The sequence below is a fragment of the Calliopsis andreniformis genome, chromosome 3 (genome assembly GCF_051401765.1).
Source record: "Calliopsis andreniformis isolate RMS-2024a chromosome 3, iyCalAndr_principal, whole genome shotgun sequence".
NCBI classification, from domain to species: domain Eukaryota; kingdom Metazoa; phylum Arthropoda; class Insecta; order Hymenoptera; family Andrenidae; genus Calliopsis; species Calliopsis andreniformis.
The window spans coordinates 4,412,889-4,528,707 of NC_135064.1; the positions used below are offsets into that span (position 1 = coordinate 4,412,889).

Below are 115,819 nucleotides of genomic sequence, written 5' to 3' on the forward strand. Positions count from 1 at the left end.
ACACTGCTGGATATTAATCAATTTCTTTTATATGTACTTTAAACAAGATAATTAACAATTTCTCTTACCAATATCAACCACTGCTTCTCTCAGTACAGTCATTATATTAGTTTACAAGCAGTCAGTGGGATTCATCACAATTCACTTGCGATATATTATAGTCCTCGCAATTGCCGTCGAAAGATGAAATTTAGTAACTGGCTTCGTGTCCAGCAAGTATGTACAAGTCTGCTCCTTCAGATTCAGTCAATGTACCCGATTGAACCAAATGACTCTCCAGCATCACAACTCTGTTAAAAATTATATATAAGTGCTATTCGAATTGTGTTGTTCCATGAATTGTATAATTTTACTCGACAATCAACGTGTTAAAAGTATAACAATCGAGAAATACATACTTGTCTGATCCAAGTAATCTATAAGTCCTGCTCGGATCGCTAATTTCTTGTGTAACTTCTCCATTTTTAAAACTTCTACCTTGCATACCGTGTTTATGGAATGCAAGTACACTATCTGGTAAACAGACTGAAAATAAACAGAAATGTGTATTATTAATCAATAATTACATTTCACATTTATTGATAAATGAAACTTACTGATGGATTCAATTTGAAAGTTAAAGTGTAATTCTGACATATGCTTTCTACTCGATCTAGGTTTTCCTTGTAGAGTCACTACTTTTACTACATCTGTAAAAGAGAAGTATATTTAAAACATATATTTAAACAATATCTCTTATTAATTCCGTAACAATACTCACTATCATAACATACTAATATTGCATTCTTTTCTAATTGCGTGACATTAATTACGTTAAGGTTTTCTCTTCGCGGTATCACAGTAGCTGTAAAAATTATTTCATATTTTTAATTTTCAATTCTTGGATATATTGTACATAATTTTGAAGTTTTTAAAATACCTGAACCATCCATATCTTCCAATTCGTCACTGTGAAACCAACTTGCTCCCGAATTCATATTAATTAGATCCAATTTCAATTTATTTTGCTGATATGGTTGTTTTACTGATACACACACCATTGGATATTCCATTTCAGGTGTAATAATAATTTCAAATACGTTTAATGGTGATGGCAGAGTACAATCAAAATGCTTTAAAAGCATGAATTTATTAAGAGGATCGTACCACTGCATTAAAAATATTCCCGTTGGCATTGCACCACAGAGATATTTATACCTATACCGAGTATCGTTATCAATGTTATAGAAATTTATTTTACATTTCGTGAGAGTAATTTCACACAAGTTTTAGTCACTCACCCGTTATATGGATTTCTTCCAACACAACATTTGGTGCAACCTTTAGTATCTGGTACTTTAGTGGTAAGAGCAAATTTCCTAGGTACTAATCTTTCAGGTATTTTATTCATGTGCAATGAAAACCTATGACTTTGTTTGCTTTGCATTGCTAGCAAATCGTGTCTGTATAACTGAGGAGTTTTTCCTGAAATGTGGTTGGTGTTTATATATACAACAAAAAGGAAATATATATAATATACTTATATATTTATATATTTATATATTATATACAGGGTGACCCGCAAAGTGTAGTACTATCAAAGAGAGGGTAATTCTACGTAAAAAAATATGTTGTAAATAAAGAATAAAATTTTTTTAAATAATGCTTCGTTTTCGAGAAAATTGATTCTGAAGATGAGTCAAGCGTGCTTGCATTTAACTCTTAGATAATGATTTGGTGAGCTTTAGTGCACTCAAGCAAATCATAATATCGATTTCAAACCAGTAGAATGATAGCTAGTAAATTATGGCATTAACCATGTTTGTAACTACAAGCACGAACAGAAGGAGGGATAAACGATAACACCCACGAAAGAATTATCTTGGAGTTATGTGTACACATATTAGTCATAACTTTAAAATATATACAAAATACAAATTTTGAATAAAACATCAAAACACAAAAACGCCAAAGCATACATCATCCAATACTGGTTAAGTTTGTCTAATGAAAAGTTTTTCTATCTCTTACCGTTTAAGAGCTATAGCCTAGCCTAGTTGCGTGAAACACCCTGTATATATATTTCATAATTGTTAATTAATTAATAATGTTTTACCAGACAGAGACATGAGAACATCCTTAATGACGTACATCCAAATTGTACGTCTTGGATATAACTGATCTATTGCTGTTTCATGAAGTTCATTTAGATTTAAGTTATAAATTCCTTCTTCTGCTGCAATCAGTAAATGTTGATCCCTTGTATCAGGATGAATCCAACTTGCAGTGCAATGTATTCTCAGTGGACAACCATTAAATACTTTTGAGAAACATGCCCCCATATGAACTTTGGGAGTGGGTGGTAATCCATTGCTAATAGGTCTAGGAGGGGTGTGACGTTTTCTGTCCCTTCTTCTTGGAGGTACAGGTGGAGTATCAGATAATAAATCTGGACTCATACTTTCTCTATCTCCATCAGCTGATACTTCACTTTGACCTAAAATAGTATATTCTTGGTAACGGAAGAATAACTTTTCTTTGTCATTGACAACAAAATATTCATCATAATCGATATTAAACTACACATATCACAAGATGTTGCAATACATTATCCATACACGATCAATCTGTACAAGAAGTTCACAACTAGAAGTCAAGGAGAACAAAGAATACTTGTAACGATTAATGCATAATTCATGTTCTACTTCATAATAAATGATACTTGCATCAACCTTTGCATGTTAAGTATGCATCAAATGAGGGGAGTAGCTAACATACTTTAACAGAATAGAATTTTATAAGCATGCCTCAAATTAGTGTAACAGGATCATTGACTTACAATTATGTTTAAAAGAGAAAAATTGTGCAGTATAAGTTTAACTTAAAAATCAGTGTGCTCCTACCATTAGATTGTGGGGATTCATCTCTGGGACCACTATCTGAGAGAGATCGTTGACGTTGTCCATTGACAGCAGCTAAGGACTGGGTACCGCTCACCAGACCATACAACTCGTCCACAGAGCTGTGATGTCTGGGACTTGCTTGAGATCCTAAGCAGCGAACCTACTTTTTATACTACAATTTCGATATTTGTTCAAATCATTCAGAACCTCCACATCATCCAGATTACTAAATTATTTTAACTTCTACTTCAAAACATTAATTTAACTTTTAAATACAAATACTTAATATTAAGGTTACAAATTATATACAGTTTAATCAGTTTGTTATTGTCTACTAGTTTGATATGGAAGTCTTGAAGAAAATGTGTTATTCATACATGTTCTAATTTAATAAATATAAATATTATTATAAAAATTTATATTTTCTTACCTGACATATTGTAGTATGAACAATGTACTTCACAGTCATTTGATGTTTCTCCAAGGGGAAGCGTAGCTCTGAAAAAAACGTACACATCATCAGTAATATATCATTAGAGAAATAATTATTCTTCCAAAACATAGGTACTACTAAGGGGGTTAGTAAATTATAAATGAGTAATATGTACATAAATAAATAATTTAATAAGTTGAAAGCTTAAATATAATATCACTGTGTACGAAACCCTTAAATATAGAGTATTCACAATAAAGTGTTACAAGCTGTTTTCTCTGAAACCACTGTAGATATTGACTTGAAATTTTTAAATGTTAGATAATTCATAAAGGCTAATACTTCAAAATATAAGAAATGTTGAAACTCATTCTCCTGACAATGGAAACAATTTCACTTCCATTGATGACCAGACTTTTCACCAGTGTCCTTTCTACCTTTAGGAAATTCACCTCCAAAATTTCTTAAATTCTAAAATGTCAGTTTCTCTGAGCCATACATAAACATTTCAAGTATTGACTTGAAGCACTGACTAGTATTGACTAGCAGTGGTTTCACAAAACAGTTTGTAACTCTCTATTGCAAACACTATGTATTTCATTGAAATTAAAATAGCAGAATGAAATGAAATAACATATTAGAGTATATAAAATTGTAATCTTCAATCAAGTGAATGTGTAAACACCATCACGAATCAGATTTATGAAGTCTAATTGTAATGTATTATCTATTAAGCATAAGAAAAAGCATTAGAAATTAGTATACAGTGTTTTGAAAGGGGTGCTGCATTGAAAATATAAAATTTTTAAGCAAACTGACAAAATAAGAAAAACTATTGTTTAAATGTACAGGATATTTACTACTAAGCATTTTTCATGAGTATACTATAATATAAATATATTTTCACTATGTTAATTTAGATATATTATATATGGCACTACAAATTTGTTATCAATATATATTGCTTACATCATTGACAGTTACTTGAAGCCAAATGTACATTATTAAAACATTGCTTAATATAAAAGCCCACTATTACTTTAAAATGAAAGTAATAAAATTAACTGAATTCAATCTACAACCAAAAGTAAAAGATTCTACTATTACATTTTATCATTTACTTACTGCAGGGAATATAGCTGGTCGCAATGCCCACCAACCATCGACATTGCATTCCCCCTGCACACATGAAACTATAATCATATACTATAAAACAACTGATGTATCTCTTTATTATTAATCCTGTGGAACTTCTTGCTAATTTGTTTTACATGTAAATTCCTGTACACTTTTATGTACAACAAAGTCATTTCACTTACACTTTTTACATTTGATTTTCTGTTATCACTAATTGGATTATGAAAATCACGATTATAATTCAGACAAGATATTCAAAATTGTAATTTTTATTATTGAAAGACAAATTTCCACCACCAATATGGTTAGCAAATTGAAACAATACCTCTAACGAAAACTATCATGCAACAATGTTAAGGATATCTACTAACAAAAAAGCAGACTCTGAAAACGTAAACTTTTATGGAATGCTATTTACATGCAAAGTTCAAATTATTACGGAAATTTTAAGAAATAAATAGTAAACTGAATATAGTAATGATTTAGCAAATGTACACAGTTCAGTTTTAGAAGATAAGTAATCTGACAAGACTGTCTGTCTTATTCAATTGAGTGATGAAAGTATCTCACGAACATATACCATGTCATTACTATAATAGAAAGAAAGAAAGAAATTCATAATGCAAACTAGTCAAATTAGTTTGTATGCTCTTGATATAATACACAACAAAAGTTATTAAGGGATGGTGGGACATCAATCGAAAAATGACTGTAAAAGCAACAATTAAAGAAGTAAATGATTAAATGCATTGTATTAGGAAACAAGTGCAAGGTGCAAGGTGCAAGGTGCAAGGTGCAAGGTGCAAGGTGCAAGGTGCTAGGGAAAAGGGTTACCTGCCAATACCTTAGCAACAACTCCTCATCAATGTACTGCAATAGACTCCTGTTGGGAGAAATTATTAAAATTACAAACTGATCAGAGAAATTAAAGCTACAAAGAAGTAAAGAAGAAATCAGTTGTAAAATTATATTTAGGTAAAAGAGTTAGAAATATGATTACAAGGAATGAGTAACTATTTTAAAATGCTGTATTATTTTAAGATTATAAAGAAGTACCTGTAAAGAGTATTTGAACTTTTATGTAATGCATTTCCAATTCAAATAGAAAATGTTTTATGATATGTGGCACATCCGGTAGATACAATATTCTTCAATTGAAAATAGTACTTATTGGTTTTAAATTTCATTAGTTTATCTCAAATAATTATTATTTACCGGATATGTAACATCTTGATAAATGTAATTTGCAAGATACAGTGAAAATTAATACCTTAGTAAAAAATGAATATAAATTTACTTAAGCAAAATGATCTTTACGTGAAAATATGAACATACCAAATAGACTAACTATGGTAACATAATACTTACAGAGTGGAAGTAGCAAAAACATCAAGACCTTTTTGAACTTTTACTTTAAGCATGCATATTCACAGTAACTTATTCTAATCATTAACATGCAGAATTTCCTTTAGTATTTTTACAAGTACCCATTAACACTTTAACAAAAGAAGTATTGACTTTCACACCAAAGCAATAAAAAAAAATTAAAACGTCTACATGTAATTTGCAAATAACAGTATTTGGGTAGAGTATAATTTCGTATTATCAATTGTTAAAGTATTTACAAACATTAACTTCATCATGGTACATAGTTCATGCACATCTAAATTACCAGAATAAAGCAAAATTTGCCTAATCATTCTTCGACATAACATAATTTGTATTAATAGTACTATTTTATATTTAGTTATATTATAAAGTTAATAACTAAAATAACATGCAGTCATGTAAATATTTATTAAAGAAAACTAAAAAACATATTATGTGTAATAAATTACACATTCGAAGTTGAATAGAAAAAAATTATTTCATTTTGTTTGTGGTTATATAAGAACGTATATGAATTTTAAATAAAACCATATATTTTCACACCAGACTACCTGCATCATAGGCATTACCTTAAACTCATATGAAATATTTCTGTGCCTGTTTTGCTTCGACGTAACTCTCTATTATCTGTTGTAACGTTAGCGCCGACAGTACTGATACACAGAATAAACTATATCATGTCTGGGAAACAATTAGTATAGTAAAATGTAAAATATTTTCAATCAAGTGTCATAAACACGTAAGTTAATGTTATACACACAAATTACTTAGAGTGAACTATACGAATAATTATGAATTACTTATATAAAAAATTGAGCTGAGAAATTCTTATAATCTCGAAGATTTCTCAAACTTTAGGCACTATTAAAATTATTTCATTATTTCATGGAATCAGTATCAAATCTTTTTTGAAGAAAAAAAAAGGAGGGGGGGTACAATTTTCCTATTAATAACTGTTGCAATATATGCAAAGCAAAAGCGGACGTGCCATATGCAACTTAACAATAGTCAGCATTAAATTACTGTTTCACTTTATAGTAACAAATAACGTGAACTGTATTTATTGATGGAAAGTACTTTGAGTGAAACAGCAATTACCATATTAGTGGAAGGACTTTAAAGCACCAACCCTCCCCACATTTTAGAATAGTAGTACATAAAATTAAAATTAGGTAGAAATGAAATTCATTTAAAGTACTTACTTCTCTTGTACGTCCTCAAAGGCAGTGCCAATACCACAGTCTGGATGTACATCACAGTTATAAACAGCCTAAATACATAATTAGGTGTGAAGTCAATAAAATACACATTCAATTTCTATTTATAAAAGCACAAATTACCTTGACATTATTCATAATATCCATAATATCCCATGCGGGATTACCATCCACTGATGGTGATACTATATCTCTTTGTAATGTTCCATCAAGATTAATTTGATCTGTAATTATGTATACAATTTAAATTTTTACCAAGGAACGACGTAAACATTTGTAAATGTATTGCTGTTTACCATCACTATCTAATTGTGATATGGGGCTTTTTGGTCTAGGTCTTGCAGTATGACGAGAAGCAATCCTTTGTGGAACATTGGGTACAGCTCCATCTTCATCAGCTTCTAAATCAGTAAACATATGACAAGGATTCGATACCTTTTGCAATAATTCCAAAGCTAAACGTTTGCTCATTTCGCCTTGAAAAAATGCGTGCTGGAATAACAGTTCTCATGTAAATGTTTGTGCATATTATGAACAGCAACATATACACAGATAAAGAATTGAAAATTCACCTGTAATAACTTTTCGGCGGTTGGTCTTTTCTTAGGATTCTTAGTCAGAGCAACTTTAACAAAATTATGGAATGTTGGACTCCATTTGTCCCGATTTGATAATGTTGGTGGCTTAAAACCAGATTTAGACATAAGAAAAAGTGCTCTCATCGGATGCAAATCAAACATTGGTGGTTGCAATTCTGCTAATTCTATTGCAGTAATCCCACATGCCCAAATATCACAAAGTTGATTGTAGCCACCTTTCCTTTCTACAGCTGCAACCTAGTAAAAAAGAAATAATGTAAATTTTTTTTACTTTTTTATACAAAACCATTTAGAAAGCTTAAAATACCTCAGGTGCCATCCAATAAGGAGTGCCAATAAAGCTTTTCCTTTTATTAATAGTTGCAGTAATTTGTGCTGACACTCCAAAATCTGCTAACTTGACATCACCAGCTTCAGTCAATAATATATTGGCACCTTTAATATCACGATGCATTTTTCCCATGCTGTGTAAGTAAGCCAATCCCAGAAGCGTTTCTCGACACATATATGCTATCTGCATTTCTGTTAATGGTCCAGTTACTATAACATTAAAATGTTGCAGTTAATATAAAGCTGAATCCTGATTGCATACTTTATGCTTTAATAATGCATATTCATGTTTAGTTTGACAATAGTTAAGTTTCATAACAATGAGAACATACTATGATATATATCCTGCAGAGAACCACCTCCACAATATTCCATACAAATCCATAACTTATCTCTTCTCAAATAACTTCCGTAATATGCAATTATATTAGGATGTCTGCAATCTTTTATCATTAAAATTTCTTGCTGAATGATCGCAAAATCATCACCTAGAACAGCAAAATAAGAATAAAATAAAAATTCAATTAGGAAAAAACAAATCTATTACAGATTTAAATCCAAGTCCCCAGCTATTCACTGTACTTAGTGAATAATAAAGAATATATCAATCAACTTACTTTTAAAAATTTGTTTGCGAATAATGAGTGTTAAATATTTACGATAAAAGAAAGCAAATATTGAAAACTCTTACCTGGCTCTAATTTGATAACCTTAATAGCAGCGTGTTCGTTCGTAGAAAGTCTTTTGGCCTATGAAAATAAATCAAACAGCGCTTGTATAGAATATGTCACACTTGTAAATATAAAAATCTAGTATAGATTATGAACCTTGTAAACATCGCCGTACGTTCCGCTACCTATCCTTTGAATGAGCTCGTACTCATCCTGTGGATTTCTTCGACTTATGTCACTCGACAGCGCGTTAGCGTTCAAAGCCATCATAAAATGCGGACTCGTCTCTGCTAACGCCTAACAAGAGCAATTAACATCTACGAAAGAAGATCAACATTAAAGCGTAAAAACACATTTGCTCGTTAGAATGTCACTTTCGTCGAAACGTCGCCATTGTTCACAACAGCCCTGAGGTTAGTCACGATTCACGATTTTAGTAAAGCGGTTCTGCGATACATCGATCAACACAGAAATCGATTCTTGTGATTATCTCGAGACCCATCTCAGAAGGAAATCTAAAACTACGGATTCACTTTCTGTATTTCTTTTGAAAATTTTCTTTCTGTATCTCTGATAAAGTATGTATATTAATTCGTACTGACTGCGAAGTTACTTAAACTTTTCAAATCTTAGGATACCTTTAAATAATAAAGAATTTAAGCAAATGGAGGTGTAATTATTATCAGTGTTCCAAATGATAAAGATTAGATTAAAAACAATGTCTATACTTTGAACCTCTAGATAAAAAGGTCTTTATAATATATATATTTTATAGATTGTGACTGATTTTAATCTTTGATTATAATTTATAATATCATTGTAAGATAGAATACGTCTATTAAAGACGTAATAATTTGTGAATATATGGACGTCTTAATGACGTCTTTAGGACTTTATGGACTTCTTTGAAACGTCCTGAATGTCTTCGTCAGACGTCTTTAAAACGTTTTTGTACTACCTAGGAAGCAACTATTAAAATACAAAATAAGTTTTAATTTGAGAACAAAGTTATATCGGGCATATATTTGTCTAAACCTTTTGTCTCATTTTAGTGCGTAGAATTCATACCTGCAGTACTTCCCAAATGCAACCGGACACCCCGTATATTATAGACATACAAATTGAAGTACAATTAGAGAAAGACGATTCTACGTAAAAAGATAAGTAATACTTTTATATGAAATCTTTTCGTTCAAGACTTTATTAAAAAATAAAAACGATTTCAAAATTTCGTCAGATATGCATACACTGATAATGAGTGCATACTAGACCAATCATCTAATAATCTAATTTATTTTTCTGTTATACGTTCGAAGGATTCGCGATCACGAGTCTCTTTATCGACGTTATCGATTCAGTCTAAAATAAGATTATAACGCTAAAAGTGGTAGGAATTAAAATTGGATGCATGTATAAGAAACAATTGAAATTTGAAATGATCTGAATGTTGCGACTATTATTTTATTTACTAAATGTGAAATATTTAAATATTACAGTGCATTCTTTCAACAAGTATGAATAATGTACTTGCCTATGTTTCTGTGCCCATACCAATCTCTGTGTCTTCGAATTAAAATCACTTATAGAAAAAGAACTTTTATACATAAACTAATGAATCTTTTTTTATTTAAGTTTACTTATTAACACGTAAAATAAAAAAAGGTATTATACTTTTAAGAATATATAATAAATAATTTAAAAAAAAGTCATTTCAATCTGAAGGCACTGAAATAGGTATGTACGAGCATAGGAATATGGACAGGTACCCTGGGTACTAAAATTTACCACGAATTAAACATCGAGAAGAAAATAAATTGTTTCTTATTTAACAATGATAAATTTAATGTTAATAATGTATAAAAAACGATACGCAGAATTGTTGTTAACACAGTACCTATAGTAAAAATAATTTCAAGAATCATTATTTTATCGACAATATCAATTTTTCACAAATTACTTCGTTGGATTACATTTTTGTTATGACTTTCAAATAACCTCATGACTTATCGATTCCTCAGTCGCTTTTCAGCCTTTAATCGAATCGCATCATTCTGCCGATTTCTCGATCAGAGGGTGATTTGGACCTACCTCTAACCCAGCTGACTTCTAACCAGGCTTTCCATCATTGTACAGAAATATTTTTACAGATATTTTTGTCAGTGATTTAACGAGATACATCATTTCAATTGAAATATAATATTTCACCATTGGTTTCGGTTTCATAATAATTATTTCTCCATTCCGAATTTACTTAAATAATACTTGGTATTGAATTGTAATTATTAGACTGCGGATTTTTATGTGTACACAGAAAATTTAACTGTGTAAAAAAATACAAAATGCTTGTTATATACAAAAATATATAAAATATTAAAACCAAAGTAGGCATAGCAATATTTCAAAGAATCGCAAAGAATGAAATTAGTTTTTAATCAAATTCTATTTTTCAAAATGTGTTCATAAAAATTTGATTTTGCACAAAAATCCGCAGTCTAGTGATTACGTATTGCTTTTTCGTATCAATACGAGCAAACTTTTTTCCCTCTTTGAATGCAAGTGGTTTGTGGGTGCTTATTCATCAAGTAAATTATAGAACTTCAGTGGATTTTCGGATTCTATGTAAAGAGAAGGGGGTTGAGCGTCACGAAAATTTGAAATTAGACGTAATATGTATTAAATACGAGGCACCTAGAACCAAAGGGATGCAACTGACATTTTTCTGATATCGAGAAAGTCGAGTTTGAAATTCAAATGTGTTAAAACAATTCTACGTAAGGCTTTCTAAAAGTTAAGTAATATTTAATGCTCCATATACAGTAAGGAGCATATACACAAATTTCTAAGGAATTTCATTTTTGAGTTTGAGTTATTGTATATACTGAAAATAATATTATTGTGCCAACTTTGGTACTAAATAAATTTTTCGTTATCAGTTTTTTATGAGAAAAATGGAAAAACATAAAACATCATATGTATTGTAAAGACATGTTAGTATTGATAAATGTCTATACAACTATATTGAATTTATCTTTACACATCGAATTCACAGAAATTCTTCGTCATTGTCTACAATGGTTTTTGTAGTACGAGCTGTTTTGTAGGGGTAAATTGGTATTTGTACTGCAGCATATGAGATAATAAATCACTTGCATCTCTTTTCTGGTTTTTAAATGATAACTTTATGCAGTTGGGTTACATAAATCATTTACAACATCATATTTAACGATTCCACAAATCATTCCTATTCTTAACTCAAAAATTTTTAAAATGACTCGCATCCCTTTGGTTCTAAGTTCTAAGTGCCTCATAAATACATTCCATGGATTTAAATACGTTCCACACCTTAAGGCTTAGAAGGTTGAGAAGTACCTTTTTTATTGTCATGTTCTCCTGATCTTTAGATTTGACTCACAATTTCAGCCGAGCATTCGACCACTTTCCTGCCTAAACTCAAGTCACAACACTAGCTCTTTTACTATTATATTCTCCTAATTCTTATTACAGTACTCCCGGGATATAGGCTTGCTAGATTTTCTACAATGAACTCTCGTGGACATCTTCGTTACTATCACTACTAGGGGGGTAACTCTCGGAGTCAACATCACTCAACTCGCGCGATAAATCCATTGCGAAAAACTGACGACTAGATTTGAAAGCTTGGCCGTAAGTGAACAAGTGAATGTAACAGTGAAAGCTTATTCACACTAAACTGAATCGGTTAATTAATATCTTTAGGAGCTGAATAGGGAGTCGAAAATACAAAAATATGTGAATGCTACTTTCGGTTATTAAAACCGTATCGTCTAGACGCAGTAAGAAGACATTTAATAATTATAACTATATAAATAAAAAGTTAAACTTCTTATTTACTTACTTACTTATTGTCGGTTCTCATAAATCACAAAAAGAGTCTCCAGGACCTGTCGCATTAATTATTGCAGAATTTTTATACAAGTACAAAGGAAAACTTTAAAGTTTTTAGTCATGTATGGAAAACATTTTCAAACTCTTTTTCTGATTCAAGAAAATATTTGTAAAATGAATTTCATTTATTGAAAATTTTATTTCATAAATTTGTTTAATAAATACTATAGTTGTTTGAGATTGCTTTTCAGCTAACACCTATATGATAAAGTCATCCTGTAGGAAAGTTTAATTTTGTTAAATCCCTAACTACAGGATTACAAATTCTTAATACAATAGGTTTTGTGCGGAAGTTTTCTAACCGCATCACATGGTTGCATATCCTCTGCAGAGGATTGCATGATTGTTAATAAATTAATAGATTGCTTGGAATTATAACGGTTGTGGAACGAAAAATTGTAAAAAATTAGTTTACAAAAATATACATTAATAATTTAACTGCAAATTATTCTTAACATCCCCAATTAAAATTAGTAAACCATTTTGGACCCCTTAATTTGTAATAATGTAAAGAATAATTAACTTAAAATTAAATATTAATTTTGTACTTAATCTTGATTTCGATTTAAGAAGTATTGAAACCAATTTTGAATTTAAATCTGTTTATATGTAAATTTTTTAGGATTATAATTAGTATCAATATTGTATTTAATTCTAATTTGGAATCAAATTAGGTGTACTTAAATCATTTTTAAAATTAAAATATATTTATATGTAAATTTTTTACGTTTATAGTTTATAAAATCTAATTATTTAATAACATAATACAATTGTTCAAACGTTTGTATATCAATAAGTAATAAATAGTGCTTTTTTATATATTTGCATAATGAACTGTAATAGTTCTAGATTTTTAAACCATCAGATTGTAAGGAAATTGTACTAATATAAACAAATTAGATTTTTAGACGTGATATAAAGTTAAATGTGTATCCGTAGTTCAAATCAATTGTAGCTGTAAAAAGCAATGGGATTCCTATATTCTAATTTTAGAATATAGCTACTTTACAGAATCCATGTCTAGTGATGCATCTTCAAAGCGCAATTATAAGCACAAGCATATTTATTGATATTTACGAACCAAAGGGATAGTTTCTACGAAGTATGTTCGGAACAATTAAACGATTTGTTTGCTTGGATTCTAAAAAGACATATAAATAAAAAAATTGTTTAGAATAGTGCATGTTAGAAATTTATCATGTTTACAAGTATCGTGATTTCAGAAGCTAACTATGCCAATGAAAAAATGAGAACGTAAATCCATTAACGGCGCATTAGTACTCGTTAACTCTTAACGACACAACGACTCATCAAATAAGAGTGCTCTTATAAAGTCTTCAATCTATGAAGTAATTTGTAACTGACAATGAGTCACACACTAAGCTATTCTGTAATATAATAATTTTTTCCTTACTTTTATCAGTACTTATACATACCTGTAGAAGCTGAAATAACATGTAGAATGTGTTACGACTATTTCAATTAGTATCTACTCTATTTAATTGTATTTGTTTACATACAAATTTTCGGGAAAATATGAGATCAGAAAAATGAGATAAGAAAGTGTAAATATATTGAATATTATTTTAATTAAAACCTTTTCTAAGTAACACTTTTTGTCAGAGAATACAATAATATGCAGATAAATTCGAGAAAATTTTACAAGAAAGTTTCTCGAACCGAGAAATATTAATTGCAGTTAAACTTTACTTAATTCTACATAAGTATTTAAACATGCTCAAACATGAAAGAAATAATTTTTTTCAAATCTCCGCTATTGTCTATCCTTTCAGAGTGAATTTTTCCTGAAAAACTAAAATTATTTCTGCCTCAGTCCCTAATATTCTACATTCCCACAAAATTCCATTAAACCCTGACTTTTCAGCTACAAGAGTTTTCCGCGCTAGTCATATATGCAGATGGCCACAGTAAATTGTAAAGAGACATGTGTCGTCGTTCATGTCACCCCTTATCGAGCGCATCTGTCGGTCGAACGCCTTTAATACCGAATACGTTCCTCTAAATGGACTCCTTAGTAGCTTTCTCCTTAAACTCAGGACGATAAGGGAGGGGGTGGCTGGGTCTGTCGAGGGCGCGGCGACGTTCTCGCTGGCTAAACGCGAAATAAAGTGTATATAGAACAAATTGACGGCTAAGCTCGCCGTAGCATAGCATAATGATAACACGCTCGAATAATAAGGATAGCAGCAGAGGAGACAGGGTTGGATACGCACGCGTGGGCCCGCGTTCGGGGCCCGTCTTCCGCTTCCACTCCGGTGAACGTTCTGGCTTTAAACTCTCCCGGCTCAGTTCCACTATGTGCCTCCAGTATTGTGGTCTGACCGTCCTAGATACTTCGTTTACCTCGACTATTCGTTTTCTTTCCTTTCAGTCTTTTCCATACCCTTCCTTCATATTTTGTCCTCGGCTAATTGAGGTACTAATATACGCTGACGACCAAAAGTCTGCGGCTGTTAGGCAAAACGACCTATGTCAGATTTTCCAAAAATTTAAATTAAGGCTTTAATTGAGTCTTAGAATATAGAGTTGATATTTTGTAGAATTTCTTCATCTAAAAATAAGAGTTGTAGAAGGCACTAGTTCATAAGATAGTACTGTAACTGAAAGCTTTAAATGTCAGTATTTCGAAAACAAGAACATGGGAGATAGGTCATTTTGCCTTGCTCCTAGTGTTAAACTGGTGCAACACTCATTTTAAACGTGAATCTGTTGATAGTGAATATTTTAATATTCAATTTTTTTCGACACAAATCTATAGTTTCACTACTTGTAAAGCAAATTTTTATGTTTGAAATTGAGAAAGTCAAGTATTTTCTCGAAAATCAACATTTGGCGCCTTTAAATTTCAGATAAAATTTCATTACATTTTAGATTTAAGGGTCTGGATATTAAAGGGTTAATGGAATGTAATTTAAGTTTCAAATTGAAAAATTTGCAACCATCTTATTGTTTCTTATGTGTAATATACATAGTAAGGTATCATAAAACTAAACCTTACTATAATAATGAAAATGTAATAATGAAATTGTACTCAGAAATGCCAAACCTAGTGAAACTGTTTTATTATATAATAAAGATACATGTGAGTGCCTCCAAAAAACTTGGCATAAAATTAGCTGAGAAATAATTAAAAAATTCGTAGAAATGCCGAATAATCGCATATTTAGTGTTAATCTATTATTAGTAAGTTTTGGAATCAATAGTTTTTAATTTTTAACTTGCTTATATTATAAGAAGCTAGTTAACATTGGTTTCGATCACTATTTTACGGACTAATATTTATGTTGTTTTGCATTTATTAAATATCTCAATATTTTTGATCAGCTGTGTACGTTCATTAAGATGAATAACAGCATCTGAGTTTTGTAATGACCATTTTTGAAACCAAACGTTTATGACGCATCGAAACATGTTTGATCATTATAAATGGACAATTTTATTGAATGTACGCTTCTGGCTTGCTGATTTTTGACTAAGAACCGGAAGTGGAATTTGAAATTAGAGAAAACTTAGGGGAACAAGTGTTCCGTGAAGTGTTTGTATCACAACGACAATAATTAGTGTTAATGAAAATTTGACTGGGCTATTTGAAACTAACAATAAGTTACACATACTGAAAGTAAATTTTTCACTTAAAATAAGTTTTGTGATTCTTACATAATTATGTGGTTACACATGTATATTATATCTGATATCTTGTACTAGATATATCTATTATTATATTTAAAATATTTTGCAACCTTTGCGTCTTTTAGGGTATAAATTAAAGGATAAATGGTACATATTTTTGAAATTCTCATTAAGTCTGATCTATGGAAAGTTCAAAATTTATAAGGGATGTAAAAATGTTTCGACGAACCACCGCTAATGGCGCTGGAGACTCTATCCGCCTCGCGGAGCCTCCTTTGAATTTCACTACAGCTCACTTCGCCTTATGTTCTCTAAACGACAAGGTATCCTGTATTCCTTTGGCGCGATGTTGTTAACAAGTAGTCACAGTGTCTTAAACAATACACATTCAATAATGAAATGAAGTATATTTTTAATCATAAATTCAGTGTGGTTGTTTTTACGAAAGTGTCTTAAATATTTAACATTCGTTTAACTTACTGATAAATAACACTTAAGTCGGTGAAGTGAATGCACAGTGTTTATTGTGAGATTAATTTAAGAAATGAAACAGAATTGCGAAAGGATAACAGTAGGTGATTAGAAAAAAGATTAGAATTATACAATTGGTGACTAAGACTGAAAAAGTATTACAGTTGGACGAGATTTCATATATCTGGGATTTAAAAAGGGGGGCCCGTTACAAAGCTCATTTGGCGCTAACGTTGCGGTCACTATGAATCGATTTCACAACCGATCAGAACCTGACTTTTCTGTTATGCTAGATTACAAGTAGAGAACAAATGAAATGGAACGAATTTCTATCGAACAGGTGTCCATAATAAGATATCGCTTATTTCTCACGGAAATGTTTGAGGTCTCGGTTAGCTTGTAATATATAATATAATTTCGATTGAAAATCGTTAATAATCGTCAAGTGTCCAAGTTCGATCAACCATTATCAGGAAATGGATGAACTAAAACGTTAGAAGGACAAAACTGAAATTATACAATTGTCGAGAATATTTTCACAAAATTAACTGAGGGTTTATTAATAATGATTATTCAGTACCACCAAAAACAAAACCACGTCCAAGTGCTTAAAGTAAACAAATTTTATCATTATTGACTACTATCAATAGGACTACACGAACGGACGTTTCGATTTAAGTACAAATCGTGACTAATTACATAGAAAGAAAAAAGAAGCTACAGCTATAAAATTGTTAAGAGTATTTTCGCAAATTTAACTAACAATAAGGAACCATTAACAATGATAACTTGGTACCACTACTACGTCTAATAGTTTAAAATCAAAAGGTGGCTATTCAATCCAGGCGAAATATAAATCACTGTTAACAACATAGAAAGAAGAAAGAAAAAACAAAAAAGAAGACCCTGACACCATAGAATTGTCAAGAATATTCCCACAAAATTTAATTAATTTTAAGAAACATAGTGCTGTACAAGGAGCGCTAAAAATTCGGTATCACCGAACACAAAACTATATCTAACTACCTAAAATAGAAAAAACATTAGAATACAATTACTTAAAGAATAACAATGACGGCTGACAAATTGAAATCCATTTATCTTCGAGGCGTCATCTCGATTGTGCTGGTAATTATAAATTGCGTCAGGGCTGAGCAAAGGTTCGCGGAAACCCCCGCGTTGTATCAGGAAGTGTCCTCTGGGGACGACGCGCAACTGCGATGCAGGGTGCAGGACAAAAGGGGTCAGTGCATCTGGCAAAAAGACAGGAAGCCAGTGGGTATGCATCCGGATAAATACGAGTGGGCCAGTGGTCGTGGCACCGATTGCACCCTTCTTATCAGGCGAGCCTCCCTTGACTTCGACGACGGCTATTGGGAGTGCCAAGTCACCTCTGGTGATTTCACGAGACAGGACGCTCTTACTTCTCTGCCTTCGCGCCTGTTGGTTAGGGGTAAGAGGATTTTCTTTTCCTGATTTGATTGCTAAAGGAATATTTTTTAACCCTCTATGAGCAAACGATTTTCGTAGCTTTCGTGGGTACACTGGGTCCATTTTTTCCACGACTTTTCTGTTTTACTGTTCTATGCTTTTAAAAAATCTGGTATTTATAAGTTTGGAAAAAATTATAGTATATGTATTGAAGTCTCTAGTTTCGGAAGAAATTTGTATAAAAATCAAAATTCACTGCGGACAAAATGGACCCAATGGACTCCTTGCAGTCAATTAGCACGGTTGCAAAATGGGTTTATGCATGGGTTTATGCTATTAATCATATACTGACACTAATGTAATTTGAACTTCTAAGCATTATATTTTAAATATGTATAAAAGAAGCAATAAAAATGTATTACTGAACATTATAGAATCGTATACACTACATCTCACAACTATAAAAAACAGCTTGAACTACTTGAAGTAATTAAATCAATCGACTCATGAATTGATTAAATTTTATTAAGATATGAATTATTAAATATTTAGTACAATAATTGTTATATAATAGTTCACTTCTATTTTCATTTCATTTAATGTTAATTGTAAGACACAAGAGTTAAGAATTCTAAAGTGGTTTTATAGTTATGAAATGCAGTTTATAGATACCCAAAATTGTTTAACTTATTGATTTACAAATTGAAGATATGAAACTACAATAATGATATTTTGACAAAGACTTAAGATTTGACTGAATAACATTTTTATTTAATAGAATACAATTAAAATTTGTAAATTTGTAATACAATTTGTAAAGGATTTGAATATTTATATAATATTAGAATCTGCATTTCTGCGATATTTTTACTAATATTTAAATAATAGATTGTAACAAGTCAGCTCTAATTTGTCTGTTGAGTGTTTATGTACTTTACTTTACTTGCTTTACTTACTTTGTTCATTGAACAATTATTTAAAATATTTATTGCATAATTAATTCAAAAGTTTGGAAACAAAACTATATTGTTTCTGAATATTAATGAGAGTCATTGTATATTACATTTCTGGGAGAAAACTGTCGTATGTTAACGATTCTTTATTTTGAGCTTTGTTTTTTCTGTTATTTGTCTTTTAAGCCTGGTACATTTCTTGGGTCTTTTTTACCCAATCGTGATTTTCATTGTTTTTCTTTAATATGAAATATGAAATAGTTATTGTTACTAACTATACTTTTGATTTTATACTGTTATATTAAAACATCATTATTTATATTCGTAAAACGTGCTGGTAATAAATATTGACTTTCAAGCAATGTTGATAATTAGTATTTTTTTATATATGTATTGTAATTTTAAATTTTAAACAATTATTAAATTTCGACTAAATTTTAGTTAACGCTTGTTTAATAATGCTGTAATTATATAATTTTGTAAATAGAGATTTTCTTTTCGCTCTTCATAGGAAATCCATGTTGTGATAGGTTTTTTCCGGATGTGTGACATACTCCATTAATATTTTCTCACGTCCTGTGGTCACTTCTACAATTCCTTAAATAAATAATAATGTTTATTTTCATTGTTCAATAGTTCACCTTTTATTAATAAGTATTGGGCACCTTATAAATAATATCATTTCTTATTTAACTTTTTGGGTTAAAACGGATCGTAACAATATCTGAAGAATAAACAATTATCGTAGAAGATAATGATAAAAAATTTCAGTGACCAAAATATCAGTGATTAAGTATGTATAACTGTAAACATTAATTTTCATGAAAATGAAATAAGCTTTAGTAATATTATTCATAGGATGATCTAATAATAATTCAAAGAGTTCATCTGCGTTGAACATGATGCATATTGCTGAATAAAAATTAAATAAAAAATCTCTTGCTAAAGAATGTAATTTTTTCAACATGTAGGTATTAGATGTAGCTGGGAGTCTGCAACAAGCCCCTCCATACTAGTTCCCCCATGAGTGTAGAAAAGACATTTCCCAGATATACCTGATACCATCAACCAAAAAAAACTACGAGCCCACTCCTCATGCGTGTTATATTTACTGAAAAAAGGAATTTCTGTTCTAACTTTGAATGCTTGTATTTCTCTACGCGATGCAGCTGACTAGGTTTCTGGGGCTTATACCAGAACAGGCACTTTTTTAGCCACTTGAGAACGATTCTTTGGTGCTCTCTGCATCTGCGTATGATCTTATCGGCTCGAGGCGATTCATAGAAAGAAAAAAAATTAGGTTACTGGATCTTTTCCATGAAAATCTGTAGAACGTCTGTATTTCAACTACTACGCATCTGTAGATGAGAGACGGATATTTGTAGTCTATTTTATTTAATTGGCTCTTCGGTAAAAATTATTCGTGGGATTCACAAATTAGCAATTAATATGATGCTTTCGTAACAGTCTCTATAACGTTTCGCGAGACGTTAAAGCGTTTAGCGTTAATGGTGTGCTTAGTTTCAACGGAACGTTGAGTTTTTACATCAGTGGAGCGAAGATTCACTTTCCGCGTAGAGGTATCCTTGCCGAATCGTTGAGCATAATCAGATCCTAAAGCTTCCTCAATGGAACAATGCAGATTTTCAAAAGGGTGTAACTTGAAATTCACTAAACGCCCGATGTGATGCAACGATCACAAGAACTGTCTGTTCTGTCCTACTTTTCCCCTTGCGGAAGAATTTTTGCAATAATGATACTTGGATGAAATTTTCTGCTGAATTAAGGTTTCTCATTTACTGAGAGATTTGAAGAAGAAATATAAATTTAAGAACCCTTTTTAAGGAGTAAGTGTGTCTGCAAGGAAATTTTCTGTATAAAGAAATGTATTGATTTTTATATGAAAATATGAAATAAAAACAGATATCGCATCCTACAAGGGAGGAGTGTTGTTTTACTTGATGGATACTCTGCTGTTTAAATAGTGTAGGTACATAAATACGTGTAACCAAGAAATTACACGGATTATAAACTTAAATTATGAAAGTAACTATTCTCGGCGATCTTAGGCTTTTACATTCTAACTTCGAAGCCTTGTTGTTATAAAATTACAAATAGTAATTTCTATAAATATATGTAAGTAGGATCACAATAAATTGACTTAGCACGAGATTCAATATTGGAACACCTTTTTAATGGCTAATGTTTTTATTTTCTGCTGACTACTATTCAATGTACTTCGAGCAAACCCTATTGCAATCTTATTATTAAGACAATGAATAATCAAAATAGGTAAATAGGTAAATATGACTCGATTAATTGTAGTCTTACTATATTGAAATAAGTGAGATTTTATAAGAAAATACAGATAATATTAAAAATCGAAAACGACTAAAGACTTCTATTTTTATGTTATACTTAGTATCTACTTAGTCTTTAGATAAAACATTAAAAACACATATCTCATATTAACAGCAATGTATTTCATAATTACAAAGAGTATTTAATAAAGTATTTCGCAAAATTTACTTAATAGATTTATTTTATATGGAAAAGAAATAAATTATTTTTCACTTATACCTTCCGCAAAGAACATTTTATAATTCATATTTTCTCGAGCTTCTAGGTAAACTCAATTTTTAAATTCTTAATATACATGGCTATTATTTCCAAAGAATTCGATTTGAACGATTTGATTGTACAGGAAACAATATAGGAAAGATAATTCACTTGAGAAATTTTACGAAGTAATAAAGTCACAAGCCAATAATGCGGTAATTGGTTTGAGTCAATCATTAGACATCCTTTTGCATTATGACTTTCAGTGAAACCCCGGATACCACGGTTGGAATATGGGGGAACGATTTTAAGCACCGCCCTAACTCTAAGGGAGGGCCAGGAAGTGACCATTTCCTGCGTATCGAGATATGGAAATCCACCAGCGCTCATAAAGTGGTACGTTCGACTAATTAACTTGGAAAAAGGGTAACTTACTTCACCCTAGTTAATCTTTTTTGTACTATTTTCACACATAAATCCAATGAGTTAGAAGGAAAACAAAGAAGCTTTTAAATAATTGAATTTATACATAATTCATAGGTTTATGGAAGGTAAGGGTGTTGAACAATGAAACCTGCTAAAACATACCAGATTGTGTTAACTCATTTGAAGATCTGCTTTGAATTGTAATAGTTTTGCATTTTCTAATGTTTCAAAGCAATTCAAATTGTATAAATACTAAGGAAAGTCATTTTTTCAAAAAGGGGGGTACAGTTCGAATGAAGTATAAAGGTGTACGTTCATCTTCTTAAGCTGTGCAGTATTTCTCATAGAACGGTACCAATCATATTCCGTTTCCATTGTTTTTTACATCAACTTTCGTTCGGAGGAATGTTAGCCACAACATGAAATCACATTAATGCTTTTCGCTGCTCATTGGACGTTGACAATCGCTTCGACACGAGTAGTTCACGCGTTCTCAGATTAAAGTAAGGTAAATGCCTCAGTAGTTAACTGTATTCCAGTATACCTGAACACTGATTTTAATTTTATTTATTTGAAAGCTTGATTTCAAATCACCTAATAAAACGACCAAAAATAGTATCATAAAATAGTATATTCAATTACTGGAACGTAATTTAAATGTTAAGACATACATTTTTAGGTTGTTTCCTTATAAGGTATATAAATGTTCCAATACCTAAATGTTTAAGATGTCAATTTGCGAGTAAGTGAACAATGTAAAAAGCATGTTTCAATACTTGAATTATGACATCCCAGTAACTGAATATACTATTTTATGATACTATTTTTTGTTTCTAGTGTAATTTAGTTTAAGCTTAAAATTAAACAAAATTAGTATTAATGTTTAGCTATTTTGACATGGTTGGCTACTGGAGCGTGTATCTTATCTGCTTAAAAATCAGTCAAGAAACATATTCACAAATCAATAAAAAACACTTTGTAGCCCCTTCATCTTCATATTTAGACGTAGTACCCTATGTATATTTTCTTTTCAATATAAAAATATAAAATTATTATACATTTAACAATTCGAATAAAATTGTTATAAAATATTTATTTTCAGTGAATATGCCTACCAGTAAAATAATCCATAACAAGAAGATACATAATTAATAATTGATATCTTAACAATATCGATTGTTTGAAGTTGATAATGATAATATGTATGAAAGAATTTAACAATATTCAATTAATAGTACATTAATTATTTTTAAGTAGTGAAAGAGCTACATGAGTAACTAACAGTAGACGTTTACGAATCTATAACTCAAGATTAATTATTGAGATTACTCCCACACTGTCCAAAAATGATATAAGCATCTTACAGTAAGATAAAGCTGAAAATATTTATGCATCTATCTTAACAATATATTGCAACCTATCAGAAATATTTCTCACGCAGTTCTACGCTTGAGAATTCTCTGGCTTCATGGAAATACGGTGCATAGCGTAAAAACGTAAAAACTATGATCTACAGATGCTAGTCGAAGCAAGAACCATAATGTAGTGTTTATGCAGCCGCGAAGATTCGCGAGCAACGTCTTTTTCGTTTCCATGGTCTAGTGACCAGTGGCTAGCCACGCCTCATCTAAATTCTTCTAACGTAAAATTCGCTGTATTCTGATCATAACTTGTGCACGAACGGTGTTACAATTTTCATGAACACCGTTGACCGCGAATACGCTCGTCACGGTGCACAAGCATGGCTTATTTAACTTCTAATCGGATTTTCAAATTTGAGATTACGGATACAGGTCATCGTTACCATTCTTTTCGACTATTCTATTCTGGAGATTGATTATAGATTTTTATTATCTACGAAAATTAGAAAATAATGTACTAAAAATTTAGAAAAATAGTTTGTTTTCGTCCTGCTCACAAATCAAGTTTTAGAAATTCAGAGTTCTCTAAATTTTCGAATAAAGTATCCTAAAGTAACAGAAACTTATTTTAAGAATAAGAAAATATTTTTTGGATTGTAACCGTTTTTAACATACATGTTAGTGAAAAATAGTATTTTTAGTGAAACTTCTGTCTAACAATAAGTAAATCTGTAGTTTTCCATTTCGTAGAAATTGTATAGACTTCAACTTCTAGCTTGGATAACAGTAACTCAAAATCTCCAGAGACACTCATTTCAAGCACTTATTTAAGTATATTCTATAAGTATTTAAGCACTAAATGGAATCTAATTATAACGTTCATATCTTTATTTTACTTAAAGTCTGTCTAATTATATTGCCATCAATAAATGTTATCAATGCCTAAGATTTAATAGAAATGTTTTTCTTAATAACTATACCTAATACAATTTCTAAAATGCATGTGCAGATAGCATATATTACTAATTGTACATTAGTACTAAAGTTGTCAATATTTTAGCCGTTTAATTACATAACATTTTAACCAAAAAACTTTGTAGGAAAAAATAGGAGTAACTAATAGGAGTTGCGCGTACTATACATAATATTCAAAATTTTACCAACAAATGAACGATTAGCAATGTATTATAAGTTATATATTGACTGCCACAGTTACTTTATTTCAATCTAATCAAGAAATTGTGAGATGAAATTGATAAAATACGAGAGAAGTGTTCAATTTCGAAAAAATAGCTGTAGACTAATTTATAACGCGTTTAAAAGGTCATTCAAGACTAAGATAATAAACATCAAGGGATTAAATGGAAAAAACCATTTTTATTCATTTCCTTCCATTAATGATAATTTTTGAAAAAGACTTTCGTTAAAATAAATACACGGACGTTCTAATCAGGTTCCATAAAGTCTCCAACTATTTACGGACAGTTATATTTGGGGCTATAAGGCAAAACGACGTATGCCATGTTTTCAAAACATTTGAGTTAAACCCTTAATTGAGATCCAGAATATAGAATTTATATTTTCAGGAATAAGAAAGAACTTTAGAACAATTTCTTCATTTAAAAATAAGGGTTGAAGAAGACACAAGTTCATAAGTTCATAGGTTCATAAGAAATAGAAAACTTTAAACGCCAATATCTCGAAAACAAAAACATGTGGTTAGCTGAGTTTTTTCTTATAACTGTAGGTTGGTATAGAGTATCAAAAAAAGTAATTTTGAAATGATAGACTATCTATTATTTGGACCTAAACGAAAACATACGTCTATAGGTACTATTCTATCTAAGTAGATAGTGTATGTATGATAACACCAAATTCCATTTCTCTAATTCAACGAAATATTACACTTCAAAAAAACCAAACAAACATGAAATATAAAAGAGAACAGCTCTTAATTTGACACCCCGCTTCGCACTCGAGGATATGGAGAAAATTATTCACCCTAACGGAGAAAAGTTCCTCTGACTCTTTTTATGGTCTTTAATGGTCATGCTGTTTAAATAGTTCGCCGTTCGTTCTTTTTTTTCTTCTTCCGTTGCTACGAAGATGCAATGCCAAGCATAATTATGTAGATTGCAGCCGTAGAAGCAGAGAAACTGGCGGGCATAGTCTCCCTGTGAATCACTCTAGAAAGGGTACAAACCTTGAATATATACATAAGTATATCGGTGTAGTATTTGTTGGGAAGTTGCTAAACCACCTTCCGGGAGCTTGGTAGTCTAACGGTTTGCCTAGCAAACGATCGATGTTAAAGACAATGGAGTATATTTTTTATACAACCAGAAGTTACATTTCTCGCCATTCATGAACATGAACATCTTACACTTCACGATAGAAACTCTCACTTAAAGTATTATGAAATAAAACTCGATTTGTTTCTTAAAAGTTCTTTTATGTTCTATGGCATTCCTTTACCAACTGAGTTAAGATAGCCTAAAGTGCATAATCGTGGGTATCTCCTTAAAATCTCGCTTGCGCAAGCATTGATGTCACTCTAACTTGGGAAAGAATAAAATTGCACTAGGGTGAATAATGAAACGTGAAAGTTTAGACGAAAAGGGTACTTTTATACCCTTGTTCAACATTTATAGTTACTGTTTCAGTAATTTAGATATTTAATAACAAAATTCACTTAAATATACGTATTAGATGTTTGTATTTTATCAAACTATTCCTATTGAGCAACCTATGTATATCACGTCATCCCACAAAGAATGCATATTATTTTATAAATTATCAATAATGGCACAAAGAATTCTATAATTTTGCAGATACATTAAAGATAGAAATAGAGCAAAAATGTCTTAATTCATTTTGTTGTATCTCTTACGGTTTAGCTTTTATAAAACTTTAAAAATCCGAGATGTTCGTAGGAAATGGGTCTCAAATTTTTTCGGATAAAATAAAATACAATATATTAAGACTTTATTGCTCTATTTAATTTCTATCCCTCAATGTACCCACAAAATTACAGAATTCTCTGATTATTAGTTTAGAATATATGTATGTTAACTTTGAGGCATTAGTATTGCAAAATGGAGGCAGATCGAACATTATGTCATAGAATATTTTGTGTTTCATTTGAACTTAACTACTACCATTTAAAATATTATGACGTATATTGTTTACACCCTGTGTATTGTGTCCATTGTATTTAAATTTTCTAACTACGGCTAAAATATTGACTATTCACAATCAAAGTTACATTTTATTTTTGAATATTGTTTAAAGAGAGCTCAATTTTATAACAGGTACATAGGAGGAGACGAAATAGAGCCTTTAAGGGAGCAAACAAATGCAACAGAAGTGGACAGCCCTAAAACCTGGGCAGCTCACAGTCTCCTACGGGTTCGTGGACAAAGAGAGAACCATGGTCTGCCGATTCGGTGCATCACGATGCATCCGTCCAGCATCGTTCCAGCTTCTGCGGAAACACGACTGGATGTGCATTGTATGTATATTTCACAAGTCCTTTTTATAATGCAACAGAAAAAGAATGAATTTGCAACCGATGATACCATTCACTCTTCTCTATTGATATCAGTAGTATTATATTCACATTATAGTGAAACTTTTGTCATGTAAATGGATTGAATATCAAATACTATAATAAGAGAGGTATTTAAGTCGGGAGAAATTTCAATAAATTTCCCCTGACCAGTAAAAATTCAAAATTGGCTATTGGCCAGATTCAACTCTTAAAGAACAAAAAAGTACTTTGCAGAGTATTTTGCAGAAAAGTACTCTCTAGGAAACAAAATTCAGCGAATTTGTGCTAATTTACTAAAGCCAAAATCTGTTATTCAGTATAATTTCCCCTATTCAGAATACTATATATTATAAATCGCAGGTCCTCTGACGCTTCGTCGAAAATGGGAAGTAGACATTTCATCAAAGGAACTTTGTCGAATGAACACTCTGCTAGACACTTCGTCAAATAGATATTTTGTAGAAAAGACATATCGTCGAATTCATATTTGATCATTTGGGTTTAGATTTAGGTTTGAGTTTAGATTCAGGTCTAGGTCTAGGTCTAGGTTTAGGTCTAGGTTTAGGTTTAGGTTTAGGTCTAGGTTTAGGTCTATATAGGTTTAGGTCTAGGCCTGGGTCTGGATCTGGATCTGGGCCTGGGTTTGGATCTGGGTTAGGTCTTTAAATGTCTCTTTGGTAAAATGTCCTTTCAACGAAGTGTCCATTCGACGACACGTTTTCGATCAAATGTGCTTCGACAAAGTATCTTTTGACCAAGTTTTCTAGAGCCTAAATCACAGTTTTATCACATTACGTGTAATACAGATATGTTACGGATATAAATAATAGCAAATTACTTTCAACTTAAAGCCAGCCACAATTAAAAACAGAATTCTATTTATTTCTACATGGCTGAACCTATGTTTCATAGTAACCTGATTTTTATCTCCTACAATTAGTATAGTCTACACGGTGATTTAAATTATCACAATAAATACTGCTGCTTTATTCTTGCAATCTCTTTATCGCGCAAATTTAGCGCACACAAATGTATTCCATAGAATAATAGAATGTAAAATAATAATATCATATCAAGCAATGCTTACTACCGTGAAAGAACTGTATAATGAGTAGTTTAATCAACAATAGTTAACTATGATTTTGAATTTCAGATGCCCCAGAAGTGAGGCTAGAAACGAAACCCCGTCTTTTGGTGGCAGCACTGGAAGATTCGGCGAGCTTTGTCAGCCTGCAATGCTTCGCGGACGGGAACCCCAGCGGAACGATCAAATGGTTCAAGGATTCGGTTCCCCTCGCTGTAACCAACAACGTGGTAACGTTGATGTTAAACAGAACGCAGCCAAACGGCACTGTGTCGGGCTCCGAGTTGAGATTCGAGCCGGTCAAGAGAAACGATGCAGGCCTTTATTCTTGCAAAGCGGTCAACGTTATCGGTGAAAGCGCCCCCGCTAACTACAGGCTGGACGTGCAATGTTCGTAGCGAATTGGTTCTTAACTTTTACCTACTTTTTAGAATGGAACTATCTCAGAGGAAGTAACGCTTGTGCTCATTGACAGAGACATCAATTTCTACTTAAACCAAATGTCCCCCTACGATTTCAATGTAACTTTCCACGTTTGTGGAGCAGCTGAAGATTAAGAATGTATATTCTTCTTTAGCTATTGTGATGCAGCCTCAATTTTACAGTGAAAATCATGAAATGGTTGTTTACCTTCTTGTACTTTCAATGATTTTTAAAATACTTACACTCTTTAAATATTGTCTCAAAAATAATAAATAAATTTTTGTTTTTGATCTGCTTTGTGAAGCTCTGCTTAATGTCATTAATATTGGCGGCATTCTAAATTTTTAATGAGAGGCTTATTAAGAAAGCCTATAAAAGAGGCTTATTAAATATTAGGCTGTACGATAAATTATGAAATCAGCCTAATTTAAAAATTATGTATTATGCATAATTTTTCTTTTGTACATAATTAATTTTCAACAAACTTAACATTTAAGTCTCTGCAAATAAGAATAGCTATTATTCTTTTAACCTTCGTGCTCCTGGTCCGAAGCCAGAATCATTTCTGACTCGCAAGAATGAGTCACCCAGTGACTCCGGCATCGTATTCCGAGGATTAATAGTCTTATGAATATTAAAATTACTTTTACCATCAATTAATAGTGAACACGAGTCTTTCAGAAAGTAGACTAATCAACTCCAGTTTCTGTCAAATTTGTAATTCTAAGCATTTGATTATTGTGATTAGTGATTAATCTTCTAAAAATTGAAAGAATTACGGTACAATTGTATTTATTACATGAAGTAATGATTATGTATGATTTCTAAATAATATTTAATATATTTCTAAAGCACTTTAACTTATTTCCGCACAATTTTCTTTCGTAATATTATCACATTCGCTACCGATTTGAAACGTGTGACTATTCCAAACTGCCAAGAACATAGCTCCCATTGAATAAACATGAATCCCTCACGCGATGGTGCGTGTTTGCTTACTTGCGGAAAATCCTCACCACAATTATTGCCTAATCGGCAGCGAAGATACTGTAAAAAATACATGAGTAAGACTCGTCAAAGTATTGAAAGGGGTTAACAAATTTTTAGTTCCTAGTCAAGAACTCAACATCTAAAAAACAAAGACTGATCATTTCTTAAACAGTTCACTGTAATATGTTATTTCATTTCTTTACAATAAGCTGAAGTTAAAAATTTATTATTTATTGTACTGTCAACTTTCACTGCTTTTTCTTCTGTGAAGTTGATCAGTTTGGTACCTGAGTGACTCATATAATAATATTGATAAATGATTATCTGTACTTTAATTGTACTACACTGCAATGGTGGCCAAATCTTGTCATAATAGGAGCCATATTTCGCTTATCAGAAATTCTCGAAACGTGTAGCCTTCATTGAGACGATTACTGGTACAGGTTGTCTAACAAATGTTAGAAATTTTAAAGAGTGATTCTACATGCTAAAATAGAACAAAACTCAAAAATGATGAAACTGCAATTGAGGCTTCGTTTCAAAGTTATTAATTGTTTCAAAAATATCTGCAATGTGTCTGATTTAGAACCTATTCTACTAACTTCGTTGTGTCTGATTTGTGACTTATTCTACTGATTTTGTTATGTTTGGCTCAGGATTTGTTCTACTAATTCCATTATGTCTGATCTGTGACTTATTCTACTGACTCGACATTTATTCAACTGATTTTACTGTGTTTGACATGAAACTTATTCTAGTAGCTTAACTGTAGAGCAGAAGAAATATCCTTTTTAGAGAATAGGTATATAATAATAAATTAATTTTTATAATGTAAACCCACGAGCTGAAGCCTGAAGCAAATGCTTAAGAGTGACGAATGTGACTCGCGAGCCGCGGTTTGGTTACTATTGCTATATTGATTTCTCTTGCATAATTTAATTTCATTTTATCCTTAATTAAGCTTTAAATTTTTATCTCTTCCTTTTAGATGGTCCAAGACTTAAACAACAAGAGCCTACCAATGACACAATACAGAAGTTTGAAGAAACTACGCTGCTTGGCTCATCTTTGGAACCCTTTGAGTGTGTTAACTTTGAAGCTAATCCACCAGCTCAGTACAGATGGGTGCACCTTCGTGGTGAAATAAGGGAACCTATAGAAAATCCTCTTCAAAATAAGGATGGTGGCAAACGTTTGCGTTTAGAGAATGTGATATGGTCAGATGAGGGGGAATATCAATGTCTGGCATTTAATGTGATCAATGGAGTAAGAAGAGAGATGTCAAGTGAAACTCGTTACATGCTTCATGTAACAGGGCCTCCTGAAATACAGGCGAGGCCTTCAGCTGGTGAGAAAGGCTTCTACGAATCTTTGGGATGGGCTGGAGAAGCTGAACACATTCTCAAATCTCGATTTTGCTCAAGACCACCACCAAAATTAGTTGCTTGGCAATGGGGAAGCTCTCATATTAGAGCTGGTATGAATTATTTATGATATTAAATTTTGTATAATACAATTTGAGGAAATTAATTTAAACCAACCAGAAGCATTATGTATTATTGGTTCACTTTTAACTTTGTTAAACTTATATCTTAAGTCTATTGTTATTCTTTGGATGAACAAGAAAGTTTCATCTAGGAATTTTCTAAAAGTTCTATTGTTATGAAAGCTTACTTTAAACTCTATAAATCTTTGCCTACCATTGATGTAAAAATGTTTCACCTTTTCCATATAATCATGTAAAATCACTGATAGTGCTAACTGTTTTCATAGGTGAAAGTATTCCTCCAAAATATGAAGCTTTACCCCTGGAACATGTCAAGGAGAACGAAATGCTAACAAACTGTTATTGGGCGAAGTTAGTAATTAAAGACCTCCAAAGAGAAGATGCTCGAATGTACACTCTTCTGGTAAAAAGTGAACAAGGTAGAGACTCGACGAACATTAAACTTCTTATCCGTGATCCAACAGAAATAAGAGTGATCGCAGCAGCGGCTGCTGTAGGGCTATTGTTTGTTTTACTTTTAATATCACTAACTGTGTACTCATTATTGAGACTGAAAAGTCGACGATATCGTCGAGGAGAAGAAGAGGGAAGTATCGCAGCAGATGCATTTTACAGTAACGCAACAACTGATAGACAAAAGAACGTAAACTCATCGTCTCAAGGTAAAGGCTTTGCCAGGAAGACGAGCTCTGAGGGTGGACTTGCTGTGACGTATGATTATGATCAAATCACCAAGCAGGTGCGCACCATGAGTCCAGAAGCTTTAAAGATCAGACGTGCGCCAGCTGTTCTTCAACCGCCGACGATCGTGTGACTTAACGTGCTCAGTGCCATGACGGCCGCGTCTGAGAACGACACTGAACTATCCATTTGCGTTGTGTATGTCACTGATGCTACCTTTTAACAACTGGCCTGGTTATTCTGGTGAAGGTCAGAACACTCCTTTTCCGTTTGGTATCTAGAAATACAGCTAAATGTTCACAATAGATCTACTTTAAAAGAAAATAGAAATGGATCTGTTTTACGTGAAGAGTTTTAATCTTCTAAACTCTTCACTCTGTCTTGTTTAGCAACATTTTTTATGTATTACCTTTTATATGTACTAAATTGAATTCAACTTTTTGCATAACTAAACAATTGTAATATATTGTTACTTTACCAATGAAAAGGTAAACATTGGTATTTACGAATTTTGTTTCACTTTTTTTTTGTGAAAGTTGAATTATTTGTTGTTTTTACTATTGTTTGATTTAAGTTTTATCGTTTAAGTGTTATGATAATTTATTAATAAGTAAAATAATTTAAAGTTTACTGATTTAGTTTAATAAATATAAATGATAAAATAACAGGCTGTAATAATACTTTTGGATATACATATACTCATATACTATATAAGAGTTATTTTGTAAAAATTGTATTGTACATAAAATGAAGAAACGAAACGATTGTTAGATATTTTGTAATACTTGTTTGGTGATCTCGTTGCGTAAATATGCTTCTAGTATGTCGGCGCAAATTCCGAGAGGGCTACAGCATAGAGGGTCTTGGGGAGCCACATTAGTAGAACTCCGTTCATGATTAGATTCCATAACAAACAGATAATTAACACAAGAAACAATTAAACACTTTACATAGCAAACAACTATATAATTATAATCAAATCTCAAAACTCAAAAGAATGAATATCTTTCTACATAATCTGTTTATGGAAGGGTATCACTACCTGCTTCCCTAATTAATGAACACTAGCATAACAATATACCTATATCGCTAATTTCAACTTCTTGTGCCGACATAATATTTTTTCCCTAGGATATGAATTTTCCTTGTAATAATACATAGTAGTCCACATAGTATTATAAAATACCAAAAATTCTAACTTGGTTACTATTAAAATTAATTATAAATAATTCTGAAAATTACTTGTAAATGTGAAATAATGCTTAAGTTACTTACTGTGTTCATGTACTAACACTATTTTTTACCAAACAAGAGTACTGAAAGTAAAGATAAAAGATCAATAAAGGTATCAAAACACGATTTCATATTTCTCTTTCATTTATTTAATATTTCTGTATAGCTCTCAGTTGTTGACTCCTTAACGCATAAAGAAGCTATTCTATGTAACTATATAATAGCACTGAAAGGTCTATATAATAATTATACATTATATAGTATTAAATACACTTTACACTTTATAATAATATTTCATCATAAAAAAAAAAAGAAACAATAATGATTGTTAAACATTAAGAATATATAATCTTCATTTTTTTGGAAAAAATATGATATGTGTACATCTCTAGTATTTTAATACATTTAGATCATTGGTCCCAAACAGGCATTTTGAAATATATAATATTTGCAACATATATTATGACATCTACAACTTAAACCTTACATTATACACGCACTTGCACGTCCTTCATACATTTCAACGTTCCTCTTACAGTCAGGTACATACTTTAAATAAATTCAGTAACGATCGTCGCGTGTAAGGTGTAATTCTTCTATCATATTAAGATACATCCGAAAAAATTGATGAAACAATTTAACAATCATAATAACACTAAATCAACAATTTTTTAATTTCATAATGATCATATAACTTTTGCTCTTATGAAATCCATATGTTGCAGAATAGGTTCTTTCTAACTGGAGAATTAAACATTACATAACAATGATTCCCTGAACATTATCTGTTAAACTTTTAAATAACATCATTTTTCAATTTGTATCAACTGTATTCTAGATAAATCTGTATCTATACTCATCCATTTGTAATTCTGCATTCAATTCAGTACTCGAATTGAATGTACATATTATAAAACTTCTTAGAAGTTATCATCGTATGGTGAAAGTATTTTTCAGTATTAACAATTTATCAAGAGAGATTAATTCAGATTTCGTAATACAGAACTAAATAAAAAAATATATTAAGTTACAAAAAGTTTTTAAACTCTTTCATCAATGATTCTTAAACTATCTGAATCAGATACTCCCTTAAAAGTTAAAGTTATATTGTTTGTAATCTTCTTCTATGTGATTAAGTCAACGTGTTTTCCGTCGCAAAACAAGGCAAACAATAAAGTACATTTGTAGTTCAAGTAAAACTTCTATAGTACATAAATATAATTTACAAGGGATGTTAATATATTCTGTAGCAAAAGATAACATATACACATGTCCTTATTAAGGCTTTTAAAGGAACTATTTATCAATTGCCACATTGTTTCATAAAAACATACATTTTTTATACTTCTATTTCGTGCAAGCAAGCGTAAATCTTGTTGTTCAGAAAATTATGATTGGGGTTTCTTACGTCTACCAAAGAGGTTACTTAGAACAGAACTCCTCTTATAATCACGATCCTTGCGATTATTACCCATACTATGTTCACTTTCTGATCCACTCTCGCTTGGTCTTCTGCCACTATCCACAACTGTAACGTTTTGAGTGTTCTGTGGAACAGCTGGAGGAGCTACATATGGAGGCAAGGAAACTGGCCTACCCGTGAAGGAATTATTTTGTTGTTGCATGCCCTATAACAAATATGTATTTTTTCGTTATTAGAATGTAAAGGTGAAAAGTTTAAATAATTAGCTTTAATTAAAATGAAGTTCTAAGTAGGATAAGCGTCTCTTCCAAAAAGACAATAATATATTTCTTCAAATCATTTTAAGAGCTAAATTGAACTTATGCATTTAATTTGTATTTCATGGTAAAAGTATAATTACCTGTCTAGTATTTACGGGGACATTTCCATATGCTGCAACAGAAAACATTCTTCATTTTTCTTTGTATTGCTTTCTCTCAAACTTTCATATATTAGTGTAAACCAGGAGGAAAATAAGACATTTTTTAATATCCATAATAATTACGAATGCGAGTCAGGATAAATAAATAAAACGCAACTAAAAACGCAAAGATGAATACGAACAAAGGTGATGTTGGAAGTTGGAGGGTTAATATAGCATGCAAGAATAATGTGTTTGATTACAAATTTCACAAACAGTTAACAATGACTAACCGGGATCATGAGGAGCACTCCACTGAGCCGTTCTGGTTGGTGGAGGAGCGCTCGATGGCAAAGGAGGTGCTAATTCTATAAAATAATGATGAACCTTTATACTCGAACTCAATGGAGAAGGGATTGTCTACACGTACGCACACGTAAGTTCAAAGCATTTAGCTAAATACATTCATAATACCTTGATGCTGCGAAGTGAGGTCTACGCTACTTTGTCTATGCCAAGTTGCATTTGATGGGTACTGACCAGATCCATTGTGGTTTAGTGTTGCACTACGTTGTTGATAAAAGTTAGACCTCCCTTGCATATGCTCTGCATCTGTAACAATATGCACAAGTCATTAAACATTACGTTTTAATTTTGACTTTGTATTGATAATAATTGCAGTACGCTAAAATATGGGAATGCCAGATAAAATTGATGTTTAGGATGGATTGGATGGGGTTTCTGTGACTCGAAAATCTTAGGATTCCTAAGAACCTCAAGATTCTCAAAAGTTTTGAGTTCAGAAAATGTAGAATTATTATATTAACAAGTTTATTTACCATCACGTCTGTACTGTATAGCATCTGAACTTGGTGATCGTATTGGAATCGGTGGTGGTGCTCCTCTTGGCGGTACAGGTGGTTTTTCACCAGAACTTGGTTGATACTGTTCTCTCTGATTCGCTAACTGTTCTTGTTGTATCAGTTGCTGCTGCTGCTGCGCTAACAGTTGCTGTTGTCTATGCATTTGTAAAAATTCTGTTTGTGTTTGAGGTGGTTCTGTTCTTTGGGATCCTATAAACTCAGCATTATTTTGTGGATCGCGTCTTTGTTGATTTTGCCTATGCATCTGAAGAAATTCGATTTGAACACTGCTCGGAGAGTGTTGATTTGATAAATCACGTCTGATCACAGAGTTTTTTCTTTCCAGTTCAGGAGTTGAAGCATGACTACTACCAGTTGACATATTGTCTTCTGCGTGTTCTGCACACACATTTTGTAATCTCTGTAAACCTTCCTTCTGAGACTCATCATAGCTTAGAAGTTGCAAGCTAGGAGGTAATTTTGCATGAAACGATATTTTATTCACCCAGTCTTCCATCTCTTGTTGACTTGGAGCAAGAAACAGGAATTCTGATCCATCTGTACATTTTAGTCGGAATACATTTTTCTTCTTTGTATAGTCATCTGCCTTCTCACATATAGCATTAAAGATAGTAATGGGAGCAGTAGCTGCTTTGCTCAACGAGAAGTCTTCCATATCCTTAAAGAAGCACAATAACTGTCCACACAGTACAGTATAGTATTGTTTCCATGAACGCACAGCTGCCTTCTTACCAGCACTTTGTAATTCATGCTTTCTTTCAAGTAAACCTTGAATTTCTACTGGAGGCAATGCATCCATATTTTCCATTCGTTGAAGTTTCCTAAAACTTTGAGTTCTTCGTCTGGTTGTAAAACTGGGTGTCCTTTTCGGTTTCTTTGTATCTACTTTCATACTTTCTGCTCTTTTAATGTCAGGAGTTCTTAGTTTTTCGCCAAACACGTGAGAGATGCCATGCGATTTTTGACTTGGTGTTGTATCCAAATTGTCAGGTACAGTTGATCCCTTCAAAGGTGATAATTTATTCATAGATTCATGTTCGTCTGCCGTACCATTAATCTCTTCATGTACAGTGCGATGAGGACTGTCTAACAATCGCCTTCGTTCTTCTTCACGTTTTCTTTCTTCAGTTATTCGCTGCACCTCTTTCCGTTTCCTTTCTTCAAGTCGAGCACGTTCGACCCTTTCTTTTTCTGCTTGTCTGGCAGCCATCTCTGCCTCCTGTTGTTTTTGGAATGCTTTTTCCAACATAGTAATACGATGCAAGGCGTTGAACCGTTCCTCTTGAGCTTCAATAGTTTTTTCAAAATCTTCGTGTTTTCGTATCAATTCTTCTACTTGTGAGATACTGTCACCAAGCTTACCATCGTGTAACATCGGTTCTCTGCTCACTATCCAATTTTCCAATGTTTCTGCTTCTCGCTTGAACAGCTGTGTGTCTAAGTTTTGTTCGTATATGTATCTTCTTTGCTCCCAAGTATCTTTAAGGAATTGTTGCCTGTGCTGTAATACAGATATCTTTTCTTCGACCTCTTTCGCTAAAAAGTGACCTTGTTCTATTAATTCTCGGCCATTTTTGTAAAACTTCTCGAAGGCTTCATTACGCGTATCGATCTCTGCTTTGTATTCATTATGCCTGAATATTAATGCTTCAGCACCTGGTACATCACGTGCTAAGTCTGGAGCAGTAACTTTAGCTACCATCTCATTTATCCAGGACATTAGATCCCTGTACTCGCCCAAATAGGCCTGCAGCTGCTCTGCTTGAGCTAGTTTACTTCGCCTCTGAGCAGCTTTCTCTAGAAGTTCATTCCAAGCTGCTTCAGCCTCTTGATGTTTTACATCTATATGTATACGAGCGTCTGGAAATAGTTCAATTAATCTAGACGCTTCCTCCATTAATAGCTCAACTTGTTCTTTCACAGCACCTAAATCGGTTTCGAAACCTTGATGTTTTCTGACCAAAGCCTGAATTGTCTCCAAATCATGACCATAACCATCAGAACTGAGGGCGGTCTCCTTTTCTTGAATCCATGAAATAGTTTCATCCGCATTTCTATCAAACATGTGTACTTGTTTGGCACCTGCTAATGCATCTTGGCGTGCGTGTGCTAGTTCTTTCAAATCCTCCCACTGTTGCTTTGTTTCCTCGATTTTCATTAGGATCTTGTTCTTTTCTGGATTATTCTCTTCTATTAGCTTTTGTCCTTGGTCTAACACAGTTGATACTCGACTTTCGCTGGTCGTTAAACCAGCTAAGAAGTTATCAAATATCTGAATGAGAAGTTCAACGTGTTCTACATCACGACCATAGTCCTCTGAAGCAGCAACTGTTGTTTGGTCCCCAATCCATTCGATAACCTCATCTGCTTGTCTGATGAATTTGAAGAATTTTTCGCTCTCTCGTAACCGTTGGAATCTGTAGTCTTTCAGCTTCTGCAATTCCTTGAATTTTTGTTCGATTTCCGTTTGCTTTTGAGTAATATTTTTACTGTCGAAATGATGTCTTTCTATCAGTCCCTGAGAAAGTTTTCTCAAGTTTGTAATAGTTTTCTCGAAACCGAGTAGATCTCGTTCAGTTTCCTCCAATTTCTTCATCAAAGACTGAACAGAATCTTCATCTTTCCCATGATCTGTAGAAGTTAACTGGGGGTGTTTTTCTTTTATCCACTGTTCAGCCTCTGCAGCCTCAGCATGGAACATTTGCGAGTCAACTGCATCAAGCAAACGCAATTTTCTCACACTAGCTAGGTCCCTGAGATGAGAAAGTTTTTCCTGCAATTCTTGGGACAATTTTTCGATTTTCTCTGACGCAAAGTGTCCGCTTCTTACCATTACTGTGGCTCTACTGACTAAAGAAGCTACCACAGGCTCTCTTGATATTAATTCTGCTTCCAAAGCATGATGTTTCTTTTGTAATCGTTGTACAGTAGTTAAGGAATTACCTAAATCATTGCTAGCAGCTAAAGGTTCTTTTTCTGACAACCAATGTAGTTCATCTTCAACATCTCTCGCAAATTGGTGTAGTAATTTTGCATCTTCTAAATTGTCTCTTCGTATTTGCATTGGTTCTTGTAGACTATGATATCTATTTATTGTAACCATCGCTCTGTCTTGTATCTCATCGCACATAAAGTGATTTGACTTCTGAAAACTAGTTGCTGTTTCTTTGATCGACTCACAAGCTTCGTTATGGCCTAGAACATCATTCTCTAAGTTGGTATGTCTTTTTAATAAATTGGCTACACTAGACAAATCTTTCCCATGGTCTTCTGACTGTAATTGAGTCTCTACTTCATCCATCCATGTCTCGAATTCGTCTAAAGTACGTCCAAAGAGTAAAGCTTGATAGGCATCATTCAATCTATTTTTCTTCAATTCACTGGTCTCTTGAAGTAAACGCCATTCTGCTTCCAGTTCATCTAAACGTTCCTGTATGTTGTCAGAAGCATAGTGATTTTCTTCAATTAGTGTTTCTCCTGATAAAAAACAATAAAGTATAAATTTAGTTTCTCATATTCAATTTGTGGAAAATAAAAAAAAGTTAATAAAAGAATTACCTTCCCCAATTACTGCTGCTACTCTTCCCTTATTTGCCATCAATTCACTTTCAAAGGCAACGTGTTTTTGAATTTTGCTTTGTAAATTTGACGAGTCCCTATAGTTCTCATCACTGGCTACCTGTTGTTTCTGGTGTAGCCAACCTTCAACTTCATATATGTTTCGAAGGAATTGATGTAAATGATGACTTTCTAAGAGCTTTTTCCTTCTTGCTCTTGCACTGTTTTGCAACTTATCCCTTCGAGAACAAACAGATGCTAACCTCTGCTTTATGATATTTGCATCTACATGATTTTCTGATAGAATTTCATTTGCAAACTTCTCCAGTTCTTCAATACGTCCCAATTGCGATATCAACATTTTTTCAAATTCTTCATGTTTACGTAACAGCGCCTCAACGCCAGATAAAGATTCACCAAGATCATCATTGTTGAGGAATGCTTCTTTAGTTGCTAACCAACTATCAGCTTGATCAGCCTAAAATATGCAAACAGAAGAGTAAAAATGAACTATACTATTCCATGTGTTTATGTTAAAAATTAAGATTTAAAGACTTACCTGTTCTTTGAATAGTTGCAATTGATGCGCCTGTGTCAATTTCTGCCTTCGACTTTCCCAAGCATTAACCAAACCCTGACGAAGTTCTTCCAAATGTTCAAGATTACTCTTTACATCCTCATTAATAGAAAGAAGTTTTTGTCCGTGCTCCTTCAAGGCTTTGAACGTGTCTTGCCTACCATCAATTTCTGCTTTTCGTTCTTGATGAAGTTCTAGTAGAGCTTCAGCTTCAGATATTGTCGTTGGCGGTTCAGACTCATCCATACGTTTGATTGTATCCGCTACCCAAAGTTCCAATTCATGCAAATCAGCTTGAAATTTATGTAGTGTATAGGCTTGATTCAAGGCTTCGCGACGATGCTGAGTAAGACGATGCAGGTCATCCCAATTGGACTGTAATTCTGATAATATTCCATTGATTTGAGGTGCCTTGTCTGGATATTTTAATGATAATTTTTTCGCTTCTGCTTTGTGTTCTTTCAACTTTCCTTCAATAGCAGTCATATCTCGTTCCATTGCCTCCTGCTTTCTCTGTAAGTGTTCGACAGCTGGCAGGTCTTTACCTATGTCAGTCGTATTCATAGCAACAGATTTTTCAACGACTCTTTGACTTGTATCATCAATATCTCTATTGAACAAGTGAATCTCCAATGCGCCTGCCAATGTTTCCCTATAAGCGCTTAATGCCCCTTGCAGACCTTTCCATTTGTTATTAAAGTTGTCACGACGTTGTTGAATAGCTTTAGACTCATTATCTCTACCCTGTTTGATAAGCTTATCCGCCAAAGCATTAATTGTCTTTATTCTGGAGTCATCTACCCTCATGTCACTGTCCACATCGTCAAGCTTTCTTTGTAAACTCAAACAGTGCTCGTAATCCTTTCCAGTATCACCAGCTTGTACCATCATTTCTTTATCTCGTATCCATGCTTCAATTTTTTCTACTTGATTATTAAATTCGAGAATATCCTGTGCTTCTTCAAGGCCTCTACCACGGTTTCCAGATTCTAATAGTAATTTTCTCCAAGAGGCGTGCAAGTGTTCCAATTGCTGTCGAATTTCTGTACTTGCTGGATGCTTTTGGGCAAGTAGAGTTTCTCCTTTGGCTTTGATTTCCTCAATTCTACTCTGATTTGCCGCCAACTCTGCTTGAAATGCTTGATGTTTTTGTAATTTTTTAATCTTGTCTTCTAAACTGGACACTTCACCCTTTGATGCTTCAGCTTCGAGTTTCTTTTGCTTTTCGCCAATCCAAGATTCTGCTTCTGCAACATCTCTGACGAACTGCGTATGCAATAAGCCTGCCTCCAATCGTTTTCGTCGTACATCACACAAATTTCGAATCCTCGCTCTTCTTTGAACAACTTCACTCAATCTCCTCGCAATTGTAGGTGAATCGAAGTGATTTTGTGAAAGGAGTTTGTCACCGTGTTCTTGCAACGCTGTTAGTTTTTCCTCTTGGGTTACAAGCAATTTTTCAAACTCGTTATGTTTTTTCACTTGTGCATCTACTTCTTCGACAGAATCTCCAAAATTATCACCACTCAAGGCAGCTTCTTGAGTTGTTGAAAGATTGTCTAGTTGCTTAGCATCTCGTAGGAAGAAATGTAAGTCAATCAACTGATCAAGATGAATTTTCTTCTGTTGCCAGGCAGTGTGTAACTTTTGTCGTTCGTCGAGTAACTGATTACACTTCTCCTCTACTTCCTATAGAAAATAGTGAAACTATTAGCAAGAATTTATCTATGTGATAATAAACTCTAAATTAAAGTATTTATTATACTTACTACGGCAGCGTAATGACCAGTTTGAACCATAGCTTCACCAAGGTCAAGGACTGAACTAAAACTACTTTCTCTAGCTTCAATTTCTCCTTTCAAAGCTTCGTGTTCAGCTTTTAGAATTTGTGCGCTTGCTGCATCTCTTACTTTATCTTCCGTTGACATTGTAGCACGGAGTCCAGCTGCCCAATTCATTAAATCTCTGACCTAAAGATACAATTATTAACAAAGTTACATTGTTAGAGCTATTTATTTTTCTAATTATTCGAAAAATTCTTTAATACCTGAGTTAAAAATCGTTGCAAATCGCAACTAGCTTGCAACTGATCTCTTCGATGAGCAGATCTCTCTTTTAACTCTTCCCAATGAGCAACAACAATTTGTTGCTGCTGATCAATATGTACAGCATTGTTTCCTGGATAATGAGCTTGCAATCTTGACGCATCCTCAACTAGGACTTGGAGCTGTGCTTCTAAAGCGACTAGATCATTTTCGAAACCTTCGTGACGCCTGATTAATGCTAGCACGGAATTTAGATCACGTCCCAAGTCTTCTGGAAGAGCTGCTTCTTTCTCTTGGATACGCGACAGAGCTTCAGCAACGTCACGATGAAATCTATGGATTTCTCCTGCTGCTTGCAATCTTTGCTCACGATTTCGAATAAGGCCAAGAAGATGTTGCCATGACTCCCTAATAAATAATGAATAATGTAATATGACTGTATTTTTATAAATTAATCTTTTCTCTTCAACAATTTAATAAATTATAAACATGAATATATAACACAACAATATAGTAGAAAGCAGAAATATACAGAAAAGTTAAGTGCACTTAAAATTCTCTAATGTGTACTCACTGCATCGCAGCATGCTGTTTCTGCACTTGTTTCACAGGATCATCATCGTCATGTCTGCGTTAAATATATGTACAAAAAGATAGTTAGTCACCCGACACCAGAATACATTATCATTATATGAATATCTTTCACCAATCTGTTTTTTCAAATACTTAATTTCATTGTTTAATTTTCATATACCTCTATTACCCATTTACCAATATCCATTGCATAAAATTATATTAAAAACTAAAATAGCAACTTACTACCAAATAGAAAGTGCAGATACCTAGGTTCCGAATTAAGTTCAGACAATTGAACATGCATTTAGAAATGTCTAAGTTTTAAAGTCCTAAGCCAAAATTTTGGGCCTATAATATGTACACGTTTAAGGTAGCTAGTAAACCATATTGAAATCTTACCCTAATTGTTCTTGTCGTTTCTCGATATCTTGAATATATGGACTTTCATTGGCTATTAGTTTTCTAGCTAATTCCTCGCACTGATTAAATCGTTCTGATCCAGCTTCTATTCTATGCTTAAAATCGTTAAACTTGGCTTGCAAGATTAACAGATGTTCATAATCCTGGCCATAGTCTTCAGAGGCAGCTGCTTGCTCCTGTTCCTTGATCCATTGTTCTAATTCTCTACTCTCTAAGAAGTATTCGTGGCGGTACATACTCTCCATCAAACGCTGTTGTCGTACTGTCGCCAATCTTTGCAATGCTCGCATTTGCTGCGCGATTGCTTGCTGCTTATTTGCTATTGCTTTACTATCAGGATGTTTTGCATTGATCATGGTACTGGCTGTGTTCCCCATTTCTGTTACTATACCATTGTAAGTATCCAATTCTAATTCGATTGCCTGAAATAATGAACAGTCTTACTTGCAATGCGAAATAAATTTTTTATTAATTAATACAACACTATAGTTTGCGACTAAGCTATTTTATACCTTATGCTTTGTCAACAGTTTTGTAGCTGCATCTCGATCTCTACCATAATCAGTGGAGCTAAGAACATCATTCTTTTCGTTTAACCAACTTTCCACTTCTCCTGCTTCAAAGAAGAACTCCTGTGCTTTTAATGATAGATCTAACGCTTTGCTTCGTTTGCCAGCTTTTTCTTGCAAATCTTTCCATGCATCATCTAGTGTATCGCATAGTTCTTGAATCTATACAGAAACAAATCTGTATGATTTCATTATCTTAAAGGTAGAAGAAATATTCAAAGTGCTTACAAAAATCTACAGTTAATAAAGTAAAAGTATATTAATATTTCTGAAATGTGTCCTGTAAGACAAGCACATGCATGCATTTTAAAACTTAAATTTTGTTTTACACTCATCGTCAGAATTAAAATATTCTTCGTCATTTGGAAGAATTTGCAACTTAACAATGCTTAAAGTACTTTAATATGCATTATTTTAATTAATTAAACATAAATTTGTATGAAACATCATGATATATAAACATCTCTTTTTTTAAAACGAAACAAAACTAATCATGCATCTGTGCTAACCGTACCTCTGTAGACCCAATAGTCTTGTAACAGTCTCAACTGTGCAAAGATATCAAGAAAAAAATATATATATATGTCACTGTTTTTCGGGAATTATATATTTCTAGTACGCGTACGAGATATATTATTACCTTCTTTTTTTCTGGATGGACCTGATCAATCAAAGTCTGTCCAGAAGCCAAAGTTTTATCTATCATAGGCTGGTGTCCAGCAATTTCTGCTTCAAGTTTCTTGTGCTTTTTATGTAATGTTTGGGCTTGGTGGAGATTTTGTCCAAGTGTTGTTGAAGATGCTTGAGGAAGATGATCTTTTATCCATTGTAATTCAGCATCCAGTTCAAAACCAAATTTGTGGAAACGCAAACTTTCTTCCAATGCCTCTCGCCTTCTTCTGGCTGGTTCTTTTAAGCTACGGAATCTATTAAACAATCAAATAATATGAACATTAGGAACTAGTACATACAATCGTGTTATATTTTGGTATTAACATTAATAAAGTATCACATACTTTCTTTGTGTTGCTTGGCTAGCTTTCAGTATGTTAGCAGCATCAAAATGTCCTTCATGAGCCATCTCTTCACCCATTGCTACAAGATCATCTACTTTTTGTTCCCACTGACACATATCACTTTCAAGCGTTTGATGCTTCTTCAATAACTCCTTGCAACTCCTGAGATCTACACCAACCTGCTTGCTTTGCAAACAGTTTTCTATTTCTTCCAATTTCAATCTAGCATCCTCCATCGTACGATTGTAGCCATGTTGACAAGCAGCCTGTCGCAATCTACGACCTTTTTCTAATGACAAAGCTACTAACCTATCCCACTGATCGTTTAACTCTTTTAGCGTTTCACCTACATCATCTGATCTATAATTTTCTTCAGATATTAAAGCTTTACCAGCTTTATTTACTGCTCTTAGTTGTCCTTCGTTCGCTCTTAACTCTCTTTCGAATGCTTCGTGTTTCTGAAGTTTCCGTTCAAGATTGTTTAGGTCGCGATAACTCTCATCAGAAGCAGTTTTCATTTTATCACCTAACCAATCCCTTAAGTCATCTACCTCAGCTGAGAATTGTTGATAATGTTCTGACGCTTTCAAAGCTGCTCGGCGCCGCTGTGCTGCGTCTTTAACTGCTCTTCGTCGCGCCAGCACTTGATTCCTTCTATCATTGATATAATCTTTTTCATAATGATTCTGGGCAATTAGTTTGTCTGCGGTATCACTAAACGCTTTTAGTCGATCATCCTGTGCGTGTAAAGTATTTTCAAATTTCTCATGTTGTTTCAATAAAGCTTCAACGTCGTCTAAAGATTCCCCTAAATCGGTAAACTCTAAGAATGCTTCGTGAGAGCTAGTGGTAGCTTCAATTTGATCAGCTTCGCGATTGAATTGTTGCAATTCTAGACATTGTTGAAGCCAAGCTTGTTTCGCCATCCAGTCTGACGTTACCGCCTGATATAAGCCACGTAGTTTGTCTAAACGTTCACTAACATCTAACAAAGCTGGATTTCTATGTAATAGTTGATTTCCAAGTTCCTCGACTTCTCGAAATCTGGGAAGACAAAAAAAAGTAGAAGTAGAAATATGGAAGTAGAAGTTTAGTCTTAGCTATATAAATAAAAATGATAAAAAGGCTTTAATACTTACTCGTCTTCCCTAGTCTTTATTTCTTCACCTAATTCCATATGCTGTTTTCTAAGCTGTTCAGCGGTAGCAATATCTCTAACTGGTTCCTCAACCTTCATCGTGTCTTGTATATCCGCGGCCCAATTGATTAAATTCTTTGAGCTGTTCATGAAAATCTGTTGACCCACCGCGTCCTCTAATCTAGACCTACGCTCCTTCGCCTTTGTTTGAACTTGATTCCATAATTCTTTAATCTCATTTTGTCTGGCATTCACATTATTGAGTTCATGAGGATAAGAATTCTTCACACTATTCGCTAATAAATTCACTTTCCTCACTTTCTCTTCTACCGGTGCCAATTCCCTTTCCAAATGCTGGTGACGTCTCTGCAAAGCTTGTACTGTTTTCAAATCAGGCCCCAATTCCGCAATGTCCAATTGAGTGATTTTCTCCAACATCCAGTCATGAGCCTCATCGCAAGTCCTGTTAAATAGCTCTACACTGGATGCTCCTTCAAGACTTTTCTCTTTTTGTGCCTTCAACCAATTCAAATGGTCCCACAGTTGATGAATATGCCTCTGCCTAGCTTTCACTTTATCCAGTTGACTGTGGCCCTGTCTAACGAATTCGTCTACAGCAGCATCTATAGCCTCAACGCGTTTCCCAGATGCCGAAAGATCAGTGAGGAATTTCTCATACTTCCTCTTTGCTGTTTCAACGTTGTCTCGAGAATCATCTGCTCGGAGCATTTTCTCCTTATCCTTGATCCATTTCTCAAAATCATCACATTCACGGTAGAAACCGTAAAGTCGTATAGCATCCTCTAACAATGCATGTCGTTTTACTGCCAACTCTTGAAGTTCATTGTACGTGTCATTGATCTTCTTTTGTCGCTTCTCAACACTATCACCATCACTGGTCGCCTTTCGTTTAATCGGTTTTACCGTAGACTTGATAGACTTCACTCTTCTCACCGGGATCAGTTGCTTCACCATCTTTGTCTTTTTCACCCTTTGCGTTATTCTAACCTTTTCTGGTCTTCTTACCTGAACTTGAATCACTTTTGGTTCAATTTCACGAACATAGTTAGCTGGGACGAAGCCATCAGTTCCATCTGCCTTCCTGACGCTCCACCAATCTGGGTTCGTCTTATTTAGAAGAAACATTACTTCTCCTTTTACCATATGCATACCCTGCCCACTGAATGGATACAGACTTTTCACCTGAGGCACCAGTCTATCCTCGAGAACAGTTCTAGGTTCAAGACGTTCTACAACTTCATCCACCCATTCATCCTGAGGAACCAACCTAATTTCTTTACTCCATTCCTCTTGTTCCAATTCCGCAACAGGTTCCGGGTCAGCTGACAACTCGAGGGTCGATATTCCTGATTTGATAAGCTTCTCAGCCTGCATGTTCAACGATTGTACATCACCCTTATAAGCATTTAATTCTCCTTCAAGATCTTTGTGTCTCTGTAGAAGAGCTTGAGCGCTAGGTTCATCGACACCATAGTCTTCAGAAGCCACAAGGGCCATTTTTTCGTTCATCCAAGAATCCGCTTCGTTTGCATCTGCGTAAAACTGAAAAGCTTCAGCCGCATCGTCTAACTGCTTCTTCCTCAAGGCTGCCAGCTCTTCTAAAACCTTCCAGTGTTCTTGTAAAGAATCGATACGATTCTGAATTTCTAAGGAGGATGGATGATTATCTGCGATCAGCTTCCTTCCAGCCTCACAGAGTTGATCAGATTTTGGTCTTCTTACCTTCATTTCATCTTGTAAAGCTTTATGTTTTTGTTGAAGGGAAATTACGGCACGCAAGTCTTTTGCTGATATTCCAGCCTTGCAGATCCTCTGCTTTTCTATGAGCCACGACTCCTCGTCCTCATGATCCTGAAGGAAATGAAAGAAATTCCTGGCATCTTCTAGGCGAGCTTTACGCTCTTTGCTGTATTCCACCAACTCATCATATGCGCGATTCAACATCTCCAGCTTTTGCTGCAAGAGAGGCACTTCTTTACTTTGAGGCTGCGCCAGATGCTGAGCTGCTTGCCTGCCAAGTCTCCTCTGGGTTTCTCCCAAAGCTGTGACTTGCAGTTCTTGCAAGCTATGCTTCTGTAGCAGGTCCTCAACTCCCAGTAAATGTGGCCCAACATCGGTACTCTGGAAGTTGAGTTGAAGTTCTTGAATGGAGGCTAAAGTCGTGTCGATCTCTCTCATTAGGCTCATAAGGGAACTCAAAGCAACCAAGTTGGATTTATGATGGTCTAGAAGAGCCAAAAGCTCCTTCCATCGTTGCAGTACTTCCTGTTCTCTGGTACGAACTCTCTCTAAACCATGATAATTTTCTCTTACGAGTTCTTCCGACATGTTCGTCAAATCGTGGAAACGTTCCTCGCGTGCTAAGATATCTGCACTAATGGCTTCATGTTTCTTCACCGTGGCGTCTACTTGAGCTAAATTGCTGCCGTATCTTGGATCCGTTAAAACTTGGATCATCTCCTTAAGGTATCCTTCCCTTAAGACACTTTTTCTTTCGAATTTGTAATTCAATTGCTCGAGTCTCTCCTGACGCAAGAGTTCAGTTCTAAGTGCTACTTCTCGACGATGTTCAGCTCGTTCTAATTCTACCCAGTTTCTTTCAATATCGTGTATCAACTGTCCTTCTTGAGGTGTAAATGCAGGCTGGTTCAAGGATTTCAATTGCGTGTTTATATGGAAATACAAAGCTTCTATCTCTGATCGTTCTTTATATTTTGGAGGCTTTTCCACTGTTCTGTATTGCTTGAAAGTCAATAACTCTCTTTGAATGCCCTCTAAAGAATTAGGGAAGTTTCGATTCTCCAAAACTTCTATCTTCATCTTGATCCATTCTAATAAGTCAGTAGTCAGTTTTTCATAGTGAATTTTCATCTTGTCAGCGTCCATCATTTGTCCAACGATATTCGCGATTCTTTTGCCACTTTTGATTTCGTTCTTCATCCTGGCGAATGTATGATAGTAGGAAGCAACGTAGGTAATGATCGACTTTTCGTCAGGACGTGCTGTGTCAACATCTTCCGCGTCCAATAATCTGGGAATTCCGAGTTCAGAGTTGGCCACATCGAAAGCATAATTGAGATTGTCGATGTGCTTGTTTTGTTGCAGTTCTGACCAATTAACCAAATCTGGTCTGTGAGCGTGGATAAGGGCATTAAAACCAAGTCCACTTCTCCAGGATCCCGTGAAGTCTTGAATGTTAACTCCAGGGTAACCGTTGGTCTTCCTCTGGCACCACAGCAGCAGGGCATCTTTGGCGGATTTCTTTTCACTACTGTCATTTTCTTCGTCTACATCTATTTCAATCTCTTGAATCTGGAACCTTAGGATGATCGTCCAGATCAAGCCTAATATCAGTCTCGGATTCCCATCAACGATGTCTTCTGCTCCAATACTTTCTAAGCGAACCTAAAACGAAAGAAAGAAAAATAGTTTTTAAAATGGACCAATATTACAACTTCGCAGTGAAATAGTGTTGTCAGATGACTAGTTCTCTGCTAATATTCTATTGGCTCTAGGTCTCTCCTTCGTGAGGGATTTATAAAAGCTTCGTTAAATATAACTTACACATTATTACGCTTTTCACTCTGAATTAAAAATACAAATTCTCATTAAATTCCACTGTAAATTACAAATACTAATTTAAATACCTATAGTAATCTAAAGACTCTATTGTCTCTTAACTAAATGGCTAATCTATTTAAGATGCGATATAACATTTTCAAGTGTAGTATTTTCCATTTACCATTTCTCATACTTCGATATCATTCGTGTAGAGTACTCAGTCCTATACTTCAGTTGTAAGTATTTACGAGGAATCATTCAAAAATTTTAACTACCGCCTTTTATGAAATTTTGCAGGTTGTAGAGAGACCCAAGATATTTGATATATATTTTTTCTATTGGCTGACATTCATGTGAAAGGAGTGAAAGCACTCCTAAAGCTGAAGGTGGGAAACATATTTGATTTAATATCTTAAAAATTGTGTTAAAATTGCATGAAAACTGTGGTAACAAGAAGTGAATTAATGTTTGAACCTTTTACTTTTCGATCCTTTGGGTTGATCTAAAATCCTCCCTTAAAAAGGGGGCTATCAAACTATAAAAATTTCTTCATATATCATACGAACTCCAGTCCAGAGGCAACAGTGTTCACAATTTTTTTTTTTTATTTATGTTCACAATTTTATTTTACATTATCGGAAAGTATGGTTATTTTTCTTTAACATAAGCGAAACCCTATTAAAAAGGCATTTTTGAATAATATAATTTTTACGGACGTAATCCCTTGATTTTTGATAAAGTTACTGCCATTCTTTCAAGGAAGAATTTTACCCCTTAGTCAGCGACTAAAATAAAATCAGCCAACGAGATCTAAACAAAATTACAGAATTAAAATTTTAATTCATTTCTTGATTTAATAGTTTTCGAGGAATTGTAACAAAGTTATGAGACTTTTAAGCTTGACAATTATTTTCCAGTAGCACTCAGGTAGTTCTAATTCAATGGTTAGGAACTTTAGAAACGTTATAAAGTATAACAAAATCAGTATGTTGGAGAACTGTACAATTTCAGAAACTATATTTTAAGATATGAATCGCAACGTATAGTTCTCTACATTTTATACGATTGGACTCCAAAGCTCAAGTGTATAAAATTCACTTTTTTCTGTGCGATTTAATGCACTTTGGCTCCAAAATCCAAATATAACTTTCAGTTTATTTGAAAATGACTAACAAGGATTATTTCGAAAATTAAAAAAGTTTGCAACTTTGCTCAAATGTAGCTCAAATGACTCTATTAACAAACATATTTGCTGCTTTGGCAAAAAATACGGTCTTAGGGGTGAAAACACGCTTGAAGAATTTAATTCAAAGTTTTATAGTGTTTTATGTTTTACAATATGACAACAAAAAATTTTCGAAAATAATTTTCAGAAAATATTTTCGTAAATAGTGTCACCTGGAGTATATTTGTATAAAATTTCACAGTGTTTTTAATTTTCAAGTTGCCGAACATTCCTTGTAAGTTTACACTTATACTGTATAGGGCTGATAAAGTTGGCAGACGGAAGAAATATGGATTTAATTGATTGTAGCGAAATAAGGTTGCTTATTCAAACACAATCATAGAGTCAGTTCAGATGAACTTTCATTATTTGGTAGAATCGGTCAAATTTATTAATCGGTACCTGTAGCGGCGATAAAGGTGGATTTAAATGTCGCCCCAACTTATTAACCATGTACAATGCTCTTTTTCAACTTCTGGATACAGTCGATCTACATTTTTCACACGAATTTCCAACAATGTGGCAAGTGAAAACTCTGCATCATGAGGAATGAGAGTAAACTGTAATTTTCAATGAACTATGCGTTGATTCATCTTACATTTCATTAAACTTTCTCATCCGCGCGGTGTAGGATCTCCCGGCAGTTGGATCAGGTGAATGTAACCGCATAATGCACTTGCAGAGTACATTATGAGAGGGGATCGGTGGTCTTCTGGTACAATGATATTCGCATTCCAACGTGTGCACGTGTGTGCACGCGGGTACAAGGGAATAAGTAAAAGCGTGGAATGCGCGGCTGAGTTATTGGGTATCGTTGCGTAAACAGTGGGTCTTAATAGGCATCTGTGTAGAGAGGTGGATGAATATCTTTGCTGTGATAAAATGGACGGGTACTGCCGTGTTGCGTCATTTGAAAAGTAAGAAGCGCGAGACGGCCTTGAGGGTAACACGTTATGATAATGTGGTTATTGGAAATGGGAAACCAGATGCGTTGTGTCAGGTCATGTAGTTATGTTTGTCACAATGGAAGGAAACAGAACATAATATTGGGATAGTGATAGTTTGATGAATTTTGTTAGAGCCTGCCTCATACTTCATTATTTCAAATGCAAATAAATGAATATGTAGGTATACTATTATTCGTTTTTTTATTAAGTACATCAGAATTTAAGCATAAAATTAAATAAAATTCGCGTTAGTATTCAGGTACGAAGATTAAGGCTACTGGAACATTTGCCTTACACGTGTTGGATGGCAAACTTATTAGTATTGATTCATAAAGGATCAACATGATAAGCGGCGTTTCGAAAATAAGTCCAAATAAGGATCCAAAATAAGTTGTTTGCGTTAAATATTCTTACTGTGTTGAATTCTTCTTTCTTTTTTACTGTTGTACCCATTAAAAATACATTACATAGTTACCAGTAAAATTGTAGTTCAATATTCACAAGTTTCTAACATATCGACTAAGTAAATCGTACTAGGTCATCAATCTAAAAGTGTTTGTTCAAAAAGGATAAATCTATTAATACAATGGTCCTTTTAATGTAATAGAATAATATCAATATTAGAACTAATGTCAGATTACTCAAAAATACTAATCACCCACCAGCATACAGGATGTCCTGAAACTGATGGTGCAAGCGGAAAGCCAGTGATTCTATATGAAAAAATAAGTCGAAAATATAAAATAAATTTCTTTGTTACTGTGTTTCGTTTTCAAAAAAATTGAGTTTGAATTATGATCGAGTACAAGTGTACAGAAGTACAGTTTTGAGTGCTTGACTGGTAAAGGGGGTAAGCGGAACACTGTCAGTCTGACCATTGGCTGTTTTTACAGTAAGCTCAAAGCATTCCCCTTTCATCGTTTACCCCTTAAATGCCTGAACCTGTACTTCGGTACACTTGTACTCGGTTAAAATTCAGTCCATTTTCTCGAAAATAAAATATGATATCAAAAAACCATTATTCTATATTTTCGTTTTATTTTTTATGTAGAATCAGCCCATCCCCACTTGTACCACCAGTTCTGGTATATCCTATATAATAGTAGTAGATATTACAATTATGAAAGAAAAGAAAGTAGAGAAAAGGACTGATTTGAGAGACATATATATTAATTTTTTTTGTGACAAATTTAGAATTATTTTGTATCTATACAGGGTAATTCGACGATAACTGTTAGACATTTTAAGGGTTGATTCTACAAAATTGCGTTTTAGGCTTTGTTTCCTAGTTAATTGCTGAGAAAATGCTTAAAAGAGGCGTGAAATGTATCTGATTGGGATTTATTCTACTGCCTTCGCTGTGTTTGACTTGACTAATGCACGTCAGCAGTACAATAAGTCTCATACCAAACACATTTCACGCGAATTTTAGACGGTTTTGAGACAATTAATAATAAGAACACATTCTAGTAGTCAGAAGTGAAACCTGATACCAAGATGAAATCTATACCATCAAAATCTTAATATATTTAATATGAATATTTTATTGAAAATGATTTTAATTTATAGAACAAGGATTAAAGATGTTCGAGTATTTGTTCTTTCTTCCTAGAAAAAAATAAAAATTGATAATTTGTTATCAATGCTTCAATTGTAACGTTTAAGCATTTATTTTTTATTAATTTTTACAGTAGTAGAAAATTTAAAGAAATGTTTGTGGGTCAACGAACATGTTCCTGGTCTTAACTACTTTACTATACTCAATCGTATTGCGTGCCTGAAGCGCGGCGTTCTCGCGACTTCTGGAATGCTGTCCGATCACTTGTGCCGATCAAGGCCGCCACGAAATGAAAATTATTGTTCCCTTGAGGACATCCGACATCTTGTGGAATGTAAAAGAAACATCATCAACGGTCGGTAAACGTGAACGCATTCAACAAAGGGAATTGACCTACAAACGGCGAAAGATCATATATGAAATAAAATTAATCAGAATTATTCAGTGACAGAAATATGATCCCAAAAGTATTGAATGTATAGGTTGTTACAAATTCAATTACGTCTGTAATTGAATATAACATTAATGTTGATAAATTAGAAATTTGTTTTTGGGTCGGTCGGTAATTTACCTACACCATGTAATTTTGTTTCCATGTTTAAATAACGGAAAATTCAAATTTTTATTAAGAGATGTCATAAAATTCTAATAAATAGAATATAATAATAGAATTCTATAAAATTCTAGTTAACGCGAAATAAAATATTTTATGAACAGAGACGTAAATATTCCAAAGTAGAAGATCAAATTGATGAAAGTCGAATTCCTTCACTGTTTGTGGATGCAAATTTCTTATGATAAATTTACACTTTATATACATCCTCGTTAAAGGAACATAAGCCTGGTTTAAAACTGAGTTTTTTCAAAGAATCAATGTGCACCATTTAATAGGTTCAATAACACCATGGATAATCGTTTCGCTTAAGGAGTCGTGGAAAACGATGTACATAAACCACGCATCGAAATCAATGTTCCCATCCGTAACCTGATGATTAGTTCACGATGAGTAAACAAACGTTCTTATCACGCATATTACGCGATGGCAAATATGTTCTTCCTGTTACGCATAATTTGTAGCCGTTGTACACGTTGTACGTGTAACAGCGGCAATCTACGGGAGCACATCGGAGGTGATCACTCGATAATAACAGATCTTCGATCTGCATAATGGGCTATGAACCAGGGCGTTAGCTGGACGATCGTCCCATTCATCATTTTTACTCCCTAATGTATCATTAAAACACGAAGAGCAACTGTCGTTAACATTTATCCTCGAGAGGATTAATGGAAGAATAACAGAGTGACGTGCTACGATTCTATCATGTAAACTGTCAATAACCTATCTTGATAAACACAAACAGGTACGACTCTATAAAATGAATTACTAACTTGTTCCTGATCGGCGATACTTTATATTTAAACGATCTGTAGTTATTCATTTCTCAAAAATCGCACTCATATACATAGTTAGTAAACTAACAACCCTTCCTAAAGTACAGTCAAGATTAAGGCTACTAAACTGAACTTATTCATACGTGATAACTCATTTAAAGACTGTTCTCATTTTGTTTTCTAGATTGTCTTCAGTGCTTATTCTATTTTAATGATTTCTAATTATTCATTCTTCAAAGAATCATGCTCATAATTTAGTAAAGTACCAGACCTAAATACCTAAAACTACATTTAAGACTAAATGTCTTAAACTGAATTTCCTTCAATAGAGCGATTCCACTTCAAGACTTTCCTACGCCTGTGTTCTAATTCTTCCTCAAACTTCTACTTAAGTGATCTTCAGTTGATTATTCTTCCAAAAGTCCAATTTATATGCATACTAACAGTAAGTAGGCTAACAGACGTACTTGAAACTAAATTTAAGACCAAGGGTCCTTAACTGAAGTCACTCCAATACGAGAACCTGTTTAGATATTTCTTCAAGTTTGCATTCTAGGTGCTTCAATCTTCTATTTAAATAATTTTTAGTTAATTATATCTCAAAAAATCTCTGTGTACTCATGTGCACACTAAACAGATTAACAAACTTAGCCACGTAGCATTACACTTAAGACTAAGGACTCTAAAGTGAACCTACTACTATACGAAAATCCACTTGAAGTCTTTTTCAGGTCTGTTAGAATAGTTTTCTAAACGCAAAAGCAACTCTTGGAAGCAATAATACTTCTATTATGAATCAGTATACTACAAACTATTAGAGTCATAAGCTTCATAAGTCCGCCAAAAAAGTCAACCAAAGGAAGTACTTAAGTTATTTAGGTAGAGTAGTCAGTCCATTATTTTTATGACCACAAGTCTCTACTGGACTAATTTTGAGCCAGTGTACACACGAAAACAATCCGTTAGCCTGTAAAGAGATCAACCTTCGAATTTTCATCCAGCCGAACTGCATACGTTCACGTTATAAGCCGGGTATCAGCGGCATATGAATAATGAATGAGCCACGGACTGCATAGTAAGACGAGAATACGGTACTGTTACATCGACTGAAAGGTGGGGTACAGTTAAAACTCGTGCAACCAGACGGCCAGCCAATAAGTGGCATAAAGGCAACGGCGTTAAATAACCGGTACTCGTTCCCCGCCAATTGCTTTTTGTTGTAGACCACGGCACATCAGCTCGAGTGGCTCTGAGTGAACATCGCGGAGTGTCCTTTTTTCTTCGTGATCAAATTAACGAGAACGACGTTTGATGGACGTTCTTGGTGACGAGGGATTCAATTATATTAAGGGTTCTCTAAGGAGATATTTGTAGTATCCTTGAATAAGTAGCCTGAGCATTCAGGGGTGGTCTCAAGTGAATGTTCTCAGGGCATGATGACATTGGATGACTGTAGTTATAAGACTGAACAGCATAAGTTATTTATTTTTTGGGAATTTAATTTTTTCTATAATCTACTTGCGTGTTATTGTTTTATCAGTCGATTACGTTGACTTTACAAAATTTTACTGAGATACTGTTTTTAAATTTATAGACATGTATATTATTTTATCTCATAGTAAGAGCTTAGTCACACAACCGTTAATATAACGAACATTCGGCGTCCATCGTATATCTTTGTCTACCTAGTTGAAAGTAACAAAGACACAACTACAATCATCCGTCAAATTCGATATCCGTCAACGTTCGTGTGACCTAGCTCTAATAGAACTTACGTTTCGTCAGATCAATTTATCCTAATGTTTAGTCATATCTAATAGAAAGGTGTTTACAAAAACGTCACCAAAATATACACAGAAAAAATGGTCATATAAATCTTGCAAAAATTTCTTAAAGAGATTTAAGCAAGGTAGACTTTTGTAAGATCTGTTGATTACAGTAAGGTAGCTTTGTTAAATCTACAAAGTCGACTCTTACTGATTCTATTAAACTTAGACCTGTTTGAATACTATTGTAAATTCTACAAGAAACTTCAATAACTTTAGCTTAACATTTTGTCTAAGTATTGTATAAAATTTAATTATACAGAAATTATGTTATATAGAATATTATACGTTTATAGACATTTCTCAATAATGTTTCTAACAATGATGTAGTCTTAGCAGGGTACTCTTAGCATACATGGGAGTAACCTTAGAAGAACATTCTTAGGGCATGAGAGAATAATGTTAAAGCAGCATTTTCAAGGCAATGAAGGAGTAGTTCCAACGGGACTGTTAGTGCCCGTACTACTTGTCATAATCTACACCCGCAAAATAAAATCTCGCATAATAAACTAAAAGCCAAACAAGTCAACCAAGTCAACCAATTAATACATCCAAGAATCTTCCAACAACTTCACGCGTCATTTTCTCGTTAAACAGGTTGTTCCATGTATCCTGACGTAAGTGAGCCGATGTCCTTAAAGATATCGTTCCGTAATATCTAGGCGGATCATCCATTCAGTCATTTCTCTTAATTGCGTGCACCGTTATCGTTGCATTGATGGCCGATCTAGTCACGGGAGGACTTGAACGCAGACCATCTGGGGCGCAACGCATCTTGTTTAACTACATGCATAAATATATATTTCCAAGGAACTGAACACTTAGTGCTTATAGGATACACCATGGACTACTGACTCGGGCTAATGGAAACGTTCACGGAAATTAATTCCATCGGGGTTGCAATGACGCCAGGGTCTGTGGTCCGCGAAGCCAATGGAATGGGAATAGCATTCTTAATGCATTTAGCGTGGAATGCGACTCCTACGTCCAACATTCACTGGATCGACCGACACTGCGAGCCACAGTCACCCGCCAGCGTTTATTTCTTCCAGCATTAACGGCTGCAAATACAATGTAGTTCTTCACATACGAAAACGAATGACTCAACTGAATACAATATTGCTTCATTATGAGCTCGCTGCTATATTCACTATATTTTGAAATTACTTAGACCACATGTCTCTACCTATAAATTCGTCAGTGAGTGAGCTGTGAATTTATAACAAGGAAACAATTTATATGATCGTTTACCTAATAGTTTGCAGCTGCATGGTTGTTCTTAGGAGCTGAACTGCTTAGAGGTAACTAGACAATACTATTGTGGTCCTAAACATTACTACTGAATGAGCATTCATAGCATTTCTATTGATTTTCTTATTGTCAACATATGGCTTTGTGTTGTTTTCAGACGTATTAGAATGGTTGGAAACTCGCAATATTGAATACAGAATTTTACTTTTACAGGTAATGTTAATTGAAATCGTTACAAAAATTACGGGACAACGAATAAATACAAGTGTTGTTAAGAATCTTTGCCTATATTTTTGCGGGCGCACATATGTATATGATAGGTTTTTGGTGGGGTGATGAAAACTTTAGCCCTTAGCTTAATTACAAGCTGAAAATACGAATTTGGACCCTAATTTGGAAAGTTTTCGCAAACAGCGACGTAATTCGTTTTAGATGGACAACACTTATCATATCATCTTTATAAATTAGAACTAATGGGCTAGTTACCCAACATAATAAATAGAAACTTGCACTAGTTCTATATAATAATGAATGTTTTACTTTAAACATGAATAACAATATAATGAGTCACTGTTTACTTTTTAGCAGAAATAAAGGCGAGATTCATGAATAAAATTCATACGCATACACTTCACTGTATATCTATGTAATATAGATTGAAGAAAGACAGCCAAGTGGTTCAAGGCAGTAAAAATATTTGTAAAGTATATTGCAAAGAACCTGTGAATGAAAGAACATGTCAGTCAAGGATATTTTACTTGAAGATTAACAGCAATCCAGACAGCCTTCGATTTCGAAGTTATATCGAGAGCGAGTCATTGGCTGTGATTCAGTCAAATGGGCATCACAAAGAAGAAATTGCAATAACAGTATACATTCATCGAACAGTCATTTTAAGAAAAAAGACTTCATGTAAAATTCAAAATCAGATGGCTTAATGTAATGCACAGAAAAGCTGTGTTATTCCATCATGACGACGCTAGGCCACATACGGCAATGATTACTCAGCAAGCAATTAGGGAGTTTGGGTGGGAGATGCTGTCATACTTCTCATATTCGCCTGACATCGTCTCAATAAATTTTCATTTATTTAGGTCGTTACAGAATTTTTTGAAGGGCCGAACGTTTATGAACGAGCAGCAGTTCAAATAAGGCATTGTTAACTTTATAAGCTCTAACGATCAAGAACTTTTCAGAAAAAATATTAATCAGTTAAGGAAACGATGACAAAATGTCGTAGGATTAAGTGGAGAATATATTATCACTGCACGTAAATACAAAGAAAAAAATTAAAAAACAGTCATTACATATTTATTCTATAACACAAACAGAATATGTTTGCACTCACTCAATAATTTAAACTTAAGCAACCTCAGTACTACTGCAGCTTAGACCTGTGTTCTTCTCGGGTTCAGAAATATCAAGACACTTCAAAATTTTTTCTTTTGATACTCTATACTCTATACCATCATCCATAAGTATTTAGACACTTTGTGGAATCTAATTAAAATGTTAATAACTCTATTTTAATATAGGTACCTAGATGTATATTATGTAGATCAAGTACTAGCCAAAAGTATTCGGACACTTGACAATGTGAAGTAACAATATTTAACTATAATTTAAGCTTGTAAATTTACTTTTGTTGGATCATCGTATACAATAACAGCACTTATAAATTCTATGTGTATTTAAATTATATTCTATCAAAAGTTAACAAATGTTTACATATTTTTGTCAAACAGAGTAAGTCTCTAAATAGATTTCTATCAATGAATGTTATTGATGGAAGAACAACAAGGAAAGAACAAACATGAGTTACATATTAAAAATCTTACCATCGAGTGAACAACTAACAATGAAACTAAAATGATGTAACAGCCATCAAGATATGAAATTTGAATCAGCTTCTAGCAATCGTTCCAATGCTAGTAGATACCAGTGCACGTGTAGAGAACTATAAAAGTCCCAAAATAAGAATGGCGAAAGGAGTCTGCCTCATGGAGCCTAACCGCGGATCTCCAGGGACATAGTCGTCCGGCCGAAGCGGCACACTTAACGGTAAAGTGGATAAGGCAAAACTCTCAGAAACTGGCGGCTCATACGATTCCTTAAGCGATGACGAAACACGGGGAATCTTGGCGGCGCGTTCTCCCGCCTGTGCACGGTGCACGGTCACGATCAGAAATGTCCTTTTGGAGTTGTCATTCGCGTGCCTGCGATCCACATTCCGCAGTTCTGCCAAGAATGCGCGTTCCTAGTTGTAAACGATGCTATAGGAAAACCGCTACACGGCCTGAGCCGAGGAGACAGCAAACGGAGAGAGGAGGAAGCCAAGGGGAGTCTGTGGATGAAAATTGCCTGCAGTTTGCTGATCGCGAATCTTTTGAGAGATCCTCATCGCTCGATCGTGGCCGTTTCCACCTCGATCGTGCTAATTTATGAGTAACGCTTTCGATCAGAAGATCGGACGAAAAACATGGCAACGGTACGTGAGCGAATTAATCACGAAGAAATACGGTAGTCTCGTTAATAAAGGCATCGCGATACTCTCGTGAAATACGTTATAACGAGATGAGAATGTTTCTTTTATCAATTTGAACAGCGTGACCGTCGTAAACGCGTGGATATAAACCGAGGCTACGCGTACGTGACTCCGTATCACGGCATCGAAATGTCAATAAAGAAATTTTATTGCGTGCGTCGCTTACGATACGAGAAATTCGAGTGTCACGAAAGTTAGCGAGCTACTAACTGTGAAATTTATCTTGAAGGGCATAATTAACTTGTGTCGACTTATTTCTTCATGTTTATGCTGTTGGAGGTATAAGTGGCATGTTCCGAGAACTTTGTGAGTTGTGAACCTGTATTATGTGACAGATTGTTTGCCTAATTTTATTAGTATTGAATTGCAGGCGATGTAATAATCAACAACCTCGGCGTTAATTAAATATATTTTTCAGTTCGACATTAATTTTATTAATGTAAATGGGATACCATTAAACTCTTGGGCGGGGGGCAACCGTTCGAAAGTTTCAGAAAAATAAATTTTTTTTCTCATATATTTATATGGATTGATATTTGAAGAATATTTAAGAAGAATTAGCGGGATTATAGAGTTCTGAAAACGCGTTTTCCAACTTCATCGATTAATCAACTTCAAGCTTTGCATTGTAGATCCATCATAAGATTTCGCATCTAGAGACAAAGTTTTCTTCTATGTGACTCCTCATTTTTTAGTTAGAAAGAGAAAAATTTTTCTTTTAAAATAATCGAAACTATTTTTCCTTTATCACGTTATTATCTCTTTTTTTTTAGAATTTTAAACATCCCTTTAGGTTCTAGACAGTTATTAATATGCTTTACCCTTGGACTTCCATGCGGGGTCAATATTGACCCGGAGGTTACGGGCCTCCGCGGAATCATTAGTAGTCTGATAATTAATATAGCACGATTTCATTTTTCCATTTCCAATATGATGTACAAAGGTTTTCAGGGCAACCATTTAGAAAACGGAATATTAGGAAAACCTGTATAACTTCTGAAAATATAATGTTTTAAGCCAAAACTTCTTCAAAGCAGTTTATATTTTTTCAAATAGTTAAAACGAAGTAATAAGGAAAAAAATATATCAAGCCATTGAGCTATAATAACATGAAGAACGTGCATGTATTGATCAAATCTCTCAGATTTTTATCCTCTGCTTCTAAAACACAATTAGAAGTAAATGTATAAATCTTTCCTGTTATTCGTAAAATATCAAATGTAGGTATTCTGTCAAGTGTAAGTCCTACAAGTCTTATAATCAATTTTAATACACTTTTAGCATATTTTCCTATGTATATTCCTAAAAAAAATTCCTATGTATGGAAATGCACCAACATATGTATGAATTTCCCATATACGTACAATTCGTAAATAAAGAAGATTGATGATAAGCGAATTTTCTCGAACAAGTCCATCTTTTCCCGTTTTCAAAAGTTTTGGTATATTCTTTAAGTTCTATATCTCAACATTTAATCATTTAGAAAATATAAATAATTACATATTCTGATGATTATCACATATTACACGTGAATACTGCTCAATGAAATGGCTGTGGAGTAGGGATTAAGCCAGTGGCCGATGTGCTGAAGGTCGAGGATTCGAACCCCGACGCCGCGCCGCGGCGTTCACTGGAATGTTTTTTCACTTAATTTCATTTATGGTGACGGAAATGACGCGCATACTACTGAATAGTAGCTATCGTACATGTATTGAAAGGACACGTAAACTCGACACAAAAACACACACTAAGGCTTGATTACGGCAATCATATTTTTTACGTTTAACTTCTTCCGTGAAAGTAATTCGATTTGCGCTGTAGGATAGTTCCCATACTGAAGTCAATTTTGTTGTATACGATGCTGTGCACCCTTCAATGGTATATATATCATGTTCGTTATGTGTTTGACACTGATTGAAGAAAAGAAATTTCCGGTGGGTGATGATCCGAACCAGCGAGGTCTGCAACAACACGTCAGTTGTTTGCTTGGTCTCCTACGCCATAATCGCTTCACTGAGAAAGTTTTACACTAACAATATACAAGATTCTCTTTTGATCAATTCGTCATTGAAGCCTTTATTTCTAGGAATTATTATTCTACTTCGTTTTTAACTCTTCCTTTTGATAAGGTAACAGTGCGTTGCTAATGCTTGAACTGATATATACGCAATATGTAGGGGCCATTTGTTTTTTGTAAAATTATTGTTAGGTAGTAAATTGCAAGCTTCGAGGCAGTAGCTATTAATCATATGTATAGAAACAATCCTTCATCAACAATCTGTTTTTATTAACACTATTAGCAATTTGAGTCGTTTATGTTCACCAAAGGTTCTTTTTATATTCTAGGCTTTTAAAAAATCTACAAATATTCTGGGTTACTTTTCGATATCTGTAGAATATTGTATAGTAGTTTTCATTCGTAAATGTCACTTTACTTTTCATAGAGAACTTCAAGGTCTGTGCGTTAAAATATCCAGATTGCGGAGGGTTAAGAAACTTAATTGTTTATATTTCTAAGATTACGAGGTGCCTGCAGCAGGTTACAGAAGTCTACACATACAGATATTATTACTATTCTGCAGAAATATTTAGAAACCAAAGGAACACAAATTGCATACTTCCCCCTCACTGTTCAACTTATTTAGATATCAGCAAATGAATCAGATGCTTAGTAAAATGGAAGAAAATATACATACGGAATTTGTTTTTATTAGATATTTATGGCTTATACTAGTTGATAAAAGTTGCTTTTAGAGTAAAACTTAAATTGTCACAGTTTGAACTTGGTCACTATATTTATTGCGGTATTGAAAATCACTCAAAAGTTTTTACTTTTAGTGATTTTATGAGTTTTTGTATATAGTCATTATATAGTCACATTATATAGTCTTTCTGCAAAGCACAGAATATAGTATATGAACATTTCATAAAGTAGATACTGTAGACGATGAAAAACATTAAAAAATACTATACTCAGGAATAGATAGTCAGAAATTGAATCATTTTCCTCGATGAATTCCGTTTATGAAAAAATCCTGTAAATCACGATGTAAAATCGTGTACCCATAGTGTAAAACATTAAAGAATGCAAAAATTTTTAAATATATTTTAAGTAGAGAACAGAAACATTAAAATCTGAAGACTCTTGCGGCGCCCAAAAAATTGTTCTCACAGAAACTAACTTTTCTACGCTTAATCTAAGAAACAAAAAACGACTCTTCGCTACTAGAAAATAACCACACGCTTTAATTTTCATCGTTCCACCCTAGAACCTAGAACAATTAACGATTCACGACTTCGTAAAAGACTGACTCTTTTAATAATCTTCAAGAATTTATGCCTTTTTCTTCCACACTCGTAGCGTTCCAGTTAAAACAACGTCCGAGAATTCTTAGGAATATAACAATGAAACGTTTCGATAAGGCATACCGTGTACGATTATAGAGTGTAAGGTTGATCGAGAAGTCTTCCACAACAACTGAAGTGTACATAACGATGGGATGAATAAATCAGCTATCATACTCGAACGAGCTGAAGAATGCTGTTCCAGTCTTTAACCAAGAATCTAACCGTGTTTTATTCCTCATCCGTAGCAACATTAGTCGTGATAATCATGGGACTGAGAAAGACGATCGTAAACTCGGAAATGATTTATCTTTGCAAACAGTTAAACTATTCTAAAGAATTTTGCACTTTATATGCTTCTAAATTTCCGCTTGAATCCGTTAAGAATGGACCATTACTGCCATCGGACATAAACTGCACTGAGGCAACGTAGAGCACGTGTTGCGAGTTGCAACATCTTGCAAGAAAGCTGTGTCTGCGGGAGTAACGGGTTTCCGTGTTACGGCATCGATCTAGCCGGCAAAAACGAGAATTTATTTATATTTTTCACCCATACGATGCCAAGACCCGGAGACTCGAAGGATTGAACAAAAAGTTTCGGTGAAAGTGCATGCTGGAACGTGTGACTTGCATTTCTTAGCAATTATCGTGAAAGGAGTCTGAGGGCGAGGAATTGGAGCAGCTATACTGTAAAATGAAGCTTTAGGTTATTGATAACCTTCGAGTCGTTATCATGGCAAGACGATTCGAAAATTCGTTCAGCAAAGCAATGAGGATCAGTATAAGCTCCTTATCAATCCACAAATTAATGTCGTGATGTGACTGTGAATGTACCAGATAAGATGATCGCGTAAACATCAGAGCAGAGTGTCTCAGTTCTTATTTTTCATTGATATTTTTAACAATGAACACACTCACATTTCTAAAAATGTGATTAAAGAAATGATTAATAATTCATTTTTTATAACTTATACTAATAATAATTGGGTTTCTTTCTCTGGTATCAAAACATATGCAACTAAACTAAATGCAGTTCAAGTAAAAACTTATTGTAAATATTTCATTAAAATTTGTTTTTCTTAAATAAATATGTATATTACTATAAACTGTTAGGAAATATCTGATGGTATGTAACTGATTACATAAGAAGTATAGAATTTATTAAATTATTAATTATTTCATAAGACTATGTTTTTAAGAAAGCAATGCAGAGTGCTAAAGTATTTAAAGAAAATCAATTGATTATGTCAATGTAAGTAGGGTCTCAGAACTGTCTCCCTCCTGCTTCGTGATTTTCCTTGTCCCTTACTTTTATATGAACAATCCATAGTAATATTGAAGAGGACCGATAAATATTCGCTTTTAAGTTAGCTTCAATTTTATATATGGTGACCTTATATGCATTTCCCAGATTTCTCTTTTTAGCACCGGTCAGAGAAAGCAGTACAGAGCGTTTAAAAAATGAAGGTATCAACTTATGTCTGAGAATTCTAGGCGCAAACTTGTTCATAATTGATGTTTAGGCTCTCTGGATACTGATTACTTAACAGCTGTAGAGAAATTAAAGGTAGAAATTAAAAATTTAAATTAAAATTTCAAAATTAAAGGAAGAAATTTATAGCATTACACAGTTTTTAGAAAAGATTTGTTCAACATTGTAGAGTTTTTCAAAGTTAATATTGCATAGAAGAAATTTGATATTCTTACTACAAATAAATAACAATGAAGTAATATTACCACGCAGGATATTTCTTGGTCAATTATAAAAGATATTTTAAAATTTTTGATTACTAAATTTAAACGTATATTCAACATGAATAAACCATATTGCAACAATAGTAAAGAATCACAGCCTGTTATGCTCCTCTTTTACTCATCAATGTAATTAATTACTTAGAAGACACAAAATTATTCGGCAAATTATATAGCTGATAACATAATAAAGACAATGGCCCCTCCAATTTTTAAACATCCTGTAGAAATGACACTTCTTCTCCCTGTTCTATCCTTTTCCTTCGAAGATCTCCTCGATTTTACGATTCCTTTAGCATCGCCAGAGGAGTTCTCTCGTTAGAAATCGCAAAACTGCTAGCCGCAAAGCATTCAACGAGCCATCAACAACGCGAAACGATTGTAAAACCAAAGGACGCGGCCCCAACCTCCTTCTAACGGAGACCGATATCCATTTCATCGTCAAGCTTCTTTTGCTTATCACCGTAGATGTTCTTCGACGTGCATTGTTTACCACCATGCTCTATTTTATTGCCGTTTGAGGAAATTTATGACTGGACATAAAAATTTCCTTAGCAGCTGCATTGCAAAAATGTATGTCACGCCTCGGAAATCATTTTCTGCTGTTCTTGGAGAGATAATCCTAGTCTGCCATCTTTGGGTTGCGTGGCAGGAAAACACTTTCCCGCTGTAAACTTTTTTCTTAGAATTACTGTTTCATTTTCTTCTACAATTAACCTTACTTCTGAGTAAGCAACGACTTGTCGTCAGAATATTAATTCAACTCAAGAGTGTAAATGTCCTAGTAGTCAACTATGTCCCGGTGCCTTAACACTAATGCTAATTTTATGTAATTTTTCGCTTGAATTCAAGTGTAACTAATAAAAAACAAAAAATAGTGCCATAAAATAGCTTATTTAGCTACTGGAATGCAATTCAAGTGTCGGGATATGCATTTTTAGGTTGCTCAGTTACTGGGACATTTGATACCTTAAGCGCCTGGGTATAGGAACATTTACCTTATTTATTACCGAAAGAAATTCTCGATTAACAGGATCATAATTATTAGCAGCCTCTTTTATTCTTTTATTATACAGCTATTCACTGTAATTGTAATAACGGTACATCATAATATTGGTTGAGATGCAAACTGTATTTTAGTAGTAGTTTACCGAAAATAATGAAATCGTTTATTAAAAAGGTACTTCAGATTTAAATCTCGTTTAAAGTCGATTAATTAAGATTTCTATTGTACCTTCTGTAATGTTTTTTTTTGTCAACAAGTCGTGCGATTATACAGTAGTGTTTATAGTGTACTTTGAAGAAAGTTAGGTTTTAAAATATTTAAAATACGTATAACAATTCGAAATATCTTACTTCTTTAAATATATAAAATTTCAATTTTTCAAGTCTTTCAGAAAAATAATAAGCAACTTCAATTGTTAATATTTAATTATTGGTGATGTTTTCAAAAGGAAATACTAATGTAGATACTCAGCTCAATAAATGTTTCAAAAACAAAGTTTTATTAAAAAGTGAGCATTGAAAAATAAAATAAAACGACACCCTTTTGGAAAAAAATGTAGGAAAATGTCATAGTGTCTAAGGAGTCAAAATGTTACAAATCATTTTCTTTAAGATGATTAATGACTTTAGCAAAATTTTATTTGTGTTGCTACTGTTACACTATTTTATATTAATGACAGCATAAGTATTAATACCTACTAAACACTCCAAAAGATAGAGGAGGTAGGTTATAAAAAAGAATCCTTCTATTTGTTTAAACTTTAATGTATGTTATTGGCAAACTAGTCACATCAATTGGTACAATCAGCTAATTAAATGGAAGTTTTTCTACAGTAATTTTGAATAGTAATTTGAAATATTTCAAGCAATATCTAAAGATGTAAAATGGCATCTGCTAATGAAATTTTTATATAAAAACGATTATTATTCATCACTTCTCGGGAGTCTTTTTAAACTCTTTAGATATTATTATATTTCCTTAACTAAGAAAATGAAGAAACTACTTCTAACAAATGTTGATAAAATTAAAGACAATCACCCGAAAATAAGAACACTTATACATCATTCCATTTGACAACACGGAGAAAAATATTTTTTTCTTTCCTTTCTCGTGGCCAACAGTAGTAGATATACACATTATCAGTAATATAATAACAAACAAAAGTGATAAAAAAAATTGTATTGCTACATTAGTGATAAGCCAAGAAAACGATAGCACCTTAGCTGAAGTACCGCACATGTAGAAGCTAGAGAAACCCATTATCCCAGTTACAAGATATAGTCACTACGGTTGATATGGATTGTATCACTAAGGATTACCATAAATATTATAGGTTATCCAACATAGCGTTACATCACTAAAAAAAATCGATACGTAACGCAACTCCAACTATATCTTTAGAGAATCCTCGAAAAACTCGAGAAACTTCAAAGAGAAGACAGTGCTGTCGTCAGCTTTCCTCTAGAGTTGGAGTCAAAGGCGTCAGGCGAAGGGGCGGACAGGACTCGAGGAGCGGTTCTTTAGACAGAATCGACCGAATAGCGGCGTCTAACGTGAAATGATCTGCACACGAGCAGCGTATGTGCCGTCTGGTTTCATTTCACATCTGCGGGATTCACGGTCTAGCAAGTTTCACTTCGGTCGCTGACCTTCCTCTCTCTCTCTCTCTCTTTCAGCCATCTTGCTTCCTCTACATTTCTTTAATCCGATACCTCCATTCTGTCGCTGTTGCAGAGATTTAAATTGTATTTTTTCATTACAAGCTCCTAACTCGACACCTGTGACGAGCTTATAGCGTACTCACGAGAGATCTTCTAGGAAATTCGGAATATAGTTTTTCTCCTGTAAGTGAGATAAAGATACCTTAAATGGGATAGCGAGGTCTCACAGTAGTTTGTAAATATCTTTGGCTGTGAGATAATGGACCTTGAGCACACTTGTTTGTACAAGTTAGATATGTAACACTGCAGATTCACTCCACGAGGTTAGTTTCAAGAACTAGTGGGAATAGCGACGATTTTGATAGTCAATTTCGGTAAAATCTCGGACAATTTCCAAGGCATCACAGTATTTTTTGAAAATGAGAATAAGAAAACATGACGTTCAAACTTATTTGTTTTGGCGGGAATAAGAGCGACCTAATAGCGAAAAAATAGTGCATCTAGTATATTTCTTTTTCTTGGATAGATCTTTCTACTTATTGACTCTGTTGTAGAATTTTCGTCTTTCCTCCACAGTGGAATCGTTCAGCTGGATCTTTTTAGAGATTCTTCCACAGAGCTTCTTCCATTTCCTTTTTCACCGCCTCTTCACCCTTTCTTCTTCCTACTTTTGTTGCACATTCCCCCGTCATTCTCGTTCTTTTCTTCTATTTGATTCTACGGCTTTCGCCTTCCCTCTCGTCATTTTTATTTCATTCCACGTCTTTGTTCTATCCTTTTCCCTTTCTTTCACCTTCGACGCTGCTCCCTCGTCCCACTTCCTTCGAATCCCTATCTCTTCGCTTACATTTCGCCGTCCCGTTTCCAATCGCAAACCAAATGGGTGACCAAACGGAGCATCTACTGTTTGCTCAAAATTCAAACGGTAAACGGTCCAAATAAATATGTGCTCACAATTGACTAAACAGTATCTTGCGGTGAAATACGACTGCAATGCAATTATGGTGATATAACCTATAGTCGATTTCATGCATTACTTTCAAGTCTGTTATTGGTCAAATTAGCGGTATGTTTGTGTTAGAACGTAAGATAAATGGATGGAAGTGGATGGAACTTTCGATAAGTCTACTACTTTTGTTGGAATATTCGAAAATAATAGTTTAAAATAGTATTCCTCTATAGGCTGCTTCAGAAATAAATGACTAAACTCTGGTATCATATTCTAAACGTAGGTATGGAAACTTTTCCTTTTCGAGAAAATAAAAACTTTTCCTTAAAAATTACTTAATGAAATTTTAAAAATAATTTCCTTTGGAGTCTTGCCACATGCAACAATAAAGCTCGACACAAACCAGTAGCTTTTCGCTACCGCGGTAATTCGTCGCCCGCGTCTGAGCATCAAGCACAATTTCAATATTTCACTGGGAAAACAAGGATAAAGCACTCGTATGCCTTTCCTTGTTTTCCCAATTGAAAATTGGAATTTGTTCTTGTTGCTCAAACGTGGCAGCCAATTACCGCAGCGGCAAAAAGCGGCTTGTCTGTACCACGCCTAATCCGGTTTTATGAATATTACCTGACTATCAATATTACTATTAAAGTTTTCAAATGTCCCCATAAATAAAAATCCAAAGGAGTTCAGAAAGGAAAATGTACAGACCATGCAGTTGGTCCTCCTTTGCGAATCTAACGATTAATGTCTATGGATAATTGTTATTAAAAAATATTCCCGAGCAAGCATTATTAGGTTTATAGGTTATCTTTTTTGGTTTATATTACCTACAACACTCAACATAAAACAATGGAAAAATATATTATACAGTGATAAGTAGATTGCAGTATTTCTGTATTTATGAGAAATTTAAACACGTAGAAACTACATAATGTACGTTACATGCAAAAATGTATAAAATACTAAATAATTGGATGAAATTTATCTCCGTGTGTGTTTTGTTTCTTAATTATATTTGTAAAAATTTGAATATGTTTTCATTTCAAACGCACCACAGCAAAAGAATTGATATTTGATTTCCAAGTATCCATATCTTAGAATTGCTCTTTGTTCAATTTTTTCTACTTTTAGATCTGTCTACTCTATCAGTTTCGCTATGGCTTTGCAGAACCTCTGGCAGTTGCCTCCCTAATTATTCTAGGCTTGGATCCTTCTAGGTTTGGGAACAGCCTCTAGGCATAATTCAGTCGTATTTTAACTCAGTGGTGCAACAGGATCAAAATAATCAGCTTGCTCCTTTGAAAGTATTCTATCCAACTATATTCTTTGTAACTTTCCGTGAACAATCATTGAGTATTCACTTTCTTTTCTTTTAACATGTTGCTACAGGAATAAGTAATCAAATTATTAAAAAAGCTATGGATATATTTCATATTTTTGGGCGCATGATTATGATTTTAGAATTATAAAATAATAAGTACCCTTTTCTGTTCTTAATACATAAACAGACAATTCGTTGATATGTTGATATATTGTTGATACTATTCTATATCTTATCAATGCACATTTTCATCAAAGTCTGACATTTTGTATTGTCATTCTTCATATCTGACAGTGACTTGACATTGAATTATTGTTTATTTTAAAATTGTTAAGTAACATTAGAAGTTTGTCAAGGCATACTTAAATAATTATACATATTTTTACGTGTATCCACGTAATTTATAGAAATTAGAAAATTCTTGTTTATGTTAAATGGTTTTAAAAAAGTAACAATACTTTTTATAATAAAAAAGGTTTCATTTTAAGTATTATTTTAATTCCATTCTGGTTCAAATTTCAAATAAGTAATTATTTCGAAGTCATAATAATTTGATCACTCACCGTATTTTTCAAAATAAATACCTAGTTCTTAATTAAATAGTGACACGGAATGGTAAGTTCCGCATGATATATTGTTACTATCGCACTCATTAAAATATCAAAGTCTTTATAATGAAAGTTTGAAATACATGTCACCTCATTTTAACATTCCAATTAATTTGAAAAATATTTAACATCAATAAGTTTTAATCAATGTTTGTGTATCTTGAAACTGGTTGTCCGTAGTTAAGGGTTAAAAATGGGAAATGTGATTTCAACTTTCTAATAAATTAGAAGAGTCATGTATAAAATTAAAATATCTATATTACTTTTTTGCGACATTCATGTACAGAAATTTCTTAATATTCTTACTAATGGATTTACTCTCTCATCACAAAAACAAGTTGGTTATGAGTATGAAATGTAGTGCACCGTTTCATTCTTATTTTTTGATATCAAGTATTAGGATAGACTAGATTGCATTGGATGTTCTAGAATTGATGGTAAAAGTATATAGAAAGATGATGACTCTACATGAAGAAATAAAAATTTGTTACTATCATGCTTTATTTTTTGAAAAAATTGAGTTCAAATTTTGAGTAGATATATCTTGTAAGTGTACAGATATACATATAGAATTTTAGCCACTTGAAAAATACTCGCAGTAAGATTAACATTTAGAATGTGATTACTGACTTTATCTTCTGTAATGTGAAACTTTTTCCTCAGTCTCCGCATCCCTGAAACGCCTAAAATTGCAATTAGATCTGCATGACCTGAGCTAAAATTCAAAATGAATGTTCTAGGAAACGAAGCATGATATCAATAAATTTGAATTCATATTTTGGACTTATTTGTTCATGTAGAATTTTCTCCTTTCTGCTTACACTGCCACTTCTCCAGACCCCTTCATATTAACCTAGGAACACCGGCGACTTCACACAAATTTTAAATTTGAAGAACTATGTAGCATGTATTTCGAAATAACTTAAAAATTTTGTTTTGTTTTCTGTAAACAAAAATCAGGCTGTACAACTATTTTTTCTTAAGAAGCCCAAGGAAGAATGTACCAAGAATTTTTCGAAAATAATAAATATTTTACATATTAAGACTTTTTGGGATCGCTCAGAACCCCTGTGATACTTACGCCGAAAATGTATCGTTTTAGGGTTAAATATAATTCAATAACTACTTAAGACGCAAATTATCAAAATAAAACAACGCCTTAACGTTAACATGTTTGTAAGTTAAATTAATAGTCAGAGCATTCTATAATTTTACATATACCTACAATGAAGAATAACAATAAAGCAAAAAAGTCAAAATACATTTTGTTGTATCTCTTACGGTTTAATTTTTATAAAACTTTTAAACTATCTGAGATGTACGTAGGAAAGAGATCACAATTTTGGTCCGATGGAGGGACCAAAAATTCTGAACCATATCTTCAGTGGCAATGATTCCTGGGACCAACACTCTTCAAGTATGCTTACGAAAGGAACCAAGCGCAATAAACTGAAATAACAGCTTCATCAAGCGTCAGAGTTGAACCCCGCTGGCTCTTAAGGTTTAAAAACTGATAATGCTTCGACTTGACCATGTTTAAGAACAGCAACCACGCCCAATCGCGAGCACGAATTCGGCACGCGGTTAAATGTCTCTGAGAATCGATCAACGTGCCTTATCGTAGTCACTCGTCTTTCCGATGATTGTGTACTGCGCGGTTCTCCCCCTACCAGAATCACGCGAAAGGACACGAGTTATTTCTGGAAGCCGATACCTGACGTCGCGCGGAACACATTTTGCGAACGTTCGACTAACTTTCCGTTCGTGTCTTCACATCCCGATGAGGAGAGGGCTCGACCTTCAGGTTATCCATTTTAATGAAACCTCTAGGGCATGTAGTGGATGGATCTCTTTTTTTCATGAATCACGTCCTATATAGGTTTAAAGCTTAACCACTGAAAGGTTTTTGGAATTATACCTAATCTATGGGAGTGTGCATTAACTAAAGTGGAGTCTGAGAAACTTGAGATATACAATGTATATCGTGGTATATGGTGGTCCATGTAAGTGGAATGAGTGGCATCTCTTTTCTGAGCGAAATTAGAAAAAATGTTAGTGAATAGTTCAAAGAGAACCACACTTCCGTATAAGAACTTAAAATATATCATCAACTGTTTTGACTTTTTGATTCTTTGACCATCTCACCTCGATGCATTTTTACGAAGCATTATGGAGATAGAAAATCGTAGCACATGCTTCAAAGTTGCAACAGTCGAAAATTTCATTGTAATGTAAAAATGGAATGTTCTTGTTCTATTTAAAAATAATTAATTTTCTTTCTTGAATACAACTGAGACCAAAACAATTGAGTCAAAATTTAATCCTAATTGGTATGGTGTTAGTATTATAACGTACTATGATGAGATCACCGTGACACTATGAAAAATAGTCGTATGAAAAGGATTCACGATTTTTAACTTATTAATCTCTACTATCTAAGTTAATTATTTAAGTTATTTATGGATATTTTATTATACATTTAAAAACTTAGAAATCGAATTAGTATAAATACTATAACCCCACTTAAGCAGTTTCAGGTTCTTCTTGATATCGACTACTGACCTCTCTTATTTTCTAAAAATCTTATTTTTCCTGTTCATTATTTTTGGGAAGACTCGTGAAATTTCGCAGCGATCTCACGAGACCGTGAGAGAGAAATGACAAAGTGCGACGTGTCGCTGCCACTTCCGGTAACAGGAGATTCCAACGACTATGATCTCTCTCGGCCGAATCGAACGCAGAAAGAGGAAGACGTTGGTACGCCGTCGCAGCCCGCTGGTCAACGCTCTGCTTACTTGCCTTACGTTCCAGACTGAAGTTTATACATTACTATTCAAAAGTATCGGCGGCAGAGTAAGTCAAAACGCGTGGACAAAGATAAATTAACGTCTTTTAGTAGGAGTTTCTGTTTCTAAGAAAACAAAGTTGGAAAATGAGAAGTATGCATTTCGCACATTTATATCCCTCAAATTAAATTTAAAAAAAGTAAAATGTACTGAAAATGAAAACGATAATCATGAAAATTAAAGGTATGAACCATAAATAAGTATCTCCAATATATATATACATGTACATGTGCACAATATTTTTAGAGTTAACTTATATTCATAGTTTGCATTGGTGTTTATGCTGGTACTAAATGTTTACAATGAATGTATGCGTTTTATTAAGCAAAGAAAAATTTTGTGCACCCGAAATTAGCTCTTCTCCAAACGTAAAAGTAAGATAAGAATGTCAATTACCATGTGCTGCCGTTTGGTCCAATTATGAAGAAAAGCAGTAACTACAGAAAAATGTAAAATTGAGTTTTTTGCGTCTTTAGATAATTTTGAACATTTTATGTCTTCTCTTAGTGCAAAATAGCAGTGAAATATTTGTAGTCGATACTGCTTTTCTCCATAGTTGGGCATGTAATACTATTAAACAATGAAAATAAAAGTGGTGACACAATAATTAGTATGCTTACCCAAACTCAACGTTTGTCTGTATGTAATAATATAGTGAGTTCATAGTATTTATACTAACTGAATTTTTGATATTTCATTTGAAAAATGTACGATTATCTTAAAAAGGTTCATGAACTGAGGAATTGTTATTTTTTTAAATATGACTACCAATCATTTCTCCTACAGTATTTGCAGTAATTCTACTATGTACTATGTAGAATTCTATCCTACAATAGTATAAAATTATTGCTAACACCAAACCGAGCGAAAGTTAACTATATGTACCAATTTTGATAAAATCTGCTAAAAACATATTTTCAAGACTTTTCAAAAATCAAATTTTTTGTCGTTCACATTGTATTACACCCCTAATATTATACAATTCAGTATAATACACAGATGAATTATGGATGTTTCAATATTTTTTAATCGGTAATGTGTTCAGTCTGTCTGGTTTCAAGTCCGCCTCGCACACGATTCCGTAAGTGTATTATACTACTCGCGTGCAACGTATCTACATAAAAAACTATTATGTCATAAGCTACGAGGCGCAGAGGCCATTCACGAAGACTTTACGCTTGCGGGGCTTCGTCGCGAGTTCTGTGTCCACGTAGGATGTCTTGAAGCTGTACGGCTGTATCGGACACACGAGCTAAAAATGCACTATTGTTTGCCTCTGTTGCAGTCAAATAAAATAATGAGTAACGCACAGAAGTGTGCGCTTTCGTGTTCTAAATTACTTCCGCTTCTGGCACACAGGAAGACGTAAAGTACAGAACGGGATATATGGCTGGAACCGAATCGTTAATTCCGAAAATAATGCTTGTAACTAAAATTCATATAGATGGATGTTGTGTGGATCAAAACAGGCTACAGAAAATACTGTTCACTTTCTTTTGTTACTTGTAGCTTTCAAGATTTCAAGATCAACTTCAGTTCTTTAAATAGAAATCAAATTTTTCTTGTGCTAGAAATCGTAAATAGTATTGAGATAAATTTAGTAATGTAAAATAATGACATTTTCCAATGATTTTGAACAAAACACAAAGGACATATTAAAGGCCAACTAATGCTATTAATATTTTAAGTTTTTTATTTGTTACCATGTTGCTCATTTACTTCAGAGACATGATTAAAAAATCGTAATTTTTCGGAAAATGAGGTAATATCTTTATTTAGGATAAGAATGTTCTTTTCATAGATATGTACTAATAACTCCAAAAGTGGCTATCATTTTCTGTCATTATTGCAGCAAAAGAGCGACATACTGATTGCTCTTCAGTATTTTGATTACTTAAATTGTTATGTTTGTTGATTTCGTAAACCTACTTCACTAGAATATATAATTGACATTAAACACAAATAGGATGATGAGATTGAGGTTTCAAGAAGTATAACTGACAAAATGATATTGGCTATTGCATCATGCAACTATGTAACACACACATAAACTCATTTTCACTAAAATCGTTATTTGTAGGACTATTGAGGTGGCTTCACTGACGTCCCGCATTCTGCATGTGTATATGAATACCAGAAATAGAGAAATTACAGAGATATAAAAGATTATTGTATTCAATAATGACACATTTTTATTTAAAATGGTCTTCCCAATACATACTCTGTGAAACTATTCCATACTGTAAAAAATTTTGTGTACAAACAAAACCCTTGTCTACGAGAAATCTCAACTTTGCTTTTTCTATTTATTATATTAATGTAAGGCGTATTACTAACAAAAACTGAAGAAAATTAAAAAAATTATTCCATATAAGTTTACAGCTTTTAAGATTTCTTTATATGAAGAAATTTGTTATATGGTTAAGCAAAGACATTTTAGAAGCACTCGTTAATATAAAGAATTTATGTAATAATAACATACAGAGAATTCGAAATTAACTTAAATGTCAATTCGTTTCTTCTTCAATGAAATGGTCTGCTAGTGTTATTTGTAATATAATAATGATCCTAAGACAAATTCAAAAATATAAGTCATATAAGGGCATTTAACAGGACTGAAGATAATAAGTGAAAAAGGAGTATAATGAATAGAAAATGAGAAAATTTCACTGAAAGGAACTAACGATAAGGCAGTCTTGAAATTTCTATGAGCCTCAATCTATGTACATACTATTCAAAAAATCATTTAAAGACACCTCTCTATCACACCTAAAATCATTGTCTATTTACTGCGACTGTCTACAAAATATTTTAATAAAATTAGAGCAATTAAAATGTTACGACTTTATGTATTCATGAGAAACTCCAATATGGACAAAACTACAAAATCCATATAATATGCAAAAATATACAAAATATCGAAAGTTAAATATACTTTATAATATTCGGAGAATGGAACAAATTTTTAATTAGGTACTATTTTTCTAATTGTGTTTATGAAGATAGAAATTTGCTTAAACTTCTGCAGTCTAGTTATTATATAATAATCAACCAATGGCAAATGAAACATTATTCGGTGTCGTTTATTAACGTTTCATTTACAGAGAAGCTTCAACGCCAGAAGATTTTTCTCTTGCGCAACTTATTCCTTATATAACATTGTGTCGCGAAATAGGAAAGACAATCGTGAAAGCGTGAGAAGTATTCTCTATAGTGTCCTCAAACAATCAGCTCTCCATCGACATTAATGAATGAAGCAGAACCTACTTGAAGGTATTTCTAATCATCGACATGGCGTGTCGAAAAATTTCTAGACACTGTTTTCCTTTTTTCCAGAAATTAATTAAAGCCATTTCTTACCTTCGTGTGAAGGAACGCCAACGACTTGTTCACGTTCTCAATCTTGTGCACCCGCATGCGGCCATTGTTTGGTTTGGCCAACCGTTCGCCAGAAATGATCTCCAGCAGTTTCAGCAGCTTCTTGCCGTCCGCCAAATCCGTGAACAGGTCGTCCACTTCCATACGCGCCTGCCAAGTGAAAGCAATTGAGTTAACAAGCTCCTGAATATTTGTTTTATTCTAGTAAACGGATTTTCATAGACATATTCGCAGACATTGAGTTCGCTGAGTGGATTGAAAGTTGTGAATAGTTTATGGGAACACTCGAAAGTCTTGGTCGAGTGTATTTTTTTTATCACTAATAAGGAGAAATTTAATCTTTTCGCAATCCAAATGAATTTAATCTACTTTTTTTGTAAGTAACGCATATCAGTTATATCTGAGTTTAAGGGTACACTATTAAAATTTTAAAAAAAATTTGATTTTTTATCCATAAAGCTACTTTACACATACCTATTTTACTGTATTCCAACCCTATTTGAACTTAAAATTGATTGCTAAAAGGCAATAGTAGCTCCTAAACATACCTCAAGATAAGTCAACAAAAAATTAACTTTTTCGTTATAAAATCACAAACTTTTACTTTAAATGTGTTTTTTCAGAACCACATTTTTTACTGCAATGACAGCCCCGAGCTATTAAAAATCATCCGATTTTTTAAAATTTTTCCCAAAATGTACTCAATAGTATAATATAGGGATTAACTGGTCCGTTTTTTGATAACTATATTATTCTTCTTTACAGTCAAGAGAAAATGATATTTATGGTACGATTTTCAATTTTTTTCAAAATGGCAGCCAAAACAAACGAGCACATTTTTAAAAACCTGGGCTGTTATTCTTTAACAATAAACTAGAGCTTATATTTCAAGGTTATAAATGACTTTTTAATTTTAGATGAAAAACAGAAGTTATAGGCTGTCATTCTTGTGATCGTGTTTTTTATGCAGTATGCTACAATGGTTTCTATTTCTATTTTTATTGATTGCTAATGTAGCAACTGGAAAAAATAAAAAATATGAAGTTCATGAAAAGAAATATAGATATTAGAAAAAAAGCCATGGATTTCATTAAATTGCTACAGAAGAAAAGGTTTAAAAATGACTGATTTTTTATCTTTAAAAGTTTACCCTTTCCTTAATTATGTTGTTGATAAATGAACTGCAAATATGTAAATAATATAAGTAAGATTTGAACTATTTTATACTTTTATACATCAGGGGCATAACTTAATGTTCTCCATGACGCGCTATGGTTACTGTTTCTACTGCAAACTAAATGTGATCCAAGATGCTGATAAAAATGGATTCTCTGCTACCTATGACGCAATTAATATTCTTCTTCTGATAAACTATCAGCAAAAAATTTAGAAACACTTACTAATTCCTATTAAAGTTACGCTATATAATAAAGTATTTCTGACTTAAAGTTTATATTTTAATATCATTCTCAATATCCTTAAACAGAGTGCTGTGGGAAAAATTCATACAATTGTCTATTGTTATTTGAATTATGTATTTAGCAAGGGACAGTTGATTCTCTAATTTAGAAAATCCTTCCAAACTTTTGACCAGTAGGCAGTATATATTGCAATTCAAACTTTCAAAACAAAAGTAATGAAAGTATAATAATTAAATGAATTAGTATCGAGTAATAAAATCTCTGGAAACACGTCGATTAGACACGATCCATTAAGGTAAATCAAACTAAGAAAGGTGTATCGTGTGTAATCATCACAATACTACACATACGATGGTATCGCAGGACATTATGGAGGATTTTTGTATCATGTAAAAAACTTAATTATATTTTTCACACTTACGGCTTACCATGTGGAGCCTACGAGTTTTTGTCATTAATATAAAAAAGTCGATATATTCATTAGTTTCTAAGAAAACAGCTTGTAACACCTTATTCCAGGCACCCTATAGTAGTCTTTACTTTTAAATTTTTTTACACTGCTTACTATTATACCTCCATGATTGAAAATGTGAGAAGTTGCCTTAACTTAACCACGATGCTGAGTAATTAACTTTTTCAGGCTCGAAGTTGCGTAAACACAGCATTGTATTTTAGCTCGCAAAAACTGTAGTAAACAATTAATATGTTTTTTTATGGGGTTGCATATATGTAACATTAGTCCTTGAATATTACTAAACATAACAACTTAAAATCATCAAATTTTATATGGAGCTTACTTAGGCTACTACATATTATCAATAAATAGTAAAAAAGAATTTTTCTCATAGCCCAAAAACATTCGGACCTGAAAAAGTTAATTTCGTCAACTGTTTAAAAAAAAATATATCACATTTTAAGAGGGACACGAATCAATCAACCCGATATGAAATAGCACATTGACGAATCTTAGTGTGTCAGAATAAGTATCACAAAATCAGAATAAATTTTAGCTACACGCTAGGCTAAAATCGAAATACGCCGTGAAGAATATGTAGTTGTGGATGTTCGATTAATTAAAGCTACATGTTGCAACGTACAAACTAAGCACCATTTTATTTTGTTCCTACCCTACAACTACACGAAGAATTTTCTCAGATAATTTATTTAGTATCTTACAGAGTCATAAAAGAATGATACCTTCAACAGGAAGGAGTTGATCCATTTTGTGAACGTTTTCTTCTGTATATGTAAACGTTCCTCTTGCAGGGCCTTTATACGGCCCTGCTCGAACTTAAGAACGTCCTCCCTCTGAGTCATTCTCTTCTGTATATCAGGACCACCCCTGTATCTGTCGGCTCTCGTCGGCGGATAGCTCGGTGCGTATTCGAGGTTGAAGCTCCTGTTTTGGGGTGCGGCGCCAAGCCCAGCGCCGGGCACATACTGCGCCCCTGAAATCAGACATTTCCGGTTTAGGCTAGGACAGATTTCCTTCTGCGAGAATTGGGGGAGAACCCCGCACGAATAAACTTCTCCAACGGAAACGGAAATTTCTGTGTGTATTACAACATACAGAGTGTTTCAGAACTGGTGGTACAAGCGGAAAGGTAGTGAAAAAATAAGTCGAGAATATAGAATACAGTTTTTTAAGGTCGTGCTTCGTTTTTGAGAAAATTGAGTTTACAAAGTACATTTAACATTGACTGTTTCTAAGATAAGCTACGTGGAAGCATTTCCTTTTCTCAAATTTCCTTCGCAAATGCCTGAAGCTATAATTCAGTACATTCCTACTGAAAATTCGGTTCAAATTAAAAAGCTAATTTTTTCGAAAACGAAGCATGATATATCGAAGAGTTTACTCTTATGTGCTCCACTTACGAAATACTATATATAAGTAAATGGAACATACCACTTCCTCTTATACCATCAATTTTGGAACATCCTGTATAAAGATGAGTTAAAAATTGCGTCAAAGAATTTGTGAATAAATATCCATGATAACGATAGTGAAGTGTGACAGTGATGTGCTGCATAACTAAAATGTAAATTTTAAAGCCACGTTTGCATATGCCTATGGTGATGTATCATTGAAGATGTTTAAAATCTTGTTCCCACATGTGCAAAGATATGTCGTAAAAAATACTTAAAGCTATATTTTCGGATAAACGATCATGTAATATGGGTATACCTCGCATATATAATCATGTTTTCACATATGCAATGACGTGATGTGAAATATATTATAGTTAAACCTACATTTTTACCAATCACACGGATGTCATAACAAGTACTTACTTGGAGTCAAATTGAAAACAAACGTTTAACACGTTGACTATTACGTTAAATTTATGAAAAATTCTGTCACATTGGCAATGATTTTAACTTAAAAAAATTGTTTTTAAACTCGGTTTTATATTTACCCTGTAATTCTTCTCTTACTTTAGGAACTGCCACTGTAATTGTTTTTATTATGATCATTCATAATTGTATAAGTTATTGTTATACACAATTACGCAAAAATTATTACCCATGGCTGACATGGCAGTGACCATGTTAAACGTGTTAAATTTATATAGAAAACCAAAAGGGATTAGCAAGCGCATAAGTAGCGTGCCCAGAAGGATTTACAGCCACATATCCCTTGCGCACTGGACAAATAATTGCTATTGTATATACGAGGATACAAGCATGACTGAATTAATTTCTATCGCATAAAATAGTCAAAAATTGTATTTTCACACAGGAATGTATACTTCAAATACTACTGTATGGAAGTTAATGAACTTTATGTAAACAAAATTCTTCTAAAATGGCATTAAAAATTAAAGTTAAGTTACAAATCAAATTAACTTGAACAGTATATAAGAGTTAAAATTGCACTGAGAAAAGCCCAACAGAATAATACAACCAACATACATGGCATTCTAAAACTGGTGATACGAGCTGAAAGAAGGTGGTATTATATGAGAAAATGAGTTTAAAATATAGAATAACAGTTTTTGATATCGTGTTTCGTTTTCAAGAAAATTGATTTTAAATTTTCACCGAAGACGAATGTACCGCCAAGTACAGTTTTAAATATTTGAAAGGGAAACTGAACAAGGGGAATACTTCTACATAGCTTACCGTAAAGACAGGCAATAGCCACACCGTGAGTATCCCTCTTACCTCGTGAAACCCTTCAAGCCTTCAAGAGTCTAAAATTATACTTCCATTGCGTTCATACTCGATTATAATACAAACTCAATTTTCTCGAAAATGATGTGCGATATCAAACAATTTTATTCTGTATTTTCTACTTATTTTCTCATGTAGTAACACTAACTTTCCGCTTGTACCACTAATTTTGGAACATCCTATACAAAGTCTCGTTTGCACATTTTTAAGATTCGATATGAACAGTATATAACGAAGTTTTGCTTTCCAATCTTTTGAACTACTTAATGCTAAGCAAAGGAAATTATAAACATATTTCACAAATTATAAACATTCTTTATAATGACATTTTGCTATTTCTAAACGATTTTCATTCACGTTCACGTTTATTCCATCCGTATTCTGCCCTTATAAGGTACGATAAAAGTTATGACGGAGGCTTATGTGCTGGCAATAACGACAATAAACCGAGGACAATGATCTTGTCGAGTCATCGACATCCATAAGAAGCAACTGGTCTGCTTCTTCTCCCCAGAATGAACTGTCGTTTGCACTTGTTTCTTATTTACTTTCAGATGCCTCAGAGACTTTACCGATGGATGACAATTTAATTTTGTGGACAGTGTAGTGAAGAAGAAATTTTGATGAAGATGTACATATCTCATATATGTATGTGCATATATAGGCAACGATTTCAGATCCACGAATTTCATCAATAAAACAAATCACAATTTACAATTTACATATACATTTTTCAGCCATTAAAAATATTTTACATACTGCCTGAGAACTAGTTTATGAATGCAAAATCTTACTCCAGCAGATACCGAAAACTCTCCAATATTCGTGTACACTGATACTTTCTTATTTCGATCATTAATTTACATTCCATAATGGCCAAGAAATAGGACATTAAAATATTTGTTGCTTCGGTGTCTTTCAATCACCTATTAATGTTTCATATTAATTGATAGTTTTTTTCCATTAAAAGGAGTGAAATATTCGTATAGAGGTCAATAGAAGGGATGAAACTGTCAAACTGAAACCCTTACTGAAAAAGAGGATCAAAAAATTAAGAAATAATAGATAAAATTTTGCATTTAAAACATGTGGATGTTTAGAGATTTCCATTAAAGATAAAAATTACATTAAAGATAAAAATGAAAGATTATAACGTATACTTTATCTTAAATCGTTTGTATATTTTTCCGTACTCTGTGCATTCTGTACATTTTTGCAATTTCAAATTTTCCATAAATGCATAAATTAAATATCTGCAGTCTAGCAATTAATATCTATTCACTTTAATAATTGACTTACTTAACGTAATAAGAATGCAGAAGATAATATGAACACTAAATATTTTCGCAATTTAACATTTAATAAATAAAATCAGCAGCGGAAAAAATCGGGGGGAAATTATACTATATCATACATGATATTCAATTATCATGACTATTTTCAGCTTTGAATATCTTGACTCAGTGATAAGTTATCCGGGGAAAGAATGTTACTTCCGCGTGGGTTGACTGAAACAACCATTGATGTCATGAACGTGCAATGTAGATACGATTATACCTATGACAATTTTTGTACTTTTTCTCACATTAAAAACAATAGTGTTTCGAATGTTTTCTTTTGATAATTATCTCGATTACAACATGGAAGGCGATGATAAGGCACGCGTTGACCTTAAACGTGTTGTAATCGATATAAACTCATTACGTCTTTTAATACGTATACCATAACAATTGAAAGTGAAATCAATTAAAGTTTCGGGTACTTACACCATGTCAACTACGTTAATTAATTCATATACACATTGGTTTAAAGTTTAAAGTTTGTTGATGACTTTAAAAACTGCAATTTGTTATAAAAATGATAGTCTTCACTTTCCAGCTCGATGTTTGAAGTTAACTTCAATAAAAATAAATTTGTCATAACTAGACTGAATAAAAAATTAAATGTATAAAAAAAATACAAAATACTTGTAATATTTTAAGGGTGATTCAAATCTAATTTTTATATAAATTATATTTTTTAGTTGCATTTCTAAAACTAAGCATAAACTTGCATAAACTGTATTATACCTACTATTTTTAAACAATATATTTGTTTCTATATTAGTAATAAAAAATGTTAAATTATTTTCGACAAAAAAGTTTGACACTATTTCATCAACCTCATAATTAATTTAACTGCATATCTTCGTCATTTATCTCGATAAGTTGTTTAAAAGAGAGTAATCCATTTTGTACAAACCTGTAGTCTGTCGAGACTAATTCTATTCAATTGAGATTTGTCATGCATTAACTATCGTGTGTCCGATTTAAATTGATCGAATCGATATTCTGAACATTCATTAACGATTACTACAGTGGAAATATACACTATTAAATGTCTGCTATTTTGAATTCATATTGTTAATATTTACCGATGAATTAATTCATAATATTGTTCTAAATTTTTCTATATTTAAACATTTCGTCAATGAAGTCATGCGAATTCCAGTAGCTTGTTTAATTACTAAATTGATAACACGCGACTGCTGATTTCAATTACGTTTTACATACATGGAATATCCGTTTCAAAACTATATAGTGCTTGTTACACTTTCAATGCCAATTATGCATATATTTTCCACGCGTTACGCTTCTATTTTTACCAGATGTTGCCAATAGCTCGTGTTGCAGATGAGCAAACATTTAGTATACTTTTAGCATAGAAATAATTGAAAAATATAATTACATACTTTTACTAACATTTATTTCATGCACAATATTTAACACGATACCAAATGTTTATCTATACAACAACTTGATATTTAACTCCATGTTAATCTTGATATGTATTATTCAAGGAAAGTTGGCTTTGGAATATTTAAACAGCATTTCGTACTAATCTTTAATCAGTAGTATGCATTATTCATGATGATTCAAGAAAACAAAGTTATTCTTCTCCAGTAAATAATGTTTTAGTTACTTCGTTAAAATTTATCAATACTGTCGGACGAATGAAGAGCTTGTAAAGCCTCTAATGAGACGAATCAAAGTATCTAAATGAGCAAATAATAAATGAAAATGAGAACAAGAATCGTACGAAAAATTTAAGAAAACAGTTTCACCATCAATTTAAGTTCAGTTAAGTTACTCTCATTTTAATGTACCATTCAATTCACTTAATTGCTGAATATAAATTTTAGTAATTCTTTAGCAGGTATTATTTTTACTCTTAAATAATTTTTATTTAACTTATTTCGAAATGGTTAGTGATTAACCACATTTGTACAGAGGTACAACATCAATCTATACTCTGATTCATTTAGCTCTAACTAATTATGCTTACGGTTAAAAACCACGGTGCAGTCATCTCATGATGTCATTTCAAACACATTCAGCGAGAATACTTATCACATTAACGCAGTGCTATCTTGGAATTCAATTACAGATTACGGTAAAAATAGCCACACAACATCAAAGTTAAACAACGAAAGAAAATATTGATTTCTAACGCAAGTGAATTTGCAAATAAGTTTCTTACAAGTAGATATTATTGGTTTTGGAAAGAAAATGAAATCATAATTTTAGAATTCAACTATACAAAACTAGGATTACTCAAAATTAAAATTACCAGAAGTTAAGACTACACAAAGTAAGATTTATCTTAAATTGGGATTACTCAAGATGAGAACAATCCAAGATTAGGACTTCTCAAGGTTGAATCTACTTGAAATTGAGATTTTTCATTAGTAACACTACCAAAAAATAACACTAAGACTACGTCAGATAAAAACTACCGAGGAATTACTTGAGATTAGAACAATTTAAGATTTAAATCCTTCAAGGATGAAATCTCAAAACCGAGATTTCTCAAGTCTAAAAGTACTACGATATTGAAACTACTCGACACTAAGCTACTCAAAACAATGATTACTTAAGATTAAAACTGCCATTGTAATATTGCAACTTCATAAGGTTGATACGGTTCAAAACTGGAATTCCTTAAGATTAGGATTCCAAGAAATGAAACCTACTCAAGATTAAAATTATCTAAATACATAAGGTTAAATGTACTTAAAATGTTTCAAGATTACATCTACTCAGCACAAAAGCTACTAAAAATTGACACTAACACAATCACAAAACCAAAAGTTAAAAGTACACACAATTGAAATTTAAGATAACTGCTCAAAATTGTGGGTATCCGAAACTGACAACAAGATCATCTAAAGTAACAAATATCAAGGCACAAAATATTATCAAAGCACATGCCAATCCATCAGAGATAAAAGAATAGTAAAGTCCAAACCTATTAGAACTGGGGTAAGCTAAGCATCAGGTCACAGACAGTAAATGTTAGCAAATGACACCCGGTGTACCAAGCTCTAATTACAAGGAATGCGGTACGGTGCTACGCTAGATAATCTCTTATCTACACGGATGAAACAGCAAACAGGTGCGGTTGGTACGAGATTAGGCTTTGTCTCTAACACCACTGCACCGTAAAACGCATAACCAGGCTTACACTATGTTTCTATGATATAACCAACCGCCATAGACGTTTCAAAGTAACGATTTCAGAGACGTTTATAGTTTCCAGTTTGCACTTCACTATCTCCCATCTGCTTTTATCGTTTTCCGATAGAACGTACCGTAATAACTGCGTGACATTGTGCCTTTGATCCTTCACTGATCACCGATCCGCACCGTCATGACTACTTTTCACTGTTCAACTGTCGACCTGTGTACGTCGAAAAATTACCGTTGGGAGTGAACGTCTGGACGTCTGCGAATGGCAACCACGAACTGATTCAGCTGTTAACCAACGACCAACGACCACAGACACACGGGCCTCTTATCGCGTATCGCGAACGTGTTATGTCCACGTTCTTTTATGTAGTTGACGCTGAGTACAAGTGTATTCCTCGCACCTAAACGGAGCGACAAACTTTTGCCAGTATCGTTCTCAACGCCCAATGATTTGATAATATTCTCAGCCTTGGTATTTTTTATTTTAGATGATCTCATTGTCAGTTTCGGATACCCACAATTTTGTGAGAGAAATTAAAATAAGAGGTATGAAAAAACTGTTGGCTTATTCTGCTCTATGCTGTCACTTTACAAGGAACTGCATGTCAAAGCAAACGTGAACTCTGCTGCGTTTAAAACAGGAATGCTCCGAGAGATTCTGTATATCCTTTGGATAAGGCCACGACCAGGTTGCATTGGGGTAAGCCCATGTTAAGTGACTCCGTCGGGGTGAGCTGGGCCTTGACTTTTATACATGCCTTGACTTCGAGAAAAGCCAAAATTTCTCACAATTTTGAGTAGTTATTCTAAGTTCCAATTTTAGGTTCTTTTAATTTTTGGTTTTGCAGATAGTGTGGATAGTGACAATTTGTAGTAGCTTGTTCACTGTGTAATTTGAGTTGAGTACGGTTAATGTTTATTGACGAATATTTTATATAAAGGGCTAGACATTACATATTTTTAGGTTCTGCGGACCAAGAACTTAGAACACAAATAATTTCTTTAGAAATCCTTGATTGACGAAATTAAAGTGTGTTTATAAATGCACAAATTATAATACCTGTATTCTAAGAAGGCGAATAACATTCTTCAAAAAGTGTAAAAATTACTCTCAACTTTCGGGGTTGACAAAAATAAATTGCGATCCATAGTTTGGCGACCCCTGATTCAGTACAATCTAGTGACTGATAATGGTACTTAACATTAACAAGCTTAAGCAATTATAAGATTTAAGGATAATAACCACGAAATCTAATTTATTTATTTACGACGATTAAGTTACTCTACAACATAATTAAAATAACTATTTTTACTTTCGCTTTAGTTTTCGTTCTAGTCTTTTAATCCTTTGCCTTAATTTTAATTTACATATTGTATTCTTTTTTCCTTTAATTGTAATCAAAGGGTTTATCTGTCAATGAGCTAAAAAATAAAAATAAAAATAAAACAGAAAGAAGTGTTTTAAAAACGTCTTTTTATTTTCACATATAATAAGATGTAGCGTTACGCAACTATTTAAAAATATTTATGTCTTTTAAATAAAACCAAATATTTTCAATTTAAAACTGTTATTGGTTATTTATGAAAATAAGAGATGGGCATAATAATCGGTCAACACACAGTAATTGGAACCCTTACCCCATATTATTTTATGAAAAAATTTAAGTTATTTGAAAGCTTCTGGACATTTTTTGACATTCTTTCAGTAGTCTAGGGTTAATTGGTCTTTAACCTGATAACGACCAAACTTTTACAAAGAAAGTCTGGCGAACAATCAAAACTATCGATATCATGAAACCATGTTTACGAGTTTAAATAGAACTCGGTTTGATAATAAAAAAATTTAATATCGTCTCTGCAACATTAAAAAGTTGATTAATCAACCATTTATAAATAAATTTTGCTCAAATAAAGATTCTTATGATTCTCTTTCGTAAGTACACAGTTCTATTTTCTTTAAATGTGTAATGTTAGAATAAAATTTGCATATATAAACTATTGACGATTAACGTATACCAATTAAAAAGGGGAGACCTCTGTTTTGTTAGTTTTATGCAGCGTTGATCTAATACATGGTACCTATATATATACTCATTATAAGCTCACAACTCAGGATAACACTGACTTTATAAAGACTGAGAGACCCTTTTCTTAAATGATCATTGGACGTAAGTGATGTAATAGTGAGTGTTTTTATCTTGCAAAAGATAAAGAAAGATGAGGGTGCATTTAATTTAAAAAAATAAGAATAATAAGGATTACATGAAGAAAGCTCTAAACATATGTAGTGTTCTTTAAGAATAAATTGTACACGCATAGGAAATGATCGTACCAGTCATGCTGACTGCCTTTTGGGTGTGAACAACTATCGCCTAGGCGTGGGAGCACACGTTTTGTCGACTTTGAGGTGTGGGGGAGGAAGAAGAGTGCAGAAAGGAAAGAAACTACCTACATATGTAGAGGAAGTAGCGTATACTTCAGTTTCGCTTCAGTGTTGAGAAGGAGTCACCAAAGTAAAGACAGATGTGATGTCACGAAACAGAAATACATATCGTTTAGCAAATTTTTTCAAGGCATAGGCTTGTCACCGCGTTGTGATGCAACCAGCAAATACATGGAATTATTGAAACACGCTCGTCTATGTAGCAGGAAATGAGAGATCATGCCGGAAATACGGTGAATGGACTAAAGGGAACGATTCATTCGAAATCGATTCAACTTTGATATGTTTCTATACATATTTAGAAGAGAAAGGGAAAGTCGGAGACGCGAAGAAAAGAATACTTCAAGATACTGTACTTATTGATGATATAGAAATAATATCTATTAAATACGAAATTAGTATTTGTCTATTGAAATATACAAAAATTATTTTTCTGGACTAAATAACGAAAAATACAAAAAAGATCATTTTAATCTTAATGACTATAGAGTAAAATATATATATAAAGAACAAGAAAGAGTGCAGTTATCTATTTAAATATTAAAACCTCTCGAGAAAATTGTCTATAGTCTCCTAATACGTGACAAAATGTATCTATTAAAAAATATTTCGCGCAATTACATAAAGAATTTGAGATATTTTACTTGTGATAATTTTGTTGCGGAGATATGATTGTATATACGTACATCTACCATTACAAGTGAAAAAACTTTTGGTTTTCGTAGGTATAAGCCCTGATGACGCCAATATAATCTTTGACTCAATCTAAGTGTGTCTCCTTTGCTAAATTAAACTTGTGTATTTTTTTACTTTTTACTGTTAACTAGAAAACTAGACTTTTAAAATCATCTAAAAAGAAGTAATACTTCTTCTATTTCTTTTCAATAAACTAGTTCCTTTCCTACCAATTTTTGAATTTTGTTCGTAAATGATTGCTTATGAGAATTTTCCTATCTTGCTCTATACTTAGATGTTATATCAAGGCCATCTAACAGATAATAGTTTTGTTTGTTCATGAATAACCTACATAAGTACCGAAATAAACAAGATACTATTTAATTGATAATTGTAACTTATCTGTTGAAATTCCAGGGCCGAAGGAAAATAAGATTTCTCAGAATCATAAGAAACAGAAAATTGGTCACTATATCTATCTCATAACCATTCTTGCCCTATGAACATTCACTATATTGTATCGATTGGAAAATTTTGTTGAATTTTTTCATGAATAATCAAATTATTCCTCGAATATAAAGTTCATCCATTAACTAGAACTCATCAAGTTGATTAAAATATCTTGTTTTGGGAGCATATTGAGCACAGTTTAGAAGGTATTCATAATTGAAGTTAATTTCTTGAAAATTTCAAATCTACGAGCAAGATAAGATATATAGAGCAAATTTAATTGTTAATACTTCGCAAACTACTATTCATACATGTCTAAAACATTGAACAAACGTAGGTATTCGTCTTGACAAGTTCTAGAAACTGACGAAAATTCAGTACACAGTCAGCGTTACAATTTACACCTAAGGAACATTTTTTATAAAAGGTGGAATCTTCGTTAATTGGACACAACAAAGTTAGGAATGACTGATATCTTATCGAAACAAGCTTTATTAAAATTAGCTTTGGTATAAAAGTATTGAATTGTTTCCGAAATTACTTTTGACTCAAAACTTATGACACGATTTTATCGAAGACGTTTAAACGCTCACGACCAGTTCTTATCACATAAGGCAGCAAGTTGTAATAGTAGTAGTAATGCGATGAGTTCATAAATCATAACATCATCGTTACTTTTACCAAATATTCAATAGAGATAAGCATACACAAGCGCTTGTCGTAATCGATCTCAAATAAGAACAGTCTCCACTTTAAAATTAAATCTACCAATCATGTACATATATGGTGAAAATAATAAAAAATATCTTAAGTGTTAGTTAGAGGTAAAAATATTTATTAAAAATGATATCGACTGTTCGTTGACTTTTACGCATTAATAATTAAGCATTAATAAGTATTTATATTATATTAATATTAATGTTAATAAACGTTGACAAAAGCCGAAGATGTTGAATAATGTTTTTAAGTACTAATGAATAGAATAAACATTCAAGGGCAGAAAATATTGATAATTTTTTAACAATTATCGATAATAAAATCCAATTAACAAAAACTACAACTTTTAATCAATTCTGACAATTGTGGAAATTTTTAATAAATATTAGACAATCTTCATGGATATTCACAACTGGTGGGACTGATATTAGTAATGTCAATAGTACCCATTGATGTTATAATTTTTTTAAATTAAACGCCACTTACTAACGATACTATTATAGAATAACCGTAAAACACCTTATTATCCTAAATTTTTAGCCGCCTATCAGAAACGAATAGAATCAATTAGAACAGTCTCATTTGTTTTTTTTTTTTAATATTTATACTCTCCTTTTTATCGTTACTAAAGTGCTGTTATTAATTTCATTAAAAAAATTTTAGGGATACCTATCAATTAATACATTGAAAGATCACGAAACACAATACACATACATAATTATGTAATATGTAGCAGATTTAGACTTTTCCTGGCTTCATGAGGTCTATAAACTAACAAACATTTATTAAAAAATGAATATTACACTTGGTGAGTTCTAGTTAGAAATGCACTTATAGAAACTTGTTAACAATTTCAGCAGTTTAGTACAGTCTTATAAATAAAAGACGTATTTATCCATCAAAAAAAGAAAAAGAATTTGGCGTGTACATTGTATTACATGTGTCATATACACTAGCCATTTGACTAATAGTTTCCTATGCTATGTTTACGGGTGTAGTACAACAGCAATTTTCGCTGCGTGAACTTTCATCGTTCAGGCTTGACTGCATAAGATACCGTACGAACTCATTTATGCGCTTGCAGGAATAGGAAGCAGCGAGATTCCACCGGAAGCACGGTGGATGAGCGATGCTAGAAACAGAGAAACTTCAAAGGTTTCAGTAATATCCAGATAAAAGTGTAGAATTCTTCCGCGCTTAATTTGATAGCCACAATTATATAAAAATATGTTTTCATATTTCTCTTAAAGAATTCTAGTTTTTATTTATTTTTAAATTGAAATATAATCGAAAGAATTGGATATAATTTATAGAGCTTAATTGTCTTATGATATTGTTCTTAAATCATTATTTTCTTTATGAAAAATTGAGTAAATTAAGTATTAGTAAATATACTAAGAATGTTTATGCCAGGATTTACACATGTAAATTTTGAAATCTTTTCTAACTGCATTATCTAATACCTACACTACCGTGCATAAGTATTTAGACATTTTCACGTTATTGCAATATGTAAAATATACCAAGTAAAATTCTATAATATAGCTTTTACTACAAATCTCATCTCAGATGATTATACAAGGCTTACAAATATCGATGCAAATAATATCTGATATCAGTTAGCATAAATAACAAAATGTAGGTATTTCATGCGTTTCTAATGTTAAAGTGTCCAAATATACTCATGCATGGTAATGTATATAAATATGTTTCATCACAAACTGTAGTTTTTGTAATAACACGACCACCAAAGTGCATCAAACTGTACACTACACGAATTCTTTTGCACTTTGAATGATTGAATAATCGAAACTTAACTCGACGACTAATTATGACATCAAACGCGAAAAGAACATTGAAGATTGCAGCGGAACGAAATAATTAAACGTAATAACTTTGATCACGTTCTGTCGCGTGACATTTTACGATACGTCACCGACGAATTTGCATACCCGGGAATCGTGCGCGCACGCACACACACGCGCGCATACGTTTGTCAAAATTTATCAAGAGAAAGTACGCGTTCCTTGCTTCTTGAAGATCTTCAAGCTATCCAACCAACGTTTATCTTTTATATTCTCAAGGACATGTGTATATTGGTTCCTTGTAATTTCTTGCACTCAGTTTGTACATATGACCATGTCGTTTCCTCATAGTTAATTTATTCACTGTAGTACAAGAAGAAGTTTGAACTCAGGATAAAGTATTACGAGCTGAATAGCGTTATACGAAGAGGAGAATGTAGGTTCAATAAAGAGGAAATGAACTGAAATAATGATTGGAAATTCTTAAGATATCCTAGAGTTGTAGAAAATTTGTTGCAAAAGAAAGAAAAGCAGTAAGTTCGAGGAGAAAATGTAAAATGTGCTGATTAAGTTGGAGGCTTTATCAACCCTTTTGCTGCGAACGACTTTACATATAGTGTGAATCAGAAGTAGAGATTAATCGAGAAGGTAGAGCCAGAGTTTTATTTCTAATAATGAACATATGTTATTTTTCATAATGCTAAACAAAATGATAAAATTATAAAAATTGTAATACAAAAACATGTAATATCTAAAACTAGAGAGGCCCTGTTTGTAGGGAATTAAGATAGTTGTAGATTTTCTCAGGTATTCTCCCACAAAAAAACAATAAATTATTATTAGACTATATGAGTACAGGAGCAAAATAAATTGCAAACATAAACAAAATTCTAATTACTTTCAAAATATACAACTTTCTTGTTCATAAAATGAAGCTAATAAATATCTTTGATTCTCCACAATATACTTTATATAAAAGACTTTCCGACTTATGCATATAAAATGCAAAGTAAATTGTTTTATTAATAGTTTTCGACATTTTTTTGTCAAAACTGAATATATTTCGTCAGCTTTCACTCCTAGTTATAAAAATGATCAATAGTTCTTGTTACAAATTTGTAAACGATATAAAGAAAGAATGAATATGTATAATATTAAGTGTAAAAATAATCTATTGAATTGTTTTTATTTTTTCGCTTATTATTTATAACTGGAATTTCAATTATTGCAATCAAAATAAAAAAATGTATGGTAAAAATTATTTTCTTGATTAAAATGTTTTTGATTACAAGAAACAGTTATAATTTTTTTTATTGCCAGTAACTACGACTGATAATGAAATTTTGCTTCGGTTGCTCATTCCATATATGAACATAATGTGATTATGGATGAGAAAAATTAATTTCAGTCTACCGTAACCGTCGTCGATAACAAAAATTTATCTACTTTTCTCAACTACGATTCGTCATCATTAGAAACCGTTTTTGTTATAAATAACGGTTATGAGCAACTGAAATAAATTCCTCTCATTGTTAATGACTCTCGACAATAAAACAAAATTTCGATCGTAAATAATAATTGTTACGTGATTAGAAAGTTTTGGAAATCAATGTTTTCTACTCATGTTGTTTCTGAATAATTTTCTTTGCACCTTATAATTATTATCCTCAATTTAATTCTTTCAGTGTCAAAATTGCCACAGACCGATTCCCCGGTACCCATTTGAAAACTCTTCTAACTTATAACTTTGTTTACTGTTAAATGTGTGAAAAAGAATACAACTTTTTATAGTTGGGGTACTCTGGAAGAATGTATCGACGTGTGGAAAAAGTTTCTCTCACCAATAACATTTATCGCGAGTATAGGATTTTTTCTTAATGCATAAAAATTAAGTAAATATTGGCCTAACAATTTTCACACTATACCCATGATGTAGATGTTAGCACTGAAAGAGTTTAGTAATATATAACATATTAATAAGGTTTTTAATTGATCTTTTTCATAAAATTTTTTAGAATAACTGTTATATTTGATCCCCGATTTCTAGAAAGGATTTCTTTTCTCGACCAAATCAAGTAAATATAGATTTTCCTTAAAGGTAAATATAACTTTTACATGCTTAATCTGAAAAACTAACTATGTTTGTTTATACTTATCTACTATTAGAAAACAATCACACTATTTTAATTCTTTCATTTCACGCTAACAAGCATCTCACTAATTATCAATTAAGACACGAAACTAAGGCAAATACTCATCATATCTTCCTTTCATCACAAATAAGGACTCTCAATCTTCCATGATGAGCAAGTAATGCACTTACTGCTACAGCGAATCCTTTGTCACGGTGACTATAACATTTTATTAAAACTTTCTGCACAGTTATTATTCAGCCACTGTCAACAATCCACTGGAATCAATTGGAGAAAGTTGCAAAAGGAAGGCTCTAAAGAACAAAGAGGCGGTAGGAGACAGTCTCACTGTTCAAACGTCGTTAGAGGTTCATCGGTGCCAGGAAGTGCAGAATCGCTCCGGAAATACGGTGAATGCTTTGTAAGAGCAAGGCTCTTGGGTGAAATCTGAACTTTATTATGATAGAGACCCATTCAGAGTCGGCTCTCGAAAGAGAACCCCACCTACTACTGACACTGTCAGGTCAAGCAAACGTTTGTGTTGCAAGAAATCGTGCGCTGGTGAAAGAGAAAAAGGATGTGACGAGGTCTCGCAAGTTCAAACGATATGACGATACGCCTATTCATGTATATTTCGTTGGTCGATCGACGTCAAGATCAAGATGAGCGTTTATAATTTCTTTTCAATGGCACTAGACTTCCTTTTTGCGATCAGAGACGGGGATGACAAGATCTGCACATTGCCCGTTTCCAAAGTAAATATCATAAGTCGAGATTATGAAATTCTTCTAAGGAATAACGAGAAAATTGCTATTAGCAAAATTATTGTGTAACAGCATTATGAAATATAGATTAGGTAAAATTTACTCAGAAATTTATTGCTTACAATTAATACAGATGGTAAGTGTGTGAATTAAAAGATGCTTCACGCAGTTAAAAGAAAATTGAACATTTTTCTTCCGTGTCAGTTTTCTTGAAGAGATGCTATACGCAGTATTTTGTCACTCTAACTCAGCATTATTCCCCTAATTTACCCAAATTATATTCTTTCTCCTCAGAAAACAAAAAAACGTCAATGTGTAAATTAGGTTCAAAAATTAACTTCTTATATCTTGTAAGATTGAAACGTAGATACATATGATCGTAAATATATTTTAGTAAGTAATTAGTAAGTCTTATATAAAATTATATACTTATCAATAAAGTAAAAAATAATATGAAACATGTTTTAAACAAATCTTTAATAAATACTTGAATAAGATTACGAAAAGTTATTTTTTAATTTATATTGTCATATGAATGAGTCATAGAGAGATGAAGGTATCTATTCTATTAGAGTGGCTAGATATTTTAGTGACCAAGTATGTGCTGAGCCATGAACTTAAATAGAGCAAATACTGTATACGTATGTGTAGACTTTAGTCAATCAGGTTAACACTGAAAACAAAATTGAAGCTCCCCTTCGGTTATGATCTTTTTTTTAATTTTAGTAGATTATTATTAAATCTTTCTAATTAAGGCTTTTAATTGAAATTTTACTCAGGTTACTGTGGTTTTATTGTTAGAATGAAGTTCTGGATGATATTTATCATAAATAATCATAACCTAGTTAATTGAGAGCTTACTGTATTTGAGAATTCAAGGCAATTTTAACATTTTTAACATACAAAATTCTCTTCAGAGCTCGAATACTTAAATAACTAAAGTAATTATAAGTAATTATAAGTACACCTGGATCTATTTTTACACGGTACGCATCCACCATGCTAAACGAGACACAAGTGTAGTTAATTATAACAAATTGACAGTTCATTACTTGTATTTGCATAGTGCAATATTATTGTATTTTTGAAAATCTATCTATTCTTTCTCTAATTATTATCACTAACAAAGGTATCTTTTACGTTGCATATACAAACTTATTACCTACTTGTACCGAATTATATTTATAGTATGTAACTAAGTACTATATTGAATCTATACAAATCATGTAGTCTCGAAAACCTCAGAAAGAAAATTTCAAACTTCAACTTATACAGTGTCAATGTTTTAACAATATGATCGAATTAATACAATTTGTTTATGAATATTTTCTATATCAATTATAAAAAATAAAGTTAGCATTACTTCATGTATTTTAGTTAGGTTGCACACACATTAAAATAATTTAAATGACAGAAAAATATACATATAAGTTACTCAAAATGACTTGCTCTAACTTTAAACTAGTTCCATTAGTTCTTCAAAAATTCTACAATTTTTTCATTTTCACTTGTGAGTTCGATGATGCAAAACGTCTGTTCCAACATTTGTAAAATAGGATCCGTATCACGAGTATGATTCACTGTTATAAAATAGGGAGTCAAGGGTTAAAGATTTTGACATTTAAAAGAATCGAATCTTATATAAGCAGTAGTTGCTAAAAACTCTGGTACACAAAGGCATAGGTACATAAGAGGTGTTCTTTTTGCTAAGTGTATTTTGAATGTTTAGTAATTGTACATAATTAATTTTGAAATCAATTCTGAAATTTTTATTTTTCTGTTGACTATCTTGAAGGACTAAAAAAAGATAGTATTTCTCTTTCTTTAAATCTTATACTCTCCTTCCGCTTTTTTATTAGGTTTAATTAACGCTCTGTATGCGAACAGTCGTCAATGAAAGAAATACCTACAGTGAACTTCGAGCAGAAAGACGTAATCTTTTTATGATAGCAAACTGCGAGCCCTTTCACACGTCTGACATAACAGTTCCAGGCCGGAAACGATTCTTCTTTATGGGAAGTGGAACAGTGCGACTACTGTATGAATGAATGAATGAATGAGTACGATGATACGCGAAACTAAAATATGTTGCATGGTTTCTGAAATTATATAGAGTAACTCGGAAACACCATATTTCGCAGAAAAACAATGAAAGAGAAATAATATAATAAAACTAAAAAGGGATTCTATTATAATCAAAATTTTACTATAATATAATTTCATGTTTTTTTTTTTTTTGTTTTACTAGCAAGTAATGAAATTTATAAATATCGTAGTGTAATGAATTAAGAATTCTCTTTGTTATTAAACTGTCTGACTTGTAGTTATTTGTGGTGTAGTTTAGAAACAAAATCGATGAGATTTACACTCGCGACCTCATTAACTATTAATTGGACTGATCGTGAGTCACACTCTATTGATAAGCGAATTCGCGACAAACAGCATGGATAAAAATGTACTATGACCGATCTTCACGCAATTGTTGTGAAACTATGCGATTATTGAATCGCTAATTAGGGAACTATTCCTCTTTTATGTTCATTAAACTTTGGTATTAAGTCAACAGTATTAATACTCAAATAGTGTCATCGTTCATAATGATGTTATCTTATGACGACGTAAATTTTTAAGAAATTTAAAATAATTGTCACAATTACGCAAAAATTTGATATCTATATTTATTTACTCTTGTAACATTATTTAATTATATCTATGTAAATTTTTGTTTAGATGCAATTATAATTTTACTCCCGTTTTTACGATATTTTGACCGTATTCTTATATTTCTTACCCACATTTGATGTGGAAAAGACAATATCATGATATACTATTTAGCCAACAACTCCAAAAATATTTAATCAAAAAGAAGATTTCGCCAGAGCAATTAAATTCTAAAATTGTAGTAAGTGCAAGTAATGCAAGCTATACGAAAATAATATTAAGTTATTGTTAAATATTACATTTAAAAATATTGACATTCTATTAAATAACTGCCTAAGGAAAAGAACTTGAAGTTCATTCATTTTTTTAGATCGACAGGATGGAGTACCCCAATTGCAATAAAAGAATGATCATAAAAGCATTATTTGAATATTTATTATTAGAATATTTAATCAAATAAAAACATAGCTGGGCCCTAGAGCTATAGTGAATTGAGTTACACAGACAATAAGTGGACTAATTCCAATCTAGCTGTAGCCCAAATAAATAGGTATTCAACAAAATATTATCACATGACCTTCAGATTTTATCACCATTCCTCAACATTTGATTAAACTCCCTGCATATGCAGATGTAGTCTTCTAGACAATGAAAGAGTAACTCTGAAGTATTTCAAGAGAATGGTTTCTACCAAACAAGAAGACTTGTTTTGACAAGACTGGCCGACAATTTTCCATTTAAGAAGAAAACCAAGATACTTGGTATTTACATAACAGTAAAACAAGACCATTCGCGCATTTGCAACTCTAGTAATCCGTTTAGCCGGACGTTGGTTCGTTAATCCAGATGACATCACCGTTTTCTCGGAAGTTTATGCACGTCGCCGACGCTTAATTTCAGTTTCTGAACTGCGTTGAATAAGATTGACAAAACTGTACTTGAGAGCCAACGTGACCCAAGTCCTTTTTTGTTATTTTTCAAGAGAACCGAAAAACAAATGCGATTACCATTTACTAGTATAGTATTTGAAGTAGTTTATACTATTAAATTTCCTTCACTTATAACGTAACTTAACTAAGTTCATATTATTCTAATAAAATGAAGAGAAAGTAATAAGATCCTGTAAAAAACTTAATTTTGAAAAAATGGACTTTAATTAGTCTGGCTCTGAGGTACAGAAAAGACGTCATATACACATCGTCAATTCGTTCAATGCATTCGTATCGATTACTGCGTCGAATAAAAAGAATATGACACGTGTTAGATAACTTTCGGATTTGCCCCCTGTTGGCACTAGCATTTTGAACACTGTTATCTGACATATACATATTCGGAGTATTAACAAAAATGAGAGGTTTTGGAAAGTTCTACGTATGAAAACAATGAAAAACGTTCTTGTTCATATTTATGAGCTAGAAAACACTTAGTTTGTTAATTATACAGCACTTTACCGCACTTTTAAAGGAGATATTTACATAAAAGTCAAGATGAAGTCCAGTGTTGTCTCGAGACAAGCTCAATGATACATTCAAATTTTCTTGGAACTACTCTTCCAATTTAGCTAGTTTTTACTTCTGAGAAGTCAAAATTTAGACGAGTTTTTAATAGTCTATAAACTCTTAACTAGGAATGGTATTCGAACCTGTAACCGAAATTCTTTTTGGGTTCAGGAAATTATTTATTTTGATATCAAATTAAATAAAAGGTACTGATAACATACGGTTCTCAATGTATATGCAGTAACTAAATTAAAACTAAAATGAACCTTCGATTCTATTCTCTTCTCATCGAGCAATATCAAAATTTTGGTTTCAATTTGAGATCAAAATTATTATTACTGTTTCTTCATTTTGAAACTTCTATGTTAAAACTAAACAATTTTGATCTCCATGATAAGAAGTTTTCAAAAATAAAATTCAGTGACAACATGCGTGTAATTATGTGTACGTACGTGTGTTCACACATGCGTGTATGTAATCAAATACAACAAATTTTTGGTCCCTTCGCTAACGATTCCTCAGATGTAAGTTAAAAATACGTAACAGTTAACCTTTTTGTTTCATCTGACGAGCTAAACTCGTCATGCTGTTGTGAGGTCATATACAGGGTGATCAATTTATCTGAAAACCCTCTAATAAATGTTGGCAGCACTTACAAGGCTAACAGCAATTACAATAAATGCTGCCAACACTCGGAGGGTTACCAGATAAACTGATCACCCTGTACTGTAAAATGACGACCGTAGATGGTACTGTGCACGTATGGACAACTTAAACGATTTTGGCCGCACCAACACTCTCTATCTCTCTCCCTCGTATTTAGTGGCTCTTATGTAAGAAAGAAATCGAGAGTGTCAGTGCAGCCAGAATCGTTTGAGCTAGGTGTACAAAATAAGTAATTTCGATTTTCAGAGTAGCCATCAAACATCTAAATCTCAGATGAATGGGTTAAAGAACTACATATTACATAGTAAACAAAATGTGCATATGAAAAGCGAACTAAATTTGTGAAAAATCTGTCGCCAGCAGTATTTCTTACATTCTTTCATTCGTCGTAAGTACAGTCCTAAGATCGCATCGACTCGCATTGTAGAGTTTATGTTTACCAGTCAAAGTTTCAAGAATATGTCGGGAGACTGTATTTATTCACATTCGTAATTTTATGCAACCCATACGTCCTTTATTCACAGCTCATCTTATATTTTTTCAATTCCAAATTCTCTTTCTTTCTTTTACAAGTACATCCCACTTTCTACATGTAACTACTCATTCCTTCCCTTTCGATGTTACATTTAGTTGTATAGGAATTCTGTGTATTCGACAGTAGGTATTCTGAACAAGTTTCTGAGACACAGAAGTCTATTTTGATAACATTTATATGAAACCCAAATTTATTTTGGCTGTCTTTGGTAAGACCAGTTTAGAAACCGAAAAGTATTTCGGGTTTTGAAATGAGAACACTTTGTAAAAACGGTAAATACGGTTTTCAAAACAGTGTCATAGAGAAAACCCGAAATAAATACGATCTTATTGAAAAGATATACTAAAACCAAAATGAATCTCGGCTTCAGAACTGAATACCATCCCTGCTTTCAACTGACTGTCAGCCATGATCTTGTATCGAGACAACACTAAGGTGAATGTCCCAGTACCTAAACGTTCAAGATGTCAAATGTTCCAGTACGAAAACAACCTAAAACTGTTTGTCCCCATACTGTAATTGTGAGATTCCAGAAACTGAGGATACTATTTCATGATACTAGTTTTTATTTTTAATTAGGTATACCTAATACATTAGAATTTATGCCTAAAACTAAATATAATTAACATTAGTGTTTAGGTATCAGGACATGGTCAACTACTGGAACATTTACCTTACATATACGTGTTAGCAGTTTGAATTTTACCTTCTCGGAGACAGTCCGAGTGAAGTTAGAGCATAATTCCAAGATACAGTGTTGTTTCGATCCAAACTCGATTATGCATTAAAAACGAGTTTCTTAATCTCAACTCTTAAACTATTTCATTTCGTGAGTTAGCATTAACATAGATAATAATGTACAAAATAATGTTTACCTAACAAACTAAGTATATTTGGGTATATAAATATGCACATGAACTTTCTTCATTATTACTGTAAGCAGAATCTACTTTCAAAAATGTTCTACATTTTTATTATCTTGGAACAGTATTCTAGACAGTGCAAAATAGCGTCTAACTAAACGACTAAGCATTATTAGACAAAGTTTTCACTTTTTTTATGTCTACAATCTACTCTCCGAAAATTTTCCACATTTTATTAACCATAAGATTTTTCTAAGTACCTTAAAACTGTGCATAATATCCGAAGAATCAAATTCTTTCAAACCAATATACATATATATTTTCGTTGAAAACAACTTTCAATCCAATTAATAAATTTCCACAGTTTGCACAAGGATCACCATCCGATCACGAGGTGCGAGTGAATCATTCAGTTTCCTGCGGACGTTAATTGTAAAATTATAACTTTCACGAAACGAATTGAGCAACGACGTTGCATTTTGCAATTATCCGTGTGTCTGGTCTCACGAAACAAAAGGACGATACTCCGAAGACGAATTCTCGTACGAATTGGTTACGAGAACCCCTCATTAAAGAAGTCTTCTTTTTTTTGGTACGGACTTGAAGGGATAGCTTTTAATGTCGCAAACGCTTCAAGTACTAATGGGATGTAACGAGCTCTTTGCGCCACATTCAGAAAATTTCACTAGTGGTGATGGTAACCATTCACAGCAATCATCAATAGTCATACTTTCTACACTGAATACAAGCCATATAATGTCAGTATTATTAAGTACCAAATAAATATAATGCTTAGGGAGAAATTTCTTTTCCCCTTGGTAAAAAACTGATTTCTTCAATATTTTTATTAATGGTAAATTATTTTCAGTATATCTATATGTTTTTGTTATATGCTCAAGTAGCTACAATATTTTTCATAAAAAGATTCTATTAAACATTCTGACTACAATCTCTGCCAAAAAGTTTTCGACCATACGCAACAATACAAAGTTATTTAAAAATATTGCAGCTTTTGAAATGTAAAATGCTATCGTATCAAACTCATCTAATATTTATGTATATTTTATATCCACACGATAGCATTCGCGGTCTAGACTGACAGCTTGACAACTGTCACCGCAATCGATCTCTTTCAATAATCGACCGTCTTCTTCTCGCGAGCACCAGTTGGCTAAGGCTGCGTACCAGCTACTCGCAACAATATTGTTAAATGGCTTCGTATTGTTGCATTTGGTCAAAAACTTTTTTCCAAAGGTAGTATATTTCTTCTAAACCTTCATATCCCTTTTTCACTGGTTAGCATAATACCTCTCCATCAAATTATGTAAAACACTGAAGTAAGATGGCTTCTTATTTTAAAAATTTTAAGTTAATCGATTGAATAGTTTTTTTAAATTATACCAACCAATTAAAATATAATATTCCATAGGCGGAATATGTAATAGAACCTTCTTTTAAAAAGAAAAATATTAAAACTACTTGAACATATAAAAAAACATACCAACAGCCTGGAAATAATTTATCACATAGTTTCGGTAATAAAAAATCTTAAACAAATCGATTTTTTACTTTTTTACTAACAAGATAAGAAATTTGCTCCTTAATGTTATTAAAAAGTATTTTAATAAATCTATCTAAACTTCGAACTACCTAAATTTAAATCATTTAATATAGAATCCCTAAATTACTAGAAAACACCTTGCACGTTGTCTTACTTAATCCAACTATCTGTTATCTGGTTGCCCGCATTCTAATCTAAGCGAGAATATACAACTTGCGGTGCCTTTTGTACGATTCTCTTGTTAATAGTCTCAGCTACTCCCACGCGCCACATTAGATTCTCTTCTTCATCCTCGAGTTGGATGCTCGAATTCGCGAGGGAATTTACAAGCATAATATGAATACAATGGACAGGGATCATCCAGACGCACTGGAAGTGGGTGATTTGAATTTCAATGAATGGGAGGCTGTTTCGTCGTACAGAAGTTGTCGATTCCTCTACAGCCAGTGATTTAGAGAGTGTTTTATCATTACTGATAAAATCGACCGTAGGTTTTGAAAACTGAGACACAAGAAGTGTAATTCCTAGAATTATGTACTGAATTTTTAAACCGACGAAAATGATTTTTATTTTAGTGTTATGCAGTACATTACTATAAAAGGTATGTACATACACAAATTTTAACATCTGACAATAAATGCGCAATGACGATTTAAACAAGTGATAAGTTTTTTCTGTATTGACTTGAAAGTAAAAAATGTATAATTTAAATAATTGTAATTATGTAATTTGAATGTGTATTGATATTTTAAATCGAAAATGAAGGAAAAGTGAAATTATATAACATACTTATATACCTAAACAAGTGCAATTTGTATTTAAATGGTTTACAGTTGGTGTAAGCGTTTCCCCTGTTTTTCTAAATTAGAATGTTTCTAAAATTAAATACCAGAGGGTATCATGATCGCGTTCATTTTCCAGTTTGTGGTTAGTTGACATTTGAAGTATGAATTAATATGTAATAATTTTATAATATTTCAGACCTATTTAAGGTGAGTTAAAATTTCCAAATTATTGTATTTCTCTGAATTATAGTTTTTATACATTCGTAAAATAAAATCTTGATCTCACAAATCGACAACATAACCTATAAAGCGAAAGATTTGTTTACGTTTTCTTGTCATAATATCAACAAATTTTGTAGTGACAAAATTAATGACTTATTTTTAATTTGATTACTCATAAATATGTTAAAATTTGTAATAGATTTTAAAGAATAAAGATGCTGAAATATTTGAACTGATATTATATAGACTTGTTTACTTGAATTCCAATTAATTGAACTCACAATTTATTCAAATCAAGAAATTGATGATATTTCTTGGAAAATTGTGTCATTGTTTGCTCCAAGGGAATGATTCCTTGTTACACCAATGCTTGAACAATTAATTGCTCTATCATAAGTGGAAATATCACATGTGGGTCATGACTATCTAAAAATAGCAATCGACTATTGCTCATCGCTCCATTGTTACATCCTCTGTTACAGGGATACAGTGTTTTCTGTATTTCAAGTTCCTAAGTATGTCAGGGAAAAGAAAAAAGGTTATAGTGACCATGGAGAAGAAACTAGAAGCTCTGTCTCGTATTGATAAAGGTGAGCCATTGAGGCGTGTTGCTATTGATTTAGGGGTAGGAGTATCAACTGTCTCAGACTGGAAGAAAAATAGAGAGGAAATTGAAGATTTTTGTGCTAAAATGCTATCGAGGGACTGCTTAGGGAATAGGGGTACAACTAAGAAAGCAAAAAATGTAATACTTGATGATGCTCTTTATGTCTGGTATATTGAAAAACGTGAAAATGGTGTTCCTATATCAGGGCCAATTTTAAGAAAAAAGGCTCTTACTCTTAACAAAAAGTTAGGTGGTGATCCAACTTTCTCTGCAAGTGTAGGATGGTTAGGACGATGGAAAGCACGTCATGGAATAAGACTTGCTGTTTCTGGTGATAGTTTTATAGGTGATTCTAGTGCGCATGATAACTTGGATCACCAGTTGTTATTAGATAATGATATTGTGACAGTGTGTTTATCAACGGACAATACAGAAAAAACAGAGAACTCTCTAGATAATGAGTGTCATCAAGAATCAACGAAACTCCATCACACTGAAACTGTGGAAATGCTTGAAAAGTTAATAGCATACTTTGAATACCAAAGTGATACTTCAGAAAATGAACTAGAAACTTTGAAACATCTACGTGATCGTGTATCAAACAAGTGTGTCTTCACTTTAAAAAAGGAAAAGGAAGAAATTAATGACTTTGTTCAATGACATTAATTATAATTTACACCTGTACATTATGCTGAATGAATATACTGATAAACAGATACTATGTTTTATAATTTTGTACAATTCGTGTACAATCTACTATAAGTTACAAATTATACTGTAAATTGGAAAACATAAATATAAGTTAAATTGTAAATATAGAAATAAATAACGCTATTTCACTGTTTATTTGATAAAAAACCTCATTTGATTCAACTTCTAGATTAAATTTCAAATTACTAAATACAATAATCTTATTATAGATTCTTTTTTATTGTTTTCGTTTAGTTAAAGTAGTGTTTGTAAAATTAATCAATTTTACTGATTAGAGACATTTTTTCAACAGGTATAATAACGTTCAAAATTTTTATTAGTAACTAAAATAAAAGAAATGTTTAGAAAATTATGTACACTCTCAAAAAACAGAGTCCTACAAAATGTACAGAATTTTCAAAAATATACAGCAAACATCAAGAAACAAGAATTTTCTCTCCTTATTCTCATTTGCACTTTATACGCACTAAAAAAGGTATCCATTATGTATTATACCTCTCTCTCATTATATCTAAAAGACTAATAATAGACAATTTCAAGGAGACTCCATGTAAGTAGTATCCTCAGTTTAACCGTTTAAACCACTTCACGTAATCAAGCTATTTTCAATGAGTTGGTGATTCGCTTGATGATCGCCATCCAATTATCCCACCGATAGCTCTCTAATTTAATAGAACTGATTTCTGGGAAAATATTTCGTCCTATATGCATAGCAAGATTTTCATTCTTCGAAACGCACGAATTATTCTCTGGAATTGCAGCAATTCGAATTTTCATACGGTTGTTTCGATTCAGCTGGCAAATCCTGAAAAACTTATTCATATAATGGCCTATTGAATTTCAACAAAACTGCACGTGCAAAAGGCAGGTAAAAACCCATCATCCGTGGAACAGACCGTTAGATTCTTACGGATAAAGGAATTTCGCGGTTTTTCAAGCATAAATTAAACAATTGCACTACAATAGTACGATTGTTTTTTCTAAGACTTTGTATGACGAAAACTTATTGTAAGATCTATAAAGGATACCTTTGTAAAGTGTTTAGTAAACTATTGAGGGTCAAAGAAGTTAACAAGGGACCAACCTGAAGTGATAATTTCCAATTTTACTGAAATTTGGCAGGTCTATACAGTAGCCGAAAATAGTAAACACGTATTTCCTTTTATCGGCTCAAATTCACGTTAAGGGGGCGAAAACCGCTTCCAAAGTTGGGGTGAAAACTATATTTCGCCGAATACTTCTAAAACCATTAGATGTAAAGAAAACTTTAAATTAGTGGATTATGTATCTATGAACATTGAATTCATCTATATAAACAGTTTTTGGAATATCTAATTATTTAAAGAAAATATTCTTGAAATTATTCGTTCCAGTATAGTTTCACACGAACCGCAGATAAACTATGAACACATTTCCGCTTTACAATGTACAGATTAAAAATTCCAAAATATCTGTAAATTGTGTTTTGACCTATAGTCTTTACATACACATAAATTTGTGAAAAATTTGATCAACATTATATGCCAAAAATGGTAAAAAAATGTCATTTTTGAGAATATTTTTTAAAGAAATAAATATTAGTAAAAACCATTTACACCGATGAATTCGACGTTCAAGAGTACATAATCGATTAATTTAAAGTTCTGTTTTACATCCAGTGACTTCTGAGATATTGTTTCTGCCCCCATCTTTGGAGCGATTTTCACTCTCTTAACAAGAATTTGAGCTAATATAAAAAAATATGTTCTGGAATATTTTCAGCTACTCTATAAACCTGTCAAGTTTCATAAAAATCGGAAATTATCACTTCGAGTTACTCCCTTCCCAGATAGCACTTCTTGAAGACGTCTATTTTTTGTCTGAACGTCTTATAGATGTAGTTTGGACGTTTTGAGACGTTTTATAAATGTCTTTTAAGACGTCTTAAAGATATACTGATTTGTAACATTGGACGTCTCAGAGACGTCTTTTGGACATTTTTAAGACTTTACTAGACATTTTTAAGACGTCTCTGTACTATACCCAAATAGCACAGAGACATCTTAAAAACGTCTTAAAAAGTAAATCCAGTAAATCCATCCAATAAAGCCCTAAAAATGTCCAAAAGACGTCTCTGAGACGTCCGATATTACAAATCAGTATGTCTTTAGGACGTCTTAAGAAACATTTATAAGATGTTTTAAGGACGTCCAAATTACATATATAAGACGTTCAGACAAAAATTAGACGTTTTTAAGCATCTAAAAGCGTAAGTCTTCAGAACGTCCATGTAGTGCGTCTTTAAGACGTTTTATAGACGTAAACTTTGCAAGTCTTTAAGATGTACGCTCTTGGATGTTTTTAAGACGTCTAAATTATGTCGTAAGACATTCAGGCATAAAATGAAAATAAAATAGACGTCTTCAAGACGTCGTGTGCTATGTTGTAAATCTAATCTTTGAATGAATTGCATCGGACTTGTATTAGACCACAGAAAAGCTTAGAAAGATCGCAGGGACCTAGAGAGAATAAGATAAAGAAGGTTTTAGATGCATAGAAAGATTTAAGACCCTTTGAGGACCCAGGAAAACCTACAAAGAGTTAAGAGAACCTAGAAAGATTTTCAAAGAAAACTATAAGAAACTTGTAATCTTCCTTACTAAATCTAATAAGCTAATACCTCTAAGAATCTTATTTCAGAGACCATTTTACTGTAACAGCCCGAAAATAAGGCGACCTATAGAAATTTTTCTTCAAAAATTATACACATTTTGAAACATAATGGAATTATTTATTAGTATCCTAAGATTGCTTCAAAATTTCTGAAAGCAAAAAGGACGAATATATGCCACAAAAATCTTCATGCCTGCCATGATTTGGTCAAACCGTAACAGAGTTATCGTGATAGCTATGAAGAAGAACTGTTTTCTGACGAACGAGCTAGAACTTTTTACATATTTGTTCTTTTTACTTGACAAAATTTTTAAATAATCTTAAGATGTTAATAAATAATCTAATTAAGTTTCAAAATCATGCGTTGTATGGTTTTTGCAGAAGAAATTCTTAAGGATCGTCTTTTATTTTCTGATCATCTCAGTAGGATGATACCTTAATAATCTTGAGACTTCTATGAAGCAATGCACACATCCTATTTAGATGGCATTTCTAAGATCCTCAGCATCAGGTGCAATCTAAGTATAGATCATATCATAGACGTTTAAATTAATTGAAACTGCTAGAAAAGCAAAGACTGAGTAGTACAGTTTCTACTATATCATAGTTATTCTAACTTGTGCTTGAATATATTTAAAAATATACATGAAATAAGTCAGGCAAACAGGCTAAAGAGGTTCGCTTGAGTAAGTGGAAACAAAGAGTTCTTGAATAATGGAAAGTGAAACGAAACCTAAGTGTATAATTTTTCTATTTGATCATGGAGAAGATACATCAAATGATAATAAATTGTTTCTCCTTGCAAACTGATGAAATTCATCCCTGAAGGGTCGACGACCGACAAATGCCTTTTGCGTGTGTGTTTAATGATACATGTCGAGATCGTCTTGATTTGAAACAAAATTCTTCATGAGAACGTAAAACTAATTCAAGGAAATTCAACGAAGGTGGTTTCTGAATCTTTCAAATGTAAAATGTAGGAAAATTCCTCTAAAATTGAATTCTCAATATTATCTTTTGATGCTTGCATCCCAAAGTTGCTGCTGAACAATGTTTTGGCGCCACCAAATTAATCGGAAGAAAGCAATAAGAGTGCTACAGAATCAATTCAGTTATTGTTCTTTTATCTAATTATTATTTCTGCATTAATTATACGAACTCGTAACAATACTGCCGCCTATTTACTTTCTCAACCCCCCGTTTCATATCCATGACAATGACTCCTATGTTATATACACGTGACTTAGGTTACGAGTTAGGTTGGCTATATGGAGTAGAAATTTTAATGTTTAATTCGTGCATACTGTGAATATTGTTCAAAGTGAAGGCGAATTACGTGTTAGCTAGGGTCTAAATGAGGAGAATTACATATAATAATATCTACTTAAATAATTAAGACATACTTATTAATAGTACTACAATTACTTATATTGATAAACTACTGTGTGCTACCTAAGTTAACCTCAAGTACTAAATAAAATTATTTCATCTCTTGGAATGGTCCAAATAAATTTCAAAATTTATTTCAATATTTATTAAAACTCAATTCCTCACCTAAACTACTTCAACATTTGAAAAATATTACAAAAAGACTCTATTCATTAATTTCATTTGTCTCCTTGTAATTGCTTTATTTCCTGGAATAATAAAACAGATAATGGTGCATTTGGGTTGAGTGAGCGAATATTCGTTCTTTCCTTACTTTAATATGATTCAAGTGATACGAGCTTTCTTTCATTCAGTTGCCGATCTTATTCATTCATAATAATTAAATTTTGCTGAAGATGGGAGAAGAACGAGCGTTCGCTCGTTTAGTTTAAACGCTCTACAAGAACATCGTATTTTCAGTAATTTCATGAAATTCAAAGCAATTTAACGCGACTATTAAGACCGACACCAGAAATTGAATATCAATGTTCGATTAATGTTAATGTCTCTGAAATAAGTGTGTAAGTCTTAAAAAGACTATGTTGAAGATACATAATAGCCTCACATCCATGTAATGTTGAAAATAAAATTTTCAAATGAATTATTCTCAAAAAGTGAACGCATAGAACTACGTACTTTCTAAGCAGAAAATATTGATTCGAAATCTGTGATTTCTTATAAGCCTCGTCTCTTTCAAGTTCTGCATCCTCTTAAATTATTAAATTTTATCTAGTTTCATTTGGTAAACACTATATCAAAAATTTCTACTTAAAAACTATAGTAATACGTGATATACTAACGTAACAATTTATAGATGCATTACACAATTTTTCTTTACAAAATGACCTTACAACTGTTTAATTTTCAAAATAACATTTTTAAATGAACTATTCTTAAAATTTTATGGCCACATCTCATAGACCAATTCCTGGAAAGCAATTTGCCTAAGTGGACGTTACACGAACGATATCTGCGCTGTGTTTGCGTTATTGAGTACCCATCCGTTGACTCTTGACATATTGCTCCTTTGCTGTATCATCACACAAACATTTGCTACTTTTGAGTTATTATTATAAAAAGCACGGTTCCTACGATTTTTAATGCAGCAAATGGGCGATGTAATGTCACATCTTATGCGTTTACTTCACCTGCCTCAATGTTCACACATCGGTGTCGTGTGCTTAGCAAATTGGTAACTCTCTTTTCGAAACGCTGTCCGTACTGCATTCGACAATGATTCTCGTAGTGACGTCAGAGGCGTGTAGAAAGTTGACAAGAAAAATCTACATTCCTGCATGCGTTCTAGCAGTTTTACATTCACCGTCGTCGCGCCGCCGATGGTCGTCCGACTAGAGAAGTTTGGTACACTGTGCGCATGTTAGCGCCAGATAAAACTCCTTTTTCATATCGTATTCCGTCTACACGGTCCGAAGGGTCACGTACGAAAGGCTGACAACTGATTAAGACGATCAGATGTCGTTCGGAATGTATGGTCAAAGATTTAGCCTCGTAACTCATGTTCCTATTGGTTTCTTCCTGTTCCTCTTTTTAAGGATGAAATAGCGTCTCGTGAAATAAAAAGTATGAGATTCTTCTTCATTGTTTTGCGTGTTGGGATTCATCTGTGTGGGAACTTCTCTTACTTTTGTCAAGGTTATTTCAAGGTCACTTTGGTTTCGCTTTCTTAATCTTAGTTTTCTTTAAGTCTTTTTTTATACAATTGTGGCTTTCCTTTCTTTTAAAAATTTATTTTTAAATTCTGTTGAGAAAAATTGTAGAACAGTTATTGTTTATCTATATTTCTGATTCCTTTATATTGTGTTGAAAACTCATTAACTATATTCATAATGATTTGCTCATAATAAACTTTGTTATACATCAGGATTACAGGAGAAATATAGTAACGTTAATAATGCGCTCCAACTGAAATCATAATCGTGATGGTATATTATTACTGCAATAATTAGATTTAGTAAATCTTTATAGAACATCTTTTAGCAAAGGAAAGACACGAGACAATAAAATTTATTAATATTGTAATTCTATTTCTTCACGTGAACAGATTGTTCAGTGACGTAATATGGTATTACAAACTGCACTAGTGTAATCTTGATTTCATTATTTCTAGGTCTTACTAGAAAATATTACGTACTTCCTCAAAAAAATAAAAAGGAGTACACTAGTATATTACTACTCAAATATAATTTTGAATACTTAAAGATAATTATAAATACTTAATCTATGAATACTTAAATACAGTAAATGAATACTTACATCAGCTACTTTAACTTACAAATCATTTCTCTTTATAAATTTTCACACATGTATATCCACAAAACTGCAATTTTTAATTACCATCATACAGCAACTAGTAACGAAGCTTGATTTACTTATCTATCGAAAGTTCCAAAACTTATTTATCACTAAAAATAAACGTGAGTAATATGCATTTTGAAAAGCAACTACCTTATTTTATTTTGAAACCTATGTAAAAAGTAATACCAATAGAAAATAATAGTAATCTACATATTTGTATTATACATACATTTATAAACATTAGAATTCGAAAAAAGTAGTCTATAAGCAGTAAGGCTGGTAAAATAGTAATAAAATTATTTTATCAAATTTTATTTTATTAAAATTTGTATTTTATTAAAACTAAAAATAGTTTTAAAAAAGCAAATTTATATTGCTAAACTTTACGGTTTCTTGCGTTGCATCTATGTATTTATGAGAAATTCAAATACGTAAAAAAGTATAGACTGCACCTATAGTGTGCAAAAAATATAAATTATCGAAACTAACTTGTTTTAACGAAAGTCCCTTGAAATAAATTGTCATTAATGAATGTTATTAATGTCTAGAAGAACTGATAGAAATTATATTTATGAATAATAATATTACGTCATGAACAAAAATGATTAAGAATTTACTGAAGTTAAATACTATAAACGCCAATATGTCGAAAACAAAAAACATGTGACTTGGTCATTTTGCCTTATAACCACAAATGTACCATTGATGGTACTGTAATGAAACATTTTTTGATAATTTTTTTAAATTTTGAAACTTTTTTCTTACCTAGGTTTCGAAAATTTGGAATTACAAAAAAAGTGCAATATTTGGAATGCTCAAAACTCGAAAATTGTTGGACTTTAAAGTGTTCGGAGCTCAAGAGATAATTCTTGGAATCAATCAGATCCGCATTATTTTCAGTGACCATCTCATAAGCTTTGAACAGTGCCTATATATTTCGAGGTTGCAACATTTTGGGAAACTCATTCCTACTTTCAGGTATCAATAACATCCATCGATGTCAACCCATTTAAAAAGATTTTCATTAAAATAAAGGAATAAACGTTTTGATTAGGTTTCATCAAATGTCCCAATACGTATCTATAGACAGTAGTGTATGTACAGGCTGACTTTATGTACTAAATCTTGTCACGTTTAATTATTAAAATAGTAACATTTTATTCTTTTCTCAAATACTGCATGTCACACGCAAGGGCTTTTTCGCGTGACTGTTCGTAAATCCACGATTGACGGAACGCGGGAGAATACGCGCTAAGCCTTGAAGTCTGTAACCGGAGTCGCTCGTCTTGCTTGGCTTCCAGGACTTGCCAAGGATCTCTCTCTTTTCCTCTTCTTCCGTCTCTCTCTCGCGGTTGAACCAGAGAAGTGAAGGTGGGGAAAGAGCTTCGAGAGTGGTCCAGCAACACACACACACTAGTTCTCAAGAAATGTGAACATGCGCGCACATATGAGAGACTTACATATATAAGTTTCTCTGGTAGTACTCCAAGTACCAAACATTGCGATTACGATTATGTATGGCACAATAATAATTCAACTTCCTGAATCTACTTACGAATTATACAAAAATAATTCCAAAATGACTTACTACTAAGACAGTATTTACTCGTTATAAATTCAGTCGATACAAAAATGAGCTTATAGAGCAGATTCCTGGTATATGTGTTGAAAACTCATTTCAATGTTATCAAATGTAGAGGCTAAAGAAAATGAGACAGTGATTCAAAGAAATAATGAGAACAGCGATAAGTTTATAACGAACCATTCAATATTTGTAAAACTACCAGTAAATTACAGTGTCACCTTAATGACTTTTAATAATTCATGAATTAACATTGACATTATTAATAGCGAATTTTCAAAAGTATTTAATTCTTTTAATACTCATGGAGGACTAACATTCAGTTTCGTATTCAATTCTGTGGTTGACCAGTAACTAATATGGTAAATTTTACACACTTGAAAGCTACTTGTTTTTCAAGTTACAGAATTACATTAGAGTGCATTCGCACTTTATGAAAAATATTAGAAAATAGGTCCTATGAGTGAATACTGATCCCAAGTTTCTATGGGTGTTGAGATTAAAATATCATTTGTTTTGAAAATCTCTGTGCGATTCCTTAGGCCTGTTTTACCAGTTATAAGTTAATTAAAAAAAAAAAAAAAAAAAACAGTATACAACATACGTAAGTTACATATTTTTATTTTTGTGATAGTTTCTGTATTATGGATTTAAATTTTATTAATTCTCATTTTTTAAGGAAAAAGTTCCTTTTGTTGAAAATACGTATAAATTGTATCCAACAGATTTTAATTAAGGTATAAAACTGTTGTGGCAAAATGTTGTTTTGCCACATGACCACAGAATGAGCGATGTTTAAACAATCTCATGAGACCACAATCTGATTAGATCCAAATTGAATGATGCATCACCGAAAAATCGTTCGCCGTTCCCACCGAAAAATCCATCCCGTGGCTAGTTGCCGTTTCTTATACACACGACTTTCGCCTGCGGGACGTGCATCGAGAGACGTCGAGAGTAGAGGGTAAAAGGGAGCGGAGCGAGAACGCCAAAAGGGCCATAGTAGGGGTAAGAAAAACGGCGCAAGAAAAAGAAAGGGGGAAGGGTGGCGGGACGAGAAAGAGAGAAAAAACGACGTCCATTGAGAATTACGGTATTCGTCGAGCAGGGGAACGGGCCCCGCCAGGTCTGTGGAGCTTATTAGAAACTCAGGGCTGCGGGTAAGCGTGTGCGCGAGCGCGTGTAATATTATTTCCTTGTGAAACGAGGGTCTAAGGCCGATCAAATGCCGATGGTAGAATCTAGTACGTTCGTCCATTACCACGCCTAGGAATAAGTTCCTGCTAAGCCACAAGATCTCGTCTAGGCACAGGAACCACGCCTAGACACAAAATTCAACCCAGACACAGTCTAGACATTAGAACCCAGCCTAAGCATAGAATCTAGCCTAGGCACAGTTGCAATCCGATGCCTATCTTCTAACGTGAATCCTGACATCTACTAATAGGATTTCCGCCAAAGCGGCATATGTAGATTTCTGGAGTCTACCAACTCCATTATGTGTAATGGTTTATTGTATGTGGAACATACATAACTGTGTACTGAAGCCACGGTAAAAAACCGAGATGTATGGAATAATATAGCAACATCTCTTTTAGAGGCCCCTTGTGTAGGAAAGGTAACAGAAAGAGATAGGGATATAATATGTTTGTATTCTAATGTTTGATTCACGGACTTCTCATTGGAACTACACCTAATGTCCCATTATTCATATACCTTATACATACACACATGGGAAACTCTCACCTGGAGCATCATATGTGGATTTCCGGAGCTTACTAATATGGACTATGGATAAGTTCACAGTCGTACAGGGTGTCCCAGAACTAGTGATATAAAATTACCAAAAGGGAATAATTCTACATGAAAAATAAGATGAAAATCTAGAATGAACATTTTTGATATCGTGCTTTGTTTTCGAGAAAATTGACTTTGAACTTAACAGAGTACCGAAGTACAGTTTTAAGCAAACGTTTAGGGCTTAGGTAAACGGAGAAAGGGGAATGCTTCTAGCTTACCGTAGACATAGTCAATGGAATGGTCGAACCGTGAGTAGATATTCCCCTCACCTCATATACCCTTCAAACACCCAAACTTAATTTCTCGAAAACGGAGCACTATATTAAAGAAGTTTATTCTATATTTCCAACTTATTTTCTCATGTAGAATCGTTACCTTTTTTGTTTAGTCTTATTTTTACGTCTAGCCTTGTATTATCACATACAATACTATATGTCCACCTAGCACTTCTCTCTCAGTGCCAGCTGATTCGTCAAATAAAGTGAAATAAACGTTATATTACAAATTGCCTATCCTTAAGGAGAACTCGATCCCTATGCTACATCGTAACACCGGGTACCGTTCGGGAAAGGATCGAAGTCCGCTCCAATTTAACATGCAACAAACTCTAGGGACCCGTTATAATCGCCACTCTCGAGGGAGAACTCGTTTTCATCTTGAAAAGAAAGGAGGAGACGAGGGAAGGGAAAGAGAAAAATCGACAACCGATACGTTCCCTTTTACGCGATTTTCCGGCTATCTCGTGCGACCTTTGCGGACGGCTGGACTCTCTGCGAACAATTCTGACCTCGTTATTGAGTGACCATACGGAGAAATCACGCGACTGTTACACAGAGAGAGAAAATGATTCTAGAATATGACGCAATACCTTTTTTATACCTAATTTTTTCGAAATTGTCGTGTACCATTTTGAAATTCTGTATGTTGAGCACTTTTAATGAAAAAAAAAAAATAAATGAAACTGAGACGGATTTTTCAATTTTGTGGACTAATGTGTAATTCGGATTTTAGCAGGAATTTTGAAGACAAGATGGTAACGAATAACGAACGTGAAATACTGTGTATGTGAGCTCGCTTTCAAATAATGGTGAACTTGAATTTTGGCGGGAAAATTTGTATAAGTCTCTATAAATCTATTG

The 115,819-nt window shown here is 32.9% G+C and overlaps 4 protein-coding genes across 5 annotated transcripts in view; 2 read left to right on the top strand and 2 right to left on the bottom strand.

Moving 5' to 3' along the window:
- Hppy (MAP4K3-like protein hppy) overlaps positions 1-8,976 on the bottom strand; it is a 9,368-nt gene extending 392 nt beyond the window's left edge. The window contains exons 1-20 of one of the 2 annotated variants that reach the window (XM_076393217.1): positions 8,815-8,976; positions 8,679-8,736; positions 8,320-8,475; positions 7,965-8,197; positions 7,631-7,894; positions 7,355-7,550; positions 7,182-7,282; positions 7,044-7,111; positions 6,411-6,494; positions 5,297-5,335; positions 4,441-4,494; positions 3,313-3,380; positions 2,883-3,029; positions 2,096-2,476; positions 1,281-1,464; positions 920-1,197; positions 761-844; positions 597-689; positions 399-525; positions 1-290 (exon numbers count right to left, since the gene is read on the bottom strand). The exon at positions 1-290 is cut by the window's left edge and continues 392 nt beyond it. In XM_076393217.1, coding sequence (XP_076249332.1) covers positions 191-290; positions 399-525; positions 597-689; positions 761-844; positions 920-1,197; positions 1,281-1,464; positions 2,096-2,476; positions 2,883-3,029; positions 3,313-3,380; positions 4,441-4,494; positions 5,297-5,335; positions 6,411-6,494; positions 7,044-7,111; positions 7,182-7,282; positions 7,355-7,550; positions 7,631-7,894; positions 7,965-8,197; positions 8,320-8,475; positions 8,679-8,736; positions 8,815-8,928 — 2,829 coding nt within the window. In that variant the 5' untranslated portion in view covers positions 8,929-8,976 and the 3' untranslated portion in view covers positions 1-190. The remainder of the gene's footprint in view (positions 291-398; positions 526-596; positions 690-760; positions 845-919; positions 1,198-1,280; positions 1,465-2,095; positions 2,477-2,882; positions 3,030-3,312; positions 3,381-4,440; positions 4,495-5,296; positions 5,336-6,410; positions 6,495-7,043; positions 7,112-7,181; positions 7,283-7,354; positions 7,551-7,630; positions 7,895-7,964; positions 8,198-8,319; positions 8,476-8,678; positions 8,737-8,814) is intronic. The other variant, XM_076393218.1, reaches the window with a different exon arrangement.
- Positions 8,977-17,775: 8,799 nt separating this feature from the next.
- LOC143177252 (synaptogenesis protein syg-1) lies at positions 17,776-31,802 on the top strand. The gene is made up of 6 exons (XM_076375115.1): positions 17,776-18,157; positions 21,914-22,043; positions 26,746-26,945; positions 28,138-28,458; positions 30,470-30,958; positions 31,255-31,802. The coding sequence occupies exons 1-6, from the start codon at positions 17,776-17,778 to the stop codon at positions 31,800-31,802; spliced, it is 2,070 nt and encodes a 689-aa protein (XP_076231230.1).
- Positions 31,803-33,037: 1,235 nt separating this feature from the next.
- Positions 33,038-86,000, bottom strand: Kst (spectrin beta chain, non-erythrocytic 5 kst). Its single transcript, XM_076393689.1, has 17 exons — positions 85,929-86,000; positions 79,322-79,572; positions 76,686-76,853; positions 45,510-48,934; positions 44,371-45,414; positions 43,995-44,280; positions 43,298-43,516; positions 42,765-43,207; positions 41,792-42,197; positions 41,514-41,714; positions 39,727-41,433; positions 39,168-39,645; positions 35,565-39,086; positions 35,200-35,337; positions 35,019-35,093; positions 34,726-34,757; positions 33,038-34,530 (listed from the first exon to the last, which is right to left on the bottom strand). Exons 1-17 carry the CDS (start codon positions 85,945-85,947, stop codon positions 34,291-34,293), a joined length of 12,654 nt encoding a protein of 4,217 aa, XP_076249804.1. The 5' UTR covers positions 85,948-86,000; the 3' UTR covers positions 33,038-34,290.
- Positions 86,001-103,486: 17,486 nt separating this feature from the next.
- Positions 103,487-105,003, top strand: Cag (cag). Its single transcript, XM_076374821.1, has 2 exons — positions 103,487-103,569; positions 104,067-105,003. Exon 2 carries the CDS (start codon positions 104,102-104,104, stop codon positions 104,849-104,851), a length of 750 nt encoding a protein of 249 aa, XP_076230936.1. The 5' UTR covers positions 103,487-103,569; positions 104,067-104,101; the 3' UTR covers positions 104,852-105,003.
- The last annotated feature ends 10,816 nt before the right edge of the window (positions 105,004-115,819 follow it).

What these genes read in the sequence shown, in the direction of transcription:
- Cag (XM_076374821.1), top strand. Translation starts at nt 104,102, where the DNA reads ATGTCAGGGAAAAGAAAAAAGGTTATAGTGACCATGGAGAAGAAACTA.
- LOC143177252 (XM_076375115.1), top strand. Translation starts at nt 17,776, where the DNA reads ATGACGGCTGACAAATTGAAATCCATTTATCTTCGAGGCGTCATCTCG. An exon ending in TTCGCGCCTGTTGGTTAGGG is followed by an intron (nt 18,158 to 21,913) that starts GTAAGAGGATTT and finishes TATGACTTTCAG; the next exon opens with TGAAACCCCGGATACCACGG. An exon ending in AACACGACTGGATGTGCATT is followed by an intron (nt 26,946 to 28,137) that starts GTATGTATATTT and finishes TTTGAATTTCAG; the next exon opens with ATGCCCCAGAAGTGAGGCTA.
- Kst (XM_076393689.1), bottom strand. An exon ending in TCCATCCAGAAAAAAAGAAG is followed by an intron (nt 43,517 to 43,994) that starts GTAATAATATAT and finishes GTTTCTGTATAG; the next exon opens with ATTCAAGAACTATGCGATAC. An exon ending in TGCAACGATTTTTAACTCAG is followed by an intron (nt 41,715 to 41,791) that starts GTATTAAAGAAT and finishes TTGTATCTTTAG; the next exon opens with GTCAGAGATTTAATGAATTG.